General features: G+C 38.4%; 2 protein-coding genes across 6 annotated transcripts; both read left to right on the top strand.

The window, feature by feature from the left end:
* Positions 1-8907: 8907 nt before the first annotated feature.
* ATAD2 (ATPase family AAA domain containing 2) lies at positions 8908-88934 on the top strand. Of its 2 annotated transcripts, none has more exons than XM_082433125.1 (28): positions 8908-9667; positions 21065-21213; positions 27565-27614; positions 29648-29813; positions 30451-30553; positions 30808-30895; positions 31636-31833; positions 32455-32572; positions 39355-39462; positions 42383-42491; positions 42729-42844; positions 49180-49354; positions 50230-50318; positions 54582-54741; positions 55624-55714; positions 56774-57088; positions 57432-57564; positions 57913-58099; positions 59025-59210; positions 65605-65740; positions 67176-67372; positions 67896-68055; positions 70030-70152; positions 70275-70418; positions 71596-71988; positions 73690-73823; positions 74667-74795; positions 75577-88934. In XM_082433125.1, the coding sequence occupies exons 1-28, from the start codon at positions 9434-9436 to the stop codon at positions 75619-75621; spliced, it is 4236 nt and encodes a 1411-aa protein (XP_082289251.1). In that variant the 5' UTR covers positions 8908-9433; the 3' UTR covers positions 75622-88934. The 2 variants fall into 2 exon arrangements, with proteins under 2 accessions (XP_082289251.1, XP_082289252.1); XM_082433126.1 differs by having other exon boundaries at positions 9261-9601.
* A 5111-nt stretch (positions 88935-94045) lies between these two features.
* On the top strand, positions 94046-117772 carry ZHX1 (zinc fingers and homeoboxes 1). 4 transcript variants are annotated; one of them, XR_014255487.1, is made up of 5 exons: positions 94046-94448; positions 101934-102050; positions 110507-113356; positions 113748-113839; positions 115879-117772. XR_014255487.1 is itself a non-coding variant. In XM_082433175.1 (4 exons), exon 3 carries the CDS (start codon positions 110732-110734, stop codon positions 113351-113353), a length of 2622 nt encoding a protein of 873 aa, XP_082289301.1. In that variant the 5' UTR covers positions 94047-94448; positions 101934-102050; positions 110507-110731; the 3' UTR covers positions 113354-113356; positions 115879-117772. The 4 variants fall into 4 exon arrangements, 1 of the variants encoding a protein (XP_082289301.1); XR_014255488.1 differs by having other exon boundaries at positions 113743-113839; XM_082433175.1 differs by lacking the exon at positions 113748-113839 and having other exon boundaries at positions 94047-94448.
* The last annotated feature ends 10545 nt before the right edge of the window (positions 117773-128317 follow it).

The following is a 128317-nucleotide window of genomic DNA, read 5'->3' as shown; positions in this document are numbered from 1 at the left end:
GTAGGCGGATCCGGGGTTGGGTGAGCGGCGTGAGTTCACAGTGGGCGGAGCCCAGGGCGAGGAGGACAGCGTGGTTCCTGGTGGGCGAAGCCCCGCCAGTTGGGTGGGGCCAGGGGCGGGGCGGAGCGGCACGTGGTCCTAGAGCGGCTGCGGCGCCAGGTTTGCTGGAGGTTTTGGGAACAGCGGGGTTGTGGTCAGCGTGGGGGAAAAGGGGGTCACCGGCTGGCCGCTTGAGAGAGGAATCAGGGGAGGGCTTGGAGTTGGTAAACGGTGCTTCGTGAGTCTCCGAGGAGTCTGAGACCCTGTAACCTGTTGCCGGCTGTGGCAGATGAGACTCGGAAGACTCCACGTGTGCAAGTAAAATAAGAGGACCTCTGTGTGAAAAACAAAGGTTTAGTTTGAGTCTGGAGTTGGGGGTGGGGAGCGGAGAGGATGATGGGGGGAGGTTAATTCCAAATATATTGGCTCAGAAAGGTATAAGTAAGAACAGTTTTGAAAGGGTCCTCATGATATCCTTTTTGTGTTAATCATATATTTGTTTATTTGCTGGCAGTCTGGAAGGAAAGACACCAGATTGTCAAACGTTTATCGCTGCGTGCGCCACAATTCCTGAGCCTGCGCTCTAGAGCCCATGAGCGCGCCTAGATCCCGCGCTTTGCAGCAAGAGAAGCCACTGCAATGAGAAGCCCGCGCACCGCAACTAGAGAAACCCGTGTGCTGCGACGAAGACCCAACCCAGCCAAAAAGAAAAAACTTTTAAAAAAAAAGTGTTTATCTCTGGTTAATGAGTGGTATGGAGGACTTTCACTTTAGACTTATATCCTTCTGAATGTTTAAATTTGCAAGTGACATATATACCTGATCAGGGTATTTCCCATTATAAAAACTTAAATTGTTAGATTATTTTGTTGGTTTTTAGATTCTCCCAATCTCATGAATTGTAAAGCCCAAAAGTCCTAAAGACTTTGAACATAAGTCATGTGTCAGTTAGTGTATTGCCTCTCAGGTCCAAATACATACTTCAATATAGGCTCTGTGATAAAAAATGGAATTCCTTTAAGCATTTCTTCTTTAAAGTGAGCACGATGTTAAGCCTTCTCAGTTAAGTTCGCTGGAGGAAGAAGCTTCCTTCAGTTTCTGGGACCTGACCAGAGTTAGGAGTGTGGTCATGAAAATATCCAGTAGGGTCTGCTCCAGCCGCAGACCCAGACTCTGTCCTTCTGCGACCTTGCAGCTTCAGCCTGGCAATAACCTTTATGCAGCCCTCTTGACACAGAAACCAGAGCCCCGCGAGGCCTGCAGGCAACCACCTGCCCATTGTCCTTCAGCAAGCCTTTTGGGGGGCAGGGTCACACACTGAGCAGTCCTTCCGCCCCCCCACCCCAGTATTCCCCCCAGGCCTCTTGAAGGCCTTCTGTCCCTGCTGGCCCCCAGATTCCCGTGGCTACCCACAGGGCCAATTGGTGATTGCTCGCCTCCACCAGTTTCTCTGCTGTTTGCCTAGCAACTCCAGACTGCCTGCAGCCTGGCTAAACCAGCAAACTTCTCTGCTATCTGGTAGCCAACCCATGCTTTCTCTAACGAGATCCAGACCCCTCTCAAATTTGTCCTTGCATACTCTCCCTCAGCCCTAGTTACCATATAGTTTCCTTTTACAGTTCGCTTTTATCATAGTTAATTCTTGACATTCAAATTCCCTTGTTTAACCTACCATGTGGTTTCTTCTTATTGGACCCAGACTACTGCAGGACTTTGAAGCCAAACTAGGTAGGTTCTACTACTTACTATTTGTGTGACCTTGGGCAAAGTTACTTCACCTCTCTATGCCTCAATTTCTTCATCTAAAATGAAGTTAATGATAATAACACCTACCTCATAGGGTTGTCATGAGGGTTGACTAAATTCATGTATATAAAGCAGTTAGAATATGTGCTGACACGTAATAATAAATGTTAGCTAGGACTTCCCTGGTTGCACAGTGGTTAAGACTCCGCGTTCCCAATGCAGGGGGCCCGGGTTCGATCCCTGGTCAGGGAACTAGATCTCACATGCATGCTGCAACTAAGAGTTCTCATGCTGCAACTAAGGAGCCTGCAAGCCACAGCTAAGGAGCCCGCCTGCTGCAACTAAGACCCAGCACGGTCAAATAAATAATTTTTTTTAATTAAAAAAAATAATGTTAGCAACCACAATTTGTGGTATAATTTCACTCCATTATCTCCAATATACCGTATACTCCTGTCACTGAGTGTCTTACTACTCCTCAGACACTCTAAAACTGCAAAAGGTATACATATCTTCTATCTAATGTGTGCTCTTTCACTTTCCTTACTTGCAGCTTTTCCCAGGGAAAGTTCATTGCTGCCTTCCATTTTTGCACAGCTTTTTTTTTTTTTTCTGTTTTGTCATGACTTTTTAGTCATATGTCTTCAATACTATTATCATCTTAAGTAACTCAACCTGACTCTACCTCTGCCATGAGCAGCTCCATGACACGGTCTTGTCTTGAGAGGTGAGACAAAATAATAGCTCCAGAGTCAGAGACTCTAGCTCAAATCCTTTCTCAGCTACTTCCTATCCTGTATGACCTTGGACAAGTCACCAACCTTTCTGTGTGTCAGTTTCTTTGTAAAATGAGAATAATAAAAGTCGAGTGTCTACCTAATGATGCTGTAGCGAGCATTAAATAAACTAATCTGTGCAAAAAGCATAGTGCCTGGCACAAGAGAAGTACCCCATATAGTAAACAACTACAGAGTTTTGCAGTTATGATTATTATCATTATATTTCTCTGTGAACAGAGTATAAGCACTGTGACTGGGATAAACCCTTGTTGAATTAATGACTGTTTTATTAGGATACAGGTGAGGTTACTGTCACAAAGAAACTGAAAAATGTAGTGGTTTAAATGAGATACAAATGCATTTCTCATATAACACCCTGAACATTTACATTCCAGAGCTGATGTAGTGTCTCCACAGTGTCTTGTTACCCAGGCTCCTGAGGTTTGGATGGAAAGCCATATCTAGAGTGTTGCCCTGGTCCACATATTTCAAGAATGCTCACCACCATATCTGCTATAATTGCATGCTGGCCAGCAAAATCAGGAAAAAGCAGGAGCGGACGGTTTAAGAACAAAATCCACAAGTTGTACACGTCACTTCTGCTCACATTCCACTGCCTAAAAGATAACCACAAGGTCACACCCAGGTGCAAGGGAGATTAGGGAATGGAGGGTTTATTTTGGGCAGCCCAGCTAACATCTGAGTATGTCAAGCAGAAGGAGGGAATGAATACTGAGAGCCAGCAGTCTCTGCCATAATGTGCTTTCTTTATGCTTCTAAACTTTGTCTCATAAGCAGGAATTACTCTTTAAATTGGAAAAAAATAGATCATATTTTTAAAATACATACAATTTCATGGTAAAGACTATAAAAAAGGATATGGTTTCAGAGGAGTAGGAGGTGCATAGACCCAGATTCTGACCTACAAATCCCAGTGATCTGGATGTGGAAGAAATAAGAGATGCACTCACACAAGCCAATACCCACTGAAATCAGGATGTTAAAGGGCAGGGGTTTGGAGGAGGAACACGTAACAAAGGAAAATATTTAAAAGGGCCATGGATGTGAAAGGGGAGATTCAGGAAGTCTATAGCACACAATACAGTCAGGTTTAATAGCAAAAAGGGCTTTTGTTTTTTATTGGGGGAGGGGGTATTTTATGCTCAATATTAAGAGCTAGAAGAAAAAGAAAGATAATCCCACTGCTTGAGACCACATGATACGATAATGATCAGACAACTGAAAGAACACAGAAATACCCAATGTCTGTCTATTTTGCTTGCATTTTCTATCAAAGAAAATGATCCTCAAGCTGTAAAGAACAAAGAAAATAGCAGTAAGAAGAAATTAAAAGCCAAGATAGGTGCGGTGGTAGAAATCACCAAGTTGCCTTAAATGGGTTAAAAATCTTTAGACTCAAATGAGTTACATTCTAGCATATTGATAGTGCTTTAGATTATGACCCCAAAGCCTTTCTTAAGGACCTTTGAGAAAATATGCTGGAAGAGATAACATAAGACTAAATATGAATAGTTGCTGTCTTCAGTTTCATAAAAGGAACAATACATATATTCCAGACAGTATACCCTGATGAACTTGATGTCTAGTCCCAGGATGATTTGTGACCATGAAAAAAAGGTGATCATTTAGAGGCCTCTACTGGTTTGCCAAGCCCACTTCGTGCCAAATGGACCTCATTTCATGTTGCTGGAAGAATTATCTGATCGTTAGAATGGGATTATAGCACAAACAGTATAATTTGATTCCCACAAAGCAGCTGTCCCAGTTATACTAGTCATGACTCAATCAGTTAAAAGTCAAGGGAAGAGAGGCTGTTTATTAGCCCGTTGAACAGGAAGGACACTGAAGTGGCTCTCACAGTTAAAGGATGAGCTGCGGAAACCAGGGTCTCAAGGGACCAGAAGCAGAACTCACTTCCTCAGGCCTTCTTGCTCCCCCTCTCTGTCTGCTTCTCAGTGCTTGGCTTCATTCTGAGGTCACTTCACTACTTGCTGTGGGATGATGGCTGCTGGCAGCCCCATATTGTACTTTCCAGGCTTGACAACCCTAGTAGAAAGAGAAAACTTCTTTTTCCTCATGGCAATCACACAGAGTGACTTGTACCTTTATTTTATTTTATTTTATTTTTAAGTATTTTTTTTTTTAATTTATTTATTTGTGGCTGTGTTGGGTCTTCGTTTCTGTGCGAGGGCTTTCTCTAGTTGTGGCAAGTGGGAGCCACTCTTCATCGCGGTGCGCGGGCCTCTCACTATCGCGGCCTCTCTTGTTGCGGAGCACAGGCTCCAGGCGCGCAGGCTCAGTAATTGTGGCTCACGGGCCCAGTTGCTCCGCGGCATGTGGGATCTTCCCAGACCAGGGCTCGAACCCGCGTCCCCTGCATTGGCAGGCAGACTCTCAACCACTGCGCCACCAGGGAAGCCCCTGTACCTTTATTTTTTACATTTCTGTACTGCTTGAATTTTTCACATGGGTTACTTTCCAATAACAAATTTTTTAATAAAACATTTCTAAAAAATCAAGTTTATCAACATCAGTATAAAAAGCTACATGGACAGACTATTGCTCACTTAACTTTTCCCTTACTGTTGTACATTTAGTTTGTTTTCAGATCCTACTATTATAAATAAAGCTGCAGTCAACGTCTTTGTACATAAATCTTGGTCCATGCCTCTAATTATTTATGTTTGGAGGGAGTCCTAGAAGAGGAATTCCTGGGCCAAATGTTTTAAATATTTTCTAGGTCTCTTGATACATGTTGCTATACTGCTTTTAAGAAACAAGCCTATGGGGCTTCCCTGGTGGTGCAGTGGTTGAGAGTCTGCCTGCCAATGCAGGGGACACGGGTTCGAGCCCTGATCTGGGAGGATCCCACATGCCGCGGAGCAACTAAGCCCATGTGCCACAACTACTGAGCCTGCACTATGACCTCATCTCAAATGAGGTAATGAATTATGATTAGCTCTTACTTCAGGCCTCTTTTCTGTCACATGTGAGGTAAGAACACTTGACGCTCTTTAGGAAGTCAGGGAGTATGGGAAAGAACTTCAGTTTCTACTGCCCCTCTTTTCCTAAATCAAGACATTCCTGTCGACAATAGCTAAGACTTCAGCAAAAGAAAGAAGTGACCTGCCAAAGACCAATTCCAGACCAATTCTATAAGTTCCTAAGGCTGCTGTAACAAATTACCACAAATTGGGTGGCTTAACCCCCCACACACACACACATGAGCACACACACACACGCGCACACACGCACACACACACACACACACACATACACACAAATTTATTCTCTTACAGTTCAGGAGGCCAGAAGCCTGAAATCAAGGTGTCAGCAGGGCTGGTTCCTTCTGGAGTTTCTGAGGGAGAATGTTCCATACTTCTCTCCGAGCTTCTGGTGATTTCTGGCAATCCTTGGTGGTCCTTGGCTTACAGATGCATCACTCCAATTTCTGCCTCCATCTTCACATGACCTTCTTCTCTGTGAGTCTGTGTCAGATCTTCCTCTCCTTTCTCTTATGACACCAGACTTGGATTTAGGGTCCACCGTATATCCAGGATGATCTCATTTCAAGATCCTAATTACATCTGCAAAGGCCCTATTTCAAATTAGGTCATGTTTACAGACGCCAGAGTTTAGGACTTGGATGTATCCTGTTGGGGTACACAGATCAACCCACTACATCAACTAAAGGCTGAAGCAAGTATGGTAATTCTTAATGTTGTTGGAGAGAGAGTAAAGGAACAAAGAAAACTGTTTGGCTGGCTCCATCTCTTGGTGTTATGAAATTTCTATTTCTTTGCTTATTTAAAAAAAAACTAAAAACTAAAATGACAGCTATAACTTCTGTGGAGGTCAATTTGGTAATATATAACAAAATCACAAATGTATATGCCTTTTGGGTGGAAGTTCTTTCCATAAATGTTTATCGATGTATAATATGCATAAAGAAAAGTGGACATACCATAATGGTAGACTATGCTACTTTAAATATTGTTCTTTCTGCTTTCATTTATATTGGGTAAACAATCTTTTTTTTATATATTTGAATTTTGTTTTATTTTTTTATACAGCAGGTTCTTATTAGTTATCAATTGTATACATATTGGTGCATATATGTCAGTCCCAATCTCCCAATTCATCCCACCACCACCATCCCCCTAAACAATCATCTTAAAGCTTTCTTTTCCCTATTGTAAAAGTAATACATATTTAATGCAAAAAAAAAAAATCAGTACAGAGAAACTACACAACAACCATACTATTACCATCCAGAAATTAACCATTAACATTTTGTTGTAGTTTCTTTGGGGGTTTTTCCAATGCAAGTATACACATATACTTTTTTTTTTTGAATTTTTGAGTTTTATTTTATTTATTTTTTTATACAGCAGGTTCTTATTAGTTATCAATTTTATACATATTGGTGCATATATGTCAGTCCCAATCTCCCAATTCATCCCACCACCACCATCCCCCTAAACAATCATCTTAAAGCTTTTTTTTCCCTATTGTAAATGCAATACATATTTAGTGCAAAAAAAAAACAGAAAAATTGAGAAAAGTACAAAGAAACTATACAACAACCATACTATTACCATCCAGAAATTAACCATTAACATTTTGTTGTAGTTTCTTTGGGGGTTTTTCCAATGCAAGTATACACGTATACTTTTTTTTAAACAATGATGTAACTGTATGGTATCTATTTCTTTGTACATTCCTAACAAGTTACAATGTACTGTGCACAACTTTCCATATAATTAAATTAACACAGAGTTGCATCATAATTTTTAATGACTATTCTTCTTAAGGTCCCAATGAGGGACATTCAAGTTGTTTTCAGCTTTTTGACATTATAAATAATGCTGTGGTAAATATAATTTTTTAAAACTCTTAAAAGGCCAAATTTTAAGTGCTGAATATATAGTAACTTCTGTATCTTAAATGTGCATGGAAAGGAATTCCTGATATTCCCTCCAAACTTGCTTTAGCCAGAGCCTTCTCTAAGTTAGGTACAGCTCTATCTTGCCGTTAGCTCAAGCAAACAAACAAGCAACCAAATACTGGAGTCATCTTTGACTCTTCTCTTTCCTTCATGCCTAAATCCAATTAATTAGCAAATTTATGTGCTCTTTCTTCCAAAAATACCTAGTATTTGACCATTTCTCATTACCTCCACAGCTCTCATACTGGTCTGTGTCATGTCATCTCTTGCCTGGATAATAGTAGTGGCCTCCTAACTAGAGTTGCCAGATTTAGCAAATAAAAATACAGGACAACAAGTTAAAGTTGAATTTCAGATTAACAACAATTTTTTTTAAGCATAAGTTTGTCCCCAATATTATTCTCCATGCAGCAGCCAGACGGATTCTTTCAAAAAGTCAGAATAAGTCACTCCTCTGTTCAAAACCCTGTGATGTCTTTTCATCTCATAATAAAAAGCAAAAGCCTAAAAGCTGAGGCCTTGCAGGATCGGCTCCTAGCCGCTTTTTCCTCTTTGATCTCGTCGGCCCACTGTCCTCTCCTTCCCTCTGCTTGCATCTCTCTTCTCCCAGACATACCTAACCTCCTTTAGGTCTTTGCTTACACTTCGTGAGACTCCCTAATCGCCGTTTAAAACTGCACGCTTAAAAAAACAAAACAAAACAAAACAAAAAAACTGCACGCGTCTCTTCACCTTCCCTACTCTATATTTCTCTGTTAACACTTACTACCTTTTAACAAATGTATCATTTATTTAGTTTCTTGTCTTTCTCCTTTTACCAGAATTTAAGTTCCATGAGGGCATTTTTGCTCTCTTTGTTCACAGCTGCATCCCCAGTGCTTAGAATACTGCCTGGCACATAACAGATGCTCAATCAATATTTAATACATGTCGAATTAAGGAAATGTAGTTATCCAAATCAATAAATAGCTTTTGTTTGTTTCACTAGGGCTCCTCTCACATTCTGATCATTCAGCATGTTGCTATCTATTTCAAAGTACTCACGTTAACTGTTTTAATTTTTTAGAGAAGCCATCTTCTGTAATTCTGTAATATTAGCAAACATTTATGTGCAGACACGGTTCTAAGATATAATAAAATCTTAGAACCTCAGGTATTGTAATTAGAGTTAATACACAGATTAGGAAATTAAGACCCGGCGAGGTGAATCATTTGCTCAAGATCGCGGGATCTGTTGGCGCTGGGTACAGAACCTGCGTCTTTAACAATAATACTCTGAGCCGCTCTCTTTTACCTCTCTTTCTCTTAACTTGTTTGGGTTAGGCTCTTAAGAATCAAAGTCAAAACCTGTCAAAAGCCAAGTGCTTTCTCCCCCTCCAGTCAAGGACTCCGCAATTCGCATTTGAATCCCGCGTGGCGGGAAGCCGAAGGCAGGTGTCGGGAGGGGCGGGGAGGAGCCGCTAGGCACCGCCAGCCAATCACAGCGGCCGGGAGCCTCCCTTCCCCCTACGGCGTCCACGCGCCAAAATTCCAAACGGGACCGCGCGCCACTACCGGACGTCTCCCTCCGCCGAGCTCTGCGAGCCGGCACTATCTAAGAAAAAGGGGAGAGTGGTCTCACGTCACTGTCCGCTCGGGTCCTCGACACTGTCGGTGTGGATTCTCCTCAAATTCGGCCCAAAGTCCTTCGCTCTACAGATGGGAAAAAAGTTTCGAGCCCGCCGTGATAGGGTGGCGGCGTGGGAGGGACAGGCGGCGGAGGGATTCCGGGCGCGCGCGCTGCGGCCGTCGGCGCGGAGCTTGTGGCGCCAGAATTCGGAGCGCGGAAGAGCCTGAGCGGCTGTTGCCGGGTTTCGGGTGCGTCTCCCGCCGCGGACGCCCGGGCGAGGAAGGAGAGAAGATGGTGGTCCTCCGCAGCAGCCTTGAGCTGCACAGCCACCCCGCTGCCTCGGCCACGGACTCTCTGGACCTGTCCAGCGAGTTCCTCAGCCTGAAGCAGATCGGCCGGAGGCGGCTCCGCTCGGCCGGCGCCGCTGAGCAGTCCGCCGTCACCGTGGCCGCCGCGGGCGTGAGTACCGGCCTGGAGCGGGCCCCTCGGGCCGGGCCTGGGGAACTGTCGGCGGCCCGTTGCCCGGTGGGGCCCAGGATGGTGGGGTGGGTGGGCGGGCGGTCCAGGTGACAGTTGGCTGGGGGTGGAGGAAGGAGAAGGAGGTAGGTTGGGAGGAGTATTGTCGAGGACAAGTAAAATGGAAGGCTTCTCAAGATCCGAGCCCCGGAGGGGTGTGGGTCGGGTGGAGAGATGGACTGACTGCGGGAGGGTGAGCGGTGCGTTACCACCCACTTTTACTCGAGAGGAAACCGGAGCCCTCCGCAGCCGATGTGCAGCTGGAGGCCGAATCTCGGTTTGGGGCTGCCCCGCCCCCCAGCTCACACACCTCCCTGTCCAGTCGCCCGGGCTCCCGCCCTAGGTTTGCAGCGATCGCGAGCCACACGCATTTACTGAGCGCTTCCTGTATGCATAACAAGTGTTTTAGGGGCCGCGGGGGATAGAAAGATTGTAACTCAGTTTCCCTGACCTTCATTTACGATCCAGAGGGGTTCGGTAACCAGAACGCAGTGAATAATACCAGGTTGCATAATGTAGAGAGATGGAGAGCAACGTTTCATGTACGTCTTCTTCACTTAAGCCTCATAACAGCTCCATGAGAATGGATAGTTACGATATGTCTCTTACAGATGAAAAAACAGACTCAAGAAGCTAGAGTCGAAGCTTCTTGATCTTCTAGATAGAAAATTGGAACTTGGATTCTCTGCCGCCACTACCTTTCCCTTTCTGTTATTTCATGCTACGGTTATAAGCAAGGTCTATAGGTTTCCAAGGAGGTGGAGCAGTATACTAAGGTCTTCCTGAAAAAAGTGCTTCTCCTCCCTCCACCTCCCCACCCCAGCTGCTGAAAGAGACACAGGTGGAGGAGACAGCGTTAACAAAGGGTTAGAGAAATTGAGGAAGCAACGCTAGTAAAGTTAAGGCAGCAGGAAGTAGTCCAGTTTTGTTGAAGGGAGGGTAGTCATGGGGGTGGGAAAAATAGGACCAGAGAGAGGGTTAGAACTGGGAAGTCAGAATGAGAGGCCAAGGGGAGGTACCTGTGGTGGGAGAGAGGGACAAGCCATAGGTAAGAGAGAGATCCCTATAGGAAATTAGTGGTATCTTTTGTAGAGGCCCTATACGAGTTGTTCCTCTACTTAGGGCAATGGAATGGTCCAGTCAGTCTCTGAAATTGTGATTCTGAATTGAAAAAGCAATTTCCTGACTTTTAGGATCTGTTTCTCAATCACAGGCAGAAGTTGTTAAGAGATCTGGGGAGGCTGGACACCTCTTCAATGAACTCAGTCACTCGACTCATTAACCTATGTTCAGAAACAGCTAATTATTTCAGTAAATATTTGAGTGTTTATTATTTTCAGGACAAAGCTAGTTCCTGGGACTGTAATGATGTATTGAATACTGGTTAAGAAACATAAGTGCTTAAAACAACTGTTAGTTCTTCCTGTGATAAGCCATAATGGAAAAGAATATGAAAAAGAATGTGTATGTGTGTACATATATATATATATATATATATATATATATATGTGTGTATGTATGTGTAACTGAGTCACTTTGCTGTACAGCAGTAATTAACACAACATTGTAAATCAACTGTACTTCAATTAAAAATTAATTAAAAAAAACAACTGTTAGTTATGAATATCAGTTTACCAATATCAGCAGGTTTCTATACTTAAAAGGGGGTCATACCCACCACAAGGGTAGTGAGAATTAAATGTGATCAGGCATGTAAGGAGATTACCTGAACACTTGGCTGATAGTTAGGACTCAGTCATTGTCAGCTGTTAAGACCACAGTCGATTTTAATGGCCACTCCATCTTTTAAGTTCCTCAGGCTAAAAACCTTAGAATCATCCTTAACTCTTCTCTCCATTCATATTAGCAAATTCTGTTGGCTTTACTTTCAGAATTTTTTCAGAATCCGACCACGTCTCAGCTGCTCCATTGTTGCCATGCTGGTTCAAGCCATTATCTTTTGCCTGGATTAAAATAGTGTTTTCGTTTTTTTGTGTGTGCTTTGGTTTGTTTTGGTTTTGTTTGTTTGTTTGTTTTGATCTAGCACTGTGGCTTGTGGGATCTTAGTTCCCCGACCAGGGATTGAACCCAGGCTCTGACAGTGAAAGCTCTGAGTCCTAACCACTGGGCCGCCAGGGAATTCCCATGGATTATTAAAATAGATTCTTGACTAGCCTCCCTGTTTGCCACCCTTATATGTAATGCCCTCCTCCCCTGAAAGTCAGTTCACAGTATAGCTTACAGAGTGATCTTGTAAAAAGTCAAAACAGTTGATCACTCCTCTGCTCAAAAATCCCTATCTGGGCTTCCCTGGTGGCGCAGTGGTTGAAAATCTGCCTGCCAATGCAGGGGACACGGGTTCGAGCCCTGGTCTGGGAAGATCCCACATGCCGTGGAGCAACTGGGCCCGTGAGCCACAATTACTGAGCCTGCGCGTCTGGAGCCTGTGCTCCGCAACAAGAGAGGCCGTGGTAGTGAGAGGCCCGCGCACCGCGATGAAGAGTGGCTCCCACTTGCCACAACTAGAGAAAGCCCTCGCACAGAAACGAAGACCCAACACAGCCATAAATAAATTAAAAAATTAAAAAAACAAACAAACAAAAAAAACCAAAAATCCCTATCTAAGAGTAAAAGTTTAAAAGTTGAGAAGCAGCCCTATACCTCCTTGCCCCCTTCCCTTTATGATGACATCCTCTTCCATTCTCCCTTTGGCGAAACCCAGTCTGTTCTACCCACTCTGGCCTAGCTGCTCTTTGAAACCCAGGGCCTTTGCAGTTGCTCTACCTTCTGTTGGGAATACTCTTCCCCTGGATATCTGCATGAGCTATTCCTTTACCGTTTACATATTTTTTAATTAAAAAATAAAAAACAAAAACGCAGAACTCATAGTGCTTAATGTGTTCCAAGAATTTTACAAACATTAACTCGATCCTCATAACCTTATAAGGTAGGTGCGATTATCTTTGTTTTGCAGGTAAGAGGACTGAGGCACAGAGACTTAAATAAGTTGCTCAATTGACCTTTATAGTAAGCAATAGAGCTGCGAGTCCTACCTAGGAGAACCTATGAAACAGTCTCTTTCAAGTGTTTGCTAAAATTTCACCTTTTCAATGATGCTCATCCTAACCACCCTATTTAACATTGCAAACCACTCATTGACAGGCCCTTTGCTCTGTTTTATGGTCCCCAGCACTTACCACCTTCTTAATATTCTATAATTTCCTACTTCTAAAATATTTTTATCTCTCCCCAAATCAGAATGTAACTCCATAGGGGTTTGGATTTTGACCTTTTGTTCAGCTGTGTATTCCTAGCACCTAGAGCATAGTAGGTGCATAATAAATATTTTGTTGTTGATTGTCTTGCTCTATCAGTGGTATGTGGTGGTTGAGCAATTAGCACTCACCTGGTTGTTGTAGGGTAGAAAAGATTCTTTTCCAGACTAGGATTTCCAGTAGGGATTATATCTTTTTGAGACATAGTACTCCTCTCTCAAATCCTCCGTAGAACAGATTGTAATCAGAGTGTTATTTAGTGAGCATGGGATTGGGTCTTCAGGAGTAATGTTTTCATGCTGACAAAGTCCACCAATACCAAAAATGAAACATACCTTTGTGATTGGAATATTTTCTAATTAGGATTCTTTACATTAAATACATTTGATTTGATTATAGCTTGCTTTTTTACATCAATCATGCATTTCAGAAACTTCTTGATCCACCCTCATTGTATTTGGGTATTTCCTTGTCTCATTCACACATTTATTGACAGCATTTCTTAGGGTAGGTTCCTTAAAGATGGTTGGATTTATTCATATTAATTCATTAACTTGCATTTTTCTTCATCTAATCTTGGAGGCTGAACTTCAAGTTCTGAAGATACCTACAGTTACCTATTTATCAACCACATTTTCACATTTTACTTTTTTTTTTTTTCTTAAGTTTTTGGGTGAACTGCATGGCATGTGGGATCTTAGTTCCCTGACCAGGGATCGAACCCTCGGCCCCTGCAGTGGAAGTGCAGAGTCTTAACCGCCGGACAGCCGGGGAAATCTCAACCACATTTTACTTTTACATTTTGAATATGATCTCACTCAACTGCACTTAAGGGTTTTTTTTTCCCCCTGACTTGTATGGGTTCCCTGAAAATATTTTATTGTTGTTTTAAATCTGTTTCTTTGGTTTTTAAGCTTTTATTTTCTTCCTATTTATAAGTTTGGATGCCCCTTTCCTCCAGAGTCAGGCTAGCCATTGCCTATTTCTGTTCTTTCACAGGTCTGAGGCTCTTTGATTCATTAAATTTAGTGTGGTTTCTCATGCTGAAGAGACACTTAAGGATGGGTAGTAGGGGTTTTCTTGGTGATGATTGTACGTTACTTTTGGGTTGTGTTTATGTACGTTTTTATTCTTCGGTATGTTTTTAGGTAAAATAAAACACTGCAGTATGTAGACGGTACTGTTTTTGGTTGTTTTTTTTTTTAATTGTATGTTTATTTAGCCTGGAAAAATATCCCAAACTCGACACTGATATGTACAGCCTATGGGAGATATTTTAAAACTTGGAGCATATCACAACACAAAAATGAAAAGTGTACAGCTCAGTGAAGTATCTCAAAGCATGAATAGGGAGATTTTGACAAGTGGCAATGAATGTTGCTCCCTGGAGTTGGCTGCTCTGCATTTGAGAGAGTGTACTTGTTTTGTGACAATAATAGTCCATTATTGTTCATTTCTGTTAGTTTGTGTTGGGCTGGCTCTTGATTTTAGGCTTAGAAGTTGCAACTTTTAGAACAGAGATCTGATGAGATAGTGTTTAGGATGGATTATAGTCAACAAATCTGGAGTTTGGAAGACCAGTTAAAAGATTATAATACTGATAGCTACCATTTACATAGCACTTGCTGTGTGCCAGGCAAGGTACCTAATATGCACACACATATTTCCCCTGTAAAGTAACTATTATTATTTTGTTTTCCCGAAATTATTATTTTTAAATTTTTATAAATTATATTTTTAATTTTGGCTGCGTTGGGTGTTCATTGCTGTGCGCGGGCTTCTCATTACGGTGGCTTCTCTTTTTTTTTTTTTTTTAATTAATTAATTTATTTATTTATGGCTGTGTTGGGTCTTCGTTTCTGTGCGAGGGCTTTCTCTAGTTGTGGCAAGCGGGGGCCACTCTTCATCGCGGTGCGCGGGCCTCTCACTGTTGCGGCCTCTCTTGTTGCGGAGCACAGGCTCCAGACGCGCAGACTCAGTAATTGTGTGGCTCACGGGCCCAGTTGCTCCGCGGCATGTGGGATCTTCCCAGACCAGGGCTCGAACCCGTGTCCCCTGCATTAGCAGGCAGATTCTCAACCACTGCGCCACCAGGGAAACCCTACGGTGGCTTCTCTTGTTACAGAGCATGGGCTCTAGGTGCGCGGGCTTCAGTAGTTGTGGTGTGTGGGCTTCAGTAGTTGTGGTTTGCAGGCTCTAGAGTGCAGGCTCAGTAGTTGTGGCGCACGGGCTTAGTTGCTCTGTGGCATGTGGGATCTTCCCGGACCAGGGCTCGAATCCGTGTCCCCTGCATTGGCAGGCAGATTCTTAACCACTGTGCCACCAGGGAAGTCCCTATTTTTTAATTTTTAAATTGAAGTATAGTAATTTAAAAGTTTACAAGTAAAGTATTATTATCCTCGTTACAGATATGGAAACTAAGGTCTCTGTGTAACTTGGAGAAGATTATACAGTTCTAAGTGACGTGTGGAGAATCAATCTTAGGCAGTCTATCTTTAAAAGGTTGGGCTCTTAATTAGTACATTATTATCACAACAGACCAAAGGAGAGAAAACCAGAGCCTAAATTAAGGTGGTATTAGGAGGCACGGAGAGAAAAAGTCCAAAAGTACTGCAAGGGGTCTGAGAGTTGTTCAGATAGAGCGAGGAAAGGCAGTGTTGTTTCCAGCTGAAGAGGTAAGCTGTACATCTTTGGGAATATGACGCCAGAGTTTGGTGAGAGGTAAGGACTATTTTTCTTTGTGAGTCACCTATATAGAGTTGGGAGTTGAATCCTTGAAGGTGCATAGCAAAACACAAGAATATTTAAGAAGATCTGGAGCAATGGCTTTATTTTAAGGGTGGGAAGAGGATGAATTAGGTTTAAAAAAATAAAAGTATGTAAACAAAGGATCAAAGCAAACAACAGAGTGATCATAGAAGTGAATGAGGTAGAGAAGGCCATTGGATTTAGCTATTTGGAGATAGTTTTAGATCTACTGGAAGAGCTGTATGGTTAGAAAGCAAATTGCTGGAACTTGTGGAATAGATCCATGATGAGTAATTGACCACACCAGTGTTTAAAGATGAAGCTAAGGAGGGCTGTCACAACTATGTAATGTGGGTATAATGTGTATACCATTGTACATTAGCATACACTGCTTTTTACGCTTTCAAGAAGCCCCAAGTCTGGATGAATACGTTTCATGTCAGTAATATAACTGTGATCTTAAAAATCCTGTTTAAATTTCATTTGTTGAATTGATAACTTGAATTAACTCAACCAATATGACTCCCATACATATTTTTTACTAATTTAAATCTTTACTAAGCTTGATCTTTTGTGGAAAAATAACATCAGAATATTTCTGTTTCTCAATTGTGTCCACTTTGGGGAAAAACTTTTCTTATTGTTGCATGCTCCCTGTTCTAACTTACTGATTCTGCAAGATTATAACAGACTTAAAATCTAATGAACTATATTTTTTCTCCTTTTAAACTTCACTTTTAAGAACGATCAGTGCTCTCAATATTAAAGTAGATTTTAGTGAAAGAATAAATGACACTACATCTCTAGGTTTAGTTTTCAGACTAAGTATGTTTTCTCTTTGTTTTTCACTTCTTAGGAAAATTTTTTCTGGTAATACATGTTGCAAAAATGTAAAAAATAGATAGTGAAAGTCCCCATTTCTATTATCCAGTGTTAATTACTGTTACTAGTTGGTGTTTAACTTACCTCTTGAGAATTATTTTGATTGGCTGTATTAAAATGTGACTTTGATTTAACAACTGTGCTAGTTTCCTTAGGAAATCAGATGTTCAAAAGATAATTCATCTAGCGGTATTTATAACACAAATTGCAGATTACCTATACGTGATACATTAAGCAGTTTGTTAAATTCATATAATGGCTGAAATACTATTCATTCATGTAAAAAGATTTTTAGAATAGATTTTATGACATGGGAAAATGGTTGTATTACTAGAAAAAAGTAACAAAGAATAAATAATATTATCGCAGTTTTAAAATTGTGTGAATGTGTTTGCAAAGGAAAAGAATGGTTTATGCACCAAAAGGTTAACTGTGGTTATCTGTTGGTAGCTTGGAATTAAGGGTGACAGTTTCATCTTTGTACATTTCTTCATTTTTCTGATTATAATGGGCACGTATTGCTTTTATTTTTATATTGCTTTTATAAAAACCATTTTTGAAAGTTATATTTTTTAATTCCCCAGTATGTGCCTTTATATAGGTGACTCCCAAAAAACCTGTTCCGTTTTTTTCTCCATGCTGTTAAGGAGAGCCTTTCTTGATACTTAGTGCTTATTTAGGGACGATGAACTAAGCCACTCACTATGCAAATCAGAGATTCACTTATAAGATTAAATTTTCTAAGTTTCTCAGGGAATCTTTTTCCCAGTATTTAGCAACTCCCTCCTTTCTTTTTTCCTATGGAAACAAACCTTTTTTTTTTTTTTTTTAATCCCCAGGAATATAGTGACATTTACTTTCTTTTTTTAATTGTGATAACATATAGATAACATAAAATTATCATTTTAACCATTTTTAAGTGTATAGTTTTGTAATATTAAGTACATTCATTGTTCTGCAACCATCACCACCCTCTGTGTGCAGAATTTTTCATCTTGCAGAACTGAAACTCTGTACCTATCAAACACTAACTCCCCTGGGAATTCCCTGGCAGTCCAGTGGTTAGGACTCAGCCCTTTCACTGCCGTGGCCCAGGTTCACTCCCTAGTTGGGAACAGAGATCCTGCCAAAAAAAACCCCAAAACACACACACACACACACACACACACACACACACACTCCCCATTTTCCCTCTTCCCAGCCCCTGGCAAGGAGCCTCATAAAAGGAAACCTGCTTCTTTTGTGACTGACTTATTTCACTTAGCATAATGTATTCGAGGTTCATTCATGTTATTTCAGTGTGTTTAAAATTTCCTTTATTTTTAAGACTGAATAATATTCCATTGTATGTACTATATATATATATATTTTTTTTTTTTTAATCCGTTCATTTGTTGATGAACACTGGGATTGCTTCCACCTTTTGGCTGTTGTGAATATGCTGCTATGAACATGAGCATTCAAATATCTCTTCAGATCCCTGCTTTCACTTCTTTTGAGTATATACCCAGCATTGCTGGATCATATGGTAATTCTATGTTGAATTTTTTGAGGAATTACCATATCATTTTCCACAGTGTACACAAGGGTTCCAGTTTCTTCACATCCTTGCCAATACTTATTTTCTTTTTTCTTTTTTTGTTTTTGATAATAGCCGTCCTAATGAGTGTGAAGTGGTATCTCATTGGGTTTGATTTGCATTTCCTTATGACTAGTTATGTTGAGCATCTTTTCATGTGTATTGACCATTTGTGTATATTCTTCAGAGGAATGTCTATTTAAATCCTTTGCCCATTTTTAACTTTTTTCGTTGTTGGTGTTAAAAGTATAGGAGTTCTTTATATATTGTGGATATCAGTCCTTTGTCATTGTCAGATACATGATTTGCAAATATGTTCTCCTATTCCATGAGTTTCCATTTCACTCTATTGATAATGTCCTTTGTACAAAAGTTCTTTAATTTTGATAAAGTTCAACTTATCTATTTTTTCTTTTGTTATCTGTGCTTTTGGTGTCCTAAGAAATCATTGCCAAATCCAATGTCATGAAAGTTTTCCCCTGCGTTTCTAAATTTTTTTAGCTCTATAATCTCTTTCACATTTTTTTTAAAGTCTTTATTGAATTTGTTACAATATTGCTTGTTTTATGTTTTGGTTTTTTGGCTCTGAGGCATGTAGGATCTTAGCTCCCTGACCAGGGATCGAACCCGCACCCCCTGCATTGGAAGGTGAAGTCTTAACCACTGGACCACCAGGGAAGTCCCTGCTTTTACATTTTTAAGCTGACCTTAGATGTAAGGTCTCCCCTGCCCCCCCGCAAAGGTTTAAGTAGTTACAAAGGAGATCATTTCTGTCATTTTTTAAGGTTGACATTAAAAAATAAAACTATTACGTCACACTTTTATAAGTATCCACTGGAATGTAAAAATTATAGTTATTTGATACCCGTCTTGAAACATTAAAAATTAATACATGAACAAGTTCTTTTAGTAGTCAGAAATTTTACCCTCTTTTTTTTCCTCTTTTAATTTGTATTTCCAATCCACTTAACCCATAGCATTTTATCTTGATATATTTTCATGCTTCAAAGTCAGTTATTAATTATCCTTTCATACTTATAAAACAAAAGTTGGATTTTTTCCACTTTTCCGTGATGACAGAGCTCCAAGAAATAAAATTTTTGTGTATTGAGTTATCATTATTAACATTCAATTGATCAAAACAACAAAAAAGTATCTGTTTTGATTAAAAATGATTAAACATAGGAAGTAATATTTTATTAGGATTTCATGTGGTTTAAGTCTCCCTACCCACCCAGTTAGTTTAAGTATCTGTGGATGGATCTTATTTATTGCTGAAGAGTGTTTTGTCATCAGTTTCATTGCTTTTATAAAGGTAAGCACTGAGAAACATTGTTCATATAAATAAGGAGATAGTAATGAAGGGAATTTTATTTGCAGTGCCACTCAGTTTTTCTGGCTTATATGCAGAAAATCACTTGCCAAACATTTTTAATGGTCTCTTAGCTTGATTAGGTCTCCTTTCAATTTTGTTAAAAGCGGAAGAATTGGAAACCACCTTACAAAGGAAAGGATTTGTTGCCTAGCTTAGTCATTCATTCTCTTAACACCTACATTAGTGTTTTTCTTTGGCTTTAGGAAGGTTTTTAATGCCTTGAAGCAGCCCACAATAGTAAGATTCAGAATGAGTGAGTTATGACTTTCTTTTGTAAAATGGGAGAAAGGTAAATGAAAGAGGATGCCTTGTGTTAAGATGCCTTCTTAGATCCGTTTTAAGAAAAAGTACACATGGAAGTTGAGAGAGTGGAAATAGATAGCCTTACAGTTTTCCTTGGAAAATCTTATGTTACACTACACCCATCTAAGATGTAGGTATTCATTTAAAAAATAATACACTTACCTAAATGTATAGGTATTCTTTTTTGAAACATCCTGAAATATAAGTACACTGATAAAAGTAACAAATCATACGTATCATTTAATACCGTATGAAGAACCTGTCTAATTTTTTTAATTGTCCTCTCGTGCCTTTAAGAACCTGTCTAATTCTTGCACAGATCCTTGTGGTATAAATATCCTTACTTTACCTTTGAACCAATCAAATATTCTTGCTGAAACAAAATTAAATGACAAAATATCCTAATAAAACATAATGAAATGACCAGGTAAAGCCAGCCTGAGGCGCATGGGGTCGGGGGGCACTGATGTTTTATTGTTTTTTAAAAAAATACTGCCTGTTTTTCTAAAATTATAAATTTTTAGAGTAGTAAGACATAGGATTATAGAGTTGTTAGGTACATTTGCCTTCTCTTTTAACGTAAAAGTATCCTCTGTATGATTTCTAAAAGGCATGTATGAAATTTTGAATACTTTATGACAGAACCTCTGTAGCTCATAAAGCAACCCACTAACTTAGAGAGCCTGTAGTCTGTTGAGCAAAAATAAAGTTAAATAGAGCTGTATGGTTTTTACAAGAAATTAACATACCTAAACAGTCTCTAAATTCATTTTTTACATTTGTGGGTGAAATTGTGTGAGATAGTAATAACTCCTTTTTGTCATCCAAGCCAAAATTACACTTCTGATAGTCCAGTTATTTTAAGGTTGTTGCCAGTGGTTTCATGGTGTATGTGTATCTTTCTAATTTCCATAGCCTTAAAATAAAGGAGTACTTACCGTTATGAACTATTACAACTTTTTATCAGTGGTAGAAAATTTCACTCGAGACTACTTTTTATGAAATAGAACTATAAAACATTAATAAATCTTATACTAGCCACCTCATAGGCATTGCTCATATTTGTTTATTGTAAAATGATTATTCTAGATATTAACTATTTTAGTTTCTTGGGGAGATGCAAAAATGATACTGTGCACCAAAAGCAGTTGTTAAAACTTTTAATCAGAGACAAATCTTAGGAGTTTAACTTGGGGATTTAACTAAAGAAAAACTTAGATGGCTTTCTTAATTTTTTTTTAAAGGATGGGTCTTCAGTTAAGGAAGTTGAAACCTACCACCGGACACGTGCTTTAAGATCCTTGAGAAAAAATGCACAGAATTCTTCAGATTCTAGTTTTGATAAGAATACGGAAATATCGGAGAAACATACTAATGGCAGGCATTTTACAAGGTAATACAAGATGCTTAAATGCTAATTCAAAATAGCTTTAAAGTAATAATTTAGGATTTGCATTTAATTTTTAAGTGTGTTCTTGACTGGTCATCAAGAGTCCAGATTGTAAAATGTAATTTATTTGAGATGAAATTGCACTAAATGAATGTTATTGAATTAAAAATTTAATATGTACTCAGGTCAGGTTTGTTTTTATTTTCTTGTTCAAAGATGGTATCTGTGATATGTGTGAGTGCAACTGACGAGGTTGGTTGATACAGGATGAGTTCTGGGTACTTGAATACTCTAAAGAGACTTTATGACTATAACTTGCTTATGATATGTGGTTCTGCTTCATAGTCTGTAAAAAGCCTTTATTCAAAATAGTAGTTATATTTCTGATTGCTTACTATCAAGTTTTTCATCAATTCTAAGTCATTTATGAATATCTCTGTTGGTATGCTTCTAAGGCTTTCTTCACATAGGAGGCAGAACATGGCTTTGTTTTTGCTTTTTGGCTTGTTCAGTGGTTCAGTGGTTTTTTGACTAGGTGCTTTATACATATTTAAATTTTGTTTCTCAAGAACCCTGAGGTAGATGGCATGAATTCCATTTTAATACTCAAGGAATTAATTTCAGTGAATTAAGAAGTATGTACTTCATGGAATTTGGGTTTATTTGGTCCAGGGCAAATTTAAATCTAACATTAATTAGCTCGAAACCTTCAATTTGTCCCCATTTTGGTGGGCTTAACAGGAATTGGGAGAGGGGTGCCAATTATAATAAAATTTGTTTGATGAAATAATTGTTTTTACATTAATTCTTCTCACAAAGAATTTACTTGTAACGATGTAGAAAACTAGAACCATCTTACTCTCAAATAGAATTTTTTTAAAATATTTATTTATTTATTTATTTTTGGCTGCGTTGGATTTTCGTTGCTGCGCAAGGGCTTTCTCTAGTTGCAGCGAGTGGGCACTACTCTTCGTTGCGGTGCGCAGGCTTCTCATTGTGGTGGCTTCTCTTGTTGCGGAGTGCGGGCTCTAGGGAGCCTGATTCCTCCAGCTCCATTTTTTTTCCCCGCAAGATTGCTTTGGCTTGATTCTTATTTTGTGTAGCAGATTTTCCAGATAAGTGAGGTTGTGCCCTTTTAAGTTTCTTTTTGCTACTGTTATTTTTTTCAATTATTTACTTGGTCTTTTATTGTATATATTTAAATCTGCATCTTGTTTCATCCACTATTCGTGGATTATCTACTGTATTTCATGGAATCCAAGTTAGCAACAATTGAAACACACAGCATTATTTTATGAGACAGTAAGAAAGAAAAAAACACTGAAAGTTAAACTATGATATACCATCAGTAGTAAGATATATCCCAATTTCAGAGATGTTAAAATGAGGGGGAAATGTACAATTTTTACAATCAATGAAATACAATTTAAGCTACCCCAGTATTTCTGAAACTTGAAGTCTTCTTGGGGTGGGGTGGGGTTGGGTTGGTGGGGTCTGTGAATTCTCTATGAGAATTTAAAGATTATTTCATGATCTGAAGAAAAAATATTCTGAATCATCTAAATTGCTACCTTATAGAGAATAGCCATAAAATTTCAGGCACTGCATTTATGTACATTTGGCACCAAGTAGTACTGCTTTAGTTATCTCGGGTTCTGGAGTTAAGAAGTCTGGGGACTTCCTTGGTGGTCCAGTGGGTAAGACTCTGCACTCCCAATTCAGGGGGCCGAGGTTCGATCCCCGCTCGGGGAACGAGATCCTGCATGCATGCCACAACTAAGAAGTCCGCATACCGCAACCAAGAAGTTCTCATGCTGCAACCAAGAAGTCCACATGCCGCAGCGAAGGTCCCACGTGCCGCAACTAAGACCTGGCACAACCAAAATGAATAAATAAATATTTTAAAAAAAAGAGGGCTTCCCTGGTGGCGCAGTGGTTGAGAATCTGCCTGCCAATGCAGGGGACACGGGTTCGAGCCCTGGTCTGGGAAGATCCCACATGCTGCAGAGCAACTAAGCCCGTGAGCCACAGCTACTGAGCCTGCGTGTCTGGAGCCTGTGCCCTGCAACAGGAGAGGCCGCGACAGTGAAAGGCCCGCGCACCGTGATGAAGAGTGGCCCCCGCTCGCCACAACTAGAGAAAGCCCTCGCACAGAAACGAAGACCCAACACAGCCAAAAATAAATAAATAAATAAATAAATTTATTTAAAAAAAAGAACTGAGTCTGACCTTAATACATAAAGGATGCATCTGCTTCCAAGAGAAAGGCACGTGATGTGATGTCATGACATGCTTGTTCAAATGAAGATTTGGAGCACTTCAGATAAAGAAAAATGGATGAATTGAGTCATCATGTTATACAATAAACATGATACATAACATGCCAAACTCAAGAGAAACCCATAGCAGTCTGAACCACATTCACACAGCAAATGGCTAATTTGTTTCAGCAAAACCTCCAATGTATTCCGTTAATATTTTTGTTGGTAGTTGTTTTTATAGTTTCATTTGTATAAAACCTAAATGAATTTATTTATATCTAGTTTGGCTTGTACATAATCATAAAAAACTTAATATTGGAAATCCTCAAAAGTCTTTATCTTTAAAAGGCTCTGTATGTTACTCAGGTCTGTGAAACATTGTGCTAGGTATTAAAGGAATGTATTAAAATAAGTGCTTTTTTAATCCTGATTTAAAGATGAGTGACTTGGTGGGACTTACCTGGTGGTCCAGTGGTAAAGAATCCGCCTTCTAATGCAGGGGACTCGGGTTCGATCCCTGGTCAGGGAACTAAGATCCCACATGCCGTGGGGCAACTAAGCCTGCACGCCACAACTACTGAGCCTGCACGCTGCAACTAGAGCCCGCTTGCTGCAAACTACAAAGCCCACGTGCTCTGGAGCCCGTGCACCACAACTAGAGAGAGAGAAAACCCGCATGCCACAGCTAGAGAGAAGCCCGCGAGCTGCGACAAATATCCTGCATGCCGCAATGAAGATCCTGCGTGCTGCAACTAAGACGGACGCAGCCAAAAATATGAATAAATAAATAAATAAATAAATAAATAAATAAATAAATAAAATATTTTTTTAAAGATAATATTTTAAAAAATGAGTGACTTGGTGTTTTTAAATAAGATTGCTTCTAAAATTTATTGAATTCCTATCTTTATTAATTATTTTAAAATAACTTATTGAAATATAATTCACATACCATTAAAATTCATGACTTTAAAGTGTATAATTCAGTGGTTTTAGAATATTGGCAGTATTGTACAAGTATTGCTGCTATCTAATTTCAGTATATTTTCATCACCCCAGAAAGAAACACCATACCCATTATCCCTCCATCCCCAGCCCCTTGGGAACCACAAATCTACTTTCTATCTCTGTGGATTTGCCTATTCTGGATATTTTATACAAGTGGAATCATACAACATATGTTCTTTCGTGTTTGGCTTCTTTTACTTGGTATAATGTTTTGAAGGTTCATCTATATTGTAGTATCTATCATCACTTCATTCTTTTTATTGCCAAGTAAGATTCCATTATATGAATATGTTACATTTAGTTTATCCACTCATTAGTTGATGAACATTGGTGTACAAATTTTTGTGTGAACATAGGGTTTTGGTTCTTTTGGGTATATACCTAGGAGTGAATTGCTGGGCTAAACGGTAACTCTGTTTTAACATTGTCCAAAGCAGCTGTACCATTTTACATTCCCACCAGCAATGTATGAGGATTCCAATTTGTCTACATCCTCACTAACACTTGCCATAGTCTGTCTTTTTGATTTTAGCCATGTGGGTATGAAGTATCTCATTGTGGTTCTCATTTGCATTTCCTTGGTGGTTAATGATGTTGAATATTTTTTCATGTGCTTATTGGCTGGCCATTTATATTTCTTCCGATCTTTAAAAGAAGAATTCCTATCTTTAAAAAAAACTCCCTGTATTCACATCATTATTACAAAGACTATAATTTTATATAGTGATAACACCAGGATCTGTTTGTATAAGACATATAAAGTGGTCTGTAGTATTTTTGAATTCTGCCTTATGTAGTTTTCTTATTTCCTATCATGGTGACCCTTTTTGCTGTTGCCAGTTTGACTATAGTAATCTATTTACTTACTTCCTTTCTGTGTTTTTTTACCCCTCACCCCTTTATTTTCAATCTGTTTGGGGCTCAAAGACCAGGGGACAAAGACTGTTAGAATAATAAAGATTTGAATAACTGTGCCTTGAGAGCAGGATATATATTTGTCTGGTCCTGGAGTTCTTAACTAGGTCCAGTAATCATGGTTTTCAGGGGGCATATGAAACCTCTGAAGTAATGTTTAAACTTGTATGTGTATATGCAGTTTTCTAGGGAGAAAAGATCCATAGCTTTCATCAGATTCACAGGAGTTGACAAAAGTCCAGACACCTGTTTTGGTAAATAGTTTCATTGGAACACAGCCATGCCCATTACTTCTGTCTATGGCTGCATTCCTGCTTCACTGTTAGAGTTGTACGAGTAGTTATAACAGAAACTGACAAGCCAAAAATATTTATTATCTAGCTGTTTAAGAACAAGTATATAGCAACCCCTGCAAGGGTAAAAAGTGCTTCCCTTCCCCTACAGGCAAAAAACAACAACAACAACAAAAAAAACAACAACACTGCTTTAATCTTTGTATCCCTAGCATCTAGGGGGTCTGGTTTATAAAAGTGTAGACCTACATGGTATGAAGGGAGGGTCTCCTCTATGAGAAAAGTCTGTGAACCTGTGAACAAACTAGACCTTGATCTGTAGATGGATTGCTGAAAGGTTTTTTATTTTGTTCTTGATTCTTACCTGTGTTCCGAAAGAGATAAGGAATTAATGATGACTTACATTGTTAGGAGGACACATGAGTTAGCTCTTCTGGATAAGATGGTTTTGTTTTATTTTAAAGTGTCCCATTTGAAACTCTATGGGTATAACCAGCACACTTGCAAATATTGCTTGATTCATAGGTTGATTAATAGATATAGCCTATCCAAGTATGGAAAATTGAGTCCCTAAAAATAGGTTAATGAGATATACTGCTTTGTTGCTCAGTGGATTTGGGGAAAAAGATGAGAGGAGGATACTTTCTTTAAGCTTTGGAAGGTGTTCCTTGTAATTCAACAGATTCTGTATACCAGTTTGTAGGTGGGATATCTGATTCACAAATGTGACTCTTTCTACATGTGAGGGATAATGCATGTCATGTAAAGATTGTAGCTAGCAAATGTTCTTAGAATGAAATGAACACGTCACTAAGTTCTGTAACATGTTTATAGGTCCTCGAGGATGTGGGACCACTATATCCCTGTGGTATAAAACAGATTGTCTTGTTTTTACTCAGTGCTTCAGTTATACCTAAATACTTAGGCTAAGGATTTCATTTCTTGCTTTAAGTAAGATACTTTGTTCTGATTAATTCTGTTTAGCTAAGAGTTCATGCATACAGTTGGCCCTCTGTATCCACTGGTTCTGCATACACAGATTCAACCAACAGTGGATTGAAAATATCCCCTCTCCCCAAATTCCAGAAAGCTCCAAAAAGCAGAGCTTGAATTTACCACTCACCAACAACTATTTACGTAGTATTTACATTGTATTAGGTATTATAAGTAAACTAGAGGTGATTTAAAGTATACAAGAGGACAGGCTTCCCTGGTGGCACAGTGGTTAAGAATCCGCCTGCCAACGCAGGGGACACGGGTTCGAGCCCTGGTCCGGGAAGATCCCACATGTGGCGGAACACCTAAGCCCATGTGCCACAACTACTGAGCCTGCGCTGTAGAGCCCACGTGCCACAACTACTGAAGCCTGCGCGCCTAGAGCCCGTGTTCCGCAACAAGAGAAGCCCGCGCACTGCAACAAAGAGTAGCCCCCACTTGCGGCAACTAGTGAAAGCCCGCGCACAGCAACGAAGACCCAACGCAGCCAAAAATAAATAAATAAATAAATTTATTTAAAAAATTAAGTATACAAGAGGATGGGCAGAGGTTATATGCAAATACTATGCCATTTTATATAAGAGACTTGAGCATCCTTGGATTTTGGTATCCATGTGGGGTCCTGGAACCAATCCCCTGCTGTTACTGAGACACAGCTGTATATCATTGAATTTCACAACAGGGTTCTCGGCCTTTGTTTAGCCATAACAATATATGAGCATAGGTATTCTCACGCTATTTTTTCACTGGTTTTTAGGTAGCTTTAAGTATTTGCCCTCCAAGCTGATTTAATTTTTGGTCCTAGTTTGTAGTATTATAAAATATAGGATTTAAAATTACGTCAATTATTTTGAATTATTTGCTATATTTTTTTCATATAGGCAGTTGGCCAGACAGCAGGCTGATAAAAAAAAAGAAGAGTGCAAAGAAGGTAAGTAATGTTAAAGGCATTTAAACTTTTTAAAGCATGTATTGTGACTGATGTGGAACTGTCCATATTTAGGATGTGACTGATGTGACTAATGTATTTAGTATTTTGTTTATAGGCATATTGTGGTATATACAATAAACTGTCCATATTTGAAGTGTACAGTTTGTTTGGTTTTGATATAAGTGCATGCCGTCAAACCATCACCACGATAAGGTAGTAAAGATAACCATCACCCTCCAGGATTTCCTCAGGCCCCTTTGTAATCGCTCCTGGCTCCTCTAAGCTCCTCTCCATGACCCAAGATTCCTGAGCAGCCACCAATCTGCTTGCTGTCACTGTAGAGTGTGACAGCACTCTACAGAGTGCTGTAGAGTATGGTGAGTTTGTATTGTCTAGAGTTTTATATTAATGGAATTATATGGCATGCATTCTTCTTTGGCTTCTTTGACTCAGCATAATTACTTTGAGTATCATCCATGTTGCTTTTTATTGCTGAGTAGTATTCCATTGTGTGGATATACCACAATTTTTTTTCCTTAGCTTTATTTTAATATAATTGGCATATAACATTGCCTTAAGGAATACATTGCATTGTTGATTTGATACTTATATATTGCAAAATGATTATTACCATGGCTTTATCTAACACCTGCATCATGTCACATAATTACCATTTCTTTTTTGTGCTGAGAACATTCAAGATCCACTCTCCCAGCAACTCTCAAGTATATAGTACGGTAGCGGTCTCCATCCGGTTTGGCACCAGGGACCAATTTCATGGAAGACAATTTTTCCACAGACCTGGGGGCAGGGGTGTTGGGGGGATGGTTTGGGGATGATTCAAGAGCATTACATTTACTCTGCACCTTATCTCTGTTATTATTACATTGTAATATATAATGAAATAATTATACAGCTCACCATAATGCAGAATCAGTGGGAGCCCTGAGCTTGTTTTCACTTGCCACTCACTGATAGGGTTTTGGTATGAGTCTGCAAGCAATTGATTTATTATGGTCTCTGTGCAGTCAGACCTCTCTGCTAATGATAATCTGTATTTGCAGCCGCTCCCCAGCGCTAGCATCACCGCCTCAGCTCCACCTCAGATCATCAGGCATTAGGTTCTCATAAGGAGTGTGCAACCTAGATCCCTCGCATGCACAGTTCACAGTAGGGTTTGAGCTCCTATGAGAATCTAATGCTGCCACTGACAGGAGGTGGCGCTCAGGCGGTAATGCAAGTGATGGGGAGTGACTGTAAATACAGATGAAGCTTCACTTGATCACCTGCTGCTCACCTCCTGCTGTGCGGGCTGGTTCCTAACAGGCTTGTGGGTTGGGGACCCCAGCAATACAGTATTACTAACTATAGCCTCTCTGCTGTACGTTAGAGCCCCAGAACTTACTCATTTTATGGCTGAAAATTTGTACTCTTTGACTAACAATTTCCCCTTTTTCTCTCACTTCCCAGTCCTTTGTAACCATCATTCTAGTCTCTGTTTCTATGAGTTTGGTTTTTCTAGATTGAACATGTAAGTGATATCATTCAGTATTTGTCTTTCTCTGACTTATTTCACTTAGTATAATGCCCTCAAGGTCCATCCATATTACTGCAAATAGCAGGATGTCCTTTCTCATGGCTGAATAATATTCTATTGTGTGTATATTCCACATCTTCTTTATCCATTCACCTATTAATGGACACTTAGGTTGTTTCCCACAATTTCATCTTTTGATGGACATTTGGGTTGTTTCCATTTGGGGACTGTCACAAAACTGCTTTGAACATTGTGTACAAGTCTTTGTATTATATATATAGCTTTCATTTTCTCTTGAGAGTGGTGTGGCTGGACCTGTGGTAGGTGTATGTTGTAACTTTATTTATGTTTTCTAGTATTTTTGAGAAGGGTAAGTTCAAGAAACTAAAATTTCGTTATATGAAAGTGTAGCTATTCAGTTGTTCATTTTAGAATTGTTTTATAAATGCTGTTATTTCAAATCTTTCTATTTGCTTTTATGTACGCATCTATGAAGACAAAGTAATTACAGTTACTCGGTCATTGAGGACTAGAAACATAGTTCAAAAGACAGAACGCTTGCATGAAGAGAATGGTGATGTTGAAGTTCGCCGAAGTTGCAGGATTAGAAGTCGTTATGGTAGCATGAACCAGTCTGTACTATTTGACAAACTTATAACAAAGTAAGTAAAAATTTAGATCAAGATTATTTAGCTGGCAAAAACTTTTTGTTGGGGACTAAGTTTTGACTAGCAGGAGTATTTAATGCATTCAGTTTATGTAAAGTATAAAGGAGAGTGATTATTAGAGGACTTTGTAATAATTCTGTATGTGTATTTAAATTCTTACAAAGAATATGAAATATTTTTACATTAGTAAATCAGTGCTTCTTATAAGGGTATTTAAAATCCCAGCACTCGGAGAATACAATGGAAGAGAAATTACGTTTTTAAAAATATACTACTCTTTTATTTTATTTCTTAAATAAATTTCTTTATTTCTGGGTGCGTTGGGTCTTTGTTGCTGCATGCGAGCTTTCTCTAGTTGCAGCGAGCGAGGGCTACCCTTCGTTGCCGTGCACAGGCTTCTCATTGTGGTGGCTTATCTTGTTGCGGAGCGCGGGCTCTAGAGTGTAGGCTCAGTAGCTGTGGCGCACAGGCTTAGTTGCTCCGCGGCATGTGGGATCTTCCCGGACCAGGGCTCGAACCTGTGTCCCCTGCATTGGCAGGCGGATTCTTAACCACTGCGCCACCAGGGAAGTCCTAAAATATACTACTCTTTTACAGTTTTAGCTTATTTTTATGTCATTTTTTTTTAAAGCACTGCTGAAGCTGTACTTCAAAAAATGGATGATATGAAGAAGATGCGTAGACAGCGAATGAGAGAACTTGAAGACTTGGGAGTGTTTAATGAAACAGAAGAAGTAAATATATTCTTCCATTAAGGGGATGATTTAATAATCTCCAGTTTAACCTTTTTTCTCTAGAACCTATCCATTTTTTGGTTAAATTATTCATCAGTTTGTTCAGCATTTGTTTGATCAGTCACTAGTTATTGCTGGAGTTTTAAGAGTTTATAGCTGGAAATATCTTCATTTTCAGTAGGATTGGAAGGCCCTACTGGATTTTTTAAAATAAACATACTAAACGTTAATGGATTTTATTTAAACATTTTTAGGGGAATCTTAATATGTACACAAGAGGAAAACAAAAAGCTATTCAAAGAACTGATGAAGAAACAACTGACAATCAAGAAGGCAGTGTGGGTTAGTCTTTTCTCTTGTTCTATCTTCTGGGTTTTATTTAGCAGAATATAGCCTTTTTATTCAGAAGATGTGACATTTATGGTAGTTTATGATAAATTAAGAGGGTTGTCATAGTTTCAAAGAAAAAAGTGAAGGCAGGGGAGATAAAAGGGTAATATGTTTTGTTGGGAAAGTACTTAAACATGCTAAAACAAATGAAACTGGTTTGCTTGTATAATACATCTACAGATAGCATATCTCTCTCTACCTGTTTGAGTTAAAAGTTAATTAAAGTTGAGTTTTACTATTCTGTTTAGGACTTATTGCTGCAATTTCTTAGAACTTTTATTGAATGAAAATCAGTTTTCCGAAATACGTTTTAAATGTTTGGTGAGGGTGTTTTACATTATCTTAAGTAGATTATTTGAGTTATACTGCATGTAACTCAGTGGCAGCCAGAAGTCCACTATATCAATGAAATTAGCAGTAATGCTATAAACTTTAGTTTGGTAAATACTGATAGTAGCCTTTAAACTACTTTTTTCCTTCCTCTAGTTGTTTTTAATTCTATAGTTTTTTACTTCATTTTTAAAAAATCTTCATTTGATGTTGCAGAATTACAGATCCTTTCTATGAACAATCTAGAAGTAAATAAATTTTAAAAGGAGAGTCTTTTTCTATTCCCCTATTTTAAAAATTGTTAGCATTTGGGTGAGAAGCCTTACCATGACAAATTCTATTATTATGTCTCTTAATTGTAGAGTCATCTGAAGAGGGTGAAGACCAAGAAGAAGATGATGGTGAAGATGAAGATGATGATGATGAAGATGATGATGAAGATGAAGATGATGATGATGATGATGACGATGAAGATGAAGAGGATGGAGAGGAAGATAATCAGAAGCGATATTATCTTAGACAGAGAAAAGCTACTGTTTACTATCAGGCTCCATTGGAAAGTAAGTGCTATCTATTTTTTTTTTTTTCCAGGAGAAGATGTAATCAGGTTTCCTTTATCTTCACTGCCTTTCTTCTGTTATGCTTATTTTTCATGTTTTCATTTTGCAGAATACTCATGGCTGTTGTCTTTCATAACTTACCCAAGATGTACAAGAAGTTATTTCTTCTAAAGAAAGTTAAATGTTAGCCTTGATGAAAGTAAATAATTGGGTTATTTTGAAATTTCATGTCTATCTTTAATTAGTTTAGTTTTCACAGCTTTGTACTTTATTTTATAAGTTTGTATAAATAGGACTGCTTTTGATTTATGTTAAAGTTGTACCTCAATACTTCTGAGCGTATATATGCGAAGCTGATAATCAGCTATTATGCATCAGTATAATCATAATGATTGTTTATGGCCAGTGTGTGTTTTGGTTGGTTGTTGTCTGTGCTACACATATATATTCAACAGCAATGTTGCAGGTGTAAACGATTTAAAACATGAACAGTAAAATATTCTACAGTAGATATGTACTAGTATTTTCATGGAAGGTAGCATCATTGTAAGTATTTAAGTGAAGAGCAAAATTGTCTTTATACATATTTATATGTCACATACGTATAATTTTTTTTCTTAGAACCTCGTCATCAGAGAAAGCCCAACATATTTTATAGTGGCCCAGCTTCTCCCACAAGACCAAGATATCGATTATCTTCTGCGGGACCAAGAAGTCCTTATTGTAAACGAATGAACAGGTTTGGTTCTGAAATAGTGATTGATTTATGACAACATAACTGTCTCTATGTTAAGGTAGAATTCTAGAGTCTTAGGATTAGGTGTATCAGGATAGAATTCTAGAATTGTATATTTGGGAGAGTTAGCTCTATGCCTTTAGTGTTCTAATCCCCACTACCACTGACTAGTTTTTGGTTTTGCTTCCACTGATAGGAATTGTTAACAACTACCATGGTAAGGCAGTTTATTCCATTGTTCCACACTAATAATAGAGAGCTACCTTTGCTTCAGTGTTTACTGTATTCCTGGCTTGGTGTTAAGCATTTTACATAGATTGTTTCATTTAATTTTCACATTAAGTTAGAGTATAGGTTTAGTCTTGTCTTCACATACTGTCCTAGATATATTTTCTTACCATGACAAATTCTAAGTTACATAGCTTCTAGACTTATGACTGTGACCATCCATTTTTGGATATATTTTTCAAATTTGCTCTTCTTACATACTGGGAAACATTAATTTTCTATGACTATTCAAATTATTTGTGGGTTTCTTTTCCTTCTACATCCTAACACTTGTTGCCTGTCTGTCATACTTAAGTCTAAAGAGGTAATTCTTGTTATTTCTTCATTCTCCTGAGTAATAAAAGATTTTCTGATGCATTAGAATTTTCTGGGTAATAGTAGCATTATAATAGTTCATGAATGAGAAAGCTTATAGGGTGAAGCCTAAAAAGGCAGAAAAAAATGACACTCATGTGGGGAATGGTGCTTTTTTCCTAATATTATTAATGTGCTCAGAAGTAAGACTGAAGTCTTAATGAGACTTCAACTATTCAGACAGTTTTTAGAAGCCTCCTCATAGAAGCAGACTATATCTGATCATGTTTTGGCCATGGAAGGCAACACCTCTATAGGTACTGACAAATTTCTCTCTTCTAGGAAAAATATGAACTACTGCTTGCATCTCGGGGTCTTTTAATTTGATGTTCAGAGTCTCAAAATCACAAGTGTACAGTCTAGATTTCTTGTTTCATCATCCCTTTTCACACAACCAGAGCCCAGAAGCATAGAGAATCAGAAAGACAACCTGTCAGGGCTGCCCAAGATAAACTGCACTTGAAAAGAGGCCAGTCACAACTACTGAAGCCCGTGCGCCTAGAGTCCATGCTTCACAACAGGAGAAGCCACCTCAGTGAGAAGCCTGCGCACCGCAACGAAGAGTAGCCCCCGCTCACCGCAACTAGAGAAAGCCCGTGCACAACAATGAAGACCCAATGCAGCCAAAATTAATAAATAAATTTTTTAAAAAATAAATAAATAAAAAATAAAATAAAATAGGTAACCAACAAGGACCTGTATAGCACAGGGAACTATACTCAATATCTTATAATAACCTATAAGGGAAAAGAATCTGATAAAGAATATATACATATTCTTACATATATATGTATGTATAACTGAATCACTGTGCTGTACACCTGAAACTAACACAGCATTGTAAATCAACTATACTTCAATAAAAAAAAAAAGTTAAACACACACACAAAAAAGAAAAGAGGCCAGGGACTTTCATGATGGTCCAGTGGGTAAGACTCAGCGCTCCCAGTTCCGGGGGCCTGGTTCAATAGCCGGTCGGGGAACTAGATCCCACATGCATGCCACAACTAAGAGTCTGCATGCTGCAACTAAGAAGTCCACATGCCACAACTAAGAAGTACGCCTGCTGCAGTTAAGTCCACATGCCACAACAAAGATCCTGCATGCCACAACTAAGACCCGGTGCAGCCAAAATAAATAAATAAATATTAAAAAAAAAAAAAAAGGCCACGCTGTCGGTACTTTCCATAGGCCCCATAGGATATTGTTAAAGACCAATATTTTCATAGTGTAATTTAATGATCTTCAGAAAAGGAGAGTAAGGTGTAGTGCTCCCTGGAGTCCCCATCAAGCATAGGGCCCAGGGCAGCTGTCTTGGTTGACTGACTCACAAAACAGGCCTGTGTTTCATCCCACAGAAGTGAGAGGCTGGCAGTTACTTTGAAATTTAATTTCTTTTCCCATATTTAATGGGTTTATATTTCTGGAATTAACATGCTTGTTGATTGACTTACCTCTATAATCACCACCTACGATATATCTTGCAGTAGGTAGGAATTTTTTTTGCCACTTTGGTGCTTGAGTTCCCATATTTGGTTCACAGGGTATACTCTTTCTCTATGGAGAGTGTCTCATGTTATTGCATAGCTCCTTGGGTATAGGATTTTTTTCCCCCTCCTATTATTTAACAAATGTTTGAGTACTACTATGCGCCAAGCACTATGGATATAAAAATGACTTAAGTCAGAATTCCTGCCCTTGGGTCTCGGACTAGTGGAGGATTCTGACTCATTTAAACTATGAACCAAGAGATTTAAGCTGTACCGTGAGTCACATTATTTGACTTAATTACCTTGGTGTTGGTTTTGATAACTCCCTTCAAACTTTTTCTTTTTGATAACTTTATTGTGATATAACTCACATACCATATAGTTCGCCCATTTAAAGTATACAATTCAATGGTTTTTATTCACTGAGTTGTGCAACTATCACCACAATTTTGTTTTATTTTTTTAATATTTATTTATTTTGGCTGCACCAGGTCTTAGTTGTGGCACGTGGGATCTTTGTTGCAGCATGTGGAATCTTTTACTTGCAGCATGTGGACTTCTTAGTTGTGGCATGCGAACTCTTAGTTGCGGCCTGCATGCGGGATCTAGTTCCCCTACCAGGGATCAAACCCAGGCCCCTTGCATTGGGAGAGTGGAATCTTACCCACTGGACCACCAGGGAAATCCCAACCACCACAATTTTAGAACATTTTTCTTGCCTCAAAAAGTAACCTTGGGGACTTCCCTGGTGGTCCAGTGGTTAAGGCTCTGCTCTCCCAATGTAGGGGGCACAGGTTCCATCCCGGACCAGGGAACTGAGATCCCATATGTGCACGGCGTGACCAAAAAAAAGAAAAAAAAAATGTAACCCTGTACTCTTTAGTTATCACTCGCCAATCCTTCCAGCCCTAACCAACCACTATTCTACTTTCTGTCCGTATAGATTCTGGGTATTTCATATAAGTGGAATTCTTTGTGACTGGCTTCTTTTGCTTGGTATAACATTTTCAAGGTTCATCCGCATTGTAGGATGTATTAGTACTTCATTCCTTTTTATTGCCAAATAAGATTCCATTGTATAAATATACTATACTTTGTTTATCCCTTTATTAGTTGATGGACATTTGGGTTGATTCTACTTTTTGGCTATTATGAGTAATGCTATTATGAACATTCATGTACAACTTTTTGTGTGAACAAATGTTTTCATTTCTCTTGGGTATATACCTAAAAGTGGAATTGCTAGATCAAATACTAACTATATTTAACGTTTTGAGGAATTGCCAGATTGTTTTTCCAAAATGGCTGCTGCACTTTACATTTCCACAAGCAATGTACTAGAGTTCCAATTTCTCTACACCTTTACTAACACTTGTTATTACCTGATCTTTTGAATGTAGCCCTTTAAACCTTTTTTTTTTTTTTTTTTCAATTTCTTCACCATGGTGGAGTTAACATCTCATTCCTTCTAACAACTTTAATGGTAGTCATTTGGCTTATTAGTCTTTTTACTTTTTCTTGAAGAGACCAGCTTCTGTTTATCATTTATATCCTACTTAGTCAGGGAAACAAAGCACACATCCAAAGAGTTGTTTGAACATTGCTCTTAGTGACACTTGCAGCCACAATGTAGGATTTTTGAAGGGTCTTTGGCATACTTACATAGCAGAACTTCAGAAATGCTGCCTTTAAGTAGGATTTTCTTTCTTGTGATTGCTAACCTCTAGTCATCTAAGGTTTACTCTTTAGCTTCAGTTTGGAGTTTCTGGAATAAGCCTAGCCCCTTTAAACAAGAAGGTAACATAAATAGCACAATTGCTTCACCGGTATTACAAAGTACACATTACTGGTTGTCAAGGAACTAGAACTGGCAACTCTAGACGCTCTGGTTAGGTTCAAAGTGCTGGTCCAGTGCTGTCTGTGCCAAATTTTTCAAAAGTTATTAGTAAAATGGAAAAAAGAAAAAATGAATGTGGGTATATATATTTAGATTTTTTTTTTTAACTGAAATAATGGCCTTTCTACAGTGTAGAGTAATTTTGAAGAACTAGGACTGCCTAGGTTGTGAGTTCAGCTCTACCACTTACTTATTAGTGACCTTTTCCAAGTTATTTAACCTCTCCATACTTTAGTTTTTTGATCTGTAGAATGGAGACAGTAGCACCTATCTCATAGTATTGTGCAAATTAGGTGAGTTAATACCTATAAAATGTTTAAAATAGTATCTGGCACATGTTAAGTTCTATATGTGTTTGTAACTATAATGTTCAAAAATAATCCCTCCTTTGCACATCAGACGTTGGAAACTTTGTCAGTCCACAAGGTTTTGTTGTTTGCTTATAACTTTATTGGTTTATGAAATAAACAACTGGAGATGATCAGTGTGGTAGTGTACAGAACGTGGATTTATTTTTTAAATAGACAAAGGTTTTGAATTATACCATCATTGACTAATTCTGATATTTTAAGCAAGTTCTTTAAACTATGAGCCACATTGGCCCCGACTGTATAATGAGCCTACTAATATGTACTTGTCCAGTTTTAATTAAGATTAAGTTTGATAATATGTCAACCACCTGGTACAAGAAACACTTAGTAAATGTTAGTCCTTTTTATTAATTGTTAGTCTTAATTATGTAAATACCTACTGAATTCACACACAGTTATATACATTACATAATTATAAGTAAGATTCTATTTATAATATTAATGGTAGTATTAAATAAGTTAGTCTTTCATATAAGACTGCAGACTTGTACTCAGTGGTTTTACAGGCAGATCACAAATATGGTCTTTGGGCGTGTTTGAGTGGGTAGATGGTGAAGGATTATTTTCTCACTTATATCTGTGTTTCCACAACCCCTTATCAAAACCCTGGGGCTGCTTTATATTTCAGAATTCAGATTTGGGGGGGCATTTACAAAGAAAACATACAACATATATAATGTGCAATATTAACATTTGTAGGTGTGTCTGGGCCAGCACCGTATAGTCAGATATATTAATTTTATAGCAAAGTGTATGAATAATCATAGTAAGCAGGACAAATAGAGATTTTGAATTGCCTTTATGACATTTCAGGTCATGTTTTGCTGCTAAGTGAATAATGGAAAAAGTTGTTTTCAGAGTTTTTTTTTAGGTATAAGATTCTGGACCTCAATTTTGCAGATAATAGATTGTGAACCTTTTATATTTTTGGACATACCTACTTAACCATTGTACTCTGACTCAGGAAATGCTCTAGACCCTGAGCCAGTAGAATGATTAAAGGTTTTCCCAGCCAGATTCTGTTTTTATTCTGTGGGTCTTTTGCAACTGTCCAAAGGCAGAAGTGATTTTAAAACTTTTTGAGTATTTGCAGCACTCAGCATTGTATTTTTTTTGAATTTTTGAATTTTATTTATTTTTTATACAGCAGGTTCTTATTAGTTTCTATTTTATACATATTAGTGTATATATGTCAATCCCAATCTCCCAATTCATCCCACCACCACCACCCCACCTGCCATTTTCCCCCCTTGGTGTCCATAAGTTTGTTCTCTACACCTGTGTCTCTATTTCTGACTTGCAAACAGGTTCATCTGTACCATTTTTCTAGATTCCACATATATCAGCATCGTATTCGATACTACCAACCAGCCTAAGATTTTGATTATTTTTATCTTTTTTTTAAAATTAATTAATTTATTTATTTTTGGCTGTGTTGGGTCTTCATTGCTGCGCACGGGCTTTCTCTAGTTGTGGCGAGTGGGGGCTACTCTTTGTTGCAGTGCGCGGGCTTCTCATTGCTGTGGCTGCTCTTGTTGCGGAGCACAGGCTCTAGGCGCGTGGGCTTCAGTGGTTGTGGCTCCCGGCCTCTAGAGCGTAGGCTCAGCAGTTGTGGCGCACAGGCTTAGTTGCTTCACGGCATGTGGGATCTTCCTGGGCCAGGGCTCGAACCCGTGTCCCCTGCATCGGCAGGCGGATTCTTAACCACTGTGCCACCAGGGAAGTCCTTTTTTTTTTTTTTTTTTTTTAAAGTGGGAAAATTGAGGCTTATATGGGTTGAGTAACTCATCCACATTTACACAACTGTTAAATGACAGTTGTGAATTTATAGGGTTGAGGATATACTATAGATAAAAGACCATCTCATTTCTCACAGTTTCTTAGCATTTTTTAACCCTTCTTGATCCCCTTTGGTTTACATAAAAATTCTCTTGTTCTCCTTTTAAGGTTGTTTGACATTTCAAAATAGGTGATTCCCTTCCAAGTGTAAATTATATGTAGTATAATGTTGAAAATACTTTCTAAAATTACAGTCACAAAGATTCTAAAACCCTCTTTATCCCACCTCTCTCTTTGAGGGTAACTGATTTATATTAAGACTAAGAATAAGAAGTCACCCTGCCTGGACCGTGTTTTGTCTTAATGAACATCTGATTGTCAGCTCTACCACAGCTTCCTATCTTTTTTTCCCTTTTCAGTTGTCTAAGTCTTTTATTCCCTTCAAAAGATTCAACCAACAAAGCTTACTTCATTGATTCAGCAAATGTATTAATTTTATGATAAACATTTTTGGATTATTAGGTATTTCTAATGTTTGCATCCCGTAAGATGCCCTTTTTCTCCTGCCTTCCTCCATCATGATTTCAGTTTTCCTCTTTACTTTAGGCGAAGGCATGCAATCCACAGTAGTGATTCTACTTCATCTTCCTCTTCTGAAGATGAACAACACTTCGAGAGGCGAAGAAAAAGGAGCCGCAATAGAGCTATCAACAGGTTAGTGCATGTTGATTCCCTTAAAGCTACCAGCTTTTTTTTTTTTAAAGTGGAAAGAAAGATGAATAATTTGGGAATAGGTGCAGCTTGGCTGAATTAAAAAATTATATGCCAGGTTAATATATAAACCAGAATGCCATCTTGTTTGAAATATCTGCTGTTGAAACTAATAACAGGTTAGAACATATGTTTTCTTGTAAAACCAAAATGGTGCTTGGTAAGCACTGACTTGAGGAAATAACTATTTTTTTTCATTGAAAATATATTTTTTCCATGTATAATGAAAATAAATTCTTATTGTAGAACTCTTAAGGAAAATTGAAAGGTTAACTCATTTCACACTCCTCGTAGTGTAAGTTCACATGTAATAAATCAACTCATTTGATTTTCACAATAATTATAGAAACAGGGCAAGGATTATTCCCATTTTACGAACATGGGTGGGTAAATGAAAAATGCAGTGCCTGGATTCTAATATAATATTCTTAGGGTAGAAGACAATGCTTGTTAAAGCAATTGGGACATAATAATTGAAGGGGCATGCAAACCAGTCATTCTTTGTATCCTAAGTTCTACGCTTTTTTTTTTTCCATCATGTTAGCTCTGCCCAGTTCAATATGGTGGCTGCTAGCCACATGCAGCTACTGAGCACTTCAAATGTAGCTCATCTGAATTGAGATGTACTATCAGTTTTTGTAAAAAATGCACTCTTGGGGCTTCCCTGGTGGCGCAGTGGTTGAGAGTCTGCCTGCCAATGCAGGGGACGCGGGTTCGAGCCCTGGTCTGGGAAGATCCCACATGCCGCGGAGCGGCTCGGCCCGTAAGCCACAGTTACTGAGCCTGCGCGTCTGGAGCCTGTGCTCGGCAACGAGAGGCCGCGATAGTGAGAGGCCCGCGCACCGCGATGAAGAGTGGCCCCCGCTTGTCACAACTGGAGAAAGCCCTCGCACAGAAACGAAGACCCAACAAAGCCATACATACATACATACATACATAAAAAGAATGTAAGCAGAGAAGAATAGCATTAAAAAAATAAAAAAATAACGCACTCTTGGATTTCAAAGACTTAGTACAAAAAAGAGAATGTAAAATACCTTAATTAATTTATTAATTTATTTATTTATTTTTGGCTGCCTTGGGTCTTCATTGCTGCGCGTGGGCTTTCTCTAGTTGCGGTGAGTGGGGGCTACTCTTCGTTGTGGTGTGTAAGCTTCTCATTGCAGTGGCTTCTCTTGTTGCGGAGCACGGGCTCTAGGCCCGTGGGCTTCAGTAGTTGCAGCACGCAGGCTCAGTAGTTGTGGCTCGCGGGCTCTAGAGCGCAGGCTCAGTAGTTGTGGCACACAGGCTTAGTTGCTCTGCGGCATGTGGTATCTTCCCAGACCAGGGCTCGAACCCGTGTTCTCTGCATTGGCAGACGGATTCTTAACTACTGCACCACCAGGGAAGTCCAATACCTTAGTTTTTTAAATATTGATTTTGCATGATGAAATGATAATATTTTGGATATATTGGGATATATAAAATACATTATTAAAATTAATTTTACTTTTTGTTTAGTGTGGTTAATAGAAAATTTTAAATTACATTTTTGGCTTGCATTTCATTTCTATTGGACAGCAATGAGATCATTCAAAAGCTATGTACTTTGCCTTCATTTCATAAAAATGTGCATCTAACCTTATGGCTTTTTTAAAAAATTTATTTATTTGGTTGCCCTGGGTCTTAGCTGTGGCAGGCAGGCTCCTTAGTTGCGGCTCGCCGGCTCCTTAGTTGCAGCATGTTGGCTCCATAGTTGCAGCTCCAGGGCTCCTTAGTTGTGGCTCACGGGCTCCTTAGTTGTGACATGCAAACTCTTAGTTGTGGCATGCATGTGGGATCTAGTTCCCTGACCAGGGATCAAACCCAGGCCCCCTGCACTGGGAGCACGGAGTCCCATCCACTGCGCCACCAGGGAAGTCCCAATCCTATGGTTTTTATTATTATGCAGTTCTATTAAGAATTGTTTAAGAAATATCTTTTTAAAAGCCACAACTGAAAACATTTCCATCTTAGACTTTGCAGTATAAATTCCTCGTGGAGTTTGAGACTAGCAAGAATTGTCACTTGGGGTGAGCATGGTATGCTTTTACTTGTGCTCAGTTGCAGCAGGCATTTTTTGCTTAGGCATTCTGGTACAATCTTAACTTTTAACATAAGTGTTTTCATTCTTCCAGCTATAAAACAAGCAGGTTTTTCTGGGTATATTTTTTGTAACCTACCATAACTGTTTTTGAAAGTAATTAGGAAAGTAGTGATTCATTCTTGCTTGAAAGGATTGACATGGATCCAGGTGCTGGTGGACTATGAGTATTTTGCTGAGAGGTACAGTAGCAGAGTTGTTGCACATCTGGAGACATGCTGCTTGTATGTGATTCCTAGATTTGCCACATACTAGTTGCGTGATCTTGGGCATTACAGTTAACCTTTCTGTGCCTTGGTTTTCTTTTAAAATTGGGGAAATAATAATACCTGCTTCATAAGAATATTGTGAGGATTTAATGAATTTATACGTGTAAAGCACCTAAACTAAAACAGTGTTTGGCAAATGGTAAACTCTCTGTAGGTCAGACAAGATTATTATAATGTATATTGATACTTTCTGAATTCTCAACCATGAATTCCTTTATGTTGCTGTGGTATCTTGAAAACTGGTATTTTCATTTGATTGTATATCTTTAATAATAAAGGTTCAGATATAAATATTTCTAACACTTAAGTTCTCAACCTCTAAAGAAAATGAGGAACTTGAAACACATAATCTCATGATTTCCCCATTTGAAATTTTTTTAATTCTTAAGAAAAATGTCTATATTCTAACATGGAATTTGGGGAAGGAAGGTGGGTTGATGAATGGGGCTTTTTTTAAATCTTTTAAAAATAGGTGCCTCCCACTAAATTTTCGGAAAGATGAATTAAAAGGAATTTATAAAGATCGAATGAAAATTGGAGGAAGCCTTGCTGATGTTGATCCAATGCAACTAGATTCTTCAGTGAGTACAGTCTGAAATGTATTATTTTTTGTTTCAGTTTAAAGTTAAAAAAGAAATCAATTGTTTTATCAAATTTTAATCTTTATAGATTCTTTTCTTTCTTTTTTTAATCTTTAGGCCACAACTAAGATACTGTTACTCAGTTGACTGTGTGTGGCTTGGGTAGTTTGGGAATGGAGTAAGATTTTAATTTTGATTCCAAATTTAAAAATGTCAATGTTTCCCTTCCATTACCAGGTGCGATTTGATAGTGTTGGTGGCTTGTCTAATCATATTGCAGCTCTAAAAGAGATGGTGGTGTTTCCATTACTTTATCCAGAAGTCTTTGAAAAATTCAAAATTCAACCTCCAAGGTAATTTAATTATACATTTTATTTTAGCCAAAATCTGAGCTGTGCTATGTCCAGAAAGATAATGCTTCTCTGTTGAAAATTTTCAGGTCTACAGCAATTTGTTATACTTGCCCTGCAACATCCTGGGTGTTTCGAATATTTTTACTTTCTTAATGTTTAACATGAAAAATGGTTTCAAAATTGATTCTCCATTAAAAAAAAAAATCGTTTTCCATGGCTTTTCATACATTTAGTAGAATTCCTCTCATACATACTCTTTACTTTTTTTCTTTCAGTTTTGTAATTTAGTTTTAAATTTATGTCAAAGTAATACATGTATGTAATTTTTAATATATTCTTTATTTTATTTTATAATGAAGTGTAGTTGACTATATGTACATAATTTTAAAAGTTAAATAGTACTATAAGTTTTACAAAGAAATAATGGTAGTAGTCCCTTCTCTGTTTTTTCTATTTTAGACATAATATATAGACTTCTGTGAACAATGACAATTTGACTCTTACTTTCCCCACCCTCCACACATACACATTTTTCCCCCTTTAATATTTCCAGTAGTTTATTTATATATAGATAAACTTGATTTTCACTGTTTGCTTTATGACTATGTAAATATTTCTTGCAGTTGAGCCATGTATTATATAACTGCATTTCCTCTTTTACATCTCTCCTCTCCCCACCAACTTTAATATTTGCCGTTTTGCCGGCGGGGAGGTAGGGGCTTGGTACTTAGGTTTTTTTTTTTTTTTGGCTGTGTTGGGTCTTCATTTCTGTGCAAGGGCTTTCTCTAGTTGCGGCAAGCGGGGGCCACTCTTCATCGCGGTGCGCGGGCCTCTCACTATCGTGGCCTCTCTTGTTGGGAGCGCAGGCTCCAAACGCGCAGGCTCAGTAGTTGTGGCTCACGGGCCTAGTTGCTCCGCGGCACATGCGATCTTCCCAGAACAGGGCTCAAACCCATGTCCCCTGCATTGGCAGGCAGATTCTCAACCACTGCGCCACCAGGGAAGCCCAGTACTTAGTTTTATATATACTTATCCTTTCACCCACAGAGTTATTGCTAGAGCTGTAAAGCTCTTCTCAGTATAAAGATATCAGGTGATTATTGGCTTCTCCTTACTTTTCTAGAAACATCTTCCTGGAGCCTTTGTTCTTCTGCTTCCGTCTGGGCTGGTTGCTGTTTAGTCTTGTAGCACAACTAAGTCTTGGGATTTCCGTTTACCATCTTCATGGGATTTCCTTTGTGTTTCTCACGGTGCTGGGTTCCTAGCTTCCTGGATTCAACTAAGACCTTCTTGGTTTATAGCTGTGTTTTGGTAGAGCACATTCTAGGAATAGCCTGAGGAAAAGAGTGCATGGGATATTATTTTTATTTATTTTATTTTTGAGATTGATCATGTAACCAACACTCTGTTGATGTTCCTCCCCCACACACCCCCGTTTGTTGTGCTGTACCTTTGTGATCTGAAAACATGGCTTTGATTTCTGGGAAATTTTTTTTTTTTTTTTTTTTTACTTCTTTTGTAATTTTTTCACTCCAGTTTTTCCTCTTCCCTTTCATATCAGTTTAATGTTAGACTTTCTAGATTAATCTGCTTTTCTTACCTTTTTTCTCTGATTTTGGTTTGTCTTGATGTTAGAGGCTTTCCTTAAGTCTCTAGTAACCCTTAGCTCTCTGTCGATGTTTAAGAGTGAAGCATATTTTTAAAAGCTTGCTAGTTGGGCTTAACTTGTAGGCCTCTCCTTAGGGTGACTGGTGGGGATGTTTCTTCTACCAGAAGTTCTCAAAGTCTATATCTAGGAGGGTTCCCTCCATCCGCCCACCAAGAGATGAATCTTCCAGTTTTCTGTCTGACGCCTGGCTGCCAGCATTTTAGCAGTAGACCTGAGCACAGGTTAGGAGTCTCCACCATTAAGTATGACGTTTTACACTTAATTCCTGCAGCAGCTCATCTTGTCCTCTACTAGAAAGTAAACCATCCAAGCAAGTTGCCTGCACAGGGTAGGGAAAAGGGAGATCAGGGTGGTCTCACTGTTCTTTAATAATGTTTTACTTCATCCTGTTTTCACCCCCACCCCTCACTCCTGCCTTGAGATAAATTGCCTCTAAATTGTGAAAGGGGTTTTGCAAATTAGCTTTCCTTTTGGGTGCTTCTTTAGATTTTTAGCTTTTTCAGGTTTCTAAGGTCATCTGCATTCTAACTTGCAAAATTTTGTTGGGGCGTCTCAAGTACTATCATCTCTTTTTGTTGTTCACTTTGTTTTATGTGCTTTAGCAGAATTAATGGAGAGAGCACAGATAAAACCATGTGGTCAGTCTGTCATGTTTAACTGGAAGTCCACTCCTGAACTTTTTATATCACCATACTTTTTTATCCCCTTCCTTTTTCTTCTAGTTTTTATATCTTACTTATCAACCAGTTTTTAAACCCTAGCTCCTGGTTTCCTTTTCCTTTTATTTTCTTGTGTATGGAATTTTTTTTTTTAGTTGTGGCGCATGGGCTTAGTTGCTCCCGTGACATGTGGGATCTTCCCGGACAGGGCTCGAACCCGTGTCCCCTGCATTGGCAGGTGGATTCTTGACCACTGTGCCACCAGGGAAGTCCCTGATTTCCTTTTCCTTATATAATTTTTCTCCCTGAATCAGCCTCTATGGAAACATTGATTTAAGTAAAGTTTTTTCTTTAATTAATTAATTAATTTATTTTTGGCTGCATTGGGTCATCATTGCTACGCGCTGTGCGTGGTCTTTCTCTAGTTGCAGCAAGCAGGGGCTACTCTTTGTTGCAGTGCGTGGGCTTCTCACTGCGGTAGCTTCTCTTGTGGCGGAGCACGGGCTCTAGGCGTGCGGGCTCTAGAGCGCAGGGTCAGTAGTTGTGGTGCATGGGCTTAGTTGCTCCATGGCATGTGGGATCTTCCCAGACCAGGGCTCGAACCCATGTCCCCTGCATTGGCAGGCGGATTCTTCACCACTGCACCACCAGGGAAGTCCCTAAGTAAACTTCTTAAAATTAGTAGGCTTTTCCTCTTTTCCATTATAAAAGTTATGTACCATAAATCAATTACAGTTAAACATTGAGTGAATTCCAAAAAAATATTTTAAATCTAAAAGATACGAATATTAAATAATAGAATCTACTTCTTACAGGAAATGTTGAAAGTACCTAGTTAAAGTGATTTAGTGAATTTTAGGGAATTCCCTGGCAGTCCGAGCTCTCACTGCTGGGGGCCCGGGTTTAATCCTTGGTCAGAGAGCTAAGATTCCACAAGCTGTGGGTTGTGGCCAAAAAAAAAACTGATTTAGTGAATTTTAAAAGAAACGACAAATTAGAGCATTCTCTAAAATCATATACAAAAATAAACTCAAAATAGACTAAAAACCTAGATGTAAGACGAAAAACCATAAAACTCCTAGAGGAAAACATAGGCAGTACACTTTAACATAAATCATAGCAATATTTTTTTGAATCTGTTTCCTAAAACAAAGGAAATAAAAGCAAAATAAACAAATGGGACCTAGTTATAGTAAAAGGTTTTGCACAGCAAAGGAAACCATTGACAAAACAAAAAGACAACATATGGGAGAAAATATTTGCAAATGATACGACTGACTGATAAGGGGTAAATATCCAACATATATAAACAGCTCATACAGCTCAACATTAAAAAACAGACAACCTGATTAAAACATGGGCAAAAGAACTGAATAGGTGTTTTTCCAAAGGGGGCATGCAGATGGCCAGCAGGCAGTTGAAAAGATGCCCAGCATCATTAATCATCAGGGAAATGCAAATCAAAACCACAATGAGATATCACCTCACACCTGTCAGAATGGCTGTTATCAAAAAGAACACAAATACGGCTTCCCTGGTGGCACAGTGGTTAAGAATCCACCTGCCAATGCAGGGGACATGGGTTCGAGCCCTGGTCCGGGAAGATTCCACATGCCATGGAGCAACTAAGCCCACGCACCACAACTACTGACCCTGCGCTCTAGAGCCCACAAGCCACAACTACCGAAGCTCATGCGCCTAGAGCCTGTATTCCGCAACAAGAGAAGCCACCGTAGTGAGAAGCCCACGCAGCGCAACAAAGAGTAGCCCCCGCTCGCCACAACTAGAGAAAGCCTGCATGCAGCAACAAAGACCCAACACAGCCAAAAATAAATAAATAAATAAATTTTTTAGAAAAAGAAGAACACAAATAACAAATGTGGGGAAAATGTGTAGAAAAGGGAACCCTCATACATTGTTGGTGGGAGTGTAAATTGGTACACTACTGTGGAAAACAGTATGAAGGTTTCTCAAAAAAATAAAGATAGAACTACCACCATATGCCCCAGTAATTCCACTCCTGGGTATATATCCGAAAAAAACAAAGACACTAATTCAAAAAGACGCATGCAACCCAATGTTCATAGCAGCATTATTTACAGTTGCCAAGTTATGGAAGCAACCTAAGTGTCCATCAGCAGATGAATGGATAAAGAAGATGTGGTATGTATATACGCAATGGAATACTACTCAGCCATAGAAAAAGAATGAAATTTTGCCATTTGCCGCAACACTGATGGACTTGGAGGGCATTATGCTGAGTGAAATAAGTCAGACAGAGGAAGGCAGATACTGTATTATATCACTTATTTGTGAAATACAAAAGTACAATAAACTAGTGAATATAAGAAAAAAGAAGCAGACTCACAGATATGGAGGACAAACTAATGCTTACCAGTGGGGAGAGGGAATTGGGGAGGGGCAATATAGAGGTAGGGGCTTAAGAGGTACAAACTATTAGGTATAAAATAAGCTACAAGGATATATTGTACAACATAGGGAATAGAGCACATATTTTATAAATACTATAAATGGAATATAACCTTTAAAAATTGTGAATTACTATATTGTATGCCTGTAACTTAGTTAATATTTTATATCCGCTATACTTGAATTTTAAAAATTAAAGTAAAAAAATTAAACAACAGATTCCTTCAATTTTTTCTCTTCATTTCCCCTTTCTTACATTTCCCTTTTCTTACATTTCTGCTCATAAAAAATCAATATATGACTATGATAAACTATTTTCATATGGTATGTTCTCTTTCCATTTTAATGGCTGAATAATATTCCATTTTGTGGATGTATCACATTTTATTTAATTGATTTTGCTATTTCTGGCTATTTTGTTTTCTCCTGTTTTTGTTATCACAGATGTCAATATCATGAACATCTCGTTGCTTCCTCTTTATGGGAATCATTAAGTTTTTTCTTTAAGATACCATCTCACAAATAAGATTACTGTAAGATATATTTTTAAAAATAGATATAGTTTTAAAAATCTGTTTCTGTCTTGACTTTTGTACATTGAAATCACTGGTTTACTTCACTTACTTGTCTGATTGTTTTCTTAACAATTGCTTTGTTTTTTTACCATCTGCATTTGATTATGTTCGTTACTTATTATTTTTCTTTTTCTTTTGGCTGCGATGCGTGGCTTGCCAGGATACTAGTTCCCCGACCAGGAATTGAACCCGCGCGCTGGCAGTGCAAGCGCCAAGTCCTAACCACTGGACTGCCAGGGAATTCCCTTATTTTTTTCTTGACTCTGAATAGATTTTATCCATCACTTGTGATTTTTTTTTTTTTTTTTTGCCATTCTTATTTTGTCATTTCTGTTTTTCTGGGATCTTCCTTAACTTTTCTTTTCAGGAGCAGTTATTTGATGATCATGTCTACTAAGATTATGAATATAACCCATTTTCTCAGAATTCTGTCCTGAGAACAGTGAATAACTTTGGAAATATGTGAAAAAGCTGTACATTACCCAATGACAGTGCAGTGATGTCACCAAAAATTATCTTGAATTCTTTGTGTTGTCCTAGTCCCTGTTACCCAGCCAGTACTTCAAGTTCTCTCTTCTTTTATCTTATTTTCTCTCGTGTTCATTCCCACTGTTTTCTTGCAAAACTTTTGCTGTTATGTTACTGGTGCTCAGACCAAAGATTATACATGAAATCTGCTATTCTTTCCCCTGATATGTTATAAAATTAAACAGTCAGGTCTTTTCAATCATAACTTTTATGCAAGATAAGATAATATGATGAGCATGATGAATGAATGAAAGAAAATATGTTTCACATAAAGGGTTTTATTTAGTTTCAATATTAATTTTATAGTATGAATATTAATTCCTAGGTTTTAAGTTGTGCTTTGTGGATTGAAATGATATTTCACTTGTCTTAATTACATTCTTATTCATTAAATGTATTCATGAAATTGATTTCTAATTTTTTGTTTGGTCTATTTTTCAGTGTAGTACTAAAATAATACTTATTCTTTTACAGAGGTTGTTTGTTTTATGGTCCACCTGGAACTGGAAAAACTCTGGTTGCTAGAGCACTTGCCAATGAATGCAGTCAAGGGCATAAAAGAGTAGCATTTTTCATGAGGAAAGGTGCTGATTGTCTGAGTAAGTGGGTAGGAGAATCCGAAAGACAGCTGCGATTGCTATTTGATCAGGTATGATATTAAAATTTACCTATATAGATCTGTAATCAGTGTAGATTAAGTATAAGGATTGGATAAACCTTGCATTTAATTACTTTTCATAGAAATAAACTCATAATAATTATACCAAATATATACTCTTCCTAGATTATTTTCCTTTGTCATGTCATGATTACACCGATGTATGATGAACATTTTTATAGTAAAAAGAGGAAGGAATAATTGGGTCTGAGTTCTTTGGAGTCTTAGGTCTCATACCTAAAGACTAGAGACAGAGTGGTAGTCTCACACTTAAAAGAGACGACAGTAGTGAGTTATGTTTCAGTATATGAGCTGAAGATTAGCTCTGCCCTAGAGTGGCTTTCAGTTTCATATCCCAATTGTATTGACAGTAAGTTGTGAGATAATAACATTCTTAGCTACTGAGGCATATTGTTGCAAATGCTTTTATATCTCTTTGTAGAATTCACTGAGGTTTTTTTATTTTAACTTTACTGAAATAGATTTTAAACTATGGCATCTTATTAAATGTTTTTTTCATCCTGACATGGAGGAAACCTATGTCACTGTCTTCTATTCTTTGTCTTGTTTCGACAGTTGGTCTTTAGTAGATATTTTTTGTGTCCCAATAATTGTAGCTGTATGAAATCTGAGGGTTAGAACTAGTGGAGTATATTGAATGTTTCCAGCTGAAAATGCAAATAAACTTAAATTGTATGCTGTTATAATTTATTATGTCTGAAGCCTTAAAACATAGTTCTTGAGTTTATATTTTTAAAAACTTCTTATAAGTAAGTAGGAATGAAAATGAATTAAAATGGTTTATATTAAGTCTATATATTTGAAGTTTTTCATGATAACATGCAATCACTGGACTTGCTTCCTAGGCCTATCAGATGCGCCCATCAATTATTTTCTTTGATGAAATCGATGGTCTGGCTCCAGTACGATCAAGCAGGCAAGATCAAATTCACAGGTAAAACTTGCTTGATGGTACTTCTGCCTTTCTTCCTGTATTCTGAGCAGTATTGATGTTGCATGAGGGATAGAATGTTAGAGGGTGAAAGAAAGTTTATAAACCAGTGTTGTTTGGTAGTAGAAACCAATGTATAGTACAGAAGAAAAAGAAAAAGTGAACCTGTTCTAAAGGGTAGGGTGTTCTCAAGCACAGTATTGGTTATAGATTTAACTTGTGATACAGACTTAAATGCCCATTGGCCAGTGAGGTAAGGCAAATAAAATGAGTGAGGCAGGCCAGTGATAAGGGTGGGTCTGGGAAATGGGGCTGAGTGTCCAATCATGAAGAGCATAGCCAATTGTTTTTAGCTCCAGCCTATTACTGAAGTGCAAAAGCTGACTCAGACTTGAAAAATAAATTTTCTTTCTTAAATTTTATATTCAAATTTTTGTGTTAAATATCTTTTAGATGTTGCCAACTAATTCAGATGCTTTTTTTTTTTCCCCCCTAGTACTAGCCCGACTTCCTGATTTTCAGAATAGGAAAGTTGCATATCCCCTGTGATAATTGCTTACCGAAGGGAGCAGTTTTCACTAGTACCACTGACTCAACTTGAATCTAAATTCATTTTAGTCCTAGTTCATCTTCAGTTTTTCACAGCTTCTTTTTAAATGTAATTATTTAATTAATTTGGGATACCCAAAAGCAAATGTTTGCATGCTTTCATTATGCCGGTATTGTTTTTTATTGTAGATAATATAAAAGAGAAATGAGACATAAAATTATGAGTGATAGGTAGGTTTTGGCTTTTCTAACACCTAACAACATTTACTATATTCTGGTCCCCTTCTTTGACTTGATACTATAAAATTTTATTTGTTGCTCTGAGTAAATTAAAATGTTTACTCCTATATGGTAAAAATAGTTGTGTGTACACATACCCTACCAATAATCATACACACTTTTTATATATGACACATTTCATTATCAGCCATATTGTATTCATTGTGTTGATAGGGAAAAATATATTTAACAATACGACCATCACTTTGCAATCAAGTAATTGAGTACTTACTGTATTTTGGAACAGTTCTAAAAGGGATTGGAGAAATTTTAACAAGAAATATAGAATAATTTTAGCAAGCACTTATCATTTCAAATATATGTTTTTAAGAGAAATTTAGTTTTTTGTTTTTTCCAAAGACTTAAAAAATCTGAGAGAAAAACATTTTTGTTAAATTAAGCTTATTTATTTATTTATTTATTTGAAGAAAGTAAATCTTTTTTTTTTTTTACAAATTTATTTATTTATTTATATTTTTTATTTTTGGCTGCGTTGGGTATTCGTTGCTGCGTGCGAGCTTTCTCTAGTTGCTGCGTGCGGGCTTTCTCTAGTTCCGGCGAGCAGGGGCTGCTCTTCATTGTGGTCCGTGGGCTTCTCATTGCGGTGGCTTCTCTTGTTGAGGAGCACAGGCTCTAGGTGCACGGGCTTCAGTAGTTGTGGTTCACAGGCTTAGTTGCTCTGTGGCATGTGGGATCTTCCCGGACCAGGGCTCGAACCTATGTCCCCTGCACTGGCAGTTGGACCACTGCGCCACCAGGGAAGTCCAAATTCAGCTTTTTTAGAAGTTAGCACATTGAACATAGTTAAACTATACTCTTTATCTTATTGTTGGTAATAATTGTAGGATAATGCAAATAAGTAATTATGTGAATGCATTAGAAAATACGATTTTTAGCCTAAGAAAAGAGGATACAAATATAAAGTAAGTTAAATTAAAACCCTCAAATCTTTACTTGAATTAGAAATACCAGTATGAACTTATGATGAATTTTATTTTTAAAGAAAAAAATGATTCCTATCTCTGGGCACTAAAAAGGCCTAGAAACAATCACAATCCAGCAGCAGTTCATACCCCTAGCACTCAGAGTGTGATCTGTAAATACTAGGATTCTTTAGGAGAGGAGGCGTTAGGCACAACTGAGATGGGAAATAGCAAGACAAGCCTGGAACATATTGTTATTCCTGGAAGTGAAGAAGCAATCAAAGACTACTGGGGTCATATCAGAATGACATAGCCAGTTTGAAGGGGTTTCCATTGGCCAAAAATGGGACAATTTGAGACCCAGTATACTGAGTCTCTTAAATATGTATACACATATTTAAGAGACTCAGTATATTGAAGTGTATCAAGTACACAGAAATCATCAGTTTTTAATGGTCTCTTTAAAAAAAGAACTTAATTGGTCACTCCAAAGGTTGCTAAGACAGTGACTCATTACTCTGAAAATTGATGAAGAGAATGAATCAAGCATTTCTTTCTGCTGTCCTGTAACCATGATTCAGAGTAATTTAATAATAATGATAAAGAGAACTTTGTTCTCTATAGAAAAATCACAGTTAATAAACACAAAGGAAATTATTGAATTAGAAAAATAACCATTTTGCAACCTCTTATGAAATAGTGGATCAAGACCTATGGTTTTCAACTGGGAGTGATTTTGCCCCCCAGGGGACACATCTGGATATATTTTTGATTGTCACAACTGGGAGGGGGGGTGCTCTACTGGCATCAAGTGGGTGAAGACCATGGATGCTGTTAAATATCCTACAGTGGACAAGACAGCTCTCCACAACAAAGAATTATCTGGCCCAAAATGTCAGTGGTGCCAAGATTGAGAAACCTTGATCTAAGCAGTAATTATCAGTGGTTGCTACGAAAGCAAATAAGGTGAAAAGGTTAATAGTAAAGTTTATGATGAGTGGAGTAAGCTGATAACACCTCAACTAAACCCAACCTACTGATCTTAAAAATGAAAATATGGTATCACTTGCCTCCTGAGGTATACAGTAGGAAATACATGGTATCTTCCAGTGAAATATGCTATCCCAAATAGTTTAATCTATATTTATTAAGCTTGTAGATGTAACTACCAGTTTACAGGAAATATGAAAGCTAGAGGACAAGTTAAATGAGCCTATCAGGAAGCAGTCAGCTCAGTCCAGATGTGGGAAGGAAATTCTACAAAACAAATGAACCAGTTTCTTCAAAAAATAAATGGCATGGAGGAAGAAAAAAAAAGTGAGGGAAGGGTGATGGGGAACTGTTATGGATTTGAGGGATGTTTGACCAAGTGCAATGTGTGTAGATCTTGGCTTGAACAAATCAAATGTAAAAAGATATTTTGAGACAATCAGGGAAATTGGATGTTAGGTGGTATTAACGAATTAGTGTCATTTACGTTGGTGTCATAGTATTGTGGGAGTTTTTAAAAGTCCTTATCCTCAGAAATACATATGTGAAGTACTTAACATGAAATATTTATGGGTTAAATGATCTAAGATTTTTTTGTTTGGTTGGTTTTTTTAAAAGCTATTGGGTGAAGACAAAAAAGGAATACTGATAATTGTTGAAACTGAGTGATGAAGATGTGGAGACTGTTTTACTATTCTCTCTCCATAATGAAAAGTTTAAAATGTAATTAAAACCCTTTTTTAAAAAAATAAATTTATTTATTTATTTTATTTATTTATTTTTGGCTGTGTTGGGTCTTCATTGCTGCGCACGGGCTTTCTCTAGTTGCGTCGAGCGGGGGCTACTCTTTGTTGCGGTGCGCGGGCTTCTCATTGCGTGCGATGGCTTCTCTTGTGGAGCACGGGCTCTAGGCACGCAGGCTTCAGTCGTTGTGGCACGTGGGCTCAGTAGTTGTGGCTCACAGGCTCTAGAGCGCAGGCTCAGTAGCTGTGGCACACGGGCTTCATTGCTCCACGGCATGTGGGATCTTCCCGGACCAGGGATTGAACCTGTGTCCCCTGCATTGACACGGGGGTTCTTAACCACTGTGCCAGCAGGGAAGTCCAAATCCTATGTTTTTATGCTTTATGTATATTCTGTTTTATTTTGGGGTCCTTTGATAATGTGTACACAATGAACCATTTTATGATTTTTACTTTGTTTTTCTGCCTAGTACTTGTATTTTTTTGATGTTGTATGCCTGTTTGAGAACTCTAAAGTTCCTATGTGAAATTATGCTTTATGAAATGGCTTCCAGGATCCATTTGTAGCATTCTAAAAACTGTGTTTTCCATTGATTTTAAATGTCCATGTGCCATGTAGTATGTTATTTTACAGATTTTCTTTTTAAAAAGCTTATTGAAAGTAGTGGAATGCTCTGAGAAAATTCAGTCACACATTTAATGTATTAAATCTTAGCAAAAAAAAGAAATGATGTGTTCAGCTTCCATACAATTAATCTCTTCTCTCTTATTTTAAAATTTAGTTCAATTGTTTCCACCCTGCTAGCTCTTATGGATGGATTGGACAGCAGAGGAGAAATTGTCATCATTGGCGCTACCAACAGACTGGATTCTATCGATCCTGCTTTACGAAGGCCTGGTCGTTTTGACAGAGAATTCCTTTTTAGCCTACCTGATAAAGATGTAAGAATTTAACATCACTCAAATTTTGACAAAATTGATTGCCTTTATCATGAACAAGTCTTGGTATAGCAAAAAACTGAAGATTGAGTTTTGTATGTTCTGAAGCAAAGTTGTATGATTAACATTCAAATATGTATATGTATGTATTTTTCGGGAGGCATTATTTTATTTAAAGAAAATAACTTGGATAATATTTTATTCTTTTCTTTTTTTTTTTTTTTTTTGGGCCCCGTGGCTTGTGGGATCCTAGTTCCCCGACCAGGGATGAACCCAGGCCACAGCAGTGAGAGCGCTGAGTCCTAACCACTGGGCCACCAGGGAACCCCCCACCCCCACCCCCCTCTTTTTTTTTTTTAATAAAATAGTGCCTCCCTAGGAATACTCTTAAAATTCTTTCAAATTGAGCACAAACTTTGCATGTTAATTATACAGCTTTATTTTGATTCAGAACACGTGACCTAACAGTCAGTCCTTAGCCAATTCATTAGCCTTGGCTTTTTTCACGGATACAACCATATAATCCTATGCAGTTATTTTAAAGCTGCCTAATATTTTGAGAACCAAGTAAGAAAATGTGGGTAGAGCTGTCAGTACTCTTAAAAACAGTTCTTAATATGTACCAGAATAAACAATAGTCCAGTAGTTACTTAATTTCTCTTGTTCACATTTATGATGACTAGAACTTGAGCTATAAATGTAGATCTGTTTAACATAAAATCCTCAAGCTCTTACAAATACAACTTTTTTTTCATTTTTACTGTTTCATATTTCTGTTTATATTAGGTATTAAAATCTTAAAATTTTAGATAAATTATTTTAAATTGAAATTAATCTGAATAGCACTTTATTATTACAGAAAATTTTAACTGTTTTTATTTGTAGGCTCGAAAAGAAATTCTAAAGATTCACACAAGGGATTGGAATCCTAAACCACTGGACACATTTCTAGAAGAACTAGCAGAAAACTGTGTTGGTAAACATTGCTTTAAGCATTAAAAGAAATATTACATGCATTTCAAAGATGGAATAAGTTGTAGTTTTGCCAAGGTTATGTTTAAAGAAATGCAAATTATATTTGTTTCTTATTTATAGTTTCTGGCATGTTTTCTTCTTTTTTTTTTTTTTTTTTTGGCTGCGTTGGGGTCTTCGTTGCTGTGCACAGGCTTTCTCTAGTTGCAATGAGCTGGGGCTACTCTTTGTTGCGGTGCACGGACTTCTCATTGCGGTGGCTTCTCTTGTTGCGGAGCACGGGCTCTAGGCGCGTGGGCTCAATAGTTGCGGCATGCGGGTGTGCAGGCTTTCAGTAGTTGTGGTGCGTGGGCTCAGTAATTGTGGCTCGCAGGCTCTAGAGCGCAGGCTCGGTAGTTGTGACGCACAGGCGTAGTTGCTCCGCGGCATGTGGGATCTTCCTGAACTGGGGCTCGAACCCGTGTCCCCTGCATTGGCAGGCGGATTCTTAACCACTGCGCCACCAGGGAAGTCCTGTTTTCTTCGTATAAAGTCCTAGATATTATATAGAGGTAATTGATATTTTGGCTGTCAGGGAATTTGAGAATGAAGTTAGATCTTTTACTAACTGTTCACATTTTTCTAATTATCCTATTAAGCATTCTACATGTATTATTTCAGGTAATTCTTACACCAGTCCTGCGAAGTAGGTAGCTTTATCCCCATTTTACAGATGTAGAAATGGCTGAGAGCATAAATGAATAAAGAGAGCATAAATCTCTAAAGATACCATGTCTAGTAAATGACAAACTAGAATTTGAACCTGATTGATTTCAAAAGTCATGCTCTTGACCCCTGTGCTCTACTTCGTGCCTGCATATTTCACTCTCAAAAGTTGATTGATTTGTTAAGGGTTATTATCAACCATGTAAGTTCACTGGGGGAATGAGAGACATTTTAGCCTTATTACTCCTAAATATTTTGCTACTATATTGCTAAGCTGATTTTTAATTTTCTTTTAACCATGGTCAAGCTAATAGGGTAGTGGTATACTTAAAAATTTTTTTTTGGTTGCCTTCGATAGGATACTGTGGTGCAGATATTAAGTCAATATGTTCTGAGGCTGCTTTGTGTGCTCTACGTCGACGCTACCCACAGATCTATACCACCAGTGAGAAACTACAGTTGGATCTCTCTTCAATTAATATCTCAGCTAAGGACTTTGAGGTAGCTATACAAAAGATGATACCAGCCTCCCAAAGAGCTGTGACATCACCTGGGCAGGCATTGTCCACCATTGTGAAACCACTCCTGCAAAGCACTGTTCACAAGATCTTAGAAGCTCTGCAGAGAGTATTTCCACAGGCGGAAATCAGAACTAAAAAGGCATTAGACTCAGGTATGAAACTTGATTGACCATTTAGTTTTCATAATCAGTAAAACTAAATGTTTTGTACATCCCTGTACAGTAATGTTTCTTTATAAAAGAGCCTTTTGAAAGGAATTTGGTCATGCTTTGCCTAGATATTTGAAAGAAATTTACTTCACAGATTGCCCTAGACTTCATCTAAGTTTGGAATGCATTTTTTTAATTTACTTGTTATTTATATCTACACAAACATTTTTGATTCTTAAAAAAATGTCATTGAAGTTCCTTGGTTTGCTAACTGAGGCATTACGTGAAGATTTGCTTTGTAATTCAGAAAAGTTACTAATGCACACTTTTTTTGTTTACTTTGTAGATATTTCTTGTCCTCTTTTAGAAAGTGACTTGGCATACAGTGATGATGATGTTCCATCAGTATATGAAAATGGACTTTCTCAAAAATCCTTTAATAAGGCAAAAGAAAATTTTAATTTTCTTCATTTGAATAGGTACACTTCCCTTGAAAATTAATATATATTTTTTTCTTGTGTAAATTCCCTAAAACTAAATGAAATGATGTTTGAAAAGATAAAAGATGCCAGCCAATTGACTTTTTTAAAAAGTTAAAATATTAGAAAATTTTTTGTTGTTACAGTTGTCAGGATGGTAGAAACTATACTGTATGAAGTATTCCTAAAAATCTGTAGGGGTTGATTGTCTCCAAAAACCATATGAACCTTGCTGTTATGATTGGCCATATTGTCAAAACTTTTGACTTCTAAAGTTCATAATTGGTAATTGGGAGGGAAATTTAAACTTTTTTTCCTAAATCATAGGTTATTACTCATTTCTTTCAGAAATGCTTGTTATCAACCTATGTCTTTTCGACCAAGAATACTGATAGTAGGAGAACCAGGATTTGGGCAAGGTTCTCATTTAGCACCAGCTGTCATCCATGCTTTGGAAAAATTTGCAGTATACACATTAGACATTCCTGTTCTGTTTGGAGTCAGTGCTACATCTCCTGAAGAAACATGTGCCCAGGTAATTCATTGTTGCCCAGACAAATAAGCTGTAAGTCAAAGTAGTCTGCCAAAGACAAAATCTAGAATTGCCTCATTCTTTTTGTACTGTGTTTTTTGTCTTTCTGATTTCTAACTTCAGGTTTTCAAAATAGAACTATGCATAAGTGCTTAGCTATTTAAGAGTATGAGTTTAAATCCCTTTTCCACCACTTAACTTGCTATGTGACTTAGGAGTTATTAGACCTCTCTGCCCCATTTTCCCCATTTTCAAAATGGAGATAATAATAGTCCTTACCTTGTGTGGCTGTTGTGAGGAATGAGTAAAGTACTTAAAGCAGTGACAGCTATGCAAAATAAAATTTTAATTTTCTTCATTTGAATAGGTACATTTCCCTTGAAAATTAGTATATATATATTTTTTCTTGTGTAAATTCCCTAAAACTAAATGAAATGATGTTTGAAAAGATAAAAGGTGCCAGCTAATTGATTTTTTTAAAAAGTTAAAATATTAGAAAATTTTTTGTTGTTACAGTTGTCATGATGGTAGAAACTATACTGTATAAAGTATTCCTAAAAATCTGTAGGGGTTGATTGTTTCCAAAAACCATATGAACTATGCTGCTTCTGTTTTTGCTATACTAAAATTTTTTAAATGTTAAAGTCTTTTATATTTGTATTTTTATATTTAACCTTGGTTACCATAACAGAAAAGTCTTCTAGATTTCTTGAGCTGTTTTCTAATTGCTTGAAGCAATTATGTTTTTCTAAAAATGAGACTTTTATAAAACATTTAAAAACAAGATTGTGGGATTGGGGAAGCATTTTTAAAACTTGAGGGTTTTATATGACAATTCCGGGAAGTTAAACGTTGTTCCAGATTAATAAAGCATATAACTAATGTGCTGACTCTCTAATTGAATGTAATTTTTTTCTCTCTCTACTAGATGATTCGTGAAGCTAAGAAAACAGCACCAAGTATAGTGTATGTTCCTCATATTCACTTGTGGTGGGAAATAGTTGGACCAACACTTAAAGCCACATTTACCACATTATTACAGAATATTCCTTCTTTTGCTCCAGTTTTACTACTTGCAACTTCTGACAAACCCCATTCCACTCTACCAGAAGAGGTAATTTGGGAGAAATCATTATATTTTAAAAAGAGATATACTTAAGTAATAAGAATTTATGGAAAAAATTCCAAGTGCTACAGAGGTGAATAAAATTGTAAGGAAAAGTTTTCCTATTAAAGATACCATTGTTAGCTATTTGATACATGTGCTTGTTGGGCAGGATGGTGTATGTATGTGTGTATGTATATAGTAAGACCATATTGTAAATTTTTTTTCCTCTAAATGGAATATGATGCATGCTATTCTGTAACTTACTTTATGTATCTTATGTATTTTTAATACATAAGTCTTATTTCTTTTAAGAGCAGCATAGCTTTTTCTGTTTTCTTGATATACCATAATTTATTTATCCAAATCCTTATTAATAGGATTTTAGTTATTTTCCAGTTTTTTTCCCATTGAACTGCTACAGTGAGCATTCTTGGGTTTTAAATTATATGAGCATTACTATGTGGATTTTTTAACATGCATTCCTAACAGTGGAATAACTATAGCTTAGCCAAAGAGGATGCACATTTGACATTTTTGATAGTACCAAATTACTGTCTTTCAAATTTGTGCCAATTTAGACAACTACCAGTGACAAAGTTCATTCTGCTTCTGCCTGTAATACTCTTCTCCTAGATACATAGAAAGTAAAGGCGTGATCCTTTATTTTTCTCAGATTTCTGCCTAGATATCACCTCAGAGGTCTTCCTGATCAGTTTCTCAATTACAGCAGTAACACCTCTGCCTATCACTCTCTTCTCCCTTACTCTGCTTTGTTTTTATCACTACTTGACATTAAATATTAATTTGTTTGACTCTATCTCTACTAGTAGAATGTAAAATACGTGAAATCAGGGACATTTTTCCACCTCTCTGTCCCCAGAGTACATAATAAGCATGTTGTAGTCTTGTGTGTGTGTTTTTAGAACATTAGTAGGAAGATAATTCAAATATTTTATTTTAAATATATTTACTGAGCACTTATTCTGTGACAGACATGGTTATAGGCATTGGGAATATAGCATTGAACAATATGGACAAAAATCTGTATCCTCCTAGGGCTTACATTTTAGTTGAGGGAGAGACAAACAAAAATAAAATATGATACCAACCTACCAGTATGGAGAAAAATTTAGCTAAGCAATGCCAAAAGAGTGTGGTAGGGTCACAGTGTTAAATCCGCTAGGTTAGCCTCACCAAGAAGATGACATTTGAGCAAATACCTGGAAAAGGTAAGGTAGTGACCCATTCGAGTATCTGAGGGACAGAGGTTGCTGGCAGAGGAAAAGCAAGTGCAAAAGCCCTGAAGGAAATGTGTGGTGTGTTGGGAAAATTGCAGAAAGTCTAGAGTGGCTAGAACAGAGGGAATAAAGGACAGAATAGAAGGAAATGATGTCAGGGAGTTATCAAAGGACCAGATTGTGTCCCTGATGGCAGTTTTGTAGTTGTGAATTCTTCAACTAAAACTTAAATAAACTGGGAAATGAACATTAAGTATATATTAATTACAGATTCTTAGGGTGGGAAGAGTCCTTAAAGTTTTCTACTTTAGTCATCTAGTTCTGGACTCGAAGTCTTTCTTTTGTGTAGAACACCTTCACAATTCATTTTGTTAGTTCTGACTCCTAAGAAAAATCATCTTATTTTGAGAGGCTTCCATTTCTTAATCTCCATTTGTTTCCCACATAAAATAGAGAGCACGTCTATTCTGTCTTCATCATGAAAAGCTCTTTGTATGTTTGAATATGGTTTTGTGTTCATTTCTATCTCCTCACTCTGACCCAGGCTTCTTCACACTAAAAATTTCTTCTTCTATGATAAGGTATATTCCTTAGGATTATTAAATACAATAAAGTTTATTTCTTTCTCACTTAACAATACCAGGCAGATGACTAGATTGGCGGGTCCACCCTCCACCATGTAGTCATACCAGACACTCAGGCTGAGAGAGCTTTCTCATTTTCATCATGTGGCTTTCCAGGTTACTTTCATTCTGCCCAGCTGAAAGGATTGGCCTTCTTGTGCCTGGTCGGAAAGTGATACATATCATTTCCTTTCACATTCCATTGGCTAAAACTCACATAGCCATACGTAACTGCAAGGGAGACTAGGAAATATGATATAGCAGTGTGCCCAAAAGGAAGAGAACATGGAGTGTGGTAATAGCAGGCTCTGCTACACATCACACATATTTTTAGTTTCTTCAAAATTCTAGTCACTCTCTTGAATGTCTTTCTCTTTATATTCCTTTTGAAAGGCTGTACCCAGAATGAATTCAGTACTCTAGCAATGTTCTGATTAACAGAGTAAAGAAGAATTGCCATGTAGTAGCCACATTAACCATTGATTTATTGTACTCACTGTCAATTAAAACTTTGTTAATTATTTCAAAGTTTAAAACGAAGATAAGTTTATACTCTTGGTAATAAGTAAGGCAAACTAGCTGAACTTTATAAAGACATAGGGAGGGCTTCCCTGGTGGCGCAGTGGTTGAGAATCTGCCTGCCAATGCAAGGGACACGGGTTCGAGCCCTGGTCTGGGAAGATCCCACATGCCGCGGAGCAAAAGGGCCCGTGAGCCACAATTACTGAGCCTGCGCATCTGGAGCCTGTGCTCCGCAACAAGAGAGGCCGCGATAGTGAGAGGCCCGCGCACCGCGATGAAGAGTGGCCCCCGCTCGCCGCAACTAGAGAAAGCCCTCGCACAGAAACGAAGACCCAACACAGCCATAAGTAATAAAAAAAGACGTAGGGAGGTTGAAAAGCTGTCATCAGTTTAATCTTGGATAACTTTATCAAGAATGTGGTAATTTTGTACTCAAAAAAATTTTTTCAAAGATAGCTTCTTTGTTTTCTTATGGTAATATTTCCTAAGCATATCACTGTAAACTGAGTAAAGTATCCCAGTATCACACTGTACTGTAGGGTGGAATGGGCACTGGACCAGGAATTGCTCATTTTATAAAATGAATAGTCTATGTGGATACAAATAAGCAAGTCCGCTTTGAGCCTTATATAGTCTATGTAGTCCTTAGTGATACAGTGATATTGTCTATATAGCATTGGACTATAATATGTGAGAAGTACTGTGTATACCATTATTAGCTACATTAAAGTTTGTCCATCTCAAAACTGCAGTCAGAGTATCTATATGCATGAGTACTAGTGGACCCTAACAACTCAGCAGCATGGAAAAATGACAAAGAAAGTCATCAGTGGATTAGAAACTTTGATGAATCGTGAAAGACAAGCAGTGGGGATTAGATTGATACAGGTAACCACATTTTAAAGCATGTGCATGAAAGGACTGCTTTGAAAGATGGGAGTGGTTTCTAGCTCTGGTTCAGTGCTAGGAGGGAATTGAAAGAGTCTTTGGACAACTTTGGATTTTTTTGGCTTTCTTCACTTCTGGCCATGCCAGACAGCAGTCAGCTGAGTTGTTTGTCCTCAACTAGAGCAGTGAAGGTGGGCCCAAGGACTAGTGTGGCAGATCAGTGACTTATGTATAGGTACTGAATGGGAGGAGTAGGGAGACCCTGTGCCCAGAAGACAAATTACAGGCACATTCTGTGTCTAATATAGGCAAGCTTCTTTCATAATCACTGGAAGTAGAGCTAGAATAAACAGAAAAGGCACCTGTGGACAGTTGAAGATTTCAAAGGCAAAGATGAATTTATAAGTAAGCTTTTGAGGAAGGACAGCTCCATGGAAAATCATATCCATGCGTCAGCAACAGATTGTTGTGGAAAAGAACCAATTGAAGACATTATAAATGAAATAACTCCCCCCAAATAAAAAACCCCACAGGGCTAAAAAGAAGCAGACACAGATAAGAGTGAATTAGCAAGATGGAAGATCATGAGATCAGAAATTCTTATAGTAAATAATAAAAACAAGACAAAGATTTGAAAAGTGAGGAAGAAGTTAAAGGAAACAGAGGACATAGATTCAGGTCTAACATCTGTTTAATGGGATTTATGGGAGGAGAAAAATGTAGAAGAGAAAAATAGTCACATAATAGAACATTTCATAGAATTAAAGAATACCGTAATCTTCAGATTTAAAAGGTCCCTTGTTCTAACTGATGGGTATAAAAAGGCCCACATCTAGATAAAATTTCAGAACACCAAAAGTATAGAGAAAAATCTAAAAATCTTCCAAGAGAATAAAACATTACTAGAAAGGACTGAAAATCAAATTGCTTCTACATTCTCACTGTTATAATACCAGCTACTAAGGAGGCAACTGAGCAATATTTTCAAAGTTAGAAGGAAAATAATTTTGAACCTGTAACTTTCTTCCCAGCAAAGTTAGCATTTGAGTGAAAGAGCAAAATAAAGATATTTTTGAACATGCAGTGCCTAAGACACTATTACCCATAAACCCCTGACTGAAATAATTATTAAGGGATTATTTCTCCTCTTGGATTATTTTTATTTTGCAGAAGTTGCATATAAGAAGCAGTGAGCAAAGAAAACAGTAAAACTCGTCACAAAACTGTGCTAGTAACATTTTTTTAAGGACTGTAAATCTAAGTTGATCTTGGTTCTGAACTCAAAACAGCAGGAAGGACATAGTGAAGGAGAATGAGGAAGTAAAAGCACATTCAGATTTGTATCTGATATGTAGATATTGATTAACTTCACAGTTTGGTAGGAAAAGAAGCTTAGAGATATGTCTGTTAAAACTTGTAACAATAAAAGAACAGAAATGCAGCATACAACTTCCAGGCCACCAGAAAGGGGGAAAAGGTACAAATTGCAATAGAAATATCAACAAAATAGATTCTAAAATTTAATGTAGAAGAAAAAACTGCTTGAGGGACTTCCCTGCTGGTCCAGTGGTTAAGACTCCATGCTTCTACTGCACAGGGCACAGGTTCAATCCCTGGTTGGGGAACTAAGATCCTGCATGCCACGCGGCATGGCTAAAAAAAAGTTCTTGAATTTCCAAGAAAATTTTGAAAAAGCCCACCAAATATGATAAAGCATACCACAATGTTAGTGATTAAAACTGTGAATTTGGGCCAGAAATGACAAATTAATGTAATACAGTTCATTAGTAGACTCTTGTATACATAGTAGTTTAGTAAATGGATTAGCAAAAGGAGAGACTTATTTCATAAATGATGTTGTGTATGTAGTTTTCACAAGTTTGGAGCATGGAAGAACCTACAAAGCAGAAAATGCAAAAGCTGTGGATGTAAATTTCTCTGTATCAGAGGTAGGCTGAACAAAGTACACAAACATCATACAAGGAATAAACATTATTATCCTCTAATAATTCTTGGAAAGATCTAGAGGTTTGTTTAGAAACATCCTTTTGAGACCTGTTTTGCCTTTATTCTTTTTTTGGTGGTAAAATATACATAATTTACCATTTTAACCATTTTTAAGTGTACAGTTCAGTGACATCAAGTACATTGCTTTAAGTTCGTTCATGATGTTGTGCAGCCATCACCACTATCCATTTCCAGAACTTTTTCATCATCTCAAACAGAAACTCTGTATCCATTGAACAATTATTCCTCATTCCTTCCTCTCCCAGCCCTTGGACACCTCTAGTAACTTTCTGTCTCTTTGAATTTACCTATTCTAGGTATCCTCATATAAGTGGAACATAAAGTATCTGTCCTTTTGTGACTGGCTTATTTCACTTAGTATAATGTTTTCATTGTTCATCCATGTTGTAGTGTGTGTTCAAATTTCATTCCTTTTTGGGCTGAATAATATTCCATTGTAGGTACATACCACATTTTGTTTATCTCTTCATCTGGTGATGAACATTTGGATTGTCTCTATCTCCTTCCTACTGTGAATAATTCTGCTATGATTATTGGTATACAAGTATCTGTTGAGTCTTTTATTTTTTTTCTTGCAGTTTTTTTGAATATACTGGGTTACATGATAATTTTGTGTTTAACTTTTTGAGGAACCGTCATACTGTTTACTACAGTGGCTGCACCCTTTTACATTCCTACCAGCACAAGGGGTCTAACTTCTCCACATCCTTACCAATACTTATTATTTTCCAGCCTTTATTCTTACTGAAGAACCACTCATTCTCATATCTCACTTTGGGTTGTGAAGGTGAATTACTTGATCTCAACAAAACCCTTTAAGTAAAATATCACCATATCAGTTATTGTATGAATTATAGTTTGGAACCTTGAGTTCTAAAGAAGATCCCATGTTTTTAGTTCCTTATCTATTGCATACATGGTTTATATAATACATAAATTCAATATAAGTAAAAGATTTAAGAAATTATTTCTTTATTACACAATTTAGATTGTCATTAAAAACGTGTACAGTAACCTACTGTGGCATTGAATGATTGATACATAGTAATGTGTGTGTATACATACATATGTATATAAAATGCATCTGTTTTCTTTTTTAAGGTGCAAGAATTATTTATCCATGATTATGGAGAAATTTTTAATGTCCAGTTGCCTGGTAAAGAAGAACGGACACAATTTTTTGAAGATTTAATTCTAAAGCAAGCTGCTAAGCCTCCTATATCAAAAAAGAAAACAGGTTAGTTCTTGTATCAAAGTTAATATATAATAATTTTGAGAAAGTGGAAATAAAATATCAGTTAATGGCATTGCCATCTTCTAATATCAGAAGCTCAAAACCTCAGTTGAGGTTGATACCTCTTACTTACCTCTTAAAATCCCTATGTTTCCCATTAAAATAGACTAAAGTTCTTATTTATTTGTTTGTTTGTTTGTTTATTTAGGCTGTGTCGGGTCTTAGTTGCAGCATGCAGACTCTTAGTTGCCATATGCATGCGGGATCTAGTTCCCAGAGATTGAACCCCGGCCTCCTGCATTGGGAGCTCAGAGTCTTACCCACTGGACCACCAGGGAAGTCCCTAGACTAAAGTTCTTAAAGCATACAAGGCCTTTCATCGTATAGCCCTCATCTATGTGGAATTGGTGCTAGAATTCATAGCATAGCCCCAATCTGTCTTTCCAAGCGCACCTTTGGCACTTTTCTCTCCCCCACCTTTTTCCTTCCAAAGCACTCTATCTTTAAACCATACACAGCATATTGTGTCTTTTCATAATTTCATTCATGCTTCCTTCTAGTATAACTTATTCTTTCTTCCCTAACATCTAGACAAAATTAATTTATTACCTTTATGATGCACTGTACTTTTTTCATACTACTAATATGATATTACAGTGATGTTATAATTATGTCTCTTACTCCCTTAATAGATTGCCAACTTACTGGGGCAGCACTCTCATATTCCCTTTTTTATCCTTATTACTTATTAGTGCAAATCTGTTTAAACAAAATTAAACTTTTGTTATATTTGAAACATACCACAATTTTTTGTTAGTTTAAAAATTAACTAGTAAAAATGACTTTTTAGGGCTTCCCTGGTGGCGCAGTGGTTGAGAGTCTGCCTGCCAATGCAGGGGACACGGGTTCGAGCCCTGGTCTGGGAGGATCCCACATGCCGCGGAGCAACTAGGCCCGTGAGCCACAATTACTGAGCCTGCGCGTCTGGAGCCTGTGCTCCGCAACAAGAGAGGCCGCAATAGTGAGAGGCCTGCGCACCGCGATGAAGAGTGGCCCCCACTTGCCGCCCTAGTGCAGAAACGAAGACCCAACACAGCCATAAATAAATAAATAAAAATTTTTTAAAAAATGACTTTTTAAAAAATTAGAATATTCTTGTCTTGGAAATATGCATTTTCAAAATTTTAATAGACTCTTAAATGATCTTAAAATGGTAATGATTTAGGAATTAGCACTCCAAATTACAAGTTAGCGATTATTGCTGGCGGGGGCGTGTAGAGGTCGAGATTATGGTACCTGTTTAGTATTCCAAATCCTCTGATTCCTGGCAAATACAAGGAGGATAATCCCTGAGAGCTTGTCTACTTTGTGTACTGAATTGTTTGTCACCCTTGATATGGTGGGAGAGTGGTAACTAAAATCTTCCATTCATGTAAAGTTTTGCAGGCCTTGGAGGTACTCCCTGTAGCACCACCACCTGAACCAAGACCATTGACAGCAGAAGAAGTGAAACGACTAGAAGAACAAGAAGAAGATACATTTAGAGAACTAAGGATTTTTTTAAGAAATGTTACACATAGGCTTGCTATTGACAAGCGATTCAGAATATTTACTAAACCTGTTGACCCTGATGAGGTATTAATTTAATCTTTGGATCAAAATGCTTCAGAATTAGAGACTATTTGACTAGTTTATGTGGTTCCCTCTGTATACTGTGATCTTGTTTTCTGTATTTGGAAACATACCAAGTAGTGTCCTTCAAGAGCTATGTAAAGCATTTTCCTTGCCTGCAGAGCATAGACAATTAACTTTGCCCAACTCAAATGTTGTAGAAGTAATTTGAGAATGTCTTAATGCTACATTATATTACTGTGACCTACACAGTTAAGAATGAGGTCCTAAGTTGACATTGAAGGGTGGGTGGCATTTGGATGAGGAAAGAGGTTTAGGATGTTACTGGAGATATAGGTGCCCAAGAATAAGAATAAATACAAAACAAAACTCGCCTTAAATAGAGTCACAGTTTTGTATTAATATATTTTCATTATATCTTATGTATTTATTCTCTCTCCTTTATTTTGCCTGGTAGAAAAACTTGACTCAAATTTTTTACTGTTCAGAGTTAATTTAGTGATTTGGTCATTTGCTTGAATTTTAGGTTCCTGATTATGTCACTGTAATAAAGCAACCAATGGACCTTTCATCTGTAATCAGTAAAATTGATCTCCACAAGTATCTGACTGTGAAAGACTATTTGAGTGATATCGATCTAATCTGTAGTAATGCTTTAGAATACAATCCAGATAGAGATCCTGGAGGTGAGCATTACTGGTTTTGTTTTTCTTCTTCAGGGGGTGGAATGGGGGCTGCTAACGCTTAGTGGCGGGTGATTTCATACTAGGTGCTATATTATAAACATTTTATATTCACAGTGCCATTCAGTCCTCAACAACGGTATCCTCATTTTACAGTTGAGAAAAATGGAAGTTTAGAGAGGTTAAAAAACTTACTCAAGGTCATACCATCAGGAAGTGGCAGAGGCAGAATTCAAATGCAGGTTTCTTTCACTCCAAAACAATTATATGATATAGCCTCTAATGAAACACAAAATTGCGTAACAACTTAGCTTGTTTCCTTTGTTTATCAATGTTCTTTCTCAAAGTAGAAAAATTAAAGCTCTCTGTAATAAGTTTGAAAGGATTTTCTTAGTTAAGACCATTATAAATTTTATTACAAAAGTAATATAGCATAATACTTGCTAACAGTAATACTTAAAAAACTAAGTCACCCATTTCCTTTCTCCAAGGGTGGACACTGTTAAGTTTGGGGATATCTTTCCAGACCTTTTCGATGCGTAGAATGCATTCACGTTCTACCTCACATACCCAGTCCGTTAAATAAAATGTATAAAGTAAGGGATTTTTAAGTGATATATTTGTTCATATTTATAATGATATATTCAAATATCTATATGTTTGTTATAAACTTGTTCATTTCCAAAAAATACTCTCTCAGGTGCTTTTTCCTAGCTTCCTATTCTTGCTTTATGGATGCTGTGCCCTTAACTGTCTTAGTGGATAATTTTTTTTAATAGTTCTATTTCCTGCACTGGCTCTCTCCTCCAGTACATTGGCATTCTGTTTTTAAATTTGTAGCGCTTATAAATTAGATTGATTTCCACCACTAAGAGTTTCCTCAACAATTTAAAAGCTCACTGTTCTTCCCTTGCCAGTCTTCTGCCCACACCTTCCCTAGACTTTATCCTGTAGTTCAGAGTTCTGGAGGTAAGCAGTGGGAAACAGGCTACCAAGTTGGGAATACCCCTTAACTGTAGAAAGAAGGAAGCATTTATCCTGGAGGAAGAGGGCTTTTTCTGTTTCATTGCAGTCATACTGCCGCTGCTTCCCTTTTCGTCCACTGTGACAATCTAAAATTACTTCAGAGCAGTGGTGTTCACACTTTAGCTACCATCAGCATCTCCTACAGGACATGTTAAGATGCAGCTTGCTGGGCCTCACCTCCACAATTTCTGATTCTGTAGATGCAGGGCCTGAGAATGATGTGCATTCTGACAAATTCCAAGGTTTTGCCAATGCTGCCACACTCCAGGAACCAATGAACTTTGCCTGGCCTTTCTTCAGGCCATGTTAGAAGCCCCCAGCAACATCCCTTCTGTTACTACAGCTGTTCCTGTCAACTATGAACTGAATATCGTGTGAATTTTGCAGCCTACTGCCCTGTGAGGGGAACTGATCCAGCTCTTCAAGCAAATTTACATTCACTTATTATCTGCCTGTTGCCTCAAGGCATTTTCCAGTTTACAGTGCTTACGCTCAGTTTTGGATTTTTTTCTAGTGTTTCCTATGTAGGGGTGCTGTTTCATTGTCTTTGTTTAGTTTCTCTGTCAATGTAATAACATCCTCTATATCTCTTCCAAAATTGTTTTACATCCCTAGTTCACTCATGACACTGATAGCCTTCCTTGCTGTTTTTGTGTCATTATGTTGTTTAGTTTTGCTACTAATTGATTCTTATATTTTCTCTGGTATTTCAAAGGGATCTGGATAGGACAGGGCAATGAAATTAGGTTTAGTCTGCCGTGTTGAATCAGATGTCCAGAACATTAGATTAACATCAAAAACAGAAATAACACAATTCCAGTAACTTTTACTATTCATGGTGGAAGTAAAAAAGGAATTGTTAACGGCTATAATCTTAGCCCAACATATGGTGTTAATTTTTGTTACATTAGCAAAAGGAAAACATTTTAAGATTCTTTATTCATTCCATAGATCGTCTTATTAGACATAGAGCCTGTGCTTTAAGAGATACTGCCTATGCAATAATTAAAGAAGAACTTGATGAAGACTTTGAGCAGCTTTGTGAAGAAATTCAGGAATCTAGGAAGAAGAGAGGTAGGAAAATGATTTGATATCAGAAAAAGATGCTTTAGATGTGTTGAGTCCTTTTAATTAATTGTTTATGTAATTTTCAAATCTGGAAATTTGATTTGATATTCCACATGTCTGTTTATAAGGCTGTAGCTCTTCCAGATATGCCCCATCTTACTACCATGTAATGCCAAAGCAAAATTCCACTCCTGCTGGTGATAGAAGACCAAATCCAGAGCAAAATGAAAAGCTGAAGACCCCCAGTACTCCTATGGCTTGCAGCACTCCTGGTAAGTGCACTTATGTAAATTTTACTTACAAAACTATAGCCTTTATTCTCCTCTAATGCTGTTTACTTTTTCCATCAGTTTCCTTTGTCTATATTGATGCAGCGAATTATGTTGATTTCATTAACAGTAAGGCAACTTGGCATTCTTGAAATAAATCCAGGCTTGCAATAAAGTACCACTTGCAATCCCAGTTTACCTTTCACCTCTCAGTTCACAATCTAACTGTGGTATGACTTGATCTGAAACTGACTTTTATTTCCTATAAATGCTAGTCTGTTTCCTGTTCCTCTTTATTCTTAGGGTATAACTCCATGGAGTACCAACCCAAATCCTGTGGGGTTCCCGAGACCTCTCTTCTTTGGCAAGCTCTTACTTCCAGTTTTTGCTGTTTAAGCTCCATGAATTTCAGACTGTCCTCAGCTTCTTAGCCTCTCAGCTATTCATTTGTTTTCCCAGATTTTGGTGCCATAATTCCTCAATGCTTTTAAACAGAATGTTCATAGAGACAGTATTCAATGGGAGCAGCCCAAATGCAGATCAACAGTAGGATGGAAAAATATGGATTATTATACAAAAGTGAAAATTATTAAACTTCAAGTATATACAACAGTATGGATGAGTCTCCCAAACATAAGGCTGCAGTGTGCTTGTACTGCGTCTAGTCTAGGCAGAATGTTGAATCTCTGTATAGTGTAGTTTCTTCATCTGTAAAATGATGTCGATAATGGTAGCAAACCTGATCAGGTTAAAGTGGAATTTCAGTGAGTTAGTACATATAAAGGCCTTAGAAGAGTTCCTACTATACGGTAAGCACTCAGTACATGTAAGCTATTTTTAGTCTTGCCCTTCCTTCAGTTCATTCCTTATACTACTGCCAAAGTGACCTTTGTAATATATGCATCAGACAATTCATGTCATTGCCCTCCTTAAAATTATTCGATTTTTTAAAAAATTATTCAAGATAAAATCCAAATTCCTTAGAATGACAGGTCATTGACCACTTTCTACCTTCTCACAGTATTCTCTACTTTTGTTTGTATATTCCAACCATACAATACTATGGTGATATCTCAGGTTCTCCTCTTAATATCGCAGGAGGTATTTTTTTCTCCCACTTACTTAGACTTTAAAAAATTGTTGAATGTTCTCTTACCCTTTTTCTTTAAATTATTTGAAGCTCAGTTGAAGAGAAAAATCCGCAAAAAGTCGAAGTGGTACTTAGGCACCATAGCAAAACGAAGGAGGATTTCCCAGGCAAAAGATGATGGCCAAAATGTCGTAGATGACAAAATTGAGAGTGATACAGAGGAAAATCAAGATACAAGTGTAGACCACAATGAGGCTGGAAACACAGGGGAGTCTTCAATGGAGGAAAATGAAAAGCAGCAAAATGCCTCTGAAAGCAGAATAGAATTGGGAAATAATAATTCAAGTACTTGTTTTGAAAATCAACTTGAAGAATCTGGAAAGACTATAGCATGTACAGAATTGAAGAAAGATAAGATCGCTTGCAATGGAGATGCTTCTGGCTCTCAGATAACAGATATTTCTGATGAAAATGAAGCAAAAGGTAAGTCTCAGTCAAGCAACTTACTAATTTTAAAAGATGTTTCATTCAAAGTTCTTAAATAGTTAATTACCATCTCAGTTTACTCCTTTTTCCTTGTCTTTCAGAGTACAGGAGTTAATTAGGGAAAATAGCATTATCTTTAATAACTATTGAGCTAGTAAATCACTATTGTTAAAAGCACACTATAGCATCAAACAGACCTGGATTTGAGCCTCTAGTCTACTGCTTAGTAGCTTGTGACCTCAGTCAAGATTCTTGACCCATCAGCCTCAGTTTTCTCATTTGCAAAATTGGGGTAGATAGTTGCTGGGTAATAAGATATTCTGACGATTGAATAAAGTAATTCATCTAAAGCATGTAGCAAAGTGCTTGGCTATACAATTTTTAAAAGCTGGCAGGATACCCTCTCATTTTTAAGCAAGATAAGCAGTTTCATGTGATTTCTTGCTGAGTGATGTACAACAACTGTTACCCCCATCATTCCTCTATCCCTACTGTAGGTTTAGTCCAAGGTTATTTATATTTATTCTAATGATCCTGCTCCCAAAGTCTTTCATGTAGAATTGTTTCCTGTCTGCACCTTTTTGGACCTTTGGCATTAGATTTGTTTGGTTTTTGGAAAAACCAAACATTATTTAGTCTTACAAAGCAAAAAAAGGGTAACAGGGTCAAAAATTTATTTTGGTCAAAAACAAGTATTGACTAAGTTAATGAGACTGGTTTTCTTCAGTGGCTTATATGCTGTAGATAAATCTTTTCCAAGTACTTCCTTAAAATGAGTTCTCCTGTGTTTGAGTAATCTTAGAATGGTCTAGGATATAGCCTTTCCGATGTGGATATTTTAAATGTTAATCCTCTGGCTGTATAATTTAGTATTTTTTGTTTAGGTTCAAAGTTTATTTTTTCTTTTATCATTATCTTTTTTAAAAGGACACTATTTAGTGAGACAGGTACCTGTTTACATGTCAGGAGATTTGGGTTCTTGTCCTGGCTCTTAGAACAGTTAGGTATGTTGACCATAGAAAAGTCTTCACCTTTCTTTGGCCTTATTTTTCTCATCTCTCAGTGAGTAGATTGTTCTAGATCAGGGATAGGCAAACTTTGTCTGTAAAGGACCAGATAGTCACAACTATTCAGCCCTGCTGGAGAAGCCACATTGACACACATATGTAAAATGGGCATGGTTGTGTTCTAAGAAAACTTTAATTATGGAGTAATTAAATGCAGATTTAGCCTATGCGTAGTAGTTTGCAACTCCTATTCGAGATTACTGAAGCCCCTTCCAGCTCTTAAATTCTGAGTTTTATGCCTAAATAGGAGACAGTCTAATCTGTTGAGGATCCCTTGAAATACTCTATTTGAGAAAATATTTCTGAAATGTCCTTTTTTTTTTTTTTTTTTTTTTTTTTTTTGGCCGCGCCGTGTGGCATGCAGGTTCTTAGCTCCCCGACCAGGGATTGAACCTGTGCCCCCTGCAGTGGAAGCTCAGACTCCTAACCACTTGGACCACCAGGGAATTCCCTGTCCCTAATTTTTGAGTGTGTAAATGGCAGCATCTTAATCTCACAGCAGAGTCAGTAAACCAGAACAGGGGTTTGTGTCTAAGTAAATATGTCCTGCTCTTTAATCTGCCTGATATTTATTTTGGGTATTATAAAGTGTCTGTGAAACAAACAACAGTTATTTATTTTTTCATTCTAGAAATGTGTGTCCTGCGGATGACTCGAGCTAGACGTTCCCAGGTAGAGCAACAGCAGCTCATCAGTGTCGAAAAGGCTTTGGCGATTCTTTCTCAGCCGACACCCTCCCTTGTTGTGGACCCTGAGCGATTAAAAGTATGTAAATTGAAATCGTAATGCTTTCATTGTGCAGATTAGAAACATGACCCACCAAAAGAGGGATTGTAATAGTACATTGTATCAATTTGGCATGTAATAAATAATGATCTTTTATGAAAGGATAAACTTGGTATAGAATAACTTTCATAAAGGCAGTGGTTGGAGATGGCTAGGATGTTGATATTATTGTTTTTAACATACTTGTCTATGTCACTGATCCCATACATTGTTTTTATGACCATTACATATGACCATTTTAGTTGGTTTTTACTTAACAAAAACATGCAACCATGGTTAACTATGAGGTAATGGAATATCAAGGTACGACCAGACTTGAAGAATCACAGAAATTTATCAATAGTAAGTCCGTTTCAGTCATGACAAAAAAACACTTTTTGTAAGAAATTCCTTTTTGTAAGAAAAGAACCCTGATGTGGTGAGGTAGTTCATCATTTATGTACTGTCTCTTTTTATTTCACATAACAGAATTGATTATAATGTACTCATAGTGCCATAAAATGTTCTGCAAAAATGTTGCCTCTTTTCCTGTTAGTCTAATTTGAGATTATTTTTTAATTTGTCTCTAGTGATGTATGGCTAGAATTGAAATTGGCAACCTCCTCAGCTGTAGTTTTTAGGCTGAGAGGCCAGAGTCATAGAATGTTGATAACATTAACTTACAGCTCAATGTCAGAGTCACTATCAGAGGCTGCAGTGTCTCATTAGATGACTTGGTCTGCCTTCTCTCTGGCTTATATGCTAAAAATGCCCCCAAATCTTCAAAATTAAAATATCTCAGGGAATTTCTCTCACATATGTAACACTTACGTTTTCTTTTAGAATCTTTTGAAGACTGTTGTTAGAAAAAGTCAAGAATACAATATTTTTCAGTTGGAAAATTTGTATGCTGTAATCAGCCAGTGTATTTATCAGCATCGCAGGGATTATGACAAGACAACACTTATTCAGGTAAACTAATATATATGAGAAGTTAACACATTATAAAAATTTTTAAATACCATTTTTTTAATGTGTGGATTATGGATTATTTCTAGGTATAACTGTGTTCTGTGCTTTTTTAAATCTAGCACTTAAATTAGTTTGTGTTTCTTTAATAAGCAGTGGAACACTGTATTATCTGTAAACTATGAAAAATCTATTTTGTGTGTATATTGATGAAGATATATAGTTCCTTTGTAAGACAGACTTAACATAGACCTATTTGTCTTTACTTAATCTTGCTTTATAGTGGGCATTCAAGTACTAATGTTTAAAAATAGAGTTTGGCTGATACCTATATAGTATTTTATATATATATATATAAAACTGGTATCTACTATATACCTATTAGCATGTAATATATATAGTATTTAGTATATCTAATAAAGTATACTATGGTACCTACACAGAATAATATATATGTAACAGTAGTACCTACAAAATATAAAGTATTAATATCTATATGTACACCAATGCCTTGATTAATAACTGTATGAATTTAATGTAAGATGAAAGCATCTCAGACTTACTTCAAAGAGGTTTAAATAATGAAGTCCTGTCAGTGATACCAGTCTATGTGATAGTCATAAACATGAACAAAGTTTCTGTTTCACTATCAGATATATACATGGATAATAATATCCTTAAGGTTGTTTACTGCAAAAAAAAAAAAACCCCAGCAATAGAGTCATGTTTCTTTGATTTTTTCCATATTGAAACTTACTATTTTTCCTTCCTATCCTTTATCTAGAAAATGGAGCAAGAGATAGAAAACTTCAGTTGTTCCAGATCATGATGTCATGGTACCAAATATTCTTTATATTCCGTTCCTATTTAATTCACCTTTGTCATGTTGACACAACTGATGCAAGATGAAATCCTGCATCTTTAAGGAAAAGATTAAAATAGTAAATAAAAATATTTAAACTTTTCTGGTATTTATGTACATGTGTAAGATAAATTACAGAGATAACTGATAAATATTGGAATTTTCATTGAGTCACTGTAGTATAGTATTCCTGTGGTTATCAGTAGTTAAAGTGTGGCCAATTCTTAATAAAGTTATTTTGATAACTAATGTTTATGGCACTTAAGAGTAATTAGTGACATTGACATTCTTTTGTTTTAAGCACTTTTAATTTTATCCTTCCTAAAAATAGTTTATTGTGTCAGACTAGAAACTTACTTAACCATTGTCTCTTTGCCATCATTTGTCATCTTTGTTTTCTTCAATGCCCATCTCCCATCTGCCTTTAGCGTCCACGCCTGTTCACTTAAAAGCTAGTGTTCAAGTAGTGATTTGCAGGAGGGCCCTTGAACAACTTCTAGCTGCACCACAATTCTGTACTTGAAGGTCAAAATTAATGCTTTTTAGATAAACATTTTTTATAATTCTCATTTGGATTAATAAAAATTTTAAATATTTTTTGGTTTACTTTTATGATTATATATACAACAAATATATTAATGACTACTTTGTTAAACATCTTTTTAATAGCACGAAATTTTTATATTTGAAAACTATTTATATCCTTCTAAATGTGTTTAGGTTGTAGTCTATAGATACCTTTTATATACAATTATGTAAATATTATAAATTTTGTATTAATGATACCAAAAATACATTTCTTTCTTAAAGCAATAAAAACATTCACTGCCATGCATATTCACTCCCTTCCCCCCCTACCACCATGGTTTTTATTTTTAGGAGACATTCTACTATTAGTTTGTGAAATAGCTTCTGTTGGAAACTTCTTTTGAGGGGAATAGGGGATAATGATCTCATATGAGAGATTCTGGATTCTAATACAGTTTCTGAGTTAAACTGCCTTTTGTTGTCGTTTTATCTGGATATTGTATTTAAAGCCTTCTAAAACTCAATTCAGATACCTTAATTAGTAGATACTGTCTTATGTAATGCGTGATGCAATGCGAGTCACTGAAAACATTTAAGTACCTGTATATTCCTGGATTCGCATAGACACACACGTACTCATTTTTAGTGAAGTTTATTATAACTTATTCTAGATGCATTTTTTATAACTAGGATTTTATTTTATATGTCTAGCTTCTGTAATAAATTTTAAAGGTGAAAATTGCTTCTCAATGTTGTTTCTGTTTCTTAATTAATTATTTTAAAATTATTCAGTGCAAAACAGTTGCAAAAATTTGTTTTATTACTGTGCATAATTTAAAATGCTGTTGACACTGAGATGTGTATATTCTTTAGCTACAAAGACTAATCTGCTTCCTGTCCTTTTCATGACATACTGTCTGCAGACGTGGGAAGTAATATATCTACATTCCTATGTAGACTTTCAAAACCATGCTGAAATTGCAAACCTAGAATTTTTTTTCTCATTTTTTTGCTTAAAAGTGCAATCAGGCTATAGTAATTAGGCAAGAAAAAGAGATAAAAGGCATATTCACAGATGATCTTATATATAGAAAATCCTAAAGAATCCACAAAACATCGGTTAGAGCCAATAAATACCACAAAGTTTCAGGATAGAATATCAGCATAAAAATCAGTTGTATTTCTGTATACTAGCAATGAACGATCCAAAAAAGGAAACTAAGAAAGCAATTCCATTTACAGTAACACCTAAGACAATAGAACACCTAGGAATAAATTTAACCAAGGCAGTGTAAACTTGTACACTCATGACTAAAAAATGTTGCTGAAAGAAATTAAATAAGGCCTAAATAAATGGAAAGAGATCCTGTATACATGTATTGGAAGACTTAATGTTAAAATGGCAATGTTCCCCAAAGCAATCCGCAGATTCAGTGCAATACCTTTCAAAGTCCCAATGGCCCATTTTGCAGAAATGGGAAGGTCAGTCCTAAATTCACAACGGAACTGCAAGGGACCCTGACTGGCCAAAACAGTCTTGAAAAAGAAGAGAAAGTTGAAAGACTTATACTTTCTTTATTCCAAAACTTACACGAAGTTACATTCACAAAACAGTGTGGTACTGGCATAAAGGACAGACAAATTTAAGAGCTAAAACTATAAAATCCTTAGAAGAAAACGTGACCTTGAACTTGGCAATGATTTCTTAAATATGGCACAAAAATACTCTAGCAACTAAAGGAAAATTGGATAAATGGTATTTCATCAAAATTAAAAACCTTCATAGTGCTTCTACAGATAGTATCTATACTATAATTATTATATAATTATGTAATTTAATATGATACTATCTTAAAACTCAACAAGAAAAAGACAGTCCAGCAACGGATGTTTCTGATGACTTAACAGTTTTGAGGAGTACTGGTCAGGTATTTTGGAAGATCTCCCTCCTTTGGAATTCGTCTGTTTTTCTCATGATTAGACTGGGATTATGGGTTTTGGGGAGGAAGATCACAGAAGTAGAGTGATCATATCAAGGTTACTTACTATCATTGTGAGTTATGACTGTTGATTGACCTTGATCACCTGGCAGAAGCAGTGTTTCTCAGGTTTCTCCATTGTAAAATTACTCTTTGGGTACTGTGCTCTGGAGGAAGATCGCTGTATACAGCCCAGTCTTAAGGAATGAGAAGTTATGCTCTCCCTTCGCCTTTTTTTTTTTTTTTTTACTGTTTCTATCAGGGATCCCTGTAAGTGTACACCATGGGATCAAATTGAGATTATTTCAGTCTCACTTATCTTCTCTTCAGTACAACCTCCCTGCCACATAACACACACACAATACATTTTTGCTCAAAGTAATGCAATTGAGAGATTTCCCCATAATAAGAGAGACTTTATTAGGACTTGAGCGTAAGGTCACTACTTGCTGAGAGATACTATATGTGGGGGTAAAAACTCTATTTTTTTACTGACGTAGAGTTGATTTACAATGTTATGTTAGTTTCTGGTGTACAGCAAAGTGATTCAGTTATACATATATTTCTGCACATCTGTGTTTCCTTTTACCTGGTGCCTGGAAAAAATTAATATTTATAGTTTTAAAATATATTTATATATTATTATATGTATTAAATATATATATAAGCAGAGAAGGGCAGAAAATGCTCTCACCCCTTTCCTTCCAGAGACCTTTCCTAGAAATTGTGCACACTTCCCTTTTTTATCTCACTGGCTGGAACTTAGTCACATGGCCCCATTTTGTTGAGAGAGAGAGAGGGAGAGGGAGGGAGAAAGGAAATAGCTGGAATTCCAGAAGCTATCTTGGACTGTGAGGTGACCTTAAAGATGGAAAGATTCAGGGACTATAATATTTCTAAATTCAGGACTTGTTGCTTATAGGAAGTAAAAGCTGAAAAAGTAAGGAGCCACTGAGTCCTTGAGCACACAAGTGGCATGGTCAAATGGACTTGAAAGCTTTTCTTAGATGGTCTAGAAAAGTGACAGGCTAGAGGCAGGAAAGTCAAAAGAAAGACTTAGAAGGCATATTTGTAAAGGCTTAGTAAGACCTTGATTAGTAGTACAGTGCATATTAAAGATAATTCCATAGTTGTATACATAAGCCCCCTGGGGATTGGTGGGGATATTCATAGTAATACAGAAAAGTTGCCAGTTTCAGAGATGAGTTGAATACAATTGAAAACATTTTGATTTTCAGGTAATATGGGGAGGCAGAAGAGAGTACAGTCTTTATAGTCCATATTTTGAACATAATTGTTGTGGTGGGCTGAAAAATGGCCACCAGAAAGATATCGTCATCCTAATCCCTGGAACCTGTGAATGTTTCCTTCTATGGCAAGACAAAAAAGGAAAGGGTTCTTGAGATATAATTAAGGATCTTGAGATGGGGAGATTATTCTGGATTGTGTGGACCCTAAATGCAATTATGTATCCTGACGAAAGGGAGACAGAGGGAGGTTTTAAAGAGAAGGTAGTGTGACCATCAAGTCAAAAATTGACATCAGGGACTTCCCTGGTGGCACAGTGGTTAAGAATCTGCCTGCCAATGCAGGGGACACGGGTTCGAGCCCTGGCCCGGGAAGATCCCACATACCACAGAGCAACTAAGCCCGTGCGCCACAACTGCCGAGCCTGCGCTCTAGAGCCCGCGAGCCACAGCTACTGAGCCCACGTGCCACAACTACCGGAACCCGCATACCTAGAGCCTGTGCTCCGCAACAAGAGAAGCCACCGCAAAGAGAAACCCACGCACTGCATCAAAGAGTAGCCCCTGCTCACCGCCAACTAGAGAAAGCCCTCGTGCAGCAATGAAGACCCAGCACAGCCCAAAAAAAAAAAAAGAAAGAAATTGACATCATGTGGCCACAAGCAAGAAAATGCTGGCAGCCAGTCACCAGAAGCTAGACAAAGCAAGGAACAGATTCTCCCCTTGTTCCTCTAGAGGAGTGCAGCCCTGCCAACATTTTGATTTTGGCCTAGTGATATTGATTTTGTACTTCTTGCCTCCAGAATTGTAGGAGTTATAAGTAAATGATGGTGAGAGGGGCTTCCCTGGTAGTGCAGTGGTTAAGAATCCGCCTGCCAATGCAGGGGACACGGGTTCGAGCCCTGGTCCGGGAAGATCCCACATGCTGCGGAGCAACTAAGCCTGTGCTCCGCAACAAGAGAAGCCCTCAGTGAGAAGCCCGCGCACCGCAACGAAGAGTAGCCCCCAGGGACTTCCCTGGTGGCGCAGTGGATAAGACTCCGCACTCCCAATGCAGGGGGCCTGGGTTCGATCCCTGTTCAGGGAACTAGATCCCACATGCATGCTGCAACTAAGGAGCCCACATGCTGCAACTAAGGAGCTGGTGAGCTGCAACTACGGAGCCCACCTGCCGCAACTAAGACCCGGTGCAACCAACTAAATAGTAAAAAAAAAAAAAGAGTAGCCCCTGCTCGCTGCAACTAGAGGAAGCCCGCGCACAGCAACGAAGACCCAACGCAGCCAAAACTAAAGTAGAATTAAAAAAAAAAAAATGATGGTGAGAAAGAGCAACTCATCTCCCCTTGAGATGAGTCTTCCTCGGAAGATGAGGTGGTCATATGAGAGTAAGATGAGGAAGGAAATTACAGAGGTTCTGAATCAATTTTATATGAAGGGGAATTTCTCACCTTGGAATAGGAGTGCTACACGTTTCAAAGCAAAAGGAAGGAGGTTTTCGCTTTTTAAGAAAATATTTGTTCAGGGAGAAGGGCATGATTGGAATAGGGCATAGCTGGCTGCTAAAATGCTTCTTCAAACTGCACTTACTAAGGGGACTAGTGACTGCCTTTTTGCTGACTCAAATGTGCACTTCTTGGTCTTTTTCTTACTCTACTTCTCAGCACCATTCTATGTGATAGAACACGTATATGTTTTGAAACAATTTTTTTCTCCTGCCTGTTGGACACTACACCCATGTGGTTTTCTTTCCAGATTCCAGAGCTGCTCCTTTTTTTTTTTTTTTTTCTTGTGGTGGCCTTCTTTCTCTACCCTTAGTCTTCATGTTGTTCTCTAGAGCTTGGTCCCAGGCTCTCTTTTCACTCTGCACTCTTTCTCCACATGGTGTTCCTTGCTCTTAAGGCTTTGAATATCACCTGTATACTACCAACTACTCCCAAATTTATATCTCCAGGCCGTATCACTTTTCTGAACTAAAGGACAGTATTTCTTGATCTTTCCCTGAAACCTGCTGCTCCTCCAGAGTTCCTTTTATCAATAAACGCCGCGAGCATGCACCCAAATGCCAAAGCCAGAAGCCTCACGCTTCCCTGCCCTTCAGCATCCAGTCAATTGCCAAGTCCTGATTTCCTGCCTCCCAAATCTCTCTCAATTCTTTCCACTTCCTCTAGTAGCTCTCTCAACCCACTGAAATCACACGACTGTACTACTGCAAGAGCCTCCTGATTGGTCTGGCTTCTAATCTTGCCGCCTGCCATCCATTCTCCACTCAGTAGCCAAAATATTCATTTCAGGAACTCAAATCTGATACCATCATTTTTTCATACTCAGTGTTTCCCATTGCAGATCCTTGTTATGGCTCCTGCCTACCTCTCAGCTTCTTCTCGCCACTCCTCCCCTGGCTCACAACACTCTAGCCACAATTAGACTTTTTTCACTTCTTTTTTCCTACCTCTGGGCTTTTTCATGTATTGTTCCCTTTGTCTAGAATGCCCTTCCCTTCCCCAGTGCATGTCTAACTCCTACTCCTATCCTCTGTTTCTCAGCATGAAAGTAACTGTTTTAGAGAAGTTTTCCTGACCCCCCTCAATCTAAATGCAGTTCCCTATGTTAATCTATCATTTAATCTCTAATAGTCTTACGTGACACAATTTTTGCTATATATTTTCTAATGTTTATTTAATGTTTATCTCACCACAAGATCATAGGCTTTTTAAAGTCAGGAGCTAAGTTTGTTTCGTTTTTATGATTATAGATCTAGCACTTACATAATAGGTTCATGGTTGACAATAAATAATCAGTTGACTTAATGATTGTGTAATGGATAAGCAGAGCAGAAGATTAAGGAGCAGAATAGGAAGATATGAAGTTGTTAGAAATAGAGGCCCATGGGGGCTATGGTAAGGGGAAGCCTGCACTTCAGAAAAGGAGAGGGATCTAGCTAATAGCATCTAATTTTTAGAAAGATAAAATCATGTTTATATTTTTAGAAGCTGCTTCTGTTAGATTTATCCAATTTCAAGGCTATAAAAAGAACAGATTTTCACTTCAATTTGCTAGTAGTTAATTGTCCACATATTGGGCATCCTCATGAGATTGAAACCCATCTAATTAATGATTGTATATTCTTAGCTTTGCATAGTCAGAATAAAGAAACTGAATAAAGAAACTGAGGCTTAGATTAGGTAATTTATTCAATTTCACATGTAAGTGGGAGAAGCAGGACTCCACTAGGTCTGTTTGATCGAAATCCATGTTCTTAATCACTTTCCCTGAACACATACTGTAGGTGCCCTACTCATAGGCTCTTGGCATTCAACATTCTGGTATATGCCATGGTTGGCAACCTGCAAATATCTATAACCCCACCTGAGGGTATTCTCATGATCCATGCTGGATGTAGGCTGGAAGTGACAGGAAGTTAACATCCCTGGGAATAGCTGCCAACCAGACAAAAGTAGGAGTCAGTGAATAATACCCCAGCTCCCTTGCCCCTTGGGTGGGACAACTCTGAGGTGTGTTCTACACTTTGTCTCTAAGTTCTCCATGGAGGTTGAGCCCTAGGTCTCAGAGCAATAACCTGCTTGAAACTGACTCTGTTAGCTTTCTTCCCTTCTCTGTCTCACTTCACTCCCCTGCCTGTACTTCTTGGCATCACCTCCCAAATAACCACTTACTCACATCCTTTACTCCAAGTCTGCTTTAGGAAGAATCCAACCTAAGACACTCGCTCCATTTATAAAGTAAAGGAGAAAAATGTGAAATGCCCCAACAATAGCTATAAATTTCTTTTAGTTTTCTCAACTATTATTGAACCTCACAAACCAACATTAATTTCCTCAATATTTATTGTGATAGCCTAAACAATTTTATTTTCAAATTCCTTCCCATTTTAAAGATTGTCTTAGTTATCTTGTAGCAATGTTAAATTATGTTTTTACTCTGTTTTTAAGAGGAAAAATCTGGAAGCTTCATGTTTAGGCTATGTAAGTTTAGTATGCAAAGGTTGGAATTGAAATCACTATATTTGAGCAATCAACCCTGCCAACATCCGAGCTCTGGCTGAGAGTCAGAGAATAGCACTTAACATGCAGTGAGAGGACTCTTGGCATACTACTGCCTTCAGAGCACATGCCAAATCAAAATGATTTAAACGTCCAAAAGATATGGGACTAAAACATTTAATGGATCAAAAAGTGCCAAACGTGGGTACCCTGGACATGCAGACATTGTGAGCTACAAGTACCATTGTGAAACTTCAGCTGGCTTAAAGATTGACTTGGGGAGAAGGCGGGTGTTGCTCATTGCAATAGATAATGTATTCATGAAATAATTTGGAAACTGATTACGTGTGATGAATCCTAATTATAGCTATTTACTGTGGTGAATATTTAGGAAAATCAGGGACTTAAAAAAAGACACTAGCATCTGCTTTAATTATTTAGGAAGAAAAATAAGTTACCCCCCAATCTTATGTTCTGTAATTATTTTTTACATTCAGTTTACGTGTTTTATATTTAGGACCACAGCATATGTCCCTTTTCTGTTTCTTCCTTAAATTTTCCTTAAGACTGCTTTCCCAACCCATCAAGGAGAAAATGTAAATTACCACCATCACTCAAATAAATTCCCTGGTTTCTTCTGAACCTTCACCTCACAGCTGTTGCATGACGTATAATCACTAAAGTACTAGCTAAATGAAAATGTCTATCCAAAGTGACAGTTTTCTAATATTCTTATACCAAATAACTTTGCAGGAGAAGAAACAGATAGTTAAACACATTTTTTTTCCACCTAAAAATAGCTGATCTGGAAATACACCAAAATGCTAATAGTGGTTAGGAAGGGAGACGCATGAATGAATTCTTATCTTTTTTAAGTTTCTGTGAAGTGATTATTTTGTATTATCCCGCTACTGCCTTTGGGCAAATAGTTCTCAGAAAAGTTGTTAAAAGTCTGCAGATCTTCTTATCTGTGTGATCAGAAAGGAGGTATTCAACCTTTGGGTACATGCATAATATAAGCATAACATTATATCACCTTGCTGGCTGCAAACTGTATACCTCTCACCCAGCTATGAAACAGGAGGGAAGTGTGAAAGGAGGAAGTAAATTACAAAATACCTGAGCTACAAAGTAACTGAAAAGTTAACAATGAGAAATCCAAGCTAATTGGCCTACATTTTCAATTTATAACATTCATAATTAAAATGAGATAATGTTAGTTAAACTACATTACAAATGACAAGACACAAAATGAAGATGCTATTAGGATATTTTAATTGTAGTCATGAGGGCAGGGACTATGTGTCTTGTCCAATTAATATTTGCTGAATTTATATATGTATGTATGTATCCTAATACCTATAAGGCATTAGGGAGATTTTTTTTTTAAAAGAATGAGATATGGTCCCTGCCCCCTAAGGAATGTGTAATATGGTAAAATTACATGTTAACACACCAAATTGCCTCATACCTCACTAAAGAATATGGGCTTGCCTTTACTTTATCATCCATGGCACCGAAGGACAGACTGTAGGCTTCACTGTGCAGTGGAGAAGCAGAGCCTGTGGAGGCAAACATGGGCTTCAATCTTCCTGAAGATGTTCTCCAAGAAAGAAGCCTTTTGTTATAGGAACATGGCAGAGACATTTACCACTCACCAAAATGTCCCTGTGCTCCCTCACATTTCCTGTGACTAGGGCTGGTCAAAGAGCTCTAAGCAGAAGTGCCATGTGTCACTTCTAAACCAAAGCATTTAATAGCTGGCGGAAATCTCTCTTCCCTCTGCCTCGGCAACCTAGAAGACGGGTATTCCAAATGATACAGCCAAAGAGAGGAAGCAGCCTGGATCCCTGAGTCACCATTTGGTAGGCGTTGCCCCGGAGAGTCACTAAGAGCTGTAAGAAACCTTGATGAATAATGAATAAGTCATTATATGTTAAACAGAGGGTATTTGGGTTTGTTACAGCAGCATCGCCTAGTCTGTTCTGATAAATAGAGATAATACATTCACTTGATGATTGGTGAGCCCGTGATGGAAGAATCAGTATGAAGGCAAGACTATGAGATCTGCTTTTTAAAAGTAGCCAAGGGCTTCCCTGGTGGTGCAGTAGTTAAGAATCCACCTGCCAATTCAGGGGACATGGGTTCGAGCCCTGGTCCGGGAAGATCCCACATGCCGCGGAGCAACTAAGCCCGTGCGCCGCAACTACTGAGCCTGCACTCTAGAGCCCGCGAGCCACAACTACTTTAGCCCGCACGCCTAGAGCCCGTGCTCCGCAACAAGAGAAACCACTGCAATAAGAAGCCCGTGCACCACAACAAAGAGTAGCCCCCGCTCACTGCAACTAGAGAAAGCCCGCGCACAACAACAAAGACCCAACACAGCCAAAAGTAAATATATAAATTTATTAAAAAAATTAAAAGTAGCCAAAACTTGATGTGTCTTTCTGTGCTGATTCACTTCACAAATAGTGGAAAAGACCTGACCAACCTCCAGACCTAGACAGGCCCCTGCTACCCAATATTTAAATTCAAATAAACTTTTGCCTCCACAACTTTTGGGATTTGATCAAAGCAACCAAAGACCCAATGCAGCCATAAATGATAGGTAGATAGGTAGATGGATAGATGGATGGATAAAATCATTAGAGAAGTGTTTTTTTTGTTTGTTTTTGTTTTTAGTTATTTATTTGGCTGGACCGGGCCTTAGTTGCAGCATGCGGGATCTTCCTTGCAGCGTGTGGAATCTTTAGTTGTGACATGTGGGATCTAGTTCCCTGACCAGGGATGGAACCTGGCCCCCCCTGCATTGGGAGCACGGAGCCTTAGCCACTGGACCACCAGGAAAGTCCCTGTGAAGCTCTTTTTTTTTTTTTTTTTAGAACATTGGACACATGCGTGTCTTTTTTTTTTTTTAACAAATTTATTTTATTTATTTATTTTTGGCTGCGTTGGGTCTTCATTGCTGTGCACAGGCTTTCTCTAATTGCATCAAGCGTGGGCTACTCTTTATTGCGGTGCACAGGCTTCTCATTGCAGTGGCTTCTCTTGTTGCAGAACACGGGCTCTAGGCACGCGAGCTTCAGTAGTTGTGGAGCGCGGGCTCAGTAGTTGTGGCTTGCAGGCTGTAGAGCGCAGGCTCAGTAGTTGTGGCCCACGGGCTTAGTTGCTCTGCGGCATGTGGGCTTTTCCCGGACCAGGGTTCGAACCCACGTCCCCTGCATTGGCAGGCAGATTCTTAACCACTGCGCCACCAGGGAAGCCCTTTTTTAAAAAAAAATTAATACCTGTATCCCACCCTAAAACAGATAATCAGAATCTGTGGAGGTGAGGCTGGGGCAGATGTTTTTTAAAAGCACCAGGTGATTCTGTTGTCCAACCAGGGTTGAGAACTATTGCCTTAGGCAATGTGTAGGCAAAATATTTGATCACACATAATTTAAAATAAAGCCTTCATCATCATCATAATAATAGAAAAAAAAACTTCAAACAATACACAGGATGGCCACTTTTTCACAGACTTGGAGCTTTAAAAAAGGCTTTTTTATAAATGACAGAGTCAGTAAGTAGTTACTAGATGCTCTTGGGACTGAAGGACATTCTGATAAGCCCAGCGATGTTGCAATGGAAAGAACAGGCTCGAGATACCATTTATGTTGTTTATAGTGATGACTGTTTTTCTGTTGTTATGGGCTGAATTGTGTCTCCCTCTGAATTCATATGTTGAAGTCCTAACCCCAGTACCTCCTAATTTGTATCTGGAGGTAGAGTCTTTGCAGAGGGAATTAAATTAAAATGAGGTCATTAGGGTGGGCCCTAATCCTATATGATTGGTGTCCTTAGAAGAGGAATTTGAACACAGACACGTACAGATGGAAGATGATATGAAGACACTGGGAGAAGATAGTCATCTGCACATCAAGGAGAGAGACCTGGGACAAATCCTTCCCTTACAGCCCTCTGAAGGAACCACCCCTAACAACGCCTTGATCTCAGACTCAGCCTCTGGAACTGTGAGAAAAATAAATTTCTGTTGTTTAAGCCACCCAGCCTGTAGTACTTTGTTACAGCAGCCGTAGCAAACTAATATGCCTGTGTTATAGCTAAGCTGTGTGGTAGGTTTTTGGTGAGTGGGTGGGAGAAATAGCCACCCTGCCTCTGTTTTATTAAGAGATGTTCAGAGGGAAGACGGGGTTTTTGGAAGGTTCTTGAAGTTGGGTACTTTGACTATTTGATAGGAAGGTAGTTTTAATTAGAGAAGGCCAGGAAATGTGAATCATTGTGTCTTCTGGCTCACAGCCTCTGTTGCCCACATAAAGCTGCGCTTTTCCCCCACAAGAGTGCCTACCCCTCCTGCCATGGCAGATTGGACTAAGCTGACCTTTTAAGAAAAGATGTGCTGGACCAATAAGATTCTCTCTTTAGATTTTGGAATTGCAACACTGAGAACCAGACCATTTAGCTCTAATGAACAGAGTTGAACAGTCATATTGGACTCCCTGGCCAAGGCCACTTGGCTGGGCCATATTCTAGAAGAGTCTTAAAAGGTGAGTCGAGGGAGGAGAGGATAAAGGAGACATGCAGGGACAAACAGTAGATTTGACTTCTTTAGTGGAGCTAGCTTGAATGGGTTTCTGTACCACAAACAGAAGAGTGTTAACTGGAACATCATGAAATCAAGAGTGAGAACCTTGAGGCCAAAGCCCTGCCCTGAGGGGCCACCAAAAAAATCAGCCTAATCTCTCTTCTGTGCAGATACAGAAGACTTTCAGGCTGGAAAAACCCTAGAGGACAGCAGCAGCAGCATGGCTAATATTTTCTGAGAAATTAAGATAAGCCAGGCCCTTTGCATGAACTATCAGCTTTTGAGATAGGGCATGACAACAGATGAGTAAAAACAGAGAGGTTAAGAAACCTGCCCTTAGTTGTATAGTTATTGTGGTAAATTGATTACAAATATGGCCACGATTATTTGCCCTTCCTGTATCCTCCCCCTTTGCAATGTGACTTTATAGCTGCTGTCATCAAGAGGTAGAATCTGGGCTGGCCCTGTGACTTGCTCTGGACCAGTAGAATGTGGCATAAATGACATTGTCAGTTCTGAGGCTAGGCTTAAGAGGTCTTAATGCTGCTTCTTGATTTCTTAGAACCCTGTACATGTGAAGGAGTCCAGGCTACTCTAATAAAAGATGAGACACATGTGGTCCAGTAACCCCTGTGATCAATAGCCAGCCAACTACTGGAGGTGTGACTGCGGCCATCCTAGATGAGTCAGCCCCCAGATGATCCCCTGACACTCAGCCAACTAACAGATATATGAATGAGGCCAGGCAGCTCCGGGACAACCCACCTGCTGACCATGGAGGCATGAGTGAGTCCAGCGAAGATCAGCCGAGCCACCCAGCCAACTTCACAGAGTTATGAGCTAAATAATTACCTTAGACTTTTAAGCCACTAAGCTTTGGTGGGTTTGTTATGCAGCAACAACTGCTGGTGCTGAGGGTCGGGGACCTGAACAGAAGAGCATCTGACTTCCACACCAGTGTATGCTCTCAAATCCTCTGCACACTGTAGCCTGGCCAATGCATTACCTTCCTTCTGAGAAGCCCTATATGTAGCATCTTCATTAGATTGCAGGATTGGTCTGAGTGAGTTCAAAACCCACTTTACTTTGCAGGTTACTGGGCAACTGTCTGGGCAGATTAACTTGTCCAAACCTTGGCTTCCTCATTTTGTTAACTGCAAACAATACCAACTACCTCACAGAGACACCAGGAAGGTAAAATGAGATAGTACATCTAAAGTGCCCAGAGTTTAGCAGGCCATGAGGTTTCCTGGAAGATGGAAGTTTGCAATGGGGGTGGGAGCGTCCAAAATTTCTTAATAGCTAAAGTAGAATTTCACTTTCAATGTTGATGTTCAACCAACTGACAGTTTTAGGAATGGAAATCTCAGAGATACTGACTCTTGGGGGGGAACTTCCCCGGCAATCCAGTGGTTAAGAATCCATGCTTCCACTGGTTTGATCCCTGGTTGGGGAACTAAGATCGCACGTGCCACGTGGTGAGTCCAAAAAACACAAAAAACAACTGACAGATACTGACTTTGATATAGCTTGTAACCCTAAATTCTAAAAGAATGCAGTAAGTTTTTTCCCCAATTATAGGCTTTTATAGGCTTTTTTCTAGCTCAGCATTTCTCAAAGTAAAATCTACAGGTCACTCACATAAGAGTCACCAGCTGCCTGTCAAATGCAGATTTACGGCCTCATCCCAGACCTAATGAATTAGACACTCCTGGGAGCAGGATCTGAGAATCTACATTTTAAACAAAGTGCCCCGATAATTTCCATGCACATTAAAGTTCCTCTGCTAAGACTTTAAAAACAGGGACGCAAGGCGAACACATATATATGGAATCTAAAAAAAAAAAACGGTACTGATGAACCTAGTGGCAGGGCAGGAATAAAGACGTAGACATAGAGAATGGACTTGAGGACATGGAGGGGCAGGCTGGGGAAGCTGGGGTGAAGTGAGAGTGGCATGGACATATATACACTACCGAATTAAAATAGATAGCTAGTGGGAAGCAGCAGCATAGCACAGGGAGATCAGCTCCGTGCTTTGCCATGACCTAGAGAGGTGGGATAGGGAGGATGCGAGGGAGGCTCAAGAGGCAGGGGATATGGGGACATATGTATGCATATGGCTGATTCGCTTTGTTGTACAACAGAAACTAACACAGTATTATGAAGCAATTTTAATCCAATAAAGATCTATTTTTTAAAAAAAGTTACATTGGAAAAAAAAAAAAACAGACGCATTGCATGTTCTCACTCTAGTATTGCTTTCTAGTTGGGTGTTCCCCTAGGGTTATTTGCGTCCTAAGATTTTAGGTCAAAAACTAATACACTTAACCTTTTTTGCAGAAGTAGTGTTGACATAGCCACTAACTTTTTGGTGGAAATAGAGTACACACCAATGAATGACCCAACCCAGGTGACACCATGATTTTTTTAAGTGTATCAACATATTACTCTCTGAATAAATACTGGGAAATCAGTTTTTCCTGTTTTTCTTGCTTTGCATCTATAATCTTTATATATGGACTTATGCTAGTTACAGAAATAGGGGAGGAGAAGAGTGGGGAGGGCACTTACCAAAATACTAACTTGTTAACAAAATTAACTTATTTTTACTGTTCTTATCAATTACATTATTTTCACAAAACAAGCACTAAGAGGAATAGGAAATGACTTGACCCTAAATTGACTTTGAAAGTTTGTGCAATCTGAACTAGCTTTAAGCAGGAATGTTTTTGTTCACCTTCTGAATGTAGCCATTAGAGGGACTTCCCTGGAGGCGCAGCGGGTAAGAATCCACCTGCCAATGCAGGGGACACAGGTTCGATCCCTGAACCGGGAAGATCCCACATGCCGCAGAGCAACTAAGCCCGTGCGCCACAACTACTGAGCCCATGCACCGCGTCTACTGAAGCCCGCGTGCTCTAGAGCCTGTGCTCTGCAACAAGAGAAGCCACCACAATGAGAAGCCTGCGCACCACAATGAAGAGTAGCCCCCCGATCAGCACAACTAGAGAAAGCCCGCACGCAGCAACAAAGACCCAAAGCAGCCAAAAAATAAAAATTAGAAAAAAAAAAAATCGTTTGAAAGTAGCCATTAGAGAGAATAGTGGGAGTATTTTACTAGGGCTAAATTTTCAGGTTCACCTAGCTCTAGTTAAAAGTGTCTCAGTTTGATGTCTTTTTGGCTGATCTGTTTCATGGTATCATGTTTTTCAGAAGACCTTTTCACCAAAAGTAGAAAAAGGAAAAATAACAACAGAAGGAAACAACTTCAAAAAGTAGGGTTGGAAGTCTATTCCTCTTCAGATGACACCAGTGCTTAGAACTTTTGATTCAGAGCTTTTCATTTCCTACAAATATTTTTTTTTCACTGTTCCAAAGGTAGAAGTGGCTCTGAATAGCAAAAATTCTGTGCTTTTTAAAACCTGCTGGACAACTTCTCATCTCTAAGCGTACCGAAGTTTTGCCACACCAGACTGTGTATGACAAATCACAAAACATATGCATAAAGAAATCTAGACTCTTCTAATTGTGCCGATCCGTGGGTAAAAAACTTACTTCTGGAGCCACACAGCTGTTGAAATCAGTCATATTTACAATTTTTACAAATGAGTTTATTTTAATAAACACAAGTTACTCTGTGAACATGATCTCTAAACAGATTTATGTGGGCTGGCACAATCTGCTATGCTAAACATATATTCATATGGCTTAGGTCTACAACCAGTTTTTTGGTTTTGGGGTGTTTGGGTTTTTTTGTTTTTTTGTTTTTTTGAGTGGTGATGATAACAGTCTTGCTTTGTACAAGGATACAAATAATTGGCAGCAATTCAGCTAAGGGCACTGTTCTCAGCACTGAGCTGTTGAAATTGTTTTCCTGGACAGAACTGCCCTCTGGGCATGGCCCTAAATTGGGAGGACTCTGGGCTGCTGGCACTGGGCAGTGAACCAGGCAGACAGCTTATAGAGGGAAGAAGGTGACTATAAACTGATGCTAAAGAAGAGGAGGGGGAGGGGGAGGGGGAGGAGGAGGATGGGTGGGAGGAAAGGAAGAAAGGAAAAAAGGGAGGGAGAGGGAGAGAGAGGAAGAGAGAGGTGAGATTTATATTCATTAGTCCATACCCTTAAAGGGGTTTCTATGTATTTCTCCTTGATCTTTCTGACTGCCCACCTTGCTTGAGGTTTTTATGCTCATCTTTTTTGCTTGGTTGCTAGACTGTAATCTCCTTGAAGGCAGAAATATTGCCTGACTCAGCTTTGCATCTTCCACAGTGCCTGGCGTACACTGGTGCTCAAAAAACTAGTTGTTAAATGCATGAACAAAAGAATAAATTTCCATATCTAAAGCCTTTCCTTTCCTTAGAGATAAATCCTAAGCAGTTCTCAGTGGGCACAGCAGTGCCCCTAGGGGGCATATTGAAATTTTGTTGGGGCAGTTTTTGTACTGTAGTTCTCGTATTGGTGCCAGTTTTTCCATAGTGAAAAACATATTATTATTTTTATTGATATTAGTATAGTATTTTTAAATAAATTTATTTATTTTTATTTATTTATTATTTTTGGCTGTGTTGGGTCTTTGTTGCTGCTTGCAGGCTTTCACTAGTTGCGGCGAGCGGGGGCTACTCTTCGTTGCGGTGCGAGGGCTTCTCTTGTTGCCAAGCACAGGCTCTAGAGCGCGCGGGCTTCAGTAGATGTGGTGCGTGGGCTCAGTAGTTGTGGCTCGTGGGCTCTAGAGCGCAGGCTCAGTAGTTGTGGTGCACGGACTTAGTTGCTCCGCGGCATGTGGGATCTTCCCGGACCAGGGCTCCAACCCGTGTCCCCCTGCATTGGTAGGCAGATTCTTAACCACTATGCCACCAGGGAAGCCCAATATTAATACAGTACTTTAAAAGACATTGCTTTCGCTTATTTCGCCTTTGTATTATTAGAATATTACAGTGTTTTCTTGCAGATAGTTTACATTATCAATAAATTTAATTCCAGGAGAGTAAAGTGGTGTTAAATTTTTGTTGTGTTGAGTAATATACAGGGTGTTGAGTATGGCAGGATTGAATACCTACGTTTACAAGATTAAGCTTTGCTTGCTTCTGCTTCCACACGTTCTAGGATTCTAGGACGAAACATGCAAGTAAAAGGAAGCTGGTGTACATTGATTTCAACCATCAGGCTTTCACTTTAAGCAACTGCATGTTTTAGGTTTCATGTGGCTCAATGGAGCGCTGTTGTCAAAGCACAGAGGGTCCATGACTGGGATGGGGGCGGGGAATGAACATCAGGGCACCAGAGAGTTCTCACACGTCCTGGCCCCCGTGAATCCATGCAGAGTAGCCTGGAGGGTGAGACGTTTCTCTTTGCTTTGGTCTGTACTTTTCTCCATTTTAAAAATGATGGGGGTGGGGGCTGCAGACGGAAGGAGAGAGGTGGGAAGGGGCCATTTTCCCCAAAGCCTGGGTCCTTCGCTGGCCTCTGCGGGGCTGGTTCACATTGACGCTATCTGGATTTGAAGACCACAGCTTGAAAAGAAAACCCTCCAGAAAAGTGACTCGTAAGGGGGAAAAGGAGGGTTTTCGGGGAGCAGAGGGCGGCTCCGTCTTGCACCGCGGTTCGAAGTGAGGTTGAACCGAACTTTTGCTGTCAGCGAGTGGAGCGGCTGCTTTTGGTGGAGTAGGAGGCGAGAGGAGGCGGGACAGCAGTTGACAGGAGGTGGGGCTTCGGGGTAGAATCGAGAAGGGTCTCAGGAAGGCGGGGCTTCTGTTGACAGTGGGGGCGGTCTCCCGCCTAAAGGGGCGGGGCTTGGATCGTACTGCCCCCAAATGGGGCTTATGATGAGAAGGGGCGTTTCTCACGATCTGGCGCTGACACTAGAAAGGCGGAGCGCCCAGAGGGCAGGGCCACAACTAACAGAGGGCCGGGTGCCTTCTGGATTGACCTGAGTGAAGACCAGGCTTCTGCCAGTAGCGGGCGGAGCTATCACCGGCAAGGGGCGGGGCCACTTCGAGACCTGGAGAAGGCGGGGCTTCTGTTGACAGAGGGCGGAGCTTCTGTTGACAGAGGGGCGGGACGGTTCCCTACCTCCCGCCGTGAGGCAGAGGCCCGCAGAGGACCGGGTCGAACCCCAGGGGAGCAGGAGGGTCCGGGAGTGGAGAGCCAGGCGCGGAGCGGGGTGGGGGCGCGCGGAGGGCGCGCGCGCGGGAGGGCGCCGCCTGGGTCGGCTCTTCCCCTCCCCCCGCTCCCGCCCCCAGTCGGCTGCTGGGGCGCGCGCCTCGCCTCGCACCCCCACCCCCGACTCCCTACGCTCCGCGGAGTTCGCAGAGCTTCCGAAGCCGTGAGCCGGCCCGCCGAGCGGTTCCGGGTGTAGGGTTCACAGGTCAGAGTTGACTCCCTGAAGAGTGTAGCCGGTTTGAAATGCAAGATGGCGGCGGCGGGGCTCTGAGAGGCGCGGCGGCCCCTGCAGGTAGCTGCGCGAGCGGGCTCCGCGACCAGCGGCCCAGGGCGTCCGGGGCTACGGGTGGGAACCGGCGGCGCAGAGTCCGCGGCCGGCGCGGCGGGCCGGACGGGGGAGGGCGGGCCCGGGGCAGAGACCCCGGGGAGCTAAGCGCGCTCGGCGCGGCGGGTGGCCGGGCGGACGGGCGCGGGGCGTCCGAGGGGCAGGGACCCGGCCTGCCTGGGCCGGGATCGCCGCCAGGGGACAGACCCTGAGCCTCCTTTGCGCTCTCGGGGTCTCTGCGGCCGCGGAAGGAGCTGGGGTGGGCTCTGTAAGGGGAAATTTCAGCCCCCCTGCCTACGAGAGGGCTGAGCAACTTGGGATTGTTGAAGGAAGTGAGGACTGGGTCTCCCTAGAAGGGGGGCAGGCGCCGCAGGGATGGAACACCCCAGCAATGTTGAGGGTCCTAGGGGAGGTCGGGAGCCCTGCCCTGCGGGGGCGTGTGGCCTCGTGGGGACTTAGTCTCCCTGAGAGTCAGGAGAGATTCTCTTGCTGGAGCTGAGCGCACTGGTATTGGGGTTGGAGCCCGGAGAGATCCTTTGGGGAAGGGCTGTACCTCACTTCGGGGAAGGCTGGGCACCCATTTCGGGGCAAGACTCAGAGCTGAGTCCATAAGAACTATATTAGCTTTTGAGGGAGCCCTGGGACTTAGGGAGAAGTTGATTAGAGAGAATGGAAATGTTATCCGTCCCTTTCAGGAGGGAGAGAGGGAGGCTGACCATGGACCGCTCCAAGCCTTAGGGCCTGAAGGGAACAACTTCCCGGTCTTTGCAGGGAATGAAGGGCTAGGAAGGAGCTGTGAGAGGAAGGGGGTCTAATGGCAGTAAAGAAGAGCCCTGGCGGATGCTCTTTCCCTGTGTATTTACACCAAAGTTCTAGGAAACGGGACTTGAAATTCTTTGTTTCAATACGTCCCTCCCCACCTCTCTGTGGGTAACAGTAAGGGAAAAGCAAAACCCCGGAGAAGAAGAAGGAAAAAAAAAAAAAGATAAATTTAAAAAAAAAATACAAGAAAGAAAGAAAAAAATAAAGAGAAGAAAAAGGTTCCTTTGGATATCCTTAGCTTATGTTAGTGCAGGATCAAGCTCTCTGGCGGGTTTCAGTGAGAGACTCGGGTAGGAGAATTAGGAAGCGGGAGAGGGGATGGATAGAGGAGGCATATGGGGAAGAGATTGGGCAGAGCGGGAATTCCACAGGGCTTTTCTGTCATCTCACCCCAGCTCTGAAGAAAAACATGAGAAGAGGCTAATCTTTGTGGGGAGAAAAAAATGTCAGGAAAACTAACTGATAGAGAATTTGTAATGTGTTTAGGTTGGGACTGCATGTAACTTGAAGGGAAGAAGCAGTTCTCTTGGAGAGTGAGAGGATAGCAAAAAAGGGAAAATCACAGGATTGGGAAATAGAGTAGTTCCCAGTTAGGGAGGAAGAAGCAGCTTTATCCCAGGAATAGTGAGTATTTGTTGGGTTGGAGTATATGTTTGTGCATAACCTACATGAGTGCACCTTAAGATTTGTCGGTATTGGTCATTGTTTCTCAGTCTTTGTCTGAAAGCTTTAACTTGTGTTATATGGTGCTACGTGAATTATCCTTGCTTCTGAAAAATTGTCCTGAAAAAGTCGTTTGTTTTTATGCCCGTGGTGAGGATGAACAGGATTTGGTGTTAACAGAGATACTGACCCTAGCATATCCCATAGATTTTTAAAAAAATTTCTTAAGTAGCAATTCTGACTCCTGATTTTAAGCAAAAGAAATGTGAGTGCTGCCAAAAACAATAATGCTGTAACAGGATATAAAAGAAAAAGGGCTCTCATGAATATTTTTTCCTCTTAGTTTTTCCCTTCTTACTCTAAGCATTTTAGGGCTAAGCAGACTAATTTTGTGCAAAATAAGTTGTCAAACCTTGGGTCCTTTCAATATAGAATTGATAGCATTTCATTTATCAAGGACTCTTTTTGTAGAAGAATCTCTTCAAATGCTTTATTTAGTGATCAGGATTAAAATGAGAAAAAAAAGAATTAAAATAAGACTTGGGTAACTGATGACAGCTCTGATGTCTTGAACCATTCTAGTATTTTTTAAAAGAGCTTTAACGTCTTCAATAGAAGTGTTTTAAAAAACACATTTTAAGTATAAACTAGTTGAGAGCTACATGTTTGGAACATTGTTATTCATGTGTGCTGTTCTTTGGTTTCCCCAAAGTGCACGTAAGTCGAGTTTTATATTCAATTCTGACCAGATTAGGCTGGGTGAACCAGAAAGGCATTGCTGCCAGATGGTTTGAAAATATGCTAAGGCTGAAAACATAAATGTGCCTGTGCCGGTGAGCGCTCATTAGTAGATGTCTCTCCCTTACAGTGAGCTGATTATTTCACTGGATTGGAGGACAGTTCATGAATGATGCAGCAATTATTTCACCTTTAATGATACTTGTGTTATAAGTACTTTTTTTCAATAAATGTGAAAAAAAGTTTTACAGTTATTTTATTAATGAACTTGATAGCATAGGTGAGGTGGCTCATTTTGGAGATTTTTTCCCTTTTGTTATTATATTTCACATTGAGACTGAAAGGTGATGTTATGATATACTATACATTTTCCTTCGTGTAATGTTAAATAGGCACAAAAATGTGATATTTGGGACTTACTTAAGTGGAAGTACTCTTAAAATTACTAAAATGATTACAAGTGTAGCTGAGGAAATAACCTTTTTATGTGCGTTGCAGCATTGTGGATTTGGGCTCAAAAGTCTCTACTTATTTGAATATTAACAGTATTGAAATTTCAGTGCCTAAGCTAGTTTTTAATCTAATATCATATTCAGTCAATTCAGGGAGGTGTCCAGAAATATCTATTGCACTGTTTGTGGTAATAGCCAGTATAGCACATTCACTTTTATGTCTAAATTTTTTCTAACTTAAAATCCTCTTAAATCATCCTATGTAATTTCAAAAGTAATTTAAATTACATTTATTTGAAGGGAAAAAAACTATGGTACTAGCCTTTGAGTAATAGCCAGTGTTTCCCTTATATTATTGTATCCTGTTGCTCTGATACATTAACAGTTGTAGTCCGTGAGTAACCAGATTCGCATGACTGAGCTGCTGATTAAATTACTAATCAGGATATACATTTGCATTTACATTTTGGAGATCTGTATTTTATACAGTTAATTTTTTTATATATAGATTTTATTTATTTATTTATTTATTTTTTGGCTGCGTTGGGTCTTCCATGGCTGTGCGCGGGCTTTCTCTAGTTGCCGAGGGCTTCTCATTGCGGTGGCTTCTCTTGTTGCGGAGCACAGGCTCCAGGCGCGCAGGCTTGAGTAGTTGTGGCTCGTGGGCTCTAGAGTGCAGGCTCAGTAGTTGTGGCCCACGGGCTTAGTTGCTCTGCGGCATGTGGGATCTTCCCGGACCAGGGCTCGAACCCATGTCCCCTGCATTGGCAGGCGGATTCTTAACCACTGTGCCACCAGTAAAGCCCTATACAGTTAATTTTTAAAGTAAATATTTATGTAAATTTTTATGTAGGTTGCCAGGTTTTGGTCTTAAAGGGTACTTAATCTTTTCAGTTTATATAATCTGTATCCCATAATGTATTTGAAAGGTATAACGATGGTCTTATGTACCTTTGGTTTAAACAAATATGATGATATACTTTGGAAAAGAAGTATATATGAGCAGTTTAAGAGTGACGTTTATTCAAGGGAGTAAAAACTGAGTAAACCACTTTTTATACAGGATTTTTGTTTTCAGTTTTAAATTTATATTTTTAAAAAGTCATTATCAAAGCTTATCTAAAAAATTAAACCATTAAAGTGATAGACATATCATATACATATTTATCATTTAAAATAAAATAACTTTGTCATTAAATTTTAGTGATTTAATATTTCCCTTAGGACTTCTGACTCCCTTTTTCCCCTTCCTAAAGGTCTTTTTCTTTTTTTGATTGTTGTGAGGAATGAAAGGACATAGGAATATTCTGATATTTCTAAGCACTTCACTCATATTTATGTTTTTCTTCTTTACTAAGTTTATTCCCTTTTACCTTCCGATATTGTGAAAAAGAAGTTTGTTAAAACTTGTCTGGGGGCTTCTCTGGTGGCGCAGTGGTTAAGAATCCGCCTGCCAATTCAGGGAACACGGGTTCGAGCCCTGGTCTGGGAAGATCCCACATGCCGCGGAGCAACTAAGCCCACGTGCCACAACTACTGAAGCCTGCGTGCCTAGAGCCTGTGCTTCGCAACAAGAGAAGCCACCGCAGTGAGAAGCCCGCGCACCGCAACGAAGAGGAGGCCCCGCTCTCCACAACCGGAGAAAAGCCCACGTGCAGCCAAAATAAATAAATAAAATAATAATAATAAAAACTTGGCTGGGCTTGGACTCTACTTGGGAGTGGGGGTTGGGAAAAAAAGAACACTCTCACTGTATAAGATTTATATCAGAAGTTTGCGAGTTCTATGAAACACCCCTTAAAACGTGTCACATATTAGTGATTCATCTTGAAGCTAAGGTCAGAGGACCTATGTGCATGTTGGGGTGGGGGGTATAAATTATGATTGATTAATGTCTACCTGCTAAAGCCAGCCTATTCTAGCATTGCTTAATATGCTCAGAGGTATGAAATGGAAAATAAAATGGATTGTTTTGCAGACTTTTAAAATATTTTATAATGTTTCAACATTTAGCAAATTGTGTGTGTGGTAAGAACTCCTAGGATTTAGTCTTTTGACAACTTTTGTATATAACGTAGAACAGTGTTAATTTTATTTATCATGCTGTACGGTACATCCTTAGTACTTATTTATCTTATAACTGCAAGTTTGTACCTTTTGACTACCTTCATCCAATCCCCCCTCCCCCAAGTCCTGTACCCTGCCTCAGTAACCACAAATCTGATCTCTTTTTCTATGAGTTTGTTTGTTTTTTGAAGTATAACTGACCCAGAACACTATGCTAGTTCTCAACATTTAGCAAAATTTAAACAAAGACTTTCTTTGTTGTATAACTTAGTTAATACCTTAAATAAGAGTCAGAAAAATCTAATTGTGGACTTACTATGGGCCAGGAAATAGTCCAAGCACTTTACATGTGTTATTTCTTTCAATACTTACAGCAACCCTATTAAATAGGTACTATCATTGGCCCCATTTTACAGATGATGGGACTATGGCACAGTCAGGCTAAGTGGCTTATCCGGGACCACACAGCTAGTAAGTGACAGAGCTGGGACTTGAACCCATGCACTCTGGTTCCAAAGCCCAAATTCTTCATCTTTATTTCCAGTCCGTCCTCTACTGCCAAAATAACTGATCTGTTTTATTACATAATGTATGTGGTTGAGATGACTTATTTAATTTTCGAAGTTCACTCTGTTCCTAAATTTTAAAAAGATACTTTGAATTTGAGAGGTGTCCTAAAGTACTCCCAGTATCAGGAATTGAACTAACACCAGGCAAGTATGCTTTTCATCCAGAAATACTGAGGAACTCATTCGTTGCTCCTCTAGTTGCCTTGTGCCTTTGCATGTCTTGGCAGCTCTTCTCAGAGACTCTGGTTCAGTAAAACATCTTGCAATTACTGTGTGATTTAAGAATGGATTCAAATAGGTTACCAGTTTCCTATAATATTAATAATTCATTTTGGAAAATAACCTCCCCGCTTTGGCAGCTGTTTCCTATCCTCTCTTCTAGTCCACATCTTGTAGATGGATGGCTAAGGAGTGTCAGAACAAGGAGGTACCAGGAAATGAAATTGTAGAATCCCAGGCTGCAGACAGAACAGGATGCTCCACTGGGTCTACCAAGAAAATGCTCTTTTGCTTTTCGTGAAAATAGTGTAATTATTCAGCCTAAGCTTTAACTTACCCTACAAGTATTTTACTAAAGGACTGATACATTTACATGATTTCTCGATTTAAGTGGGCTCTTCATAAGCAATGCTAGAATAGGCTGGCTTTAGCAGGTAGACATTAATCAACATGCACCCCAACACCTACCCCAACATGCACATAGTTTCTCTGACCTAAACTTCAAGATGAATCACTAATATATGACTCGTTTTAAGGGGTGTTTCATAGAACTCACAAACTTCTGATATAAATAATCTTATCATAGTAATACAGTGAGAGTGCTCTTTTTTCACCAACCCCCCACTCCCAAGTATAGTCCAAGCCCAGCCAAGTTTTTTTTTTTTTAACTTTTGGCTGCATTGGGTCTTTGTGGCTGCGCGCGGGCTTTCTCTAGTTGTGGCGAGCCGGGGCTACTCTTTGTTGCGGTGCGCGGGCTTCTCATTGCGGTGGCTTCTCTTGTTGCGGAGCACGGGCTTTAGGCGTGCGGGCTTTGGTAATTGCAGCACGTGGGCTCAGTAGTTGTGGCTCGCGGGCTCTAGAGCGCAGGCTCAATAGTTGTGGCACACGGGCTTAGCTGCTCCGCGGCATGTGTGATCCTGCCTGACCAGGGATCGAGCCCGTGTCCCCTGCATTGGCAGGCAGATTCTTAACCACTGCGCCACCAGGGAAGTTCCCAGCCAAGTTTTAACAAACTTCTTCATAAAGTTGTATGTAATAATAGCAGGAATCAAAGGATGAGGTACTGAGGGAAATCATCTTCCTTAATATTCATTCACTATGGTTTTCAGAGTTTCAGTGCTTAAAGAACAATAACAAAAATGCTTCAACCCTTCAAAAGCATTATTTACTTTTATTTAATAAGACAAACAATTATAGTTTTTACTTAATTTTCCTGACTGGTTTAACAACTGTGAATAATATACCACAACATTTTTAGACAAATCTGAGTTTTCAGAGAATTTTCAGTTTGCTTGATTTTGTACCATCTAATGCTTCACGATGCACTGATTGAAAAACCATTTAGTAGTAGCTTTCTTACAAAACTGAAATAACCACCAGTCATTCTATTAGATATACCATATGTTTAGGGGTAGAATACCACTAGTTTATTTAAGTAGTATTGGCATGTCCCCAGCATTAATGATCCACTTCATTCCAATTAATACGTAGTAAATTAGGGTACAAATATCACTAGGCTTATATGTAAACATACAAACACACACCGCGTCCCAACTCTTAGTTTAACTAAGTTGTCTATCGTAACTTTTGTGTACTAATTTTTTACAATCCCCAGTTTCTTCATCTCAGCTTTCATATTATAGACTGCATATATTCACCTTTTGAAAACTTTTATTGAAAATAGTACAATAGTGACTTGGTTGTTTTATAAAATATAAAGATATTTTGAAGTGTAGTTTTCAGTTTTGAATTTCTTACTAAGATTGAGTTTGGCATTTCGATGATTCTTTTAAAAGTTCTGTGAGGATATGAAATTTTTTAAAAATTACATTTATTTTTAAAAAGCCAAGGCATAAGCTTAAAGTTTCCGAATAAGACTGAATAGTATCTAGAATAATAAAGCGATATTACTTTTCTTGTAGGAGATGGCAGATAGGTACTTTGGACCTGTTGGTAATGATGGCCTGAGCTAAACATCTCCTAATTTGAAGGGACACCCTTCTGTGTCAAAGAACAGAATGCGGAGGAAGCTATGGCAAGTATGTGTTTCATCGTTTTGGTATGGTAAAAACTCAGATACTGAATGTGCTCACTTAATATAGTGATACTATATTTGGCTAAAGTTTTAAAAGCTTTTCTTAAAAAAGCAGCAGATATATTCTTAACTCTTTTTTAAGAAATGTACTTTCAAACTTGAAAAATATAGAAGTATTGTCTGCTTTCATTTCAAAGGAAACAGCATCACACTTCATAATAAATCTATGTGGTATATTTAGAATTGAGTTTTCAATCTATTCAGTACATTTGCTGACATCCGCTGTGTATCAGGCACTGTACCAGGTGCTGTGGTAATAGTGGTGAACCAGACAAATGAAGGCCATGAGGGTAGAGACCTTTTCTGTGGGGAAATTGATCTAGAAATTTTACTATTCTTTTGCCTATATCCAGAAAAATTCTTCAAGACTTACAAGAACAACTCCTGAAAATATGTTTTCAGTATACAGTTCTCTAATAATAGTTAATTACAATTATAAAATTTAAGATATTAATAATTAAATACTTTGATTTAGGTTAAGCATACCACTATTTAAATATTTGAATATATTTGTACATAATTACTTTTATATTTTATCTACCTGATTCAAGTTGGCTTTTATAAGAAGCATTAGATTACATACTATACTGTTGGAAATATTTATTTAGTCCAATTGTTATTGTGTATGATTCCAGAAGGTACTAGGAAAGATTCCATAACCATTAATATGGTGGTTCACTTACATTTTTTGTGTTCTTACAAGTTGACATTACCAATACTAATTACTATTATCCTTCAAAGTATTTTTTTAATTAATTAATTTTATTTATTTATTTTTGGCTGCATTGGGTCTTCGTTGCCATGCGCGGGCTTTCTCTAGTTGCGGCGAGCGGGGGCTACTCTTCGTTGCTCTGCGCAGGCTTCTCATTGCGGTGGCTTCTCTTGTTGCAGAGCACAGGCTCTAGGCGAGCGGGCTTCAGTAGTTGTAGCACGCAGGCTCAGTAGTTGTGGCTTGCGGGCTCTAGAGCGCAGGCTCAGTAGTTGTGGCGCATGGGCTTAGTTGCTCCGCGGCATGTGGGATCTTCCTGGACCGGGGCTCGAACCCGTGTCCCCTGCATTGGCAGGCGGATTCTTAACCACTGCGCCACCAGGGAAGCCCCCTTCAAAGTATTTTTAAAAATTGAATGATTATATCCTGAGTGAAATAGGTAACAGTTACTTTATTTTATAAATGGGGAAGATAATGGAGAGATGAATGGCTTTTCAGCCTTTCAATGATAATCTCACTTAGAATCAAGAATAGCATTCTTGTATAGATCGTCTGTGAAAGACTTAATACACTTCCTTGAGAAAAGTAGGGGAAAATTATTTTCAGCCGAAAATTACTTTTGGATCCTATTCACAAACTTGAATAATAAAGACAGGAGATTTCATTATAGGGCTAGTTTGTGTATCACTCTCATTATATGTTACATACCGACCTACATGCCAGCAGAAGGTGGAACACCAAGATGTTAGTGTCCTGGAGACCATTCAAAAAGGCATTTCACTCCTCAAATCTGGAGTCAGAGCTTACCAGGAGAAATCTGTCCAGCTTAGATTCTTCTTTTAATCTTTAGCAGCGTTAAAGTTGGCTTTCTTGGGTAGAAAAAAAACAGGTAGGATAGAGTTTCTAAACCTTTAAGCCTTAATTAGCATTAGCAAAGGGATCTTCTGAAATTAGATAATCTTTGGCCACAGTTTCTTAGATGCTACTACTTGGATCATATTCACTCCCGTCTGTATTCACCTTGATCTTGAGTTTTTATTATCTTGAGACCATTTTGGCAATTTTCTTGAGATTTATGTCTTAGGTAATAATTCTAGGTTTCAGTAATTTTTACAAACGTTTGTTGTGGGTACAAATTTGGGTTGACAAATCGCTCATTTTTGTTTTTGAGAACTTGACTCTTGTTTCTAAATATTTTTATATTTTAGCTTTGAAAAATGCCTCAAGTGTGTAAAGACCAAAAAAAAATTTTGTAATTAAAAAAAGTATCCTCTTGGACACCTTTTTTTAAAAGAACATGGTAGATAGCCTTTGTTTTAATTTGAGTCCATTATTCTTTGTTCCTACTATTATTTCAGGCATTCTGTGATTTTGGTGGATTTGTGACTTTTAGTTTGAATACAAACATGTAAAAATAAGTATTTTCAGCTGGCTAAACAGAACTCTGACTCAGAGAGGGAGAAGTGAAACTAAATAGAATACAGAGTCCTAAGAGTTCTCAGTTTATGTATAAATACACATTTCAAAGGATTCTTAGTTTGTATATTTTAGTTGTCCTAAGAACAGTTTTACTTAGTTGGTACTAGGTCAAAACTACCACAGTACTTAAAAATTATAGTTATCTTCTAAATGTTCTTATTTGACCCAGCATTGGCCTAAAAACAAAGTTTGTTTTTATTCGCATAAAATCTTACCAAAATAACATGCCTTTGTGGCTAACTAGGCCAATAAACTGTTAATCATTTAATTTAAAGTACAAGACAGCCAGAAAAATAGAGGCTTGGAAATTCAGTGTAGCTATGGCCCTACTTATAAAATTTTTTAGACTTTTTTTTTAGCACTAAGCATAGAATTTGAAACAATCCACTAACTTTTTATAGTGTATTATATTGAGAACCTGTTTTTAAATCTCTTTAAAAATATAGAATATCATTAAAATATAGTTTTCTCTTATAGAGAAATAATGATTCTAAGTTCAGATTTGCACTTGCTATCTTTATAAGAACTGTGCCTTTTCTTCCGCATTCTACTGCAGGACTAATTCTTTGAATGAATTTATCATCCTTGTTTCATTTTTATATAGTCTACAAATTTAGATATACACTATTCACACATAAAACTGATTTGTTATGGTAGAATTATAGATATTGGTAAATATTTGTTGAATATCCATTGCTATATTTTAATAAATAGAGTGTTTTATATTTGAGCATGTTTTCATATTCTAGTGACTAAGGTAATTTTATTAGTAAGGATTTTACCAGTGAAAGTACTGTAAAGCGAGCACAGTTGTTCTTTATAGCTCCTCTATAAATGAGTGCTTAATGAAGTAGAATGTATAATACACAATACACATATATTTTAAAGCTTTTTTTTTCCCCAGCAAATATTATTGGGGACTTCATAGGCACTGTGTTTGGCCCTGGGAATAGTGGAGAGCTAAACAGACATTCTCTCTGACCATGTAAGAAGAACTACTTTTAGAACTGCTCCAGATTTTTATTCTGTGATGAAATAAATTTTGCTTTCACTAAATGCTTTTCTGCAGAGAAAATTTCATGTAATTATTTTCATGAGTTAAGAATCATGAATTGATTAAGGAGCATCCTACCCTCAGGAGAAGAACCAGTGCGCAGATAGAACCATGGAAATTGGCTTGGCCTAGATCTACACCCTGGAGATTATGTGTGGTCTTGCGGGCTCTTAGAACCAGTCTGACTTCTCTACTGTGGGGCAGCAGCCCCCAAAGATGTCTGGAATACCCCTGAATGCTGTACATACTCAGATTCTTCTTCTTCCTGAAAAAACCTTTATGTAGCACATGTTTTTGCTTTAAAAATAGAAAGTAAACTTTGTTTCCAGCTTGAGACAAATGACCATAGAAATATTTTAGTCTATTTGCAGTTTTAAGGCCTTGAAACTATTGTTTGTTGTATTTACAGTAAAGCAATGTCATAACAATATTAAAGAAAACTTGTAAATACCACACATAAAAAGATTTCACCCATAATCTCATGTGAAAATTTCATTTTTTATGTTCTCATCTAGTCTTTGTCCACATGCATACATATTTTCCCATAGTTATTTTATAATCAGTATACAAATTTTGTTCTGATTTTTAAAAATTTAACAGTAAATGGATACTTTACCATATTCCTTAATTACTTTTTTGAATATCATTTTTAATGGCAGTGTAATGGATTTGATCATTTTTTTTTTAAACGTATTTCTCTACTGAAAGATTAACTGAAAATAGCGTTCAAACATAATTATATTTACAGTGCTGGATGCATTTAGAGCATAATTTTTTCTTTTATTGGCAGACTTCACTTTAATTATGTTTTAATTGCAAAGCCACCTAGCTCCTCAACTGAACTCTAACCCTCTTTTATAGGTAAATAGTGCAAGCTTCTGCAAATTGATTTTAAGCTTTTTTGAGTTGACTTTCAGAGGGAGGATGAGATGCCTGTCAGCTAATAGCAATTTCTATATGGCAGTTTTCCTGTCTCAGCCCCACTGCACTGTAATGACGAAAGGAGATGAATTGAAACCACACCATGGAAATTCTTATTCTGTATTTTTAACCCCTTTTGCTTTTTCGTTCAACTTGTGTGCCTTGTCAGCTGATTATGTTGCTTGAGAGATAGAAAGAAAGAGAATAATAGTAAATAAATGGTATTTATCCATTCCCAAAAGAATTTTTCAGGGACTGGGGAAAAAAGCATTAATTAGGCACCTAATGTATATCAGAGTGTGTGAAGCATTTTTATTTGATCAGCCTCTGAGGTAGGATACCAGTATTCTTATTTTCTCCAGGGCAGCCTTCTCTGCTTCTTTTCTAGAAGCCTCCTGTAATGTGCTTATATAGTTCCCGATACTTCCTCTCTCACTGCATTGATCATAGTTAGTCTAAGGAATTGTTTACTGCCTGTTTTCCTTGCTCAACTGCTAGAACCTGGCAGACCAGAGATGATTTGTCCTGGTCACTGCTGTAATCCAAGTGCCCAACACAGTGCCTGGTACGTGGTTGACCTTCAACAAATAGTTGTTCAGTGGATTTGTTGAACTGAAGAATTTTGGTTTTATAGGTGAGAAAACTGAGGTTGATATGAGGTTGATATTGGGTAACTTTCCCAGTCACCTAACTACTAAGTGACAGAGGAGACTCTAAAACCTGTGGTTTTACCCTATATCACAAAGCCTCTGTGAACTTACCCCCTGGGCCTGGGTTTCTTCTTCCATAAAAAATGGGACGATTGTACTGAGGTCCCTGCTTCCCCCCCAAATCATGACTTTATAATAAGGACCACGAGGATGCCCTTGTTTGTGCTTTGATTTATTTTTATGTTATATACATAATAACAGAACTGAGCCATTGGACCAAATCTTGAGGCTCTTTTGGGAACTCTTAGTCTCCCTTTGGAAATATGTTAAATAATATAGTGACTCTGGTTTGTTAGCAAAATGTGAGCAAACAGTTTTAGAAGTGAAGAGGAAAGAGTATTTCTCAGGTCTATGTAGTTGAGTATAGAAGTAATCCAGGTTGAGGCAACCTAGGATACTCAAAATAATCAGATTTTTAGTCTTTTGCATTACTGAAGATTTTTTTTAAGCCTTTGTTTTAAGTAGCTTATTTAAATTTAATTATAATTTTAAAATTATACATTTAATTTAAAATATTTAATTTAAATAAATTTAATTTATAATTTTAAATTTTCGAATTCCTTTCAAAGACCAGTACTTTCAAAGGAAAAAGCACAATTGTGTGTATATATCATTAGATAATAATATATGAATATTTTGTAATTTTCATGACTTTAGCAAAAAATATTTAAGCTTTTAAAATTTTATATCTGTTTCAGTTCTTACAAACTGACCATCCTGAGCTAGTGAACTATAAGGAAAAGAAATAAAAGTAATAATTTCGTAGCATATTCCTATTTTTATACTAGATAGGATAAAAAGTAAGAAGTTTAACCCAAGAGCTAGAGAACCAGAATAATAAAGGGATTTTAGCTCCTCAAGTTTCTCTTCTGTATCTTTTTATTAGTATGGGTTACTCTGTTCTACTCCTGGGCGCTCCAGGCCTGCCTTTTAGAGTGAAACAACCTGAAAGGACACATTAAATTCACTTTAGCTTTCACATTTCACTTAGCACTGGCAAGCTGAGGAGTTTTGATGAAAGTATTTACATTTTTAAGGCAAAGGCTTCAGACACATCTCAGAACCCATCAGAGGTGGGAGTAGGGATTGTGGGGTCCGTGGGATGGGGTCAGGTAGTAGTTTAGCTTCTATACTTCTCCAACCAGTGGCTATATTCTTTAATCAGTTTTGCACTTGGGCTTCTCATAGAATTTTGTTTGAAGAAAGGGCTCTCCTGCTTACAACAAAAAGTTTGAAAACCACCACTTTCAGGAAATGTAGTTTCAAGAAAAACCCCTCTATCTTTGACTTCTGGCTGTTAATATACCCTAACTAAGTATAATCTAAGATTCTATGAGAATAGCAGTCACAAAATAGCTTACTCCCCTGCCTTTCAGCAATTCTCCTTCACTGTCAAAAATGTGGGTGCTGCTCATTTGTTACTCTTCTGCTTAAAGTCTTATTTGAGGAATTCCCTGTTTCTAATGAGGAAAAAATGATCAAAACAGTGGTGTTCCCTATTGAATTGAGTAGGAGAGATGGTATTATCTTAGTTTATAACATTTAGTTAAGAAATCGTTTTAAATTTCAGTGATTTCTTTATTTTCCCTTAGAAATCAAAGTTTTTTTTATAGAAAAAAAAAACTGACACTTTTGAGAGTGGGGTTTGGACTGTTGATACCATTATTATTACTAAGCTGATGCTCTTTATTTTGTAATATGGGAAATCAGGACATTTAGTCCGACTTTTGGTCCAACTTTATCTGTTGCTTGGATCCATCAAATGGATATGTAGTATATATTTGAATAATCCCAGTGAGGATGATCTTACCACCTTCAAAGGCAGGACATTCTCTCTTTGGACAGCTCTGTTTCCTAAAAATGTTTCTCCCTTTACTGAGTCATGGAGACCTAGTTTTGCTATAATCTTTGAAATAAACTTTTTCTCCTCATTCAGCTAGGACAAGGATTATGCTAGTAAATGAAAATAGTTCCAATTTGTGGTACAAAATAAGTGATACCACTTATTGTATTCATTTTCATTTGGTTTAGAATTTAGAAGCACACCAACCTTGATTTAGCATCAAAATTGTATTTTAACTATTTTGGGTACAAAAGTATTAAAATGTATTTGTATGAGCATAATTCACTTTTTCTTGATGATTCAAGGTCATTCTTGTGAATTTCAGCTACGTTTTCCATGGTGATGCCCTTAGGGCATTTTGAATTTTACAGGACTCTTTTTCTATTCATTCTAGTTCAGGTTGGAAGTAGTTTTGTGTGTGTGTTGGGGGGAGGATCTTAGTTCCCCAACCAGGGATTGAACCCCGGGCCACAACAGTGAAAGCACTGAATCCTAACCACTAGACCACCAGGGAACTCCCTAGTTCAAGTTAATAAGCATTTAGTGAGTCTCTACTTCCAGGCTTCTGTATGCAAAAGGAGATATAGAAATGTATGAGAAGTCAGCCAAGATAGCTCAGCTGGGAGAGCTTAGATTGAAGACATAAAGGAAATTGCCTCCATCCAGAGTTTCAGGAGCTTTGCTATGTCTCAAAAAAGCTATTACTTTAAAAAAGAAGGAAAAAATGAATAAGGAAACTGGAGGTTTCGGGACAGAAGTGTAACATTCCTCTGGTACAATATGGTAAGTGCTAGACTAGAAAATAAACCGGGGAGGAGGCTGGGCCGAGCTAAGGGGAGAAGGTGATCTCTCAGGCAGATCTATAGAGAGGTCATCACACCCAGTGCACAAACAAGTGTCCTGGCACAAGGAATGGCCTGCACTGAGAGTCCCTAGAATAGCAATCGTTTTTGCTCTGTGCCTAAAGCATAAGGAAATAGGAGTCAGGAGGGAGATGGTAGGAAATTGAGGTTGCAGCCAGCATGTGAAGGGAACTACATGTGGCTTAAGGAGTTTGAATTTCATTCTTTCAGCACTGGGGACCCATCATAAGCTTTAAGTCAGGAGACTGATACGATTAGATATGTTTTACCAATTTTGATAGCATTGTGGAGAATGATTAAGATAATGTTTCTGAAACTTTGATCATTTATATTCTGTCTTTGTTGCTTTTGCCATACTTGGGCATGCTTTTGGGATAAGACAGACCAGGAGGAAGAAGCAGGCATAACTGATGGATTGAATTTCTTATATACTTAGTGGTCATAGTCTTGAGTATCTGTGGCTGCTTTTATAGTTTTAAAGTTCCTCCCCTGTTAACAGATTATCATTTCACATTGATATTAGTATGCCTGCCTAAGCAGACTCTTTTTCCCCCTTCCCTTCCAATATATAGCTGGCTAGCTGAAAAATCCAAATAAACAAGCCCGTGGGCTGACCCATGAGGTACAGTACATGACCTTGAGTGAGTTGGCTTGGAGACATCTATTTTGATCCTTAGAGGACTTTTTTCCTGGTCTGGTCTTATTCTACATCTTTATAACTGAGCTCTCCAACAACTTCATGTAAGTGAAATATAACTGTAATTTGTTTAATAGATCATAATCACTCATTTAAAAACATTTTTTAATTTATCTTAATGTAGGTGATTGGAGTTGTGCTTCAAAAATTTCAGCAGTTCAGCAGTATTTTATTTGCCAACCATAAGCTCTTTACTTGATAGCACCATGAAAAAGCTGCTAATGAGACTTGTTGAGCACAAAGACAGACTTGAAGAACCAAAAGCCATTGTTTTCAAATGAAGAATACTGAACAGTTTTAAGCCCCAATGCTTTTTAATCACCACTGAGATTTCCCCCGTAACATCAGAATGGCAAGCAGGCGAAAATCCACAACACCCTGCATGGTCCTAGCCAGTGAACAGGATCCAGACCTCGAGTTGATATCAGATTTGGATGAAGGTCCTCCTGTACTTACACCTGTAGAAAACACCAGAGCAGAGAGTATCTCAAGTGATGAAGAAGTTCATGAATCCGTGGACTCTGACAATCAGCAAAATAAAAAAGTTGAAGGTGGCTATGAATGTAAATATTGTACTTTTCAAACTCCAGATCTAAATATGTTTACTTTTCATGTGGATTCAGAACATCCCAATGTAGTGCTAAATTCATCCTATGTTTGTGTCGAATGCAATTTTCTTACCAAAAGGTATGATGCACTTTCCGAGCATAATCTGAAATATCACCCAGGAGAAGAAAATTTCAAGTTGACTATGGTGAAACGAAATAACCAGACAATCTTTGAACAAACAATAAATGATCTGACTTTTGATGGTAGTTTTGTTAAAGAGGAGAATTCAGAGCAAGCTGAATCGACAGAAGTTTCTTCTTCGGGAATATCTATCAGTAAAACTCCTATCATGAAAATGATGAAAAATAAAGTGGAGAACAAACGGATTACAGTTCATCATAATTCAGTTGAGGACGTTCCGGAAGAGAAAGAGAATGAAATCAAACCAGACCGTGAAGGAACTGTGGACAATCCAAGTTCTTCAGCTTCTGAATCGAATACAAGTACTTCCATTGTAAACAGAATACATCCAAATACTGCCAGCACAGTTGTGACCCCAGCAGCAGTTCTTCCTGGGTTAGCACAGGTTATCACTGCTGTATCAGCTCAGCAGAATTCCAATTTGATTCCCAAAGTCCTCATCCCTGTTAATAGCATTCCTACCTACAATGCTGCATTGGATAACAACCCCCTTTTGCTTAACACCTACAACAAATTCCCTTATCCAACAATGTCAGAAATTACTGTTCTTTCTGCCCAAGCAAAATATACAGAGGAACAGATCAAGATATGGTTTTCAGCCCAACGTCTAAAACATGGTGTTAGCTGGACTCCCGAGGAAGTAGAGGAGGCGAGAAGAAAACAATTCAACGGAACAGTCCACACTGTACCTCAGACCATAACTGTCATCCCCACCCACATTTCCACAGGGAGTAATGGTTTACCATCCATCTTACAGACATGCCAAATAGTTGGCCAGCCAGGTCTGGTCCTTACCCAAGTGGCTGGCACGAATACCTTGCCAGTAGCAGCACCTATAGCCTTGACAGTGGCAGGGGTTCCAAATCAAACAAACGCACAGAAAAGTCAGCTCCCGGCCGCTCAGCCTACTGCAGAGACCAAGCCAGCAGCAGCAGGAGCCCCATCCTCTCAGCTTGTAAAAAATGAAACCACAGTGGCGAACCCTGATGCGTTCGGCGTTCGGGCAAAAAAGACTAAAGAGCAACTGGCAGAATTAAAAGTTAGCTACCTAAAGAATCAGTTTCCCCATGATTCCGAAATTATCAGACTTATGAAAATCACAGGGCTGACAAAAGGAGAGATTAAAAAATGGTTTAGTGACACAAGGTACAACCAGAGAAATTCAAAGAGTAATCAGTGCTTACATCTCAACAATGATTCCTCCGCCACTATTATCATAGACTCCAGTGATGAAACCACGGAATCCCCAACTGTTGTTACTTCACAGCAGAAACAATCCTGGAATCCTTTTCCAGACTTTACTCCCCAAAAGTTTAAAGAGAAGACGGCAGAGCAGCTTCGTGCCCTACAGGCAAGTTTTCTCAACAGCTCTGTACTTACAGAAGAAGAATTAAATAGGTTAAGAGCGCAAACCAAACTTACCAGAAGGGAAATTGATGCTTGGTTTACAGAGAAGAAGAAATCAAAAGCTTTAAAGGAAGAGAAAGGAGAAATAGAGGAAAGCAATGCAGGTAGTTCCAAAGAAGAAACTGGAGAAACTTCTCCTGGAGATGAGTCTAGTGCACCTAAGTCAGGGAGTACGGGCAAAATATGTAAAAAGACACCCGAGCAGTTGCACATGCTTAAAAGCGCATTTGTCCGAACACAGTGGCCATCGCCAGAAGAGTATGACAAATTGGCTGAAGAAAGCGGGCTTGCTAGAACAGACATAGTTAGTTGGTTTGGGGACACCCGTTACGCTTGGAAAAATGGAAACTTGAAATGGTACTACTACTATCAAAGCGCCAATTCAAGCAGTATGAATGGTCTGTCTTCTCTTAGAAAAAGGGGGAGAGGGAGACCCAAAGGAAGGGGGAGAGGAAGACCTCGCGGGCGGCCCAGAGGAAGCAAGAGAATGAACAACTGGGACAGGGGGCCGTCCCTCATCAAATTTAAAACTGGAACTGCAATACTTAAGGATTATTACCTGAAGCACAAATTTCTTAATGAGCAAGACCTCGATGAACTTGTTAACAAATCACATATGGGCTACGAGCAGGTCAGAGAATGGTTTGCTGAAAGACAGAGAAGATCAGAGTTAGGTATAGAATTATTTGAGGAAAATGAGGAGGAAGATGAAGTTATTGATGATCAGGAAGAGGATGAAGAAGAAACAGATGACAGTGACACTTGGGAACCCCCACGACATGTGAAGCGGAAGCTTTCTAAATCAGATGACTGAAATGTAAGTTGTTAAGCTGCGTGTGCATTCACCAACCACATACATTTAGCACAGTCACCTCGTATTTGTCATCGTCACTTTTGACGGATTTTTTCTAAAATAGTTTCTCTTATGCCTCATAAGAAGACTAGGTGCCATGAGTATAGCCAAGAGATACGATTATCATGTGTAGTCTGATTCTTGTGATGGTTATGTTTATTTTGTAGAGTTTAATGTTGCCTTAATTATTTTTTATGTGAAATGTTCTTTACTTTGTTTTAAGGGAAAGTTACCCATTCTCTAAGAAGGAAGACTGGTGGGCGGGTTGGGGATTCACACATACTAAAGATAACTAAAATGTATTTCTTGCAACCCTCCTTCACTAAAGCTTCATTTTTTGCCTGTTTAAGGAAAGAATACAAAAACGAAAACTAAAAAGAAGGGGAAAAGTATACCGAAGGAAAGACTTACCACAGGGGTGAAGATTGCTCAGTTTTAGGAAACTAGGTGAAAATGGCTATCTCTCTTTCTTTATTCATTGTATTGCCCCCCAAACTATTAGATTTTTAACTAGAGTTTAAAATGCTTTAAGTATTAAAATTATTCAATTTTTTTTCTATTAAAAGCCAAAGGTCTGTTTTAAGCGATATATAAATTCATGTTTGCTTAGGTGGCATCTGTCTTTGAAAACTGTGATATAAATTATTTCTGTTTTAGGGATCAGTGGTAAATAACAAATTTTATATTAAATTAACTCAATTGCCTAAAATGTCTTTTCCTTATTTGATATAAAACAAACCTGCTACCAGCAGAAACACATTATTAAGTTAAAAATATCTCTCTGTAGGCATAAAAGTGCAAGTATATATGCTTTAAATTTGAAAGGTTTGGCATGTTCCTTAACTCTTAATTCTTTTATAGGTTGGATTAATTAAAATTTCACTGTAGTTGCAAATCCAGATACCTGATTTGGAGTTAGAACTTGAATTCTTAATACTTTTGGAATTCAGTAGCATAGTTTGCTTCTTTTCTACTCTCTGTTTTGGAGTGTTTTAGGATAAGACTGTACTTTTTTTAAAAACAGTGCAGTTGTCATGAAGTGTTTGTATCTGTCCATCAGTAGTCCAAAAGCACCTTGTTGTCAGAAATCACTGCAGTGTTCTCAAACAGCAGGGGAGGAAAAGAGGCTTAGACCCTCATCATGTGAGCATATTTATTATACTTACTTCCATAGCTTTTTGCATCCCTACCCCATCTGCTACTTTTACGCTCTCTTATTCTGCACAGAATTTCTTTAATTCCCCCATGCCTTCCTCCCTGGTTTTATTTAGTTTTAACAGTTGTTTATAGAGAGCTTAATATGTACCAGGCACTATTCTTATTGCTTGGCAGTAAGCAAGATATTCTTTTTTTCCAGATATTCTTTTCATTAACAGGTTTTTTTTTTTCAGGCAGAAAAACAGATGAGACTAAAAATGCACCTATTTTAGAATGAATCTTACTCCAGGTTATAGAGCATAATGTATCCTTGTGAGTCACAAGAAGTTAAACAGCCTTGTACGGCTTTATCCTGAAACGCAGCCCTCCATTTCCTTATGTCAGAAATCTTCAGGACAGGCTTTTTTCTGACCCAGATGCAGAAAATATTTTTTACAGGCTTTTTTTTTGTTGTTGCTAAACACAAGAATGTGCACTCGGCCAAGATTGAATCAACAAATTTGTTGCTGCAGTGAATTGTTGTCATTGTTGTAGTAGTAATCTCTGCAGTGATTTTGGAGGAAGTTGTAATCTCATTCTAAAAATAATGTGAACTTTTTTGTACAGCTTAGTTTGACCTTACTTTAAGTTTGTGTGGATAATTCGTAAGTTATATATCAATATGCTAATGGACACTATGGTCAGAAAATTCACACAAAGCCATGCATGATTTTTAAAAAATTGTATCGTATATGTTATACATGTACTTTTGTGGTACCTATATTGGCATGCTCTAATTTTAAAATGTGCAAAAGTCTAAAATTATAAAACCCATTAATTAGCAAGTTATCATTGGTTTAACAAAATAATTTTTCATCTTATAAAAGGATTCACTGTAAATTTCCTCTAAACTGTTACTTCTTCATTTAGATACGGTTTAATTTACCAAAAAAAAGTAACCAAAACCTTTCCAAAATAGTTACTGCAAAAAAGTCATAAACACATATGTCTTTTGCACAAGCTAGCCCCGTATATAAATAGAAAAAAATACAAGTCTTTAGATTTCATAGTCTATTATGAATACAATGAAATATATACTTCCTACTAATATTTTTTTATAAATTATTACATGTAGGTAAAAAATGTCTATAAGCAAATCTGGTATATGCAGAACATATACACTGGAGTTGCAAAATCTGCATTACACAAGATACATGTGGCAAGTGATCTCAGGATTAATAAGCGAATACAGAGGATGTATTTTAATCGTTTTTGTTTCTAAAAGTGGTAAATGTTAAAATATGGTTATCTTTAAAATTTTAGTTTTTTATTATGTTTTTCTTTTATAGCTGCCTAAAACGTTGGAGGAGAATCAATTCTTCAACTCCAGATGTCTGGTTTACTGTGAATGGGCCCAATCTTTGATGACACTGAAAACGTTTGGGGGCATACACAATCTCAAAAAATAGGATCCAATACCCAAAAACAGTGGGACTCAATGTTGTGTCAAAGTTAAACTGCTGCAGACGGCAGAAGTCCTGCAGCGCACACAGGACACTAATTAAAACAACTTGTAAGAAGTCACATTTCAATGCAGTGCATTTTTATTCTGATATGATGGAGACATTCTGATTCTTAGACTTTCTGAGGGGGTTTAATGACCACTAGAGCTTGTCCTCATATTCTGTTCAGCTTAATACTGTATGTCTCGTAAGATGGGCCTTATTGCCTGTATTCTTTGATGTATGATTAAGATTATAGCTTTGAGTGACCAAACATTTTACAGAGTAAAACTTGTTTGAAGCAGGAAAAAGAAAAATCTGATTTATTTCTGTGTCTCATTTCTCAGGCCCTGCACTAAGATTAAGGAGTTGTGCCTGGGTTTATGTAATTTCAACGTAAGTGAAAAACAGGCTGTGGACATATGTTGGAGCAAGAAGGTTTTGTGGTATCATTGGCGCTTAATGATTGGATATTTCATTGAACACATTCATGGATACCACTATTACTACTTGTAATACTCTGTTACTTTTTTCATTAGAAACTGAATTAGCTTTTTCTTAAACCCAACATAATCAGTACTGAAGAAGGGAAAGAAACTGGCATAAGAATTTGGATAGGGTGAAACTCTGAAATAAATATTGTACCAAAAATGTGAAAAAGAACCATGTAGTAAATATCAACTTAGTGTTTTCTTACAATCGTATAGAAATCAGAAATTTTGTACAGGTGTCAGATCAGAATTTTCAAGAATTATCTTTTGGTGAAATTCTTTGTGTAACAACTTCAATGAATAAAGAAAAAAATTCTGAACTGATCAGAATGAGTTAAAACTTAGCTTTTCACTTATGAACATGGCAGTGTTCACTGTTAACTCTTGCCATTTCAGGAGACTGAAAGTTCCTCCTAACTCAAACTTTGTAAAGACCGGTGCTGTTCATTCGTGTTGAGAAGGACCCTTTCCTTTGTGACTATAGGACCATTTTTCAAAATGTGCTTTCTTCATAGAAGAAATGTTCAGTTTCATTAGCTTTGGATTTTAAAATGTTTTTCTGAATGACCAGATGTAGTGGGCTTGGCCAGTTTATTTTATCTAATTTAATGAATAATAAATATTAAGCTCTTGTTTTTACCTAAATGTTTGTCATCTAATGAAAATGTTATGAAAAAGCCTTGACTATGCATGCTGCTTTCATTTTTATAAACTTTTCATTTTTTAACTATAGCTTTATTAGTAATTCCAAAATGCTGCAATTTAGCTTATTTCTTCATTCAAACAGCTGGCTTTGTGGGTGGCTTTTTCATACCTACTGTTAACTTTTTTTAAGAGAAGCAATGTAAAGACAGTAACGATTTAATGCACTAAACTGTTCTTTCTTTTACACGTTTAAAAACTTCTTAAAGCACTCTGTATTATAATGATTAAATTGCTCCCTTTTTTAAATCATTGCTAATGTGGTCTGAGTTTTGTTTGACAATAATTTTAATGTTTTCAAAATTTGAAATGTCAAGTATTGGTAATGAAACCTTTGAATATATTTATATTATGTTTCCCTTGCAATATGTTAACTTTGTATAGCTGTAAATAACTATTAGTAATTTTCCCCCAGTCTCTTAAGACTTGACACTTAAATCTGCTCTGATGTTTGCTAGCTTTTAAATATATTTATTTGACAGAGCAAAGAACCCTCTTCTCCTGGTTAACTGTGTCCTTGAATACAAAATAAAAGTTAGCAGTGATTAGTAGTTTTCAGTGATTTTTTTTCATTTTATTAACTGAATTTTCAAAAAATTATGGTAAAATATAACAAAATTTGCCATTATATCCATTTTTAAGTGTACAGTTCAATGGCATTAATTATATATACAGTGTTGGGCAACAGTATCCACTATTTCCAAAACTTTTCATCATCCCAAACAGAACTCTGTAACTGTTAAGCAATAACTCTCTATTGCCCCCTCCCTACAACCCCTGGTAACCTTTCATCTACTTTCTGTTTCTATGAATTTGCCTATTCTTGATATTTCAAATAAGTGGAATCATACAATCCTTGTCCTTTTATGTCTGAATTATTTCATTTAGCATAGTGTTTTCAAAGTTCATTCATATGGTAGCATATATCAGAATTTCATTCTTTTTTTATAAATTTATTTATTTTATTTATTTTTATTTTGGGGGGGCTGTGTTGGGTCTTCGTTGCTGTGCGTGGGCTTTCTCTAGTTGCAGTGAGTGGGGGCTACTCTTCATTGCGGTGCGTGGGCTTCTCATTGTGGTGGGTTCTCTTGTTGCAGAGTATGGGCTCTAGGTGTTCGGGCTTCAGTAGTTGCGGCACGTGGGCTCAGTAGTCGTGGCTCGCGGGCTCTAGAGCACAGGCTCAGTAGTTGTGGCGCTCGGGCTTAGTTGCTCCACGGCATGGGGGATCTTCCCGGACCAGGGCTCGAACCCGTATCCCCTGCATTGGCAGGCGGATTCTTAACCACTGAGCCACCAGGGAAGTCCTCATTCTTTTTTATGGCTGAATAATATTCCAGTGTGTATGCCCACGTGTGTGTGTATTCATCTGTTTATGGATGGACACTTGGGTTGTTGTCACCTTTTGGCTAGAAAAATGCTACAATGAACATCAGCATACAGCTCAAAATGTGAGTCCCTATTTTTAGTTCTTTTGGGTATGTATCTAGGAGTGGAATTGCTGAATCTTAGGGCAATTCTGTGTTTAACTTTTTGAGAAACCATCAAACTGTTTTCCACAGTTGTGTGTAGCCATTTTACATTCCACCAGCAATATACAAGGGTTCTAATTTCTCAGCATACTCACCAACACCTTTTATTTTCAGTTTTTAAAATTATTGTTATCACCATCCTAGTAGGTGTGAAGTGATATCTCACTGTGGCTTTGATTTTCATTTCTCTAATCTAATGACTAATGATGTTGAGCATCTTTTATGTGGTTACCGACCATTTGTATATCGTCTTTGGAAAAATGTCTATCCGAGTCCTTTGCTAAGTTTTTAATTGGGTTGCCTTTTTGTTGTTGAGTTTTAGGAGTTTTTCATATATTCTGGATGTTACACTCTTATCAGATACACGATTCGTAAATACAGTCAATCCTCATTTACAGATTCTATATATGCAGATTTTACTCGTTAAAACTTAACTGTAACCCCCGAATCAATATTCATGGCACTTTAGTGCTCATTCATGTGCTTGTGCATAGTGGCAAAAATATTTGAGTTGCCCAGTGTGTATATTCCCAGCTGAAGTCAAAAAAGGTGACGTTTTGCCTCTCGTTTCAGCTCTCAGACTGCAAAGAAGCATCCTTTTTGTAATGCTTAGTGCCACTTTAAAAATATTTTTGTGTTTTTTGTTGGTGAGTTCACTGTTTAAAATGACCCCCCAAGTGTAGTACCAAAGTGTTGTCTAGCATTCCTAAATGCAAGAAGGCTGTGGGGTGCCTTGTGGAGAAAATGTGTGTTAGATAAGCTTCATTCAGACATGAGGAATAGTGCTGTTGGCCGTGAATTCAACGTTAATGCATAAACAGTATATATCAATATATATTAAATAAGGTGTCTTTAAGCAAAAACACATAAAGCAAGGTTATGTATTGACTGATTGATGAAACTTATGACCAGAAGATCCCAGGATCTTTTTTTAAAATTAATTAATTAATTAATTAATTTATTTATTTATTTATTTATGGCTGCGTTGGGTCTTCGTTGCTGCGTGTGGACTTTCTCTAGTTGCGGCGAGCGGGGGCTACTCTTGGTAGTGGTGCGCGGGCTTCTTATTGTGGCGGCTTCTCGTTGCGGAGCACGGGCTCTAGGCACACGGGCTTCAGAAGCTGTGGCATGCGGGCTCAGTAGTTGTGGCGCACAGGCTTAAGTTGCTCTGTGGCATGTGGGATCTTCCCCGACCAGGGCTCGAACCCGTATCCCCTGCATTGGCAGGTGGATTCTTAACCACTGCGCTACCAGGGAAGTCCAGATCCCAGGATCTTAACCCTAGGAGCATCTGTTCAGTATTCGTGGTGACTTTATAGAACATAATTACTGTAAGTAATGAGAATTGACTGTACTTTATCCCCTTCTGTGGGTTGTCTTTTTCACTTTATTGATAGTGCACACACAAAAATTGATGCACACACAGTTTTAATTTTGGTGAAGTCCAGTTTATTTTTCTTTCTTGTTGCTCATGCTTTTGATGTCATATCTGAGAATCCATTGCCAAATCCAAGGTCATGAAGATTGACCTCTATATTTTCTTCTAAGATTTTATGGTTGTAGCTCTAATATTTAGGTTAATCCAGTTTGAGTAAATTTTTGTATATGCTGTGAGGTAGGGGTCCAACTTTATTCTTTAGTATGTGGCAATCCAGTTATCCCAGCACCATCTGTTGAGGCACCTATCTTTTCCCCTTTGAATGGACCTGGCACCCTTGTCAAAAACCAGTTGGCCATATATGTAAAGGTTTATTTCTGGGCTCTCAGTTCCACTCCATTGGTCTATATGTCTAGCCTTATGCCAGTACCACACTGTTTTGACTATTGTAGGTTTGTAGTGCATTTTCAAATCAGGAGTACGAGTCCTTCAACTTTCTTGTTTTTCAAGACTGTTTTGTCTATTTGGGGTCCCTAGCAATTCCATATGAATTTGAGGGTTGGTTTTTACATTTATGCAAAAAAAGTTGTTGGAAGTTTGAATTATGAATTATGGAAGGAATTATGTTGAATTTTTAGATTGCTTTGGGTAGTACTAACATCTTGACAATATTAAGTATTCCTATATATGAACACAAGATGTCTTTCCATTTATTTAGGTCTTATTTAATTTCTTTCAGCAATGTTTTGTAGTTTTCAGTGTACAAGTCTTTCTTTCACCTCCTTGGTTACATTTATTTACAGGTATTTTATTCTTTTAGGATGTTATTGTTAATTGGAATTGCTTTCTTAATTTCCTTTTCAGATTGTTCATTGCTTGTGTATAGAAACACAACAAATTTTTGTTTGTTGATCTTGTAACCTGCAACTTCTCTGAACTTGTTTATTAGCCCTAGTAGATTTCTTGTGGATTCTTTAGAATTTTCTATATATACGATCATGTCATCCATAAATAGATGTTGTTTTACTCCTTTCCAATTTGGATGCCTATTATTCTTTTTCTTGTCTAATGGTTCTGGCTAGAACTTCTAGCACTGCGTTGAATAGCAATAGTGAAAGAGGGCATCCTTGTCTTGTTCTTGATCATAAAAGAAAGCTTTCAGTCTCACCATCAAATATGATGTTCTCTGTGGGTTTTTATTAAATGCTGTTTATCATGTTGAGGAAGTTCTACTCCTAGTTTTCTAAGAGGTTTTTTTTTTAAATTTATTTATTTTATTTATTTTTTGGCTGTGTTGGGTCTTCGTTGCTGCACGTGGGCTTTCTCTAGTTGCGGTGAGCAGGGGCTCATTTCGTTGCGGTGCGTGGGCGTCTCATTGTGGTGGCTTCCCTTGTTGCGGAGCTTGGGCTCTAAGTGTGCAGCCTTCAGTAGTTGTGGCAGTTGGGCTGAGTAGTTATGGTTCACGGGCTCTAGAGCGCAGGCTCAGTAGTTGTGGCAGGCAGGCTTAGTTGCTCTGCGGCATGTAGGATCTTCCCAGACCAGGGCTCGAACCCATGTCCCCTGCATTGGCAGGCAGATTCTTTTTTTAAAAAATTTTTTTTATTATTTATTTTACTTATTTATTTTATTTATTTATTTTTTGGCTGCACTGGGTCTTGGTTGCTGTGCACGGGCTTTCTCTAGTTGCGGTGAGCGGGGGCTAGTCTTCATTGTGGTGCGCAGGCTTCTCATTGCGGTGGCTTCTCGTTGCAGAGCACGGGCTCTAGACGCACGGGCTTCAGTAGTTGTGGCTCGCGGGCTCTAGAGCGCAGCCTCAGTAGTTGTGGCGCACAGGCTTAGTTGCTCGGTGGCACGTGGCATCTTCCCGGACCAGGGCTCGAACCCATGTCCCCTGCATTGGCAGGTGGATTCTTAAACACTGCGCCACCAGGGAAGCCCTCTAAGGGGTTTTATCATGAAAGAGTTTTGGCTTTTGTCAAATGCCTTTTCTGCATCGATTGAAATGAGCTTACTTTTTTTCCCCTTCGTTCTGTTAACATGATGTAGTACATTGATTCATTTTCTTTTGCTGAGTCGTTCATATTCCTAGGATAAATCCCACTTGGTTATGATGTGCCATACTTTCGATATGCTGTTGTATTCCATTTGCTAGTATTTTGTTGAGGATTTTCACACTAATATTCATAAGGGATATTGGTCTATACGTAGCTCTTCTTGTGATGTCTTTATGACATATGGTAAAAGTATGTTTAGTTTTGTAAGAGACTGCCAAACTATCCTCCAAAGTGGTTATACCATTTTGCATTCCCACCAGCAATGAATGAGAGTTCCTGTAGCTCTGCATTCTCACCAGCATTTAGTGTTGTCAGCATCCTGGATTTGGGCCATTCTAATAGGTATGTAGCGGTATCTCACTGTTGTTTTAATTTACATTTCCTTGATGACATATGGTGTTGAGCGTCTCTTCATGTGCTTATTTGCCATCTGTATATCTTCCTTGGTGAGATTTCTGTTAAGGTCTTTGGCCTGTTTTTTAAATCAGGTTTTTTTTTTTCTTACTGAGTTTTAGGAGTTCTTTCTATATGTTGGATAACAGTCCTTTTTTAAAAAAAATTCTATTTATTTTTTGGCTGCATTGGGTCTTCCTTGCTGCATGCGGGCTTTCTCTAGTTGCGGTGAGCGGGGGCTACTCTTCAGTGTGGTGCGCAGGCTTCTCATTGTGGTGGCTTCTCTTGTTGCAGAGCACAGGCTCTAGTTTTGTGGGCTCGGTAGTTATGGCTTGCAGGCTCTAGAGCACAGGCTCAGTAGTTGTGGCACACGGGCTTAGTTGCTCCACAGCACAGGGGATCTTCCCGGACCAGGAATCGAACCCGTGTCCCCCCTGCATTGGCAGGTGGATTCTCAACCACTGTGCCACCGGGGAAGTCTCTGGATAACAGTCCTTTATCAGATTTGCCTTTTGCAAGTATTTTCACCCAGGCTATGGCTTGTCTTCTCATCCTTTTGAAACTGTCTTTCACAGAGCAGAAGTTTTTAATGAAGTCCAGTTTATCAATTATTTCTTTCATGGATCATGCCCTTGGTGTTGTATCTAAAAAGCCATTGCCATATGGAAGGTCATCTTGGTTTTCCCCATGTTATTTTCTAGGAGTTTAATAGTTTTGCATTTTACATTTAGATCTGTGATCCATTTTGTGTTACTTTTTGTGAAGGGTGTAAGGTGTGTGTCTAGATTCTTTTTTTTTTTTTTTTTTTGCCTGTGGATGTCCAGTTATTCCAGCACCATTTGTTGAAGACTATCTTGAAATACAAAGTACCTTAGTGGAATTAAGCTCTCTTTCTCCTAGACTTCCTTTGCACTTTATATTTCTCTTAAGGGGTTTCATTACTTTCAATCTTGTATTATATTCAGGCCCTTGTTCATTAACTGTTTTTTACACAGGTACACAGCTGCTTTGACTGAAATAATACATTTATGCTATTGCTTCTGTCTGGCTTGTTCTTCTGACGTCACCACCACAGTTGCTGCCCCCTTGAGGCCTCCCTCATTCCCTTCCTGCTCTAGTCAATACTGACTGCTCCCCCCACATCTACCCAACAGGTCCTGGTTGACTCTGTATGTACATCTATTTCACTAGCTTATAGCACTTTGAAGGCAGAAACCACATTTAAAAAAAATTTTTTTAAGCTAACATTTATTGAACGCTATGTGTCAAGCACTGGATTGAGAGAGTTACAGGATTTATTTCAGTCCCCATGGATGATCCATGAGGTAGATATTGTTATTACCCCCACGGTATAGATAAGGAAAGCAAGCCTCACGAAGGTTCAAATTCACATACCTAGTAAGTGTTGGAGGCATCAAACCTGAACTGTCTCCAGAGCTCTCACCCTTAACCACTGCCTCTAGTGCCTAGCCTTGTCTTCACAAAATGGTTGCTCAGTAAGTGTTCATCAAATTGCACTGAAGATTGCGAGTTTGGGAGCCAGGAGAGAAAAAAGCAATGCCGGCTGGTTGTGCACATAGCCGGTGTTGGCAGGCAGTGTTTGTCTTTGGGGCAACAGCCTGTGATACTGGAATGAAATGATCTCAGCAAGAGACAGTACACTCCACAAGTCCTGAGAAAATTTCATTTGGCTCAAGAGTTGCTGACCTGAATAAAAGGGCATGAAATTGAGTTTTGTAAAGGGAAAGAGGAAAGAAGCCAAAATTCAGCTACAGAGTCAGATCATATGACAACTGAGGGAGTGATGGCAAAATAATGCGACATCATGGGCACCAGACACAGTAAATACAATAAAATACAGCCAAGAAGCTTACTGGTACTGGCCACTTGCCAGATTCTGCTCCCCCAGGTCACTGTCTCCCAAAAAGGAGTGTCATCTGGGACCTACCAGGCTGCACTGAATCGATCTGGTTGTGCCTTACACACACACACACACACACACACACACACACACACAGGCATAATGATTGATTGCTTAGAATGAGTTCCTCTAGGATTACCTTTTTTACTCTAAATTAGTGTTTTCTTTAAATTTAACCTTCAGTTTTGAGTCATTTAGTTGGCTGCTGCATCAAATGATTCTTTGGTTTTATAGGTTGCCTCCCAGTGATGGCAGATGGGATCAGCACAGCCCCAGGTGCTAGTTGCTAATGCCTATAAAATACCACCCACCCCCAAAAAGGAGAATCATTTAACAGTTCTTTGGACTTCATCTTCAAAAGTAGCCAAAGAATTCAAGTGACAGGTTATCCCAGAAAATCTTTTGCAGTTAGTGAAGTTATGGTATAACTAAGAACATTCAGAATACTACACACAGAGTTTAGATGATCTTGGTATAGTGGTAGGACAGCAGTGATTATAAAATGAAAGTAACATGTACATGCTCGGTTGGGGGAGACTAAAGGGAAAGAGGTGTTCAGCCTAGAAAAACATTTCTCAGTGGATTTCCTATGAAGTCAATGTGTCTTGGGTTTAACTTTGAAATAAATTTAAAAATTTAAAAACTGGAAAAAAAAATACAGCCAAGAAGCTAGTAAGATGCAATACTTGAAGTTTGGGATCATTAGATCATTCGTTCATTCAATAAACATGTGTTGTGCACACGATTTGCTCCCTGCCTGGCTACCCGCTCTCCTGTCTCAGGCCACACAGCAAGCTCTCCTGCACGCTCGCCTGGCCTCAGCACCGTGGCTCGCTTCCCACTCCTCGTTCTTGCCTTGCAGTTTTTCAGATACTCTTGCCCCAGATGTCCTCTTGGCCAGCTCCTTCTCTTCACTCCAGGCTCAGCTTTTCAGAGGCACCTTCCCTGGCCACCCTACATGAAACAGTCCCTTATACATCGTCCCTCAAATTTTCTTTGTAGCACTTAACATGGTCTAAAACTACCTTGTTTGTTTACTTCCTTGTTTATTATTTGTCTGCCCACTACAACTGAAGTTCCATGAGAGCAAGGATCTCACCTGTCTTATTTATCACTGTATCCTCCACTCTTAAAACAGTCCTTGCTTATAGCAGGTACTCAATAAATTTTAGTTGAATCAATGAATGTACCTACTATAAAAATTTACAGAATATGGGAAATAAATGAGCAAGCTTAATATGGTAATATAAATTAATAAATACTCGAGAATTAGTGGGCTGGAACTCATGACAGTAATGGAAGGGTATGCTTTGTTCAAAAGAAACAAAAAGAGATGGAAAAGGAGGAAAAGCAATATTTACAAATATCCATGGAAGCTGAGAAAGGGAGGTCAGAGGTAAACTGCTTGGGTAAGAAAAGGATAGGAAGACATGTGATTTCATCATGGAGGATGTTTTACACCTGCTAAGCCCTGTTATTCTCTATCCTAGCACTTTGACACAACCTGTAATTAAATAATTTGCTTGCTTGCATGTTTATCACCTGTCTTCCCCACTTTAATTTAGGCTCTTTGAAAGCAGGGACCATGGGTGGTATCCTCAGCCCCTGGCACAGAGCAGGCCCTCAACAGTATATTGGGTGGCGCACAGAATGCAGAAGTGAATACTATGGACCAAGTGTTTCCCTAGAGGAGGAGGGGACAGTGTACAGGGGAGAGAATTCTGTGCAAACAGCTAATGATTAATCCATTCAACAAACGGAGTGAGGGCCTACTGGGTGCCAGACACTGCTCGGTGCTACACAGAGAGAGAATGACCCAGTCCCTTCGAAGAACGAGCTCACAGTCTCCTGCAAGTGATGGACAAGTGAGCAAGGGCCAAAAAGCGAGCTTGGACAAGAGCTATCCGGGATGAGAAGCGCCCTGTTAGAGGAAAGCACGTGGCACTATGTGAACCCAGATAGGGGCCATGTAGCCCAGACTAGGGGATCAGGAAAGGCTTCCAGGGAGTCAGCCAGATGGAGGGCACTGGGAGGGGCTTTCCTGACAAAGGAAATGGTGAGCCGGAACCTGGTAAGCAGGGAAGGTTGCAGGATAAGGGAAAAACTCAGGGAGAAGAATCTGGGAGGTGGAATCTGGGTAGGACCAGCCTGGGTGTAGAGCAAGGATTCAGTTAAGGGGATGGGGAAGAGGTGGGCGGGGATAAATTTTCAGGGGCGATGCACGTGTTCATCACCTTGACTTTGGGGAAGGTTTCACAGGTGTATACTTATATAAACTCCTCACTTTCAATGTGTGACGTTTATTGTTCCTCAATTATACCTCAATAAAGTTGTAAAAACTAAAACACTAAAATAATAATAATGAAACAGTATTGGTTAGGTTGACAACAGGTTGTAGATGGCTTTGATTGCCTAGTTAAGGGGTGTGTAGTTAGAAAGGTGTCAGGCTTTGGGCCAGGCAGGAAAGTGCTTTGGGCCAGGCAGGAAAGTGCTAACCTCAGATACCCATCTTTGAGGGCTGGATAAGAACTTCCTCTGGCTCCCTCTTGCCTCACAGAAGGTCTGTATTTCTGGGCAATTCCAGAAATGCTCTGAAGACAACCAGTCTTCCCACCTTTGATTAAAGTCCATGGTCAAAGATGATATTTTGGTGTTCTGCAGGGGAGTACCTTTGAGAGGCAGAGGTGGAAATTGAGAGCGGCCCGATACTGGGAGGGGCGTGGAGGACTGCAATTGCTAAGTATAGTGAGAACAGTCCTATCCCTGGAAGCACCCCTAAGAGTGATGTGCTCAGGGCCTCCCAGCCAAGGCCAAGGCAAAGATCCCAGTGGTTGTAAATCCTGTAGACATCTATGTCTATTTGGCTTCCCTGTCGCCTCCCAGCCCCACAGCCTCTTCTGAGCAACCAGCAAAGCACCAGAGCCTTCAGCTCTTTGAATGGAAGTAATAACGTCTAATTCAGAGAGAGAGAGATTGTGAGGATTAATTAAAATAAAGCTTATAGGTTGCCCATAGCACAACCTAGTTCATCATAGATGCTCAATAAATGTTCTCCCCTCCCCCACTCATAGAGAGGACATGAACATGTGACTTACAACTGAGAAGTGCTCCTGTCTGCTCCTTTTGCCATTTCTATCCATGCAACAGGCATTGATTGAGCTGCTCTGGGCCAAGCCCTATCTGGGGGCTGAGTTTACAAGAGTGAAAAAGACACAGTCTCCAATCTCCAACAGTCCACGGTGTGATTAATGCCACAGTGGATAGAAGCATGGGGAAATTACAGGAAAGAGGAAGGCGGGCTGCCTCGAGGAGGTGATAGCTACCTTGCCTGGGGGAACTCAATCACACCCCTCTATCTAAATTCAGATTTTTATAGATACAAATCTATAGAAATCAACTTTTATCACTTTTATCACCATCCATACCATTTTAGATGCTTACAGAACTTCCGTTGACTCCCTAACACCTGGCATTTCCTAGGTATGTGAGATGTATTTAACAGTTACAGAGTGCTCTTCTATCAGTTTACTCTCCTCTTTTAAAAAAGTATTCCAGGGCCTATCAATTGAGGTGGTGGTTTACAACCTGGGGTCCCAGACCCCGGGTCCTCAATAGTGATAGGGGTCTTTGAGCTGTTTTCATTATTGCCAAAGACCCAACATCAATCACGTTTAACCTTTCCTCAGGCTTCCCAGGGTCCTTTGGCAGTTACTTCTTTGCTTTCATAGAATCCTAACACACAGCGAGGCAATGCTGATAGGCTCAGGCTGGGCAGAAGCTTGGATTGGCTGTTATACAGGATTTGGATTCAATTATTT

The sequence above is a fragment of the Balaenoptera physalus genome (assembly GCF_965194825.1).
Source record: "Balaenoptera physalus genome assembly, chromosome: 17".
Lineage (NCBI taxonomy): Eukaryota > Metazoa > Chordata > Mammalia > Artiodactyla > Balaenopteridae > Balaenoptera > Balaenoptera physalus.
Note: the sequence above shows the minus strand (reverse complement) of the source record. Positions and strands in the feature narration are given on the sequence as shown.

Bases quoted from the DNA above. Each gene is read 5' to 3' on its own strand.
- ATAD2 (XM_082433125.1), top strand. From the start codon at position 9,434: ATGGTGGTCCTCCGCAGCAGCCTTGAGCTGCACAGCCACCCCGCTGCC. The intron at 29,814-30,450 runs GTAAGTAAAAAT...TTTTTTTTAAAG, and splicing joins TTTGACAAACTTATAACAAA to CACTGCTGAAGCTGTACTTC. The intron at 71,989-73,689 runs GTAAGTCTCAGT...TTTTCATTCTAG, and splicing joins TGATGAAAATGAAGCAAAAG to AAATGTGTGTCCTGCGGATG.
- ZHX1 (XM_082433175.1), top strand. From the start codon at position 110,732: ATGGCAAGCAGGCGAAAATCCACAACACCCTGCATGGTCCTAGCCAGT.